Raw genomic sequence first — 144179 nt, 5'->3', positions numbered from 1 at the left:
GGAAGAAACCTCCCCTGCCACCTGTTGGACGACTCCATCCAATGGAAGTTCCATCTTAACCTTTCTTTAGCGTAGACTGCTTGGCCCTTTTCTGACGACTAGAGGGAATAAGTGGATGGCCGTCACTACTGATTACGCGACATGCTACACGATAACAAAGGCGTTGCCGACTAGTTGCGCAACAGACGCCGCCGATTTTCTCCTCCACGACGTCATTCTCCACCACGGTGCAGCTCGACAGTTACAGACCGTGGCCGCTCATTCTTGCCTCAAGTTGTGGACGATCTCCTCCGCTCTTGTGCCACTGAGCACAAACTGTCCACCACCTACCACACAAAAACGAACGATCTTATGGAACGTCTCAACCGAACACTCAGAGATATGCTGTCGGTGCACGTCTCCAACGATCCCCGCGACTGGGATGCCACGCTGGCCTACGTGACATTCGTGTATAACTCATCCCGACATGACACCGCAAGATATTCACCCTTTTATCTTTTGTATGGTCGGCACCCCACATTGCCGTTTGACGCTATCCTCCCTTATGTGCCACGTGTTGCAACTGAGTACGCTCGTGAAGTCATCAATCGCGCTCATATAGCGCGTCAAGTCGCCCGATCTCGTTTATTAGCCTCACAGCATATACAAAAAGAGCGTTACGACCACTGCCATCGCGATGTTAAGTTCACACCAGGTGCTTGGGTGCTCCTTTTGTCACCATGTCATTGAGTCGGCCTCTCCCAGGAGCTTCTTTCTTGCTACACAGGGCCTTATGAAGTCCTACGTCATGTTAACGATGTCAATTACGTGATTTGGCCGTAAGTTTGATCCATTCTCAAGTCTGACGCCTGTTGACATTGTGCACGTTTCGCGGCTGAAGCCATACTTCGCTCGCAATTCTTCGCCTACCATGCTCCGAGACGTCGCTTCAGAGCCCGGAGGTCGTCTTACGGAAGGATAAAAGACGAGGAAGGAAGAAGATCGCGAGACGCTGGCTGCTGTGTGTTGTTGCTGGTCAGCCATCTTTACCTACACTTACTCTTGTTGTGCATATATTGTAAATGCCGTCTTTCTATACTACCAACATCCCTGTAACATATATAAGTCATATACTGCAAACCGCAATCGTATATAATGTGCACTCCTTATTCCTGGTTTTTCATGTCTCTATATATCTATGTGCTATGTTATACCTTTTATCACGTGTGCCAGTACCAACGCCCCTCCCGTTGTTCCTGGTCACGTTAATAAAGTTTATTGATTGACTGATTGATTGATTCTAAGTATTAAAATTTAGCAGCATCGTTTTTGACGCGGTTCTCACTTTGTGCATACATTATGCTTCCATTCACTTTGTCATATTTTATCTATGGGCAAATAGGATGAACTCCGTGATAAAACTTACTTGGAAGTTAATGCTTGTGTTTTCGTCCCGTCTTCAGCATGCGTGATTTCTTGCGCACTAGGACAAAATAATGGAATGCGTACTAGCTCAGGCTTACACATTGTTGTTGTTTTTTTTAATTGCACTTTGTCTTTTTCCAGAACCCCGACCCAAAGGCGAGCGGGGTCAGCGCAGTTCCGCAATATATCCACGTCAAATAGGCTAGGCCACCTCGAGTTCCCGCCAGAGCTGAAGTGTGATGAATCGAGCGACTTCGATGTGCTCGGAAGGCCATTTTCCTACAAGCAGCTCGCTGTGTGGCCGTCGAGTCACACATAGCTACCAAACATTACCACGAATATAAATACGTAGACTTGACATACACCATATATATGTGCCTGCCGGCTATCTTCAACGAGGCGAGAGCTGCCTTTGTTTGTAAGCAGGCGGGCGGTCCATGTGCAGGTTTTCCTGCCTGAAAGTGGAGAAACTTGAAGCGTTCGGCTGTCGTGTGAACGTGGCGTTAGGGTGGCGAAATGGCGTTGTGTTTTCTCCTCAGCGGGATTGACTTTCACGACAGGAAAGTGAGTGAGCGCAAGGAAAGGCAAAAAAAGATTTACAGGAGGTGAAATGAAAGAAAGGGCATGCCGACTGAGGTCAGTGGCCGGCTGATCCTTTTTCTTTCTTTTTTTTTACTTAGCAACTAACCCTTCGTTGCCTGCACGAAGCCATGTTGCTGGTACAGCGAGTGCTGCAAGGTATATATATATACATAATTATCAGCATGGTTACGCCCATTGCAGGGAAAGCCCTCTCCCATACTTCCCCAACAACCCCGGTCATGTACTAATTGTGGCCATGTCGTCCCTGCAAACTTCTTAATCTCATCCGCCCACCCAACTTTCTGCCGCCCCCTGCTACGCTTCCCTTCCCTTGGAATCCAGTCCGTAACCCTTAATGACCATCGGTTATCTTCCCTCCTCACTACCTGTCCTGCCCATGCCCATTGCTTTTTCTTGATTTCAACTAAGATGTCATTACCTCGCGTTTGTTCCCTCGCCCGATCGGCTCTTTTCTTATCCCTTAACGTTGCACCTATCATTCTTCTTTCCATAGCTCGTTGCGTCGTCCTCAATTTTAATAGAACCCTTTTCGTAAGCCTCCAGGTTTCTGCCCCGTAGGTGAGTACTGGTAAGACACAGGCATTATACACTTTTCTCTTGAGGGATAATGGCAACCTGCTGTTCATGACCTGAGAATGCCTGCCAAACGCACCCCAGCCCATTGTTATCCTTCTGATTATTTCCGTCTCATGATCCGGATCCGCCGTCACTACCTGCCCTAAGTAGACCTATTCCCTTACCATTTACAGTGCCTCGCTACCTATTGTAAATTGCTGTTCTCTTCCGAGACTGTTATACATTACTTTAGTTTTCTGCAGATTAATTTTTAGACCAACTCTTCTGCTTTGCCTCTCCAGGTCAGTGAGCATGCATTGCAATTGGTCCCCTGAGTTACTAAGCAAGGCAATATCATCAGCGAATCGCGAGTTACTAAGGTATTCTCCATTAACTTTTATCCCCATTTCTTCCCAATCCAGGTCTCTGAATACCTCCTGTAAACGCGCTTTGAATAGCATTGGAGAGATCGTATTTCCCTGCCTGACGCCCTTCCTTATTGGGATTTTGTTGCTTTCTTTATGGAGGACTAAATGGCTGCGGAGCCGCTATAGATATCTTTCAGTATTTTTATATACGGCTCGTCTACACCCTGATTCCGCAATGCCTCCATGACTGCTGAGGTTTCGACAGAATCAAATGCTTTCTCGTAATCAATGAAAGCTATATATAAGGGTTGGTTATATTCCTCACATTTCTCTATCACCTGATTGGTAGTGTGAATATGGTCTATGGTTGAGTAGCCTTTACGGAATCCTGCCTGGTCCTTTGCTTGACAGAAGTCTTAGGTGTTCTTGATTCTATTTGCGATTACCTTAGTAAATAGTTTGTAGGCAACGGACAGTAAGCTGATTGGTCTATAATGTTTCAAGTCTTTGGCGTCCCCTTTAAATATATATATATATATATATATACATACACGCTGCCTGTGTTGTGTTCTTTTAGTAACCAGAGTAGGCACGATTTAATAAACCACATTTGCTAATTTGCATACTCACATGCTACAGCTAGCCCTAATCTTGCATCACCGCATCTAAGTGCAAATAATTTTAAAATTTGCTATGTATCTTAGAACACTGTCCACCTTCTACGCTCAGCGAAATCTTTTAATCAACGGTGGTTTGTTTTTATCAGGCCTCCTACTGCACTTTGCACCGAAACAGTAGTAACAGTGAAATATTCATTATTTTATATATATATATATATATATATATATATATATATATATATATATATATATATATATATATATATATATATATATATATATATATATATATATATAGCCTCGCAGATTCCTTGTAGTTTTTGGCACGCTGTAATGCGTAAGTTCAAGCTTTGTTTTTGTTTGCCCTCTACATAAGCAACCGTGATTCAATGTAGCAGCTACGAGCTGGACGAGTTCAAACGTATTTATGAGCCACGTTTTATGTTAAGGCACCTTGGATGGAATACTACGGTTGCGGTTGGCAGGTTTATTAGTGGACGCAGAAGCCATGTTCGCATGAAACTGCAAGTGGGCGGCACTGGCACGTGGACGGAGTTATAAAAGAACGCAGCGATAAACTTTATCCACTTGCCTCTTTCTTAAGCATGTTTTCGCGAAGATGTCGTGAACATGTTTCGCGAATGTATGTCGAATCACTGCATAAAAAGTGTGGAAAGGTACCACCGCTGTAAGCCGGAAGTCGTTTGCTGCAAGGCCAAGTTGTTGCACAGTTTCCAGAAGGAAAAGAATTCTCACGTACTCTAAACTCATGTGGTCTATTTAGCAGGGTACCGCACTGTACCACCTTTTTCATAATGTGAACATATTGCGCCACAATACTTTTGACATGCATTCGTTATCGCATTCTGTTTTTCTTTTCCACCCTGTTTACCGTTTCTGAACTTTTCCAACATTACGCATCTTTTTTTTTCTTTGCTGTCGTTTCGCTTACTTTTCAGTATCACCAACGCTACGAATCAAGCGCTGCGAAATGCAGTGCAAAGATTTAATGTCATCTACTGTCGCCTTTCAGATACGAACACTCCCCCACTGCCACGAAAACCAGTTCACGGTTGTTAGCTGGTATGAACGGCGCCTTAAACTGCGTCGCACATTGGAGACGGATGATTCTTAATTCACACTTGTCGGTCGTCTTGTCTGTGGTCTGCACAAAATTGTAGAATTAAGAATTCGGTGGTGAATTTCCCACAGTTTTCTGGCATTGGAAATAATGTAAAGTTATTACTTGCGGCAAATAAAATGCTGTGTTTATCAATGGTGAAGGAACGTTATTATTGGAGATGAATATTTTATTGCTAGTAATACGAAAGTACTTCTGCAAAATAATACATATATATATATATATATATAGGAACGTGGCCACTCTGGTTTTCAAACAATATAGCTGCTAGAAGACGTGGTATTGGATAAAATATATCATCAGCCCATTATCTTTTACACCGACTTGAATGACGTCGACGCCATAGTGCAAAGGCACGAAGGCACGAAAATAAGCACCGAAAAATCTGGAGTAAACAATTACAGCTGTGTCATCAGAGCTGCGTCATTGAATATGTGAGTTCACTAAAGACAATACTTTCTCCATCTGGCCGCAGCTTCGTCGTTAAGGAAGCATCTTCAAGATTAGCTAAATGATGGAGAAAAAATCGATATGACAACACCTATTTCGTCCCATAACGCTGCACGCTCAGGCGTACCCTCCAACGCCGCTCCCGCGCTACAAACCTAGACTTTCAGCAGTGCAGTCACATCGCCATCTAGCCCCAGCTGCGACTCTTGCATGTATCCTTGTATTAGATGTATCAGTGCTGCCGAAACAAGCCGGTAAAGTTACGAAGTAAATAAAACGACAGCACAAACACCGAGGCGCCCGCACCAATATTTCATCGCATGCCCGAGTGCGTCGAGCCGAGCTCTCCCCAAACATGAAAGTTTCCCGCGAAAATTACTAGAGGGGACTGTGGTGCTACAATCGCTCAGCTACCGTAAAAATTATGGTTCCTGCATGAATTTGTCTTATCTTCGTGCGATAGCCTCAAATTATCTTGCGGCGTGATTTCCTGCGCTTTATCTCTCCAAATTCTCAAGAAATCATTGTTTTTCTAAACGCAATAACGTGCTAACTTTCTACGCATTTGCGTGTACATTTCAAATTTTTTCGCACATATTGTGCGTTATTGTATTCAATATACTCAATTTTTGAAGTCTGCAATGCCGGTTGAAGCGCGAAGGACGAAGTTTAGCCAAATTCATGCCCAGCTCATCATTCGCGTGTGGGCTGAATTGCCAAATTCGCAGATACCGGACGCACTAATGTATAGCGCCAGAGCTTTCTGTACTAATTTTTCTATGAAACTTTATCGCCTAGACCAAATCCCAAGCATGGAAAGGTTTGTTCTGCCGAGCTCGGGCCTGACAATGGCAATTCATCGCATCCTGAAAAAGAGTTTTACATTGACATTTGCCGGTTTTGGGCACTCTTGCTTCATTATCAGGGACTAGATGCGTTATCGAGAGTGCGCATCGTGTCATTTTCATTCTGCCTTCTTTTTGAAAGCATATTTAGCGCCAGCAAACAAGGACGTAAGGGAGACGACAACACAAACGTCCTGTTACGTTCTTGTTTGCTGGCGCTAAATATGCTTTCAATTTACCAACACGCCCAACAAATGGCAATGCCTTCTTTTTTCCTATTGCGATAGCAATTATATTGACACTCCAGGCGCGTGTCTGCCGTCGCCGTCGCCGTGAGGTTCAGCATAAAGTTCAAGAGCATTGAAATTGTCGCCGCACCGTATGCTGTGCGTGCGAGTGAAAGCTTGCGAAGGTAAACCGGCGATCGCGGCTCAATATCATGCACGCAAGTTAGGAAAAGCGGAAGGAAGCGCGCCGTCTTGCCGGCTAGATTGTACGCTTTGACGTTGCTCTAAACTGTGCATGAAAATGTACAGCGCACAGCGCCTATACAGTGTGGCCCAGCTAACGTTAGCGACGTTGTTTAACAACAGAAGAAAAAAAAATCACCGCACAAGCACTCCGTACGGATGGTTAACGAGTGAACCTGAAACGTGCGGCTGCGGTGTTTTTCACTGGGTTAATTCCAACAGTTCATTGCTTGGTAGGCTGCCGGATCCTCGGTACGCAGTTGCTGCTTGCGATCGGCTCCACGAGCCTGTTTTCGTGCCCGGGTTGCAGCAGGGACACGGCGTAGACGAGCTCGTTCCCGATTCTGCTCGTGGCGTTGCTGATCGAAAGCCGCCTGCTCCAAAGGAGTAAGTGTGACGCGTGGCCTACCCATTTCGGAGCCGGAGAGAAACTGCTGCGCGCGCGCTTGGCTGCGACGGACAGCAACGACGTCACTACTGGCGCAGCTAATTCAACACCACCTAGATAGCACAAGGCCCTTTCACTCCGATCCGTGACGTCATGTTACCTGGCCCGAGTGCCATAGAATCTAATGGGGATGCTCCCGAGTAGGCAACAGTGACTTTGACGTCACCGCTCTTATCACGCCAGCCTTGTCAATGGAAATTTCTGGGATCTATCTAGGGGATGGTGGATGTTCGCGCGCATCTCTTTCTCTCTCTCTCTCTCTCTCGCTCTCTTTTAACGCATGCGCATGGGGTTGCTCCGAAGGAGTTTTCGGCGTACAGGCGACAGCAAGACGGTCGGACGGATGGATGCATCGGCTATCTATATACACCTCCGCTGTAAGAATAAGAAACATGCCGCAAGATACAACTACATGAGGAGCGTTGTTCGGTCATAAGACTTTTGGCGACCCAACAACGTAGGTCATAAAATCGCATCTTGCACAGTATTTCTTAAATGTTTGTTTTTTTCGTTGAGCAGCTTGGCTAACGTTGACTGGGACACCCTATACTATAGTCCGGCTACAGTATCGTTGTCACATTCAGCTGCACCTGAAACTACCACGTGGAAATCATTGATAATATGTCTCTCATGATCACCTTTGTGATATTCGTGTTATCACGCGCTTTGACTCATGTGTGTCGGTGCAGGTATTATGCAGTCTGTGTATTTTCTTAATCTGTATGAGAGTTCATCTTGGACCTCATGGCGGCCTTCCATATGTGTTCGGAACTCACTGTAAGCATGTGTGTCGGAACTCCGTATGGTGTATCACGCAACCTGTCCTCACCTCTTCTCTCAAAGTTCCATTGTGTCTATAGAATTATATGTGGGCTTCATTTACTCTCTCATTTAACTCCGTTCTTGATTTTCTCGATCCATGATGATGCTCTTTATTTGACGATATTTTTCTTGTTATTATTACTTTTGCGCGAGAAGGAGCTCACATCACCATTGAAGGTGACTAAACCTCTATCTTTTATTCTCATTTCAATAAAAGAGAAAAACGAAATCTTGTTTGTTCGCTGTTCTTTTTATTTATCTACGCTTTCGAAACTTCGTGCACTTTTTATCCTGTCGTCCGCGGTGTACAGTGTATAAAACGAATGGACAGAGGATGCGTAAACGACGCATGGCGGTCTGCATAAAACGCACAAGGAAAAGGGGGCCACGACGGTATAGAATCATAGGAGGAACAAGAAGAAAGATGGTTCATGTGAATATATAGGGGATAGTAAAGCACAGGGCACGAAAGACAAATGGGAGCCGTGTGGAGGAAGTAATGCATTATTTTAAGCCTCCAGGTCAATGCTTTAAACAGATATCTTTTCCCCTGCCCTACGCTTTGCTTTCAAATAGTGCATGTCATCAGTATTCGGGAGAACGAATACTGATGAACGCCTCCGGGATGAACGATTTATCTCCGGCCATCCCTCAGGTTAAAAGCCAGTTTTAATCAGGAACTTGTCACGAGTGCTGACAAACGATGTAATTATAAGGTCTAGATGGCGGTGACATTTTTTGTTGTTGTTGTCGATAGGGACGTCTCTATATACCGCGAAAGTAGACAACGTGAAATAAGACACTACTCCCACAAGGAATACGTCTAACACAATAGTGACAGTCAGTTCCTGTGGACCTCCGTGATGTCTTTCGCGCTCAATAATACACCAGAGACCGAACCTAGGATGTAATTTATTGCGCTAAGCAGTTATAAGCTCGGCATCGGGGTATCACTGTAACATAACGCTTCCTTGTAAGATCTCAGCCTTTTGTGACATCCCGCTGGAAGCATCGGAAACTAGGATAAACGAAGAAAGAAGTTCACGAACATACGGTGGTTCGAACCAAGAGCTGCACGATTCTGAAGCGGGTGTTCTGCCACTACTGCACAACCGCACTTCACTCCATGTGAAGAAAAGATGCGTTAAATGCTCCCTCTCGGAGTTTTCATTAATGATGGCACCTGAAAATATGACATCTGTTTTGGTGTGGTTGAACTTGTGCTTTAAATGTACCCAAAGGGTCATAAAACATGCAACACTTCTACGCGTCATCTTCTCCCACCTCACAAATAAAAAAAAAACAATTGCTGTATAATTCTACCGCGCTCTGCAAAGGGTCTTTAACAAGACACGTGAAAGTATCAGGAAGTACGAAAACCATCCTTCTTTATTTATCTGTATTATACTTTAAAGTACACAAAAGCACATTAAATGATGAACCGCGCTCCTCGTCGTATTCTTTCATTCAGCCATCGCTGGCTCAAAATCATGTAGCTGCCAGGTAGGTCACTAAGACAGAATACGAAAGGCATTCCCGATGGCGCCCAATTAATTCCTGAGGCGCCCAACCTCCCAATTAATTAATTATATCAATAAGAAAGGCGTACCACATGTGAAAGTGGATCCCACATGTGAAAGTGGAACCATTATAAACCGTGTTGAGACCTACGTAACCCCTCATCACTCCTTATCATTCTTATCAACTCATTGACTGCTTGTCTGCCAATGTTCCGTGACGCGAAGCTATTGAGGGCTTACAGATCTGTGACCAAAAGGAACGCGCCAAAGGAAGGTGCATGCTGCATCGGGGATGTGGCGTGTCTTTCAATAAATTTTCACTAAGTCGGAATTTTTCTGATATCCACATGCTCCAAATCGACTTTACATGTGGTTCTAGAGATGAATTTTATTCCACCATCACCAAATCTTTCGACAATGTCTTCATAGAAACTGTACTATTTTGTCATTTGTTTTGTACCATTTGTTTTGTAACGCTACCCGTGTGCTGCTGCGCAAAGGCTCAGGATTGGCTCTAGCTATGCTTTCAGTCTTTCTCTAAAATGAGGCTGAAAAATCAGCCCCACTTTGCAGCACAACCAGCCTTAACAATACATGTCGCTCACTGCGTGCGGCTCCTTAGTCAAATTGCATTATCGAAACAAAAGAAGAACTGTGCAAACAAATTTTATCTTTGAACTTGTCTCCGTGTGCTGTTGTGAGGGCGATACATGAAAGTTTTGAGAACCACCCGTGAGCGATGACGGGATAGTTAATATTGGCAGTTTCGCCAAGTTTTCACCCGAATGGCAGAACCATTGACAGCCATAGGAAGGTAGAGTGTTGCACTGAAACTCCTCGGAGGGTGTTCTAAGTACACGCGGCTGCCTCATGCATTGCGCGACGCATCACACAAGGCAACTCTTGTGCTGAGCAGTCAGGAACAGCACCCTGGCAGCTACTATACTCCGTTTCATACATCAAGTTCAACGCTGTGGAAGCTACGCAAGAAGTCCGGTCACCAAAATTTATTACTGCGCGCGTTTCCGTCTATGCTTCGCAGCGTGCCAGCGGCGTTTGCTCGCGCGAGCATGCACGTGAAGCTGCCGCGATGGGCTGCAATTAAAAAATAATGAAAACCAAATTGATTTAAAACACCGTGTTAACAGCCGTATAAGTACATGGATTGTTTCTATGGGTAAATTCTTTTTTTTTTCATTCAGAACTGAGCTTATATAAAGAAAATTTTCACAAAAGTCGGGTCAAGAAACATCGAACTATTTCTAAATGCGAACGCAGCCACTGCAAAAGCTACCTCTAGCCTCCACAGCGTTGTACCTGATGTATGAAATGGAGTGTAGGCCTCAGACGATGCTGGCGTGACGGGAACGTCACCAGAGGCGTTTCCATGTCATCTCATATAATTTAATCTCATCTTGTGCACCTAGATAGCGCACAAGATATGGAAAGAAGAAAAAATTATGTACAAAAACTGCGCATTGGATTATGAAATATGCCGTATATAGCGCCGACTACGGGGAATCTAGAGGGCTCGCCCCCCCCCCCCCCACCTCCTCCCAAACACACATACACACAGATTAGCGATAAGGTATGGGGACATCGAGTCTTCTTTTGTACAGTTTTGGACAAATCGACGGAGGTACTACAGTTGTCTAAAAGTGAAAGAACAGCACAGCCTTACCCGCGGCGTTACCCGCCAAGCCTCTGTGCGTAATCAAAGAAACGGCAACTTGATAAGTGCGGGTGTTTCTTTCGTGCACATTCTCTTCTAAGATTTCGAACCCTTCCGGATGGGGCAGTGGACATATCTGCCAAGGAGCAAGTATCGATCTGCTTTCGTATTGTCCAAAAAAACTTCGAAACACATGAGCTGTTCTGCGGACTTTGTAACACTGCGGACACCCGAGTGGCCTGTCTTGTTGTCCTTCTAAAGGACATCATCTGCCGTTTTAATCTTAACATTGACAATTGTCATGGGAAATGCTGTGATGGCGCTGCAAATATGAGAGGACAGCATGGTGGTCTGCAAACCCTGATACACGAGGAGAAGTCGTGAGCACTGTACTTACACTATCTTGTGCACATACTTAACCTGGTGCTGCAGAGCATGAGTCGGAAAGTGGAAATGTGTCACGATTTCTTGGGCATGATATCACAAATGATAAAATTTGTTACGTGCTCCCCAAAGCGCTTAGATATGTTCCAGACATTTCAGAAAGAAGATGAGAGAGTAAACTTGCGAAAGTTTTGTCCCACAAGGTGGACGTCAAGGGCCACTTCTTTGAAGTCGATTGTTCAGAACTATACTCACCTGATTTTGTTTCTTCACGGCCTAGCATTAGAAGGACGAGACGACGCTGGAACCAAAGCCAGTGGAGTTTTGAAAGCGCTGTCAAAATTCGACATATATGCTTCATCCTCAAGCTACTGACACTCGTGTTTTACCGATTAGAAGCAGAAGGTACTGCGCTGCAGAAAGCAGCACTGAGATTTTATCAAGCAAAAAAAAGGGGGGGGAGGGGGGAGACAAAGGGGAGGAAAGACAGGGAGGTTAGCCAGTGTAAGTACCAGCTGGCTACCCTGAGCTGGGAAAAGGGGTAAAGGGAATAAAAGGAGAAAGAAGAAGAAGAGGAAAAAAAATGGAAACCAGAAAATTCACACAGTAACGCGATACTACGCACTACAACATTCGAAGGCGGTCGCACAATTCGCATGTCCTCAAAAACTTCAGCAAAGCCCTCAAGGCTTTGAGGGCCGAAGCCCGTCTGGACCAGTGTTCTAGAGCTTTTTCCTCTGTAAAGCGGCGATTGTCCAGTTTTTCGAGCGCGGTCATGAGCACTTTTCTTGGCACTTTGTAATTGGGACAGTCACAAAGGAGGTGCTCAATCGTCTCCTCGCTGCCGCAGGTAGCGCAAGTAGGGCTGTCGGCCATTCCAATGCGGAATGAATAGGAGTTCGTGAATGCACAGGCGGCACAGAAGTGTTGCTTCCGTTCGTGGTAATCCTGGTGGTAGACGGAGTTGCAGACGTGGATCTAATCTGTGGAGACGTGCGTTCGTGAATTCAGTGGTGTTCCACAGATTCTGCGTAAGCACGTGGTCGAGGGAGCGAAGACTTGTGGCTGCACCTGTTCGTTACAATGGTATTGGTATAACATGGGCACCATCGTGGGCCGATCGGGCAGCGTCATCCGCACTGTGATTTCCCGAAATTCCGCAGTGACCCGGTATCCATTGGTAGATGATCTTGTGCCCCTTGTTGATTGCGTGATGGTGGAGTAGTCGGATGTCTGCGACTAGTCTGCATTTGGTCCGTGGTTGAAAGAGGACATCAGACACTGGAGAGCTGCCTTCGAGTCACATAAGATGAACCATGAATGTGATGATTTGTGAACAAATAACTCCAGAGCGGCACGGATAGCTGCAAGTTCTGCAGCCGTGGATGATGTAATGTGAGATGTCTTGAACTTGAGGGTGACAGACTTTGCGGTAAATACCACTGCTCCAGCTGAACTTTTAGAGGAGACAACCGTCTGTGTAATCGTGGATGCATTCTTTGTGCTTGTCATGTAGGACTGAAAGCACGGTTTTTTTTTAGGGCGAAAGATGACATCACCGTTTTCTTTTTGATAACGGGAATAACAAGAAGAGCCTGGAGTGGATGCAGGCACCACAGCACAGCGATAGAGATGGTCGTGCTGCAGGCGTGAAGTTTGACGGTAAAGTTCCATGGTTGGCGGCAATAATCCTGCTAAACGCTGAACGAGGTCGAGTGGCAGGAAGGGAGGCGAGATGATGCGATGGAAGTCTGGCGAAGTGCCTGATATGCATCCTTAAAGCCTGAAGATACGTATTGATGGGGTAGTCATGCCAAGCAAAGAAAAATGTTCAAAGCCGTCAGGAAGGATTTTGCCAATCTTGGAACGAGACACACGCAAAGGCGCTTGAATAGGACCTGAGTGTAAAAGAGAAAGAAGCTCCTGCGCCTAGGCAAAGGAAGACTTCTAGACAATGTGACGACATATTTATACCTCACGTATTTCCTTCGGCCAACTACCAGCGATGATACGAGATATTGGACAGAGTAGATTCCTCTCTGGAAAATATCTATCCACCATGAATGTGGCAGCAAATGACCCAGATTGATCAGTTTTTGACTGAGAATCACCACTATACGTACCTGTTAAAGTTCTACGGCCAAGATCTTGAGCCTGAACAGCTCAACGTTCACCGTAGTATGCCCATAGATCTAACAAGGAAGCGCAATACACTCTTGGAATCGTTTCCAAATGTTGTAGAGATACTTTTGGGCTATAAACTGCGAGCAGCTGCGTGTCTCTTGCCCGAGGTGGCTAAGCTTGTCAAAATTGCTTTGACTATCCCGATCACGTCATACACATCTGAGATATCGTTTTCATACGTCCGTCAAAACGTACCTGAAGTCAACAATGGGACAAGCGTGGTTACCTCACATAGCAGATCTCCATGGGCACAAAAAGCTCGCCGACAAAATAAATCTCAGTGATATCGCGGACGAATTTATTCAGAAATCAATTGTGCGTAGAAACGTATTCTAGGTTGTGTGGTAACATTTGTACATATGGACGCTGAACTTCATCACAGTATAATGCGCCAGCTTTAGTCAAGCTAAAGAAATTAAATTATGGGGTTTTACGTGCCAAAACCATTTTCTGATTATGAGGCACGCCGTAGTGGAGGACTCCGGAAATTTGGACCACCGGGGGTTCTTTAACGTGCGCCTAAATCGAAGTACACGGGTGTTTTCGCATTTCGCCCCCATCGAAGTGCGGCCGTCGTGGCCAGGATTCGATTCCGTGACCTAGTGCTCAGCAGCCTAACACCATAGCCACTGAGCAACCACGGAGGGTCTTTAGTCAAGCTGTCACAGCCCCTGGACTTAATTTATCCCCTCCCATAAAAGTTGCATTCTAACACTTCGTTATCACAACATCTGCCCTCTGAGTACTGTTCTTGTCTTTTTGTTTTGTATCGAGTTTGGTAGTTCGTTTACATTTTTGAAAGGCGAAGAGTTTATGATCCGTTCAGATCTGTTTAAATTTCATATTGTTAGCTTATTGCGGAAATGTTTATACTGCGCAATGTTTCATAGACACGAACAGTATAATATCTTCTTAATTTTTGAATCGTTAGCTCTCATGGAAACATTTGTATTGTTTAGTGGTTCTTACAAACGAAGGCTTTCAAATGAGTTTGTAATATCTAAATTGTTAGCTTGTTGAAGAAACGTTCGTGTTGTCCAGTGTTTTCTCTCAACTTGACTAAGGGCGTTATGAATATCTACCAAGAGGTTACGTGTTTTTCAGTTTCCTTTTTCATTTATGTATTTAGTATCTTAAGAACCACGCGGTCATCCTTTTTAGCATATTCGCTCGACTTTAGAAACAAATACAACTGCTGTTTACGTATATTGACTCTCCGCCTGTGTATATCTCTTGCCTAGGAACATACAGGGGGGCGGGGGGGGGGGGGGGGGAGAATGAAAAAGAAAGGTTGCGACGGGAGTATGTGCCCTGAGGGTGAAGACGTGCCGACGTCATATTGTCATGGCCGCCGAAGTCTACCCGCAAAAAACTTGAACTTTACCCTTTCTACAGCATTTATTTCAGAAGCTCGCCACACTACTGTTTGCTTAATGTGAATATAAGGGATTTTCATATCAGGACAAATTTTATCATTGATCGCGAAACCCACCTGCAAACGAAAGGACCGTTGCAACTGCTAAAATTAATATTTTAATCTAAGACAGGAGTGACTGACACATATTGAGATACTTTACGAGAAAAGGGACGCTCAGGCTGAGCACTTGCCGGCTAAGCCTGCCAGACTAAATCCGCCTCTAGCATCATCATCATCATCATCATCATCATCATCATCATCAACAACAACAACAACAACAACAACAACAACACAACCACCTCATTGTTAGTCGATAAACAAGTATTAGACTGAACACTAAAGAAAACAAAAGATTCAAACTAACGAATTTTGATAGCAATGCCTGCACAGAAATATCCCAAACATCTAAAAAAATTCGAAATCCATGAGCTTGGTTCTGGTTACGCACCACCACTGCTGTTTGATCGCGAAGGTCAAGAAGGAAAACTGCGGCTGCCATCTTGTCCTATGGAGCCCACCTTTTTCCTTCGAAAGAAAGCAAAATGCGGGCTTATGTCTCTGGGTAATACAAGGACCCTGGTAATACTTTGCCCACGAATTATACAGAGTGCACGTATTGAACCCCTTTAGGCATTGTGCACAAAATTGTGCACGCCGCGCATCTAAAGCAATATCACTTGTGAAAATAATGATGTTTAAAAAATGTCCAATCAGAAGTGTTTTAGACATATGCAACATTTATTTGATGCAAATTTAATTAATGCAAAATGTTTCAATAAAACAAGATGCGTGCTTGCTCTCGGTCCCTTGTAGCAGGTTCATTTATTTGTTTCCGACCAGCTTTGATTGAATGGCTGAATGGGTGATTACCAAGAGAGGGATAGAGATAGGAAAGGCAATGAGGTTAACCAGATCCGAGCTGGTGACTACCAGGTATGTTGAACATGTAATAGTTAATGTAGTCCGCATTTTGTAAGCAGGTCAAAACTGATTGAAGGATTGAAAATTATGAGATTTTCACGCTGCATTACGCTTTCAAATATTATGAAGATACGAGAAGTGTGACAACGCTAAAAATTTCGATTAAGATAATTCACACTCGTAGGGGACAACCTCCCTTTATTCAAACAACAGAAAGCATCAGAGTGCGAAAAGTCACTGTGAAGACGAGTGCATACGAAAGTGCCCTCCTAGGTGAAATCAGGAAGATGGGGCTTCGAGAAAAGTGGTTCTCATACCATTCTGGGTAACTCGAAAGACCGTGCGAAAAAGAATGGAAAACTATCCCAACTCACTAAAAGACAAAGAATGCAATCATCAACGCAGGCGCCGGGCTTATAGCTGACAAGTTCATTGTCCGTGCCATAGAGAAGGAAGGTCGACGTCCGGAACAATAGAGCTCGCCCGAAGTTTCCGGCAAATAAACGTCACCAACTCCGTGGCTGCGTCGGCCGGGTACGCCTGTCTTTTTTATCATTATTATTATTCCTGTGCTTGCGAAGTGCTCAAGTCCAAGTTCAATTAGGCACTACCAACGCGTGGTTGAGGCATCTGGAAAATTCAATAATAGGGGAGACAGCGCCAACACTGCGCAAGGCTTGCTTCTAATGAAGAAACAAAGGAGGAAGCTGGTGGCATACGCCTCTCTATATTTGCTCGCCGGCCACGTGTTGACATTCATTCAGAAACTTGCCACACACTTCTTTTTTTCTTTTTCAATTTAATGCCTGTCAAGCTTTGCCGCATAGCTTTGATGTCAAGAACAGGACCAACTTTACAAAACGTCACTCTCTCTGTCATTTCATGCTTTCTTCTTTTTTCGTCCAATTTCATTTTCACCATCTGCGAGCCAGAGAACTGCAACGAAGAGATAGCGCATACAAAATGATATCTTAATATTACATCAATGCAATGAGGTACTTTGGACGGCGGCACCGTGGTGCTTTTTTACGCGTAAACCATATCTATCGCAAAAATAAGACAGCACAGCCCCACATCGCTACCTACGCGCTTGGTTCCATTATTAACAATATTGTTGTTTAAAGTACCCCTGTAAAAAATGTACTTTTGATGGCTTCGATTCTGGGGCGCATTTTACTTTTTTCTTCACGTAAATGATTTCAATAACCTTCCTCTAACGCAGCAAGGAATTCAATATACGTATGATACAAAGACGTTTCTCGCAGGAGGAAACAGTCATAGCTTGGAAATTGAATGCAACGCCTGGCTCGCGCCAACAGGCTGCACGAATAAACGCAAACAAACTGCAGTCCAAGGTTCGTAGAAAAAGATGTCTCATTTTTTCTAGCAAAGAAAAATAAAGACATTCGTACCTCCTTCAGCCAGCAATATGACGGTGCGCGCGTTTCATCGCAGATGTTTCTTGGAATTATTTTTGATGAGAACCTTAGCTGGAATGCAAACGTGGCGGATCTACGTACATTCATCTCAAAACCGACCGGTCTCTTGTCTAAATGTAAAAAATTACCTGCCCCTCCGGCTTCAAATTGAGCCATACTATTCTCTTATACAGTCTCATTTGCATTACTGCCTCATTGTATGGTGTTCGACGTCACAGCGTAAGCTTTATATATATTACACAAACTGAAGAATCGTGGTATGCAAAGTATTTATGGCCTACACCCTGCTGATCGCACTTTGTCTTATTTTTATCAGAGGCCCCTGATCAATCATGTACTACTTAAACTTGCATTCATTGTTCGTTACAAGTTTGTTCTAAGCCATCAGCTTTTCGCCATGGCTCCCGGTGACGACACCTCGTCTCCTTCTACTCCTGCGACCCCGACAACAACATACGTTACCGTTGACAATCCCCGCGATCCTGGCATATTCTCCGGCCAAGATAATGTCGACGTTGAGGACTGGCTCAGCCTATATGAGCCTGTTAGCCGCCACAACCACTGGGACATTACCATTATGCTAGCGAATGTCCTATTCTACTTGGGCGGAACTCCTCGTGTCTGGTTCCGGACACATGAGGACGAGATCTCTTGCTGGGATGCTTTCAAGGGGAGGCTCAGCGACCTCTTTGGAAATCCCAGTGATCGGCAGCTGGCTGCTCAAAAAGAGCTTGCTACCCGAGTTCAGTCTTCTACGGAATCGTATGTCTCGTACATACAAGACGTGCTCGCTCTACGCCGAAGGTCGACAAGAAAATGGCCGAGGTTTACAAAGTCGGCCACGTACTCAAAGAGATCGCGGACGAAGCCTTCAACTTGTTCGTTTTCAACACTGTGTCCACCATCAACGTCACTGTCAAGGAATGCCGCCGCTTTGAGTTCGCCAAAAGCCGCCGCATTATTCCACAGTTCTCCCGGCACCCTAACACGGCTGCGACGTCGTCTTGCGTCGACCTTACCGCTTCACTACCCTTAAATTAGCACGTCACACGTATTGTTTGCCGCGAGCTCAAGGTCACAAGTCCTGCGCCGTTCCATCAACGCTCACTTGACCCCACCATTGACCAACCAGCCACAGCGATCTCTCTCATCCAGGTAGTTGCGCGGCAAGAATTTGCAAACCTAGGTTTTCCTGCTGCCTGCTCCGTCTCCTGACCTGACTCCCGACCGCTGACAACTGCTACGCCTCACGGCAATCTGTATTCCCTTCTCAGATACCGTAAACCTACCGAGTGGAGAACTCCGGACGACAAGCCCATTTGCTTCCGTTGCCTCCGCATTGGCCACGTTGCTCGCCACTGCCGCACCTCCTGGACGTCGACGTATTCAAGCTCCCTTTCCCCGTCTCCTCGCCCATACGCCGATCCGCGCCGTTACTCGCCTCGCCGTATGCCTCCTACCGCTGACGTATCCGTCGATGTCAGTCGTCCTGCTCGCTCGCCGTCACGTCAGCGCCATTGGTCCCCATCGCCCCAGCCACGCCGCTATTCGTCGCCGCCCAATTATGGACCCTTCCGGAGGGAAAACTAGACCATGCAGCTCCTGGAGGTAGTGCTGCAGTATCTTCGTAGTGTCGAAATACTCCATTGACCCATTCAATGAACCAGAACTTACTTGACGTTCACGTCGATGGTGTACCTTTGACGGCGTTAATATATATTGGAGTCCAGGCGACCATAATGAGTTGTAACCTCAGTCGTTGACTGAGGAAGGTTCTCACTCCTCCTACTACTCGAGCCGTACGCGTGGCCGATGGCAGCAATGTTGACTTCACCGTAGTGTGTACTTCCCGTATAAGTACCGTCGACCGCCACGTTCCTGTTCTTTTTACAGAGCTGACCAATTGTCCCCATGATCTAATCCTCGGATTCGATTTTCTTACGGCGCATTCAGCTTTGATCGACTGTTCTGCCGATATCCTTTGCCTCGAACTTCCTCTACACGCGCATATTCGTGCCAAACTGCCGAACAACTTTAGTACGACCGCCTTCGTCCGCCTGCCGCCTAAAGCCTTGACTTTTGTCCATTTGGTATCTTTTCCTGTGCCCGATGGTGATTACGTCGCCGCACCTGTTCCTGATGTCTTTTTGGTGCGCAATATCACTGTGCCCCACTCCGTCGTCCCCATCCCCGTCACCGATAACCGGACATGCCTTCCCGTCGTCAATTTCGACCTGACAAAGGAAGTTCTACCCAAAAGCATATCGGTTGCAACGCTCCGTGCTATCGGAGATGACCACGTCACGACGTTTTCCGTAGACGTCTGCTCCGATTCTTCACCATGTCCACAGGATGCTATTTGCCCTGACGCAACATTTAGGCCCATGAGTGCTACGGACCTATTGCTTGAACAAGGAGCAGCTCTGTGTCGCCTTTTGCTTTCCTACCACGACATCTTCGACCTCATAAATCGCCAATTATGCCAGACTTCAGTTGTTAAGCATCACATAAATACTGGTGTGCCAGTCCTATTCATCGCCGGCCATATAGAGTTTCTGCTTCAGAGCGTAAGGTTATTCAAGATGAAGTGAACAAGATGCGTGCCAAAGGCATTGTTCAACCTTCGTCGAGCCCTTGAGCGTCACCCGTGGTGCTTGTTAAAAATAAATATGGCACATGGCGTTTCTGCGTACGTTATCGTCATCTAAACCGCATTACCAAGAAAGACGTCTACCCTTTGCCTCGCATTGACGACGCCCTCGATTGTCTCCACGGTGCTAATTACTTCTCATCAATAGACCTGTGGTCTGGTTGTTCGCAGATTTCTGTGGATGAAAAAGACCGAGAGAATTAAGACCGCGTTCGTCACTCCTGTTGGTCTATATCAATTCACAGTAATGCCATTCGGTCTATGTAACGCCCCAGCAACATTCGAACGTATGATGGACTCTTCGATTCAAGGGTTGAAATGGTCAACATGCCTCTGCTACCTAGATGACGTTCTCGTATTTTCGCTTCATTTGAGACACACCTTGAGCTCTTATCAGCTGTTCTTCAAGTCTTCCACGAGGCCGGGCTCCAACTAAATTCTTCGAAGTGTCACTTCGGTCGTCGGCTGATTACAGTGCTGGGCCACCTCGTCGACACTTCCGGTATTCAACCAGACCCGGAGAAAATTCGTGCTGTCACGTCTTTTCCTGTACCTGAGTCTGTCAAAGACGTCCGAAATTTCGTTGGACTCTGCCCCTACTTCCGACGCTTCGTTAAAGACTTGGCAGCGATTGTCCGACCTCTCACTGATCTTCTGAAGAAGGACGTGCCGTTTATGTGGGGCCCTGCTCAAACTGCCGCGTTTGCCCACCTCACCAACATTCTCACCTATACTAGCCCACTTTGACCCGTCCTCTCCTACAGAGATGCGTACCAATTCCAGTGGTCACGGTACCGGAGCCGTCTCAGCCCAGCACCAACAGGGTCAAGATCGCGTTATCGCGTACGCTAGCCACCTCCTCACAGCAGCGGAGCGCAACTATTACATTACAGGTTGTGAATGCCTGGCTCTCGTCTGGGCGGTTTCCAAATTCCACTCGTACTTGTATGGGACGCACTTCTCTGTAATCACGGACCACCACGCGCTCTGCTGGCTTTCTTCACTCAAGGATCCTACCGGCCGGCTTGGTCGCTGGGCTCTGCGGCTGCATGAATATTCCTATGCAGTAGCGTATAAGTCGGGCCAATTACATCAAGACGCAGATTCTTTATCATGCTATCCAGTGGACGAACCACCCGCCGACCCTGACCCCGATACCGACGTTTGCGCTTTCTCCGTTTCTCAGCTGCTACACGTTGCCGACGAGCAACGCCGTGATACCACTTTGCGCGCCATCATTGATGGCTTGGAATCTTCGCCTTCTGATTCGTCCCATCACCTGTTTGTTCTCCGCGATGGTGTATTATACCGCCACAATGTATGCCCCGGCAGTCCTGCCCTACTCCTCGCATTCTTAAGCGCCTCCGGTCAGCTGTTCTCCAAGAACATGATTTACCAATAGCAGGTCGCCTTGGCGTCTCGCGCACCTACGACCGGATTCGCCGACGCTTCTTTTGGCCAGGCCTTGTCCGCTCCTTCTGCGAATACGTTGCGGCGTGTGAAAAATTCCAGCGCCGAAAAACACAATCGACGCTCTCTGCCGATTGCCTTCAACCGCTCGACATTCCTCCGGAGCCGTTCTTTCGCGTTGGCTTCGACTTACTTGGCCCTTTCCCTCTATCCACGTCTGGCAACAAGTGGGTCCCTGTGGCGACAGATTACGCCACGCGCTACGTCATCACCAGAGCGCTTCCAACAAGCTACGCCACAGATTTCGCCGATTTTATTTTACGCGATGTGATTCTGCAGCACGGTGCTCCACGTCAACTGCTCACAGACCGTGGTCGGACATTTCTTTCTCAAGACATCGCCGACATCCTGCAGTCCTGCTCCACCAAGCGCAAGCTGACTACGTCTTACCATCGCCAGACCAATAGTCTCAATGAGCGTCTGACTCGTACCCTAACAGACATGCTTGCAAAGTACGTCTCGTCCAACCAAACTGATTGGGACCTTGCACTACCCTTTCTCACTTTTGCAGCTGGCATCCAGGTCGTAAGTGCCTGAAGGCCAGGCACTTAGGACTTTGCATCCCAGTGTCGTAAGTGCCGCTGTGTACCAGAATTAAATCACGCGCGCACAATCGCGCTAGATAGAAGAGCAGGTAATAATAATAAAACGCGCTTCACATACGGAAACTAGAAAACCCTTAAATTATTAGCAAGTATGCACTGACGGGCAAGTTACTTGATGATTACAGGAACAAACAGTGCTACCACACGAGACGAAATGAGAAGGAGCACGCAAATACGGAGCATACGTTAGTCATGCTTTGTTAACGCTCACAGATAAAAAGTTTGCTTGCTTGTGTAGCGCTTGTCGCTAACTTGAGTGATGTGTTTAAACGCAGTTCTGTTTACTATGATATTATTCGTGCTGAAGACAGAGGAGGCGTTTGTTTTGTGCAACAGTTGCTTGCTTGTGTTTGTTTCTTGTTTCGCTTCTTTTTCTGAATAAATGTTACATTGATTTTGAGTCTTTTAACGTCTGTTTCTTCTTCCCTTTCGTTTTTTGTCTTCGTGGGCTGAATTTGCGAAATATGGGCCAATATTCAGAGGTATTCCAAAGCCCGCATAACACCATGCCTTCCCATTCAATATACTTATCGGGCAAGGGGGGAAATGTGGCAACCAGCGCGCACGTCTCGCACGGGGTGCTTTGTCCGCCTCGCAGCAGCGGAAATTGCAGCCATGTGGAGTTAAATACTGTCGTTACTTATCAGAACCTTCTCCTAAATAATGAATCAAGCGTAATTCCTTTTTCACCTGTATTCACATGTGTGTCTTGTTAATGTTTGTAATGACATAATTTTTGCTCGTCCTTTTCTTTCACTTAATTATTGCAATAATAATCGACCATCGAATCTTTTCACCTTTAATTATGCATCGTCAAGTGTACGCGATTTTCACTTTTGTTTGTGTATTGCCAAGTGTATGTAATGTGGTGGTGCCTACTATCTGCATTGCTTTTATTTGTCCTTATCCCATTTCTTTGTTCCTTGTTTGTTTGTTCCGCCATAGAAAATTCTCTTGATCGATGATTGTAAGTATTATTTATATGTAATGTTCTTTGCGTACGGTTGATTGCGCTACTCACTGCCACCATGTAACACGGGGGCTAAGGGCACCTCAAGCTGCCTCATTGCAGCTTTTATCTTAGCCCCCGTCATTGTATTTTAGCAATGGAAACAAATAAATAAAGAAAGAAAGAAAGTACCTCTCACAAAATATTTTTCAACGTATACAACATCACGTCATACTACGTAGACTATGTCAGCCATAGAGTGTCGTACATAATAGTTCGTAAAGGGAACCCTGGCGCTGCCATCGTTCAGCCAACATGGGAATGACGGATAGTACATGGATTTGTCTTGTCTTCGTGCTTGTGGCTTCAAACGCTCTTATCGTTGGCTTTATTACGCTTTATCTCCTTCAGTGACCTATATTTCGAAGTAATGTGTACGTTTCTTAAAAGATAGAAGGCGATAAGGCTCTGCCAACTCGCACAACCACTGTCAATTGCAACGGTCACGCTTGTCTGTGCATACGTGACCTAATAGTTTCAATATCGCCCTTAGGTGCTGGAGGTCTCGTGTTCGAATCCTGCCGTCGGACAATTTTAATTTGGTTTATTTAATAATCTATAACGCAGTATCTTGTTGAAAATGATGTCTTCGCAAAGTCACGAAGCCATTTAAACCAGAAGGACGAAGTTTTAGTAAATTCATGTACTACGTATTATTCCCATAGTGGCTGAACCAGACTGCACCGCCCTGTTTGCAGCTCCCATAGAAACTAGCACCACAGTTCCCTGTAGAAATTATATGAAACTCTATGATGCAGCATGGAAGCAACAACAAGCAACTGCCCCCGAGCTTATACTATAGACCTGCTCTATATAGGCCATGACGTCGTACAGACAGCTTCCTACCGTTGCCTGCCGCGAACCTGACCCTATTGGTCCTGAGTCCATTATTTTCGTACGGGAAGCCACAGACTAGTGCGGCCACGAAATGAAGTAGCTCGACGATAAATGGCAAAACGTTTCTTTTTTATTCTGCATATGCGCCTGCGCGCTAGCGACGTCATATGTTTCTTGTTCATAAACATGAAGCTCGTCTATAGCCTATATACAACACGAAGCTTTCACCAAAGGCAGCACGACGCCAAATCGAACAGCTCCTATAGAAGGTGCCAGTGCGCACGCAATATGGTGGCCCGCTAGATAAAATGGTCTATGAACCAATTTAAAAGCGCACAGAGCGTTTAGTGTGATGCCGCAGCCCACATAACACAGACGGTTCAAGCTGCAATAGCGAGGGGCGTAGCTTAAATATTGGCTGCTAGAGTTGATCACTCGACCGTACGTCCGCGCAGGACGACCGGGTCACGGGCGTACGCGATGTGGGGAAGCAGCAGACACGTCTATAAGGCACCCGGGGCCATTCGGGGGTCTCTCTCGGGCGCGTAAAATAAGTGCCTGCAATAACTCTCACCGCCCCGCCGTTACACGACGCTCAGCCTCCTCGAGAAACTCGCTCGCTAGGGCAACGCCAGCGGGAGAAGAATTTATGAATTCGCGTCTCCGGGTCGTTTCTTCGCGGCACGGCTCTCGGCCACTACACACAGGGCCGTATACGTCCGGCTCCTCGCGCACTCAACTTTCGTGTTTTTGTTTTATCTTTACTTTTTTTTCCCTTTGGCTCTTTCGCGAAGAGTGAATTTATAATCGCCGGGACGGCGTCCCTCATACGCCGTCGTTGTCGCCGTCCGGCCGGGAAAAGAAGTGGTAGATCTCCCCGGTCCGCATAAAGCCGTTTGTTTACTTGCACGCCACGAGTGTCATACAGCGAAGCGCATCGGTCCGTGCGTTTGCTTTGTGGATTCGAAAAAAGGGGGACGTTGTTTCGACGGCATTTCATTTCGATAAGTGACTCGACGCAGCGGAGAAACAACATTACGGGCCCACATGAAACTTGAGTTGCCCGTTGCGGCTGCTCTCTCTAGTCGTGTAGCGCGGAAGGCAGGCGCTCCGGCTTTTAGAGATACAATCGAGCCGAAGCGATCGACTTTGCCAGCTGTAACCTTTTTTTTTTTGATTAAGTTGAAGCAACAACAGGAACTGAAAGGCCTTCTATACAGCTTTTTAGCTGGGGCAGCTGAGTTTCGTAAAATTCAGAGAAGCGAGAGAAGCATTCCCACCAAGTAAACAGGGCAACTCCTTGTACCTTCTTCGATCATACTGGTGCTCGTGCCGATTCTGGTACGCGTATTTCCCGCTCATTCGCTCGACTGCTAACGGGAACGGACGGCCCTAAGGCATCAACGATGGCTCCGTGCTTCGTTGATAAGGCCGAGTCCGTGGGGGTTAAAAGGTCATAAGGGAAAAAAAGGTCATAATCGGAAACAGAACATTTTATTCTTTCCTATACTGCCCCTTTCGTCCTTCTTGGGTCAGTTCATCGGCCGTCGAGCTGTATCGTGTTTCACGCGAATGGTATGTACAAGAGCATATTATGGCACTCCAGAAAATACTAGAAATGGGTCAGCTGGCGCTTACGCCATGAGTTTGAAAGTCTTTTATCTGCCATGTCAGAGAGTCGTCTGAAGTGCATTATATTTTGCAGTTACTCGCCTCCAATGCAGGTCGTGTCTTCTCACGCATGTAAAATATATAAGCGCACTTTACAAACTCCCGCGCGTCTTCTTCAAAAAGCAGCTACGTGTGGACTCTGTTTATTGAAAGGTTGTGTTCCTACTACAACAAAGAGTGTGGGCAAACAGAACTTCCTTATCTCGACAATACACAAAAGTTTATATTACTGACTACCCCCATCCTTAATTTCCAAAGAATTATTTTCCAGTGAGAGTGAGAGCCTAGCCAAGCGGAGACGATTCCACTAACAGCATGACCTGGGAAAGCGTGGGTCTTCTGTCGGTGAATATAAGAGTTTCAGTACTTGTCACACAATTTGCTCTGCGCGAATCGCACCAAACAAGAAAGGAGAAAACTGTGAGTAGAGCTTTAGGCACTGGGACTCGGTCACCTTATAGACTATTCATAGGTTGCGGCCTTCTCTATGCATTCCAGGAGGGCAAAATGCGCTGCATTTTCTTTTTCTTTCTTTCTCTCTCTATCTCTCTCTCTCTCTCTCTGTTTATTTTTTTGTGTGTGGCTTTGCCACAAAGGGCCGGCGGCGTCCGTGTGTTTGAACTTCGCTAACTCTTTTTTCCCTTTTCTAACTTTGCTTTAAGTAAAGTGCCACATTTCGTCGTCCACTAGGTCTCTCTCTCTCTTTCTCTTCTTCTTTCTTGTTGTTCTTCCGTAACTGAATCATCTCGTTTTGTTTTTCTTTCTCTCTCTCTCTTAGTGTTTTAATAACTTCAACCACATCATAACGCCTTACTCAGTTTATTATTGAAATGGAGCGGCACAACGCAATTGTTCCTAACCTAACCACCATAACATGGGGTGGCTTGCGCGAACACTTAATCACGAAAATAATAAACAATTTAGGAACGCGTTCTTGTGCGGACTGGGAGTTGTCTAGGAAACATTTAGGAACGCGTTCTTATATTATTAAAAACTACTAATGGAAAGTAGCCCATGAAGAGATCGAATTTATGAGCCGAATAGTATTTCCGTAGTCTGCAAACATGCACAATGTCAGTCTGTCGGAGGAGGTGTGACATGGTGCGGTTGATCTCGCAATCGGCAGCAGAAACTTTCTGAAGAGTACGATATAGGTCCTCAATAATGCGCTTAGCGTTCCTCCGTTAATGTGCCTCGGTGTCTCGTACAGGACTCAGTCGCCAACTTGTAGCTCTGCTTGCAGAAATTTCTTGTTGTAGATTACTTTTTTTTTTCATGGTAAGCAATTAAATTGCGAAAAGCATTTTCTCTGGCTTGTTAAAGCCTTGCTGATGAGTTGGTAATGATGTGGGGGTAAGGCGGGATGCAGTACATTGAAAACACCAACGAGTACACAGTTATATCATATGTGGTGTTCTGTTTTACTCAGTCACCACATCAGACAGAACTTCCCGTTCATGGTCTTCGAGATTCCTCGTTCATTTTGCAGCGGAGGTGGGTCACAATTGTTTGCTTCATGCGCTTGGTGATGCCATTAAATTGAGGGTATGGGGATTATCTAAAAAGTTGCAGTTTCGCCCGAAAGGCAAAGCATCGGTTGCGATAGCAAATTAGTAGGCAGCTACACGAAGTAACGATAGTAGTTTAATTCGCCGCATAAACTTGCAAACATTCGCTTACAAACTAAATTAACAAGCACGGCGTCACGCGCGCATGAACAGATGAACACGTCTCCATCGATGACCCCGGAAACCCGCTGGCAAAACGTTGCCGAAAAGAAGGGCGGCAGCAGCAGCGAGCGAATTGACGTTCGTGTCTCGTCGTCGTACGCAGCAGCCGCCGGAATAGAACGCCCCCCCCCCCCCGTCCCCCGGTACTCCACGCGCGACGGAAGATGGCGCGCTTCCTCCCCGCTTTCCTCCCTTGTGCGCTTGCGCGCGCGAAATTAAGGCGCTATTTTCACGTGACCTTCGAAAGTTTCACTCGCACATGCAGCGTACAGCTCGCGGCGACGATGTTATTGGGCTTTGACTTTATAGGGAAAACCACGGCGGCGACGACGACGACAGCGGCAGAAATGCGCCTGAAGCGACCATATAATTGCTTTCGCAGTAAAAAGTTGGCGAACATTATTGCGCTTTATACATTATTTGAATTTTCCGATGATGAATCCAGTGCCACGATCGAAAAGAAAAACTTTTTAGGTTTCCCAGTGGTAAAAACACTTTTCAGACAAGATACGTGAGACTCGCGGGTTTCGTTCTTATGAGCCAAAGCCCAAGTGAATCAGATGGAGTTGTCTATGACCAAATGAATAAGTCGCTTTAATGAGTCATATACCGCAACACCTCCAATGGTGTCCGTAGCAAGAAAGTCAAAATGCTGTTCTGCTGGCGGTTTTTGCTCGTCTTTTTGTAGCGTTGGCAAACGTTACAATGGCAAACGTATTACGACACGTCGGTTATAATATTAGGCCAGTAATACTGTTGTGAGAGCAGCCTCCAAGTTTTATTCGCGTCCACATGTCCAAATGATTATGTGCTTTCTGAAAAAGGTTAGGTCGCAACACGCAAGGCACATGCCACGTAGACTTTTCGGATTCCTTTGCGTCTTAAGATCGACAAACGATTCTCAGTTGTATGTTTGCAAGGTGTGTGGCGCTATGTTTGTGCCCTGGGATTTGCCTGACGGGAGGTCAGTGCTATGGTGTGTCAACCGTGGAAGTAGCATTCATCCCCGCATGGTGCCCGCTTCGGGCACACGACGACTACGTGCACGGCTCGGGTTTCCTCGCTGCTGCACGGCGTCTACGACGGAAGCGGCCACCGACTCACGGACTGCTATTCGGCCCCTCCCAGTGCCAGCAGCAATGCAGCCCCCCCCCCCCTCCTTTGTCCGGCGGCACCCACACCACGGACGACTCCCGCTGTGTTTGAGACGACCGCCAAAGGAGAGCTATGTTTCGACCCTGTGCCTTGCAGTTGGTTCCCTTTGTCCTATGCCGGGCCATAAAACTTGCCCGGGGCACCACTTTGACCGACCGGCAGATCGGCCTGACGACGCAGCGCGGTTCCCGGAGGCGCCGGCCACTAAAAGCGGCGTTAGGACCACAGAGGCGACCCGAGCCCTCTCTCTTTCGACCTTGTTTCATCCTTAGGGACTGTCTGGGGAATCTGGGGACTGAGGGGTGTTATTTGGGCAGCTTGCAACTGCTCTGTTGCTTTCTCCTGATAAGCACGCCAACTTGTAAACACTGTATAAAGAATTCTTCGCAGAGAAAGCTCTCCTCGTCTCTGACTCTACGTCAAGTGGGGTTCAGACCTCCTGCCGGCCACGCATACCTCGGCACACGTAACAGACTAACAGTGGTCATGATGGTGCTGTGGACTTCTTGAAGAGGTAGAAGCTGAACAATGAGCCTCTAGAAAAGTGTGCCTGCTTCAATGATAATGGTGCTTTTTTGATGCTTGATATTAACAACGTACAAGGAAAGTTTTAAAGACCGCCGATCTAAACGTCCTTGAAGATTCTTGTTGCTTTTGAGCCATTTCAATGGAGCATGGTCAGTTATAACTGTGAATGGTGCTCTGTGCAATTAACAGTGCCACTTGTCTGCGGCATCCACGATGGCGAGGCACTCTAACTCGGCAATGTCGTAGTTGATTTCATCTTTTAGAAGCTTTAGAGAACGATGAGGCAATCAGACGTTCATTACTATAACCGTCTACTTGCTTCAGTACTTCCCCAATACCTTTGCGAGAAGCGTCACAGTATGATATGCATGACCTAGAGCTGTGAAATATGGACAAAACTGGTTTCTGCTTTATTCTTTTCTTCGCCTGCAAAAACGATAGTTCGCAATCAGCAGTCAACATGCATAGTTCGTCCTTCTTTAATAGTTTGGTCAGTGGGAAAGCAATGTAACTGGAATTTTCAACGTGACGGTGATTAACGTTAAATGCTGAAGCCCTTTCGGACATGCCGGTCTTCTAAATTCAAGAGTTGCTTCCATGTTGTTTTGTTTGGCTCTTAAAATGCCGTCAGAAACCTCGGGTCCCAAGTAATCGATAGAGGTTTGTGCGAACTGGCACTTCTTGATTTTTAGCCTCATTCCTACTGTTGAAAAGCGTAGACAGCAACATATAGGTGTGCCCTAAGGTCTAAGAAGGTGTTAGAATAGACAACGATGTCGTCTATGTAGTTCGTGACAGTGCGTAGGCGCTTTATCTTTATAACGGACTGAACTGCACCCTCACATGTGGCGGAAGCAATTCTTAAACCGATAGGCCTAACAAACCATCCGTGATGACCACTGAACGTTGCGAAAGCCGTTTTTTCCATGTCATCTGGATGGATCGGTGTAAGGTCTAGCATGGAAAGAGAAATATAGCAAGGAGATGAAAGGCAGTGGAGGTCCAAAGGCCAGTGGTTGTTGTGCGAATAGGAGGCTGCGGGTGAGCCATATGGGGCTTACTCGAGACTTGCAAGCATGTGATTAAGAGCATCCAGCACTTCAACTGCACTTCGCGCTGGCGGAGTACGCAACTGCTTAAGAGTATACGAAGAGTATTTATGAGGGATCGAAGCATCACAACCACTTGTCGGATGAGTACTTGAATTCTCCAAGGTGGTCCAGTGCATCGTCAGTGCGAGGTAGAGGCTGGTGGTCTGGCCCTGTCACTGCATTTAGCTTGCGATAAATGTATGCACAAGTGCTTTTCTTCTACTATTCTTGCTTTTCTGCAAGAATAACGGGTGTTGTATATAGTGACAAAGACCGTCTGATCGTACCTTGCGCTAAAAGAGCATCAACTTGCTCGTTGAGTTCAATGTTGTCGGATTGCGATCATCGAAAAGGTGCCGATATATGGAGACGTTGTTAGTCACTATGATTCGATGCTCTCCACACGATTTGCACCCGATGACGGTTTGATTTTTTAGAAAATATGTCGTAATACTTTCAAAAAAGGCATTGTAGTGTTCGCTGAGACTCGTGTAGGTGCTTCATATCGGGAGTCAGAGCCCGCTGCATGTATTCACCTTTCAGAGGTGCATTGTGTTCTTGTGAAGCTTAATGGAGGCCCTGGTGGCCTAGGCTTGCCGAAAGGTGAGAGTGTTAAGGCCGAGGAAGAGGTTGAAAAACAAAACGATGTCTAAACCAAGTAGCAGTTCAGTTCACATGTCTGGGCACACATGCGCTTCAGCGGTCTCTGTCAAATTTCCAATGTCTAAATTCATGAATACGCAAGCCAGCGTTTTGCGAAATGGTTTTTTTTTTTTTGCGCCAGATAGAATACGCGGACAAAGAAAGGGGGTATAGGACACACAAAGCACGGCTTACAACTAATTTATTTCGAAATAAAACATGCGCTAATATACGAGACATAATATAGTACACTCAATGCGCCTTATTTCTCAGGGAAGAAATTCCTTAAGCCACCACCTTAGACCAATGTAACTTATCCCACAGGAAATTGAGATCTGATAGATAACAGCCGGTTTGCATTGGAAGTATTTATAATTATGTGTTGTAGTGCATCTTGATAGCTTCTCAGTGCAGGGATCTGTCATCTTGCACAGCCGTGAAAGTTTTAGGGGCGCCGAAAACAGCACTTTTACTCCGGCTCGTTGCCCGAGCTTTTCCAGATTGTGCGACAGCCGATGAATAGGGGCAAAACAACCACTTTCCTTGATAGACAACCTTAAATAGTTGTCTGTCATTGGGAATATTAGCGCGGCTGTCCCTGATTCGTTTCAGCCTCGCTTCGGCTATGGAAACGAAACACATGTTCTGCAATACCTGCTTTCTCGAGGCACTCTATCTACTTTCAAAAGAAAACATCAAGCATATGGCGACATGACTTATTCAGAGCGCTTGTGTAGCACAGATTTTCAATGATGCGCCTGACCAATGCTGAATTAAATCAATATTAATGGAGCAAGATTACTAGCTGAGCTTATTTCTTTTTCGGTGCGTATGGTGCTGATAATGGAGACGAAGATGATCACGATCCATTGTAATGACAACCCCTTTAAGTCTGAGTGGCGACACATAGCTAGCCTCCAAGAAAGGCCATCCAGCGCCATCTTAAGGAGGCCAATGTCAGGCTACTGTCGTATTAGCTGACAGAAAAAAATACAGCCCCTTTGGCCCCTTCTAACCAGCTAATAACAAATCAGGAAAATGACGCAAAGCGACTTCATGGCAAAAGGCATCCGTCGCTGAAGCGGCGCTTGTTGTGGAGGATTGCAACATGGGCGCCTACTGCTCAACCCGAACAATATATAAATGCTCGCAGACCAGACAACGACGCGATCGTTAAACCCACTAACAGAGACGCAACATGACGTTGCTTGAGCACGCAGAGTCAAACCACAAGCCATGGTCTTGGGTCTAAGACGGACAGAAAAGATAGTGAAAGGCATTGAATGCCCGCCAGGCGGGTTATCTCAGTCTCACCAGTGTAGCTATAAACCGACTGAAAGTTATGCCTAGTTGCGTTACGCTTGACAGCGGCCCAACAGCCGCAGGCGTAAACAAAAGGCTACCGAGCCACCCTCGAGCACGTCAATAGGAAGTGCGGGTACTAAGGGGAAGAGGGTGAGCAAAAACCAAGAAAACGGCGCAGTTGTTCACCCCCTTGTGTAATCTCCAGTTGTTCGCTACGCTGCCCCCAAAAAGTTATAGAGGTAGCAAAACTGGAGTATACACTAAAGGTATATAAAATTGCGATCAGATGAAATGCAGCACAACCACATGACCGCCGAGCAAAGAGATGATGGAATAAATTCACGCATAAGGAAATGTGAACGAAACAAAGTGAAGGCAAAAGAAACAAAAAAGCGATTACTTGTAGAACCTAACACGACCATGTCAGGTTTACTGTTGACGGTCCTGTACGATACAAAATAAATGGGGGGGAGGGGGGAGGATGTGCAACCAAATCCGTGCAGTGTTTTCCCGAAATGTCACCGTGGGGCGATCTGCCGATTGCGGGGCGAGGGGAGGACACAATTCAGGAACCCTTGCTTGCTATACATACACTTTCCCGGTTCTTGTCGATTATTTTGTGTTTCTATCCCACTAGCCGTCGCGGAAGTGCTCGTATAATGATCGTGCTCTCCGTGCTGTGGCAACAGAGGAAGCGAAACGACGATCACACACACGCGCCATTGTTGCGCATTGTTCTTCTTCCCCCGCTCATACTTTCGCGGTACATCATTTTAGAGCAAGCGCGAAGTGCTGCCCCACCAAACGCTGTTCAATAGTGCAGTCGGAAGTCTCAGATTGCCTCAAGAAGCGCAACAAAACTTGACAGCTCAGTGCGAGAAGTTTCAGCGTGTGGTGTAATTGCGATGGGAAATTTTTCTACGACAGTAGGAGAACAAGGAGAACCGAGGTGACTCAACTTTTGGCAGTAACAGGCATACGAATCCAACAATCAATGAACCCAGAAAGGCAAGGAAGGCAAAGAACAATGACGAGAAAAAGGGAAATGAAAGTGGCAGAAAAGAAAGTTTTCCATCGGTGGTATCCGAACTCACAGCCTCCACACGATCCATGCGATTCCTAGCAATTCGGCTAATTGAGCTACGGTGGCGGCCATCCCGCGTCCACTTCTTCGGAGTATTTCCATCATAATTATCACCATTAACATCATCCGTTTACGTCCACTGCCCCAGGACGAAGGGCTTCAAAAGTAAACGGTTTTCGCGTACTTTTACGAAACCCTTGTGGGCGTTAGCCAGTGCACCTCACGGGCATGGTGGCGTATGTGGAACGTCTCTTTGAACCGCTGGCGTCACATAGCAGGCGAGTTTAGGGATCTGCAATAATTCTTGACTTCATTATCTGTTGGCATATCGTATGGCTATTCCGACAGCAGTAAGTAGCTCAATCACTGCTTTTCCATGAGCTATTTCCTGCTCAGCTTTTCAGTTTCAACGTGAGCGAAATGTGCTTTCGGATGTGTTAATCATAATAGTCCTCGTCGTTCTCAACACCACACTATTGTGTGTCCACTACATGAGGGAAGCATCTCGCAGCACTCTCCAGTTACACCTGTATTGCGTTAAGTGTACTCCAGCCTATTCATGTAAATTTCCCAGCCTCTTCACACCCTCTGATCCTCTGTCGTCATTGACTGCGCTTCCCTAGCATTGGTACCCACTATGTTACTGTAACAGACCACCGGTTATTTTATCCAAGCACTACACGACCTTCCCAAGTCCATTTCTGCCACTTAACCTCGACTAATATTCAAGCTTCACCTCTTTGCTCTGTAATCCATACCGTCGGCTTTGTGTCTCATAGAGTTACGTCTGTCCTTTTTCGTTCTTTCACTCGTTCCGCAGTCCGTAAAGTTAAAAAAATTCTGGGTATATGCGCGGCAAAACCACTATCTGATTATAAAGCACGCCGTGGTGAAGGACTCCGGATTGATTTTAACCATGTCCTTTTTCGCTATTTTCTTTTTCTTTTACTTTTGTGCGCCCACTGCATGGTACGCGACTGTTTCCGAATTCCGCTCCCATTGGATTGCTGCTGCCGCGGCAGGGATTGAACGCACGACCTCGAGCTCAGCGTCGCAACTCCAGAGCTGCTAAGCCCATAAGCCACATTGGGTCCTGTGCAGTTCTTAGCTTGTTAGACTTTCTTTTGTTGTACTTATCGCTTCAGCCATATAGGCTTATACCAATGGTACATACGTTCGACTGGATTCTGCCATGCTGCAACTCGGTTTGCAGCAATGCGGAGCCCTCTCGAGATTGAAGCCAGAGAAAGCCTGCCCCAGCCGAACGTGCTAGCTGCTCTCAGAGCAATCGAATTTGACACGTGATCGAGTTTCTGTCGGATCACGGTCGCGCTCCCAGCTTGAAGGTGGGAGCGCCTTCGAGGCTCTCTGAGCTGGAGCACGGCGCTCCGAATGAACCAGGCGAATGTGTTCGAGTGCTTGATTTAGACCTGCCGAAGGTAAGCTGCCCGAAATCGCGCGAAACGCTCGAATACACTGTACGCACTAAATACTTTTCGAGGATGCCGGTCAAATGCCAGCATTCCTGGCACTGTGCAAGCTCGCTATCCATGTACATGTGCTATTCATAATGCGCTATATACGCGCTATCTACGCGCTGTCTGTGTGTGTGTGCGCGTGCGTGTGTGTGTGCGCGTGCGTGTGCGTGTGCGTGTGCGTGTGCGTGTGCGTGTGCGTGTGCGTGTGCGTGTGTGTGTGTGTGTGTGTGTGTGTGTGTGTGTGTGTGTGCGCGTGTGCGTGCGCGCCTTACCCAGAAAACATTTAGCTATACATAGCTGCAACTGCCATGCTGTTCGACATATTCCCACAGGAAGGCAACACACTTGGGAAATCTGTCTCGCAGCTTCTTAAGTCCCTGAAAATAAGATTCTTACGTTTACTGGTGCAACCACTTATTTGGATCAGTATTTGCTTCCAGAACACCCTAAATCGGCGCGCCTTTAGGTGTCTTTTTTCTTTAATCGGGAAAAAGAGGATAGTCAGAACCAGCCAGGTCGGGCAGTCGGAGTGGCTGGGACATCCCTTGAAAGCCTATAGGGAAGCCAGTTTTGCCATTGTTTCATCTTCAGTGTGTGACGAAGGATTGTCCCGCAAGAGGATGACACCTTTGGCACGAACGTTTTTCCTCAATGTCTTGCCTAAACAGTGTCAAGAAAGCACAGTAACATTCTGTATTAATCGTCATCATAATCAGCCTATTTTCATGTTCCTTGCAGGACAGAGGCCTCCCCCTGCGACCTTCAATTATTCCTGTTTTTACCTCAAAATGTTTGTATTTCTCCAATGGCCAAAATGAACGCATAGCATCCTGCATGGCCTTGGGGATCTGAATTTCCTGTGTGGACGAAAAACCTTCGTGGCCTGCGTCTTCCATAAGTGATTTAAACACGGGCAAATATATTGTTTGTTTAAAATTGGATGAAACCAATTTGGTTAGGCCTTTCATGTTCAGGTATGTAGGTAGGATTTTTGAGGCGGACATACAGGGCCTCCGTGCAATCCGCCAGCGAGCGGATCTCAAAAGCTTGCATAATATAGTTTATTTAGATAAGTTAATTGGTGGTGAGATTACTCATTAGCTGTTTTAGTTAGTTCAGTCAGATACTGGTTACGGAATTAGCTTGTTTATTAGTAAGTTCAGTTAATAGTGTAGTTGTAGATTAATTAGTAAAGTAGGTTAGTTGGTTGAAATGGCATCATTAATGACGTATTTGCTTGGTTAGCTAGTTAGTGATCGTTATATTCTGCTAGTTAACAAATTAGTTCAGTTATTAAGTTAGTTACACTATAGTCATATTTCTTTATGTAGGTTAGTTTGGTTAATGATTAGTTGATTATTTTCGTTTAATTAGGGAATCAGCTAACCTACTTATTACTTGGTTTTTTTAGTTCAGCTATCTCAGCTAGTAAGTTTAGCTATTTATTTAGTAAAGTTAACTAAATTAGGTATTTTGTTAAGTTAGAAATGTTAGGTATTAGTGAGTTTAGTTCGGTAATAGTCATGAAATTAGTTGTTATTTACTAGCTCTAGCCCTTTAATTAGTATGGTTAGTTAGGTGGTTCTTAATTTCGTTAGTAGGGTAGGTTAGTTAAGCACCTATGGGGGGAGGGGACCGACACGCAGGCACACACCTAATGTTACGCATTTTTGCTATTGTGAATCAGGCTGTAACTACACACCGTGCGAAAACTGAAACATGAGCAGCTAAGACCGGCAATGCAGGATTTTTTACGCTTAGTCACATAAAAGTGCCACATTAGTGCAGCCAGCATACGCAGAGTGTTCGAAGAAGCGCAGAAAGCTTCGCTTTGATAAAAAAGAAACTTTCCACTTTCACTTTTTTATCTTTAATTATTGTCTTGTAGTACGCTCACCGCTGACAATGGAGAAAGTATAATTGATGTGTGTGCGTGAATTGTTACATGCGCGCTTTTTATTTTCTGCTCTTCTTTGAAAAAAGAAAGAGAAAAGAAATAACACCCGGCAGGTGTGCAAATTGTGAGTGTGCATAGCACAAAGCCTTTATGAATAAAATAGGGTCAACTAAAAGTTAATTTTCCTTGAGCTTTGGTCAAAATTCTTGTCAGTATAGTTTGTACTGCTATTTACTCGAAGCGCCGCAGCCACTGAAGCCACCATCTTGGCATTGGCATGCATAAACTGTCAAGTATGCAAATGGGTAAAAAAAAAAGGGTTCTCTAAAAAATTATCATCAGCAGACGTATGGCGAGCCCCGCGAATTCTATTTACATATAAAAAAGCTTGACGTATTAAGACAGACGCTCACGCATGATAAGTCGACCAATATATGTTTCAAGTGTGTGCCACGGATATGTCAGCTGGTATACTCACCAGGCAAACGGGAATTGCGTCATGAGCGCCAATTTCTCCCCTGGTGCTTGGTAGGCCTAACTCCGAGATAAAAATAACAAAGAAAAAAAAAATCAAACATGCCGCCATGGCAGCGGTTTTGTTGATGGGGGAAATGCCATTCTACTTGCCGTCTGCTAAGCACTCGATGAGCACATGACTTTCTCTTCGGGCGCCAACAGAAACCAACAGCGCTTACATTTATTTTCTTTTCAGATTGTTTTACTCTTTCGTATCTTTTTTTCAACACCCTGTGCCTACAAGTTTTCTTTTCGCACTCGCAACATATGTGCAACGCATCCGTGCGAAGTTATCTTTTTCTGTTCAAGATGCGCGAGCGAGCCAGCATAAGTAGGCAGAAAAATGTGGTTTATTCACAGCCTTTATTAGCAACCTATCGCATAGCAAGGCATTCAATACACAACTCAATAATGTAGAGCTGATTATCTCATTATTCAGTATACAAATGGGCGCATTCCTTACTACGATCATACATACATAAGACAGCTTCCTACAATTTCTCATAGACAGAAAATTGGCACAGATACCATGTTTCTTTGCTGTACGCAACACAACTCTACCAGAGCAATTTTTGTCGCAACGGTTATTTGTTAATAACAAAAAAGATTATCAAGAGTATCAGATCCACCTTTTTCGCATAACAGTAAAAGCAACTTCCCTTTTTATTTCATACAACGGGTATTCCTTCTAGTGCAAACTACATGCCATACCTAGTCAATGTCCTGCGTACCTCTGCTTGTCCTAATGTGCCAATAAATTTTCCGTATATTATATTGAAAATGTCTATAATATTATTTCATATGTGGCTTTGTTTCGCGATTCAACATTTAAAACCGCTAAAGCTTTATTCAGATCTGTAAGATTGTGAAGAAGGTATCATTACGAAATTCCTTACGAGCATATTACGGATGTTTCTTAAAATGTGTATTACACTTCGTTTGATCTATCGTCATCTAGGCATAAATGACCCATTTCCAAGACAATAACGATGAATGGCGCCAAGTTTTTTTTGTCGAGAAATATTAAATGCAGGAGAAGCATGTGTCAATCGGCGGTTGATCGATGGTAGGACAAGGACAGAGTGATGCACAAAGGTATTATTGAACCATAACTTCGGGACACAGAGACGTATTTTTAAAAACAACGCAAGCCGGCTGCATTCAATTCATCAGGGCAATCTGCTAAGAACAATTCTCTTTTGAATGGCGTTCAAGACGTTCCTGTTATACGATGAACGTACATTATGCACTTCCTTTAACAGAGTCCATGAGCTCACACCACACAACTGCGCGACCACACCGACGTGCTCCAAATACATTGGATTGGATTGGATTCGATTCGATTTCATTCTTCGATGGCGCGTACCCACTGCAGGGGATTGGCCAAGATTTGGACGGCATTAGGAAGATGTTGGTAGCACAAAAACCGATAAAAGCATTTCTCTATGTCCTTTTTCTTCCTCTTGCGATAATGGAGTGCCACCTGGCTCCCCAAGAGTTGGTAGATCTCTAGGCTCACATGATACATAAACTTCTCTCTTCCCCCGTGGTAATCTTTCGGCAGCGTTTTGACTTCGCTGACTTGCGATACTTTTGTGTATCGCTACTCAGTCGGTTGATGACGCCTACGGTATCTGGTGTGTATATTTTCCGCTTCTGGCCTCGCTCCGGCGGTGTAAAACCTGTGAAGACAGATACATCATCGGAACATCTTGCTGGGCTAGCTGGCAATTTTTGGCCAGGTCGCACGCTGTGTAAAGGAACCCTGCACACAGCACAACGCAGTGTCCTGTCTATACTGGAGTGTCATGTTCCACTGTAAAGTGAATTACATTGGCAACAAATCCGTGCCATATATGACATCTCTTCACATTTAAGGCAACGCGATGTTTCACATCATTATCAAATTTCTAGTGCATGTGAAAAAAAACTGAACTGAAAATAGTACTTTAAATCGATGCAGGTCAGTTCTGATTATATTTGGTTGAAGAATTTCAAGTACAAATATGCCTCCAATATTTAGTAATCAATGTTCCAAGTTTTAGTGCTGCTATATATTCATGGAACATGTCACGCATTGCTGGTTTATCAATAGCTGGCTGAGAATACTAGGCATCAGATTTTGAGAGCTAGATTTCTTGATCGATTAAAGTTTTTGATTCATCTTGTTAAGGATTAGGTAATTGAGCACTTTATTTACTTTGGCTTCATTTTTCTCCATAATACCCATAATAATTCCGATATTTTAATACTGCTGGGCAACTGAGCACTTGAATTTTTGCTCCAGAAGAATTTCTGCTATAAAGCGGCAAACAAAGCTTAAGGAGAACACTGCAGCGCGCGGCAAGAACTGTCTTTGCCGTATTGTATACTGTGTCGCCAAGCGCGGCGCGACTTTTCACGAACGCGAATTCGCTCATTGTCAGCGGAAACTGTTCGGCCTTTTAGTTTAGCCTATAATCGAGAACATCGCGCACCGCAGACGAGCAAGCTATTAGAGATACGGACAAGCGCGTGGTTTCTTGGCGCAGGCGGAGAAAATGTCCCTGCGTGACGTCACATGGCACCCGACGCCCGTAGCAAACGACCTGGAAAAGACAGCGCTCGCCGTGCTCATGGCACTTGCGCTGTGGCCTGTCAAGTGTTTTCCGTACGAAAATGATGATCTACAGAAGGACAGATTCGCAACCACTAATATCTTGTTTTCCTTACCTTCATCGATCAGGGACCGCTCTTCCAGTGTAACAGCCGGCACAGCCGACCACAACAGACTTGTTTTGGACGGGTCGGCGAGGACCCTTTCTGTGAAGTGGTCCGAGCAGATGCGGTAGCCGTTGTACACCCTTGCAATTTTTTAACAACAGAACGCGAGCGTCGACGGTAAGGCGTGTCCGCGGCCTTGTAGTGGCCAAGGGCGGCGGGATTGGCAACTTTACGTGGCGGTCGTGCAAGGCGAACTCTAGTTCAAATGTGCACTGCTGCACTGTTCGCTTCGGGAGTGCCCCTCACCGCTGCAAGGCCACTGACACGTCGTGTGGTCGGCGCTCGCGCGTTAGTGTTAAAAAATTGCAAGGGTGCACATCTGATGCCATGTCAGTCCGGTCAGGACTTCCCATTTTGCGTAATTTCGCGATATATCACTTCAGAAAAGTGGGCAAAGTACCGCGCGTTCATGATTAGAGAACACCTGAAAGCGAGACAAAAGTTGAGAGTACGAAGCAGAGATGAAAAAATTCTGTCCTTCTAGACGCAGGTTGAAAAGTGAAGAGAGCCTAATTGCTTCCTAACGAATGCAGAAAAAGTGTGCTTACCTCTCGTGCGCTGGGAAACAAAAATTTCGCCCTTGTGAAGTGAAGAGAACCTAGGTCGTCACACAGGTAACTCGAACTTCTTGTAATTCAAAACGCAAACAGTGACTGCTGCGTAATTTATTTTTTTCCGGCTACTGCCGTGTTCATTAACATTCAAAGGTGGTAATGACACAGCGAAAAACTGGTCACTGGTATACTTTCCTGCGTAACCAGTTTGTGCAGCAAGCGTTCAAATACCTTCGGCAAATATACATTGCAAGTTTCCTACTCGTGATGAAAATGAAGAGCAACCGGTAACATATACCGAAGCGAAATTTGCCTCTGCACGTCAGCTAGCATCAATCGACTTTATTTTCAATCGGCATCAGTAGCTTCAGTTTCTTACGACACCGCAGAAAAAATGCGCCGCGCCAAATCAAAAAAGATATTCACTTGAAAGAACCGCGGTAGATCTTTCGTTTCGTCCTATAGCTGTTTTGATAAGTATTGCGGCTTGTTGCTTCATAACGAATGCAGAAAAAGTGTGCTTACCTCTCGTTCGCTGGGAAACAAAAATTTCGCCCTTGTGTTGCACCCCGAATCGCCACATCACACAGCCGCGCAGCACGCCTTGTGTCCTTTCCCCAGTTTTTCCGACATTAACGGAAGGTTCGCCGGCACAGAAAGAAACATTTTAACGACACAGCATACGAAGAAAAACATGCACGTGCATAGAAAGCGGCAGGAGTAGACGAACAGAGTGGCATCCGAAGCGATAAGAGTGAAAACGCCACCCGTTGGTGCAACGAATGAAGCGACTAATAAAGATATAAGACCCCGAAAAAGAAAATAGCCAATAGCACATTTTATTTCTAGACATAATTGCATCACTTTATTGCTATGTAGGTTGAAAAGATAGAGCCACATATGCATCAGGTATTGAATTTTCCTTTGGCTACCAGTGTCATGGTGACGCTTTATTGCCAATACCGAAACTAGCCCCCGGTGTCCACCCACTGTGTGGGCCACGATGTCACGGTGTGCAACGCATGTATATACTCTTAAAAGAGTTTGCACCCTTTCGGGCTTATGTGTTTCCGCAACGATAATCGTCATCTGCCTTGCTTGCGTTTGCTTTCCTGAGAACCCTCCGCTCGCTGGTTTCCTGTCGGGAATGCTATGTCACCCTAAAGACGCGCATGCCGTTCGTAACATGGAAGTCCCAGGCGCGCAGCGTAATACCGGTGTCACACGTACACTTCTGATCGCGATCGGCACCGATCCGGATCGAAATTCTCGACTGCGATTGGCTCTCTCGCGCATTTTATGCAAAGGAGCCAATCCCGGCCGAGAAATTCGATCCTGATCGGGCTTGATCGCGATCAAATGTGCGCCCTGTGACACCCCTATTAAACAAAGGAAAGTCACGCCAGACATAGTAATAACTTTTCTTAGAGTGTAGCACTGTGCCCGTATATTCGCTAAACTTCCCTAACGTAAAACTGTTTTCTTACTGGCCAACGTTCGACCATGAGCCGCTCTTGGTATGGATCGACGCGATAACAAGCGGGCAGGCGCGGCGATGGCCGCTCGCGGACGACACTTACGTAAGAAGGCCCGTAGTCATTGAAAGAAATCAGTGGTGATTTAGCGCTAACAAAAAAAAATGTTACAGAGCAAACACATGCAACCACAAAGTACGAAGGACGGGACACAAACGCTGTGTCAACTAAATTTTATTGACGGAAGACGGATACCTTATATAAGGGGAAAGGCAGAAGTGAAGGGGGAAGGGAGTGATACAATCGGGGAAAATGACAATGCGCATCGATGAACGAACGTGCCAGCACTCAACGGAATCAGGCGCAGAAAAAACAAGAAAACGAAAAAAAACTAGAAGAACACTAGCAAAAGGCGAGGGATACTAAGGGATGTGTTTGCGCTGTAACAATTTTTTTGTCAAGTATGCACCAACTCGCCCAGAAAGAAGTTTTAATAATTTAGCGCTAAATGCGAGAAAAACGTGGTAGCATTAAGTTGCACTTCTTTAGTTTCGCACAACATTTTAGCTGACTCGACACAAGCCGCGCCTCTTCGAGGAGCTTCGAGTGCAACTGACGTTGGTCCGGAGCAAAGTGAGGCGACGGCGCTTCAGCACCACCACCATTTTCCCTCTGTCAAGCGCCCACACTCTAAAAATTAAAGTTTACACCCTTTGGATTGTATTTTGTCCCCAAACGATCATCGTCATCTGTCTTGCCCACATTTCCTTTCTTTAACGCTGCGAGCCCGGTACTTCGTAGTCACGAACGGCTTGCGCATTATCAACTTGACACAGCATCCTCGACAGGAAAGACTTGGATGCAAAATTTATGTTGCGTGAAAGAATTCGCTTGCAAGCGACTGAACTAGATGGCGCCGCTGCATTGAGGGAGGCTCGGGATCACGCGCCTCATCGCCTGCACAGAGTAGCAACATGGCGGCGTCCCTGCGATTCCATATTCCAATGCAAGGGCGCTATGGGGAGCTTTTCCTCTTGAATTCCTTATAATAACTCATGGCTTCCGGTACTGCGATAAGTCTACAGACAGGCTAAAGCCGTCTCCTGGTTCCCAGCTCTATAAAACGTCCAACGAAACTCTGCCATAAAAAATTATTCAGCATTATGACACATTTCTTCAGCGGTTACATTAAACGGCACGGCGGGATATTACAGCGAAGCTGTTTATGGCTAGGGTTCCATGAAATTTGCATGTGTGCGCGCAAAACCTATCACCGTCAGCAATGGCTCGTGGCCCTGCTCGCGCGTTCGTCGTCTTCTTCAGCTGGCTCGCTTGCGTCCCTTGGCGTAATCGCGCGAATGCGCTCGTGCCACTGCTCGCGCCTTCTTCTTCCACAGCTGGCTCCGATGGCGCTCATCATGCCAGCGTTCCCATACTGCCCCTCCCTCTGCGAAGGCGGTGACGGAACTGGCCCACTGCCAGTAGGTGAGGTGGCTTCGGTCTCAAATTCTTTGCCTCAATATATTGCGAGATGAAAACACGAATGAACGTGAATGTGTAAAAATAAATGTGTGCACCTACCTTTCGTCACAATAACCACCGATCAAGACAATAAATGTGTTCGTATTTTGGTTCGAAATTCTGCGTCAGCTCTTTGTCGTTTGCTACACAGCTTAGCTGGTCATCCGCCATCAGTGTGGAATGGTTCATGACTTTTTTTTTTATTTAGTCCTCATGGAAAGACTGGAAAGCATTGTTTTTGGCCGCAAAAGGATGTACACAGAAATGACAGAGAGAGAGAGCCCGCCTTCCTTTCTGTCTCCTTCTGGGCCCAAAAAGAATGTTTAGCAGATCCCACAAACTTGCCCGAGCAGTTTTATTCAGCTGTACTTACAGGGACTGATAACCAATTTTTAAGGGCCTAGTTTTTTATGGCGCGACGCAAAGCTCGCCCTCAGTAGCGTTTACATCTGCAGCGGTTACTTCCAAAAGCGTGTGGACATTTAGTAATCGGAACTTTCCGATTTCAGCAGCCTATAAAAAAGTAAGAGTCCCTCCTCTAGCAACGCTGAGAAGTGAGAGCGTGTCGATAGTCCGCCTCGCAAATTGTGAAAGCCATCCAATCCATCGTTCTGCTTTCACAGGAATGAAACTGTGGTTAACCACCTACCTTACATTTTGAACTTTACAACCACTTTTGAAAACAAAAAGCTAATGCAATAAGTTCACGTTCTTGTACAGACATTTCTTATATTTGTACAGCATTTTCCCCCAAATACACGCCTACGTCATGGCTGGCTGGCACCCGTCGTCGTTGTCCTGTCGATAGACGAGCCAAGTCAACTCATCAAAAACGAAGGCGAAGGCATCGTCACTTTTCTGCTCACTACAAACGATTATCTGCAAATCGTAAGTCAGGAAAAACTTACAATGAAAAGTATACTGCATTTCAATACTAATAGAAGTACCAGTAACCGCATACACTAGTAGAAGGCCACGTGGTGGGCCTCTTATGCAGCTTCATGTGTTTGCCGCGTGGGTCGCCAAAGGTCATTTTCCGCTAGTGTTCCTGCATTTTCCGCGACGCGACTTCTGCTGATGAAATAAAATATAAATCCACGTTTAATGGGAAAAACGTGGCTCGTTTTAGCCTCTTCTATATGGAATCATTCCATAAGCGGGGCTATCTTGATTCAGGTTCTGAGCGGCTGCATGTCCCTATGAGGCTTACTTCTCCACAGCAAGATTCATCGCGCGGAGAAGCCCGCTTCTCGGTCTCCCTTCGTTTTTAGCAAATTCTTTTACAAGTATGCACTGCAGTCGTGTCGGCTCACGATAGATAAATTTGAACCGGAACAAACGTTTAATGCAAAAAACAATTGATCCTGACCTTGAAACAACTTTAAAGACAGCGGCTAGGTGCAGTGCTTGATTCCCCAACACAACGCGTGCAAGGCGTTTATTTGCAGAAATTAGTAATTATGATAGTCATGAGTAAGCCTACTCCAGGCTACCCAATTGTTCACTGTCGTTAGTCTAGCGCAGCGCAAATGCGGCGGCATGGCTTCGTAATGCTACAGCTCGATCGTCACCGTAAAACCTAACTCCATTAAGTGCACATTTAGATGTCTTAATTCAAGTCGAGGCTGCTTATATCGTCACAGTGAAACCACTCCACTTCGTCCGTAAGACATCCAAATCATGTCACATGTCCATGCGCCATTTCGGTTACAAATAGGACATCCATCCACTGGACGTGCAGACCCGGATATCCTATTGCGGATGTTCCAAAGATGTAGCACATGGACCTGCCTCAGATATCCTGCCATGGATGTCCCAAGGTTTTCCCACATGAACCTTTTTTACATACCTGTACACATGAATATCTGTCTTCAAATTGAGGCTTTTGAGTTTCTTGGCAACCGAATTATGTTTTCCCACATGTTCGAATTACAATCCGAAGCTATCACCACTGCAGCTTGTTCGCACTTTAAATTGTACCTTACAAATTTTCTGATGCAATTTGAAAACTTCAATTTGTTCAACAAAGCACTTGCGCTTCTCGGAATGTCTAGAAGAATGAGGAATATACTGCACTTCCGCACACGTGCGTGCGAGCGAGCGAAACCTGTGCACACAATGTACGGGTTCTTGATTCATGGTCTCTGCCCATTGCATCTGTCACACACCGTGTGTTGCGACCATAATCGATATTATGGCAAACACTGTGCAAAAGGCCCTGGCATACATGTGCCCGTAAAATCTACGCATGTCTCCATAATGTCAATTGTGGCTACGCAATGAATGTCGGCAGGACACGATAAGTGCGGCGAAACTGTGATGCGAGGGACGTCCGCAAGACGTGTTCGACACATCTCTCGGATATACATGTCCTGACAGTGGATGCTCATAGAATAACTTAAGACGACATTGCTATCACTGGGAAGTCAATGCTACCGTTTTTTTCGTGCGATTTACGGACCGAACTAAGCAACAACTCATCGGCATGACGAATCGAGGAGACGGACGCCCACAAAACGAAAACACACACAAACAGTACTGCAGAAACTGCAGTATCCACGTAGTGGACATGTCCATTTCATCTGCTGCTAAAGTTCTCATTGGCTGGGCTGTGGTACACATCAGGAGACAGGCGCTACCTGCCAATTAGCACTTTAGCAGCAGACGAAATGGACACGTCCACTAGGTGGACATGTCATTGTTGGATGTGCTCGTTGAAATTCTCAAACCCAAGTAAAACGCGAGAAGTGAATAACAACCAATCGGACCAAGTTGAGTTTCTTCCCAACAGGTTTCCAAAATTTAGCGAAGGTTCTCTTTTGGGCAGTCTTTTGTATAAGTGTAAATGCAAGACTTGGAAACAAATTGAACCAGTTGTAATGGAATTAGGTGTGCACAGCGTCGGAAAGCAAACTAGCGGCGCAGTGTGCAGGTAGAATGCTCCAAAGCTGGAAAGAGTGCTGCTTGCTGTTGCTTCTTTCTTGTGAGCAAATAAACTGCCAACTCAATGTGTTGAATAAGAAAACTATCTTCTGCATGTACTGCTAAAATTATGCATGCACGCTATGAAAACGATATGCCGCCTCACGGCCTAACGTGATGACCAACTTCAGACTTACCGAGGCAGTTATCAATCCTCCTACCGTGCCCATAGGCTAAAGATATTATCGAGAATATTCCTGCTGCTTAAAGCATTACTAACATTAATGCTGGGGCAGAAATCTATAAACGAACAATGCTAAATGAAACTTAAACTTGCATCACTCTAATTTATTAATGCTCCTGCCTAAACAAAGCACACTCCGCGATTTGAAATGCGAGACAGATGTTAAAAGCAATGTTCTGCTCACCAGGAAGAAAGAAGCCCCAAGTGTTTCGAACAAACCGGTATAGTAACAGTCGTCACCATTTCCCAATGCAAAATTTATGATCCAAGTTGCTCTCTGATGCACGTCGTCTGCTTCTTATGTGAAAATATGAAATCATATTTTGCTGTCTTTCCACAGCAATGACAGGCATAATGGTTGGTACACAACAAATCTTTTGACATCCGCATTTTTTTTTTCCTTTTCGGGCTTGTGCGCAGTGGCCAGTGGCGTAGCCAGAAATTTTGTTCGGGGGGGGGCTACGCCACTGGCCCAATATATATATATATATATATATATATATATATATATATATATATATATATATATATATATATATATATATATATATATATATATATATATGTGCTTCTATTTAAGTACATGTAGAAGGGGAATTTGTTTTTCCCTCCAACCACTTCACCAAATTTAAGGAGGCTTGTTGCATTTAAACGAAAAAGTTTAATTCTAGTGACTACTGGCTTCGAATTTTTCATTTAGGTGGTCAATTATTTATTAAAAATTGGCCAAAATTGAATATTTTCAGAAAACGAAACTATCAAGTTCAAACTCCGTGACTCAACAATGAAAGCGGACAAAATAGATATGTTACACATGAATCTCAAAAAAATTTAGTATTGTGGAAATACGGCTTTTGCAGAACCCTTGTACACAACGTAACCAATTCATACCCGCCGTGGTTGCTCAGTGGCTATGGTGTTGGGCTGCTGAGCACGAGGTCGCGGGATCGAATCCCGGCCACGGCGGCCGCATTTCGATGGAGGCGAAATGCGAAAACACCCGTGTGCTTAGATTTAGGTGCACGTTAAAGAACCCCAGGTGGTCAAAATTTCCGGAGTCCTCCACTACGGCGTGCCTCATAATCAGAAGTGGTTTTGGCACGTAAAACCCCAAATATTATTATTAACGTAACCAATTCACGTAAGATACAAATTGACACAGCAAACTAGTCCGCTTTGACTGTTATAATAAATGCCGTTTACAGAACCACAATATCTGTTCTTCATGCATAGCTCTTAGTTTGTAAACGTCCTGCTTCTATTTTTTCAAACGTTAGAATTTTCCAAAATATTTTAAACAAAATTCAGGCCCTAAATCAAAGTTCTGTTTCCAACAGACACTAGGATTTAACTTTCTCTCTCAAATGCAACCAATTTCAATAAAAGCGATTAGCAGGATTATCTCAGAAAACCGTTTCTGCGTTTTACAAGTATTTGAATAGGCCGCGTCGGATTGGGCCCGAGCTAAAGCTTCCTCTGAAACAATTTATCGAGGGATCAAATAATGAATAATAACTGCATTGTCATTGCCAAAGATGCTGCAGACAAATTCTTGAAAGCTACGCACTGTAAATACAAGTAAAATATGTATTTTTTCATAAAATATTATACTCGTATGTGTCAAAAATTGTGCCCAACATAACTGACGTCAATGCTTCCATGTTTTTTGTCTATTTATTAAGTAAAGAAAATATCACACGAACTTTAGAACAATATCAGTTCGAAACCAGGAAAGCAGTGCATGCCGCTGATATGAAAAATTAAAAGGCAATGAACTGAACAAGTTGAGGACAAATATGTTAATGAAACTTTGTCATTCAAGAATCGTGCTTACATTCTTGTATATATGCAATGGCCAGTGAAAAATCTCAATGACGCTGTCGTTTGTTCCAATGTATAACGCAGGAGTAGCTGTCCCTTGTCGTGTATCGTAATTGCACCGAAGTTATAGTCGCGACAGAGAGCACGTATAAAAAGCAGGAGTTCTTCAAGATATATGAGAGCAAGTCAAATGAATGAGCCAACAACGGGGTACTTTATTTAAAAGCAGTCTTCATGAGAATTTAGACATTTGTCGTATTGACTAACGAGTTGCGCGATTCCCGTCTTATAAAACTCCTTGGGTTGCTGCTTCAAAAAGTCTGTATCTGGTTCCCTTGAGGTGTTTTTTCGGTTGCCCCAAAATGTAGAAGTCGCAAGGTGACAGGTCTGAGCTGTATGGCGGATGTTGCAGCGTTTCCCACTTGAACTTTGCCAGTTTTGTATTAACCACATAAGCGACGTGGGGGCAGGCATTGTCGTGGAACAAGATGACCCCATTCGTCAATTTTCCATGTTGTTCGTTCTTGATTGCGACACGCTGCCGTTCTGGTGTTTCACAATATCGGAAACAATTGATAGCCTCTCAAGATTTAGCAAATTCTATCAGTAATGGACCTTGTCGATCGAAAAAAAAGTCAACAACACCTTTCCAGCGGAAATGATGGCCTTTACGTTCTTTGGGCGTGGTAAATTCGAATGTTTCCACTGTAAGCTTTGCCGTCGTGTTTCAGGCTCGTAGTAGTGGCACCAAGGTTCGTCCCCAATCACAAATGCAAACAAGAAGTCGTCATCGTCATTGTGATACCCGATCAGATGAGTCAAGGCAGCGCGAAACTTCTCCGTCTTCTCGCGATGGATAACAATCTTGGGGATCCATTGCGCACCAAAGAGCCGATAACCGAGAAGCTCATGAATTATGGCTTGAACCGAACCGTGACTGATGTTCAGACGGTCTGCCAGTTCATCGATGCTTATCCTCCGTTCTTGTTTCAGCAGCTCATGAACCTTTGAAATTGTGTGGGGGGTGATTGCACGATGGTTTTCGCCCGGTCTTGCAATGTCTTTGCAACGTCCTTTGAACCGTTTGCTCCAACGCTTCACAGTAGTCAATGAAATGCAGTGTTCAACGTAATCGGCAGTCATATGGTGATTAATTTCTGTTTTGGAAACACCTTCAGCTGTCAAAAAATTCGCGACACCGAGCTGTTAAACTTTTGAAGTGTCCATTATGTGACGCCACCATATTCAACCCAGTGTGTGAGAACATCAAAGAACATTTATCTTCACACCTGCGTGTCACTTTTGTAAATGAGACATGCCGTTCTCCTGCGCGCATGCCTCGCAGATAATGAACCGAACCATTATTGCGCGGTTAGGGTAGGTTCACTTTCATTTGACTCGCCCTCGTACATTAGAAATGCAAAGATACAATGGGATATGCAAATGCGAAAATACGGCTTGATAAAGGACAAAAAAGTGTCACTGGAAACAAAGTTCACTGCATGTATACACAAAACCTCGCAACAAGATATTTAAGTATACGTATAAGTCTCCAATGAGTCTATGTATGTAAGAAGTAACTGTATATAATGCGTCAAACAAGGCAAATAAGGATGTTGCACAATCATAGATTCACAGAATCCTAGATTCCGCCCCCATTCCATCCACTCCCCCCGATGCATTGCGCCCGACGGAAGGCGGCGCGCTTGCTCCCCGCTTTCCTCCTTTGCGCACACAAGACTGAGCCACCATCGTCGGCTCACCCATTCCACCTCCCCTCCTACGCTTTCACTCGCACATACAGCATGCAGCGCGTGGTCACGATGTTATCACCCTTGGACTTTATACGAAACATGAGGGCGATGGCAGGAATGCGCCTGAAGTGTCCATATAATTGCTTTCGCAATAATATAATAAACGCATCCGGCAACTGAAGCGTCCCGTCGCCCATTACTTTCCGCAAAAGAAGTATCAAAATCGAACTTTCACCATGCGACAATTCGCTGCGCCGCAACAATGTATTTTTTTTCTGTGAGGCGGAGGCACCAAAATGAATAAAAAAAACGTATAGGAAAGTATGTTGGCCAGAATCAAATGCCTACTTCGGGCACCTAATGGGGCTACGGAAGGAATACCGAAGAAAACATGAGACGCTTGGTCCACTGAGAACCATACGCATACTGCTCGATCAGTATCCTACAGCGGCGAAACAAGACTTTCCGGAAAGGTTCCGCTCAAGGAATGCGGTACAATCCTTCGAGTCCCCACAGTGATGGCGGCGAGCGACCATTTTTTTTTCTCGTCTGCTAGCCAGAAAACGTCCAAAACCCTGTCGGGTGAAAATCCACTCGGCCAGAGCAAACCGAACGCGCACCGAAGTGCACCGCACGGGGGTCGGGGCCATACGAGAAAAACTTTGCGATCTGGCTGGCTCTGGCAGCCCTCGGGTAGGGTAGCGAGAACAAAAAAAAAATTGAAGAGGCTCAATGTGTTCTCGCGAATAAAAGTCAAAGTAGAAAAAATAAATAAGAACGTAGTTACTTTGGCTGGCTTTAGTGTCTTGACATGGATGTTCTGGCGTAGGTTAAAAAAAATGTTGATATTTTTTTATGTGACATGACGGCACAAATGAACCACCCCAACGCTTCGTCTCATTGGACCTCGCTGCCTGCTTTGTCAACTCGTCTGCTAGTGTGTTGATTTGGCTTGTCTTGTTGTATGTTCCGATGTAAGACTTTAGAAAAGTCAATAGACCTTTGGCGTCAAATGTTTATAACAACATTAAACCCACAAAGCTCCGCAATTGAAAATCTAAAGCACAACTTTGGAAATGTCAATGCACCTTTCACATCAAGAGCTTATGAGATTTATACCCATAAAATTTCGCAATTGATATCCATGCGCTCTATAGATTCCGTGGCCTCAGTGAGATGCCGCGGCGAGCCCGCTCACCATCAAAGCGCCCTTGAAACTTTGTGCTCGGATGGGACTGCTTGGCGTTATGTGACTCCCGGTGTATGGGCGTTGCCATGAAATCCAGCCCGAGTTTGCAATCTTCGCGGTTAAATGTCTTTTCGAGCGTCAAAAAGACATTCTAGACAAAATCCAGAGTGATTTCCGGCGCCGGGGGTCGCTTTGGTCGGCGGTGCATGGACAGCACGAAAAAATTTCGGGGGGGGCTGAAGCCCCATAAGCCCCCCCCCTGGCTACGCCCCTGGCAGTGGCATAACAATAATTTGAGAACTACGAGGCATTCAGTGCGTGCCACAATAGGAGGCCCTCTTTCGCTTCAAGCTTGTACCTAGATGAGCTAGCTGTTCCTCAACATGGCTGCTAGGGGAGGCGAGTATTTAGTTGGAGTCGCAAATAGGTGCCCACTTTATCAGAGAAACCTACCTGTATTTTCTTGCTCAATGTCACAGCCAGTGTGATCTACAAATACTAGTGGACACAGCCCACTCCATTATACATGCTTGTTCAGCTGACACAGCACTTTTCACTTTTGAAGGTGAAGCAGATATATCGAAACCAGGTCCAAGGACATGCCAAGCCACTTGTACAGCACAAACCCAAGACGTTCGGCAAGATCCACAAGTAACAAGCATGCTTTACTTGGAAGCTAATATTCTCAAGACACTGCCAACTCAACAGACTAGCACATTCTAATAGTAAAAAATAGTGGAAAAATATATTCAACATATCGTGGACTAAATATATGAATGGGTGTGTTGGTATGGGTGCTGAACAGAACAGTGCAGATAGACAAAAAGAACAAGTCAGTGCTGCTTCTTGTCTCTCATTCTTCTGTTTTCTCTGTCCCATTCAACATTACTGCCACATTAAGCAAGAGAAGACTTGCAACGAGAGCATATGAAAAGTTCTCAAATCAGCTTTCACACAGACACTAGTGACAAAGTACATGTAAATAAACTTTATTTGTCGCAAAATACCTCTAGTACTTTTTTTTTAATTTTCCAGTGCAGACCTCACATCCATAAGGTAAGCCAACACAAGCAGTATACCTCAAAACCCTTTGTCACACTACGACATATGCACATAGCTCCTCAATAAAGGCTTCATATGCTTATAACTCGGTCAGCAGACATCTACTTATCCCACTGCAAATGTACAAATCCATTGAGCCTCTCTGAGCCGTGAATGCCTTGCTGAAATATCTGAAGACACACCAACTCCAAGCAGGAACTAGCTTCATTTCAATAACACATTTAGACAACGAGCATCACAGGGATGCAGATATTTCAAAGCTAGAACTGTAGAAGACAAGCAAGAATACACCATGTTCACTGAACTTCTTGTACACAACTACAGCTTGCAATTAGTCAGCGCAGATGACATATGATTATTGTTAGTTTTTTTATCGACACTGGCTTTGATGCCAAGAATTGTAACAGTAAAACAATGTGAACTTATGTGAGAAAAAGCAAGACCTGGTTTTTTTTGAACAACAGAAATAGCACTCAATAAGCAACGGCCATTTAACATAGAAGAAAAAACAATTTACACCACTTGATATTTAAGTTCAGTGTTATGCTTTCAAGCTGCACTAAGAACTAATTACATACTCTGCAGCGTCCAAAGAGTGATGTACTGCAAGGACCAGTAGCCATCGGGTGAGAAACTAGGCACATGCCCACCCCGAAATTTCTGCGTTGGTATGCAGGCCCTGCCCAGCGTTCCCCCCCCCACCCCCCCTTAAAAAAAGGTTTCTTATGCCCCTGACCAGGACTAACTTTTCGCTCACACACATTTCGCTTCCAACAAATCAGCCAGCCAGAGCAGCTTTCAACGGCTGTGGTTTCACGAGTAACATGCCCTTTCTGAATCTGAACATAACATTACACTGGTGTCTTCACATATTTCAGCGAAACTGGCTCAAAGCAGCTGGACAAAGCAACCAGGATGCAAGGAACAAAATACACACTCGAAGAGACACTGAACGGTGTGCCTCGGAAAAGGACTTCACCGTGGTGGCTGTATGTTACAGCAGTTATGCCATACCAAAGGATGCTTGTTAGTGGGGGAGCTCCTTGCCATCATTAATGTGTTACGAGATTAAATTTATAGCCCACTAAATCGACAAAAAGTCAGAATATTCCTACGATCTTGGCATGTTGACCTAGTAGTAGTAGTAGTACACAACTTTATTGGGGTCCTGAGGAGCTAGGCGGGGACCTGCTAAGTAGGTCCCTACCCAGCCATTGGCTAGTCCCATGTCGGAACAGAGGCGCCATGCCTCTTTGCTCGTTCACGGGCCCTATGGACAGCATGTTTGACCTAGAAATCAGATTTGCGGCCACCATGAGCTTACGTGGCCAACAAAGTTCTGTACTGTTTCACTAGCTGCAGCCACCAAATGTCAAGGATTTTCAGCTTTTCTTGCGGAACATGCAGCTCAATCTTTTGAGAGCGATAAAAGAAAATACTGAAATCTTGACAAATGCAAGTGTGAAGGACACAGTGCAATAACAGGCAATCAAGTGACATTCAATCTTACTTTCTCCTGCCATAGGCATCTAACACCATGCAAATTAAGCATACAAGAACCACCACGACTCAGTGGCAAAGAAAACAAGCCAATACAAACATAAAGTAAATTATGTACTCGAATTGAGAAAGAAAATCACACTTGCTTATTTGTTTTACAGCTAATGATGGTTATTAGAACTTTGTAAATTGCACAGCTTGTCTGATTCATGGTGCTAAAAAAAACACTTCGAGAAATTTTTTATAATACACGTGCTGCATCAAGCTGTCTCGGCATCTACTAGCTTACATTCAATACTGCAAAACAAGAAGCACGAGCAAATAACAATGACTTTGCTCTATGGAAGAAATAACTCGCAACTTAGGCAAATAAGACATGTCTGCGAGAACACAATTTTTCTCAATGTATGCTCACAATCAATGCGGTGAAGCTGCAGCAAGCAAAATTGCACTGCTAAAATTTTGGCAAAAGGATCATAGGAAAATAAAGCAGCAACTTTCGGACTTGCAAAAGGTAACAAGGTCAAACTCTCGTCTCCTCCGATGTTAAAATTCATGCGCAAGTCTCACGGAACAAGTGGACAAGTTGAAGTGTTGATGACAAAGCAAGAGGGCTACGTTCAAACCACAGGCTCATTTGTGTTCAAATTTTGCACGGCTGTCAATCCAAAATGCATTACAATTATTACTACGTCAAAAGGCAGTACTTCCCCATTTCATCCAGTATAAAAATGAGCTGCGTGCTACTTGCAGTGATATGGTACCACAAGAAGAAAGTTATTGTCAAAGCGAAATCAGTGAAAGAGACAGTGGCGCAACCGGTCACTACCGTGGTGAAACATGGCGCATACCATGTTTTGCTGTAATGATATGAACGACTCTAAAGTTCCTCTTGGAAAAACCTGCACTTCCTGCTAGGCATCCTTGCAGATGACAGATTTATTCTGGATGATGCAGTCAAGTACTGCATTCAAACATAAAAGTGGACTGCAAAATGTTCTTTTCTGTGAGAAATCTGCGCATGAATGGGCAAGCTACTTAGCAAGAATATCTTTTTATACCTGGCTTCTTTATTTACACTATGCTCCATACTCCTGCTTAAACGTTCAAGGTATTGCTCAGCTCTCTTTTGGTGCCAGCGACCTGTGCAAAGTAGGGAAATACTCTCTCGATATTACTCCACACATGTATTTTACCTTGAAGCGCTGTGATAGAGGGCAACCACTTACCTAGAGCAAAGTGTGTGAAGCGATTTCTATAAAAGGGTTCACCTAGCCGTTTGAAAATGACCCAACTTCTAACGAACGGCACTGTCTTGCTGTGACACTGTATTGGCCTGCCCAACGGGGGCATAAGTTCCCCCACTACATTCTCTAATGTTTATCACCTCTCCTTGAATTGAAAAAAAAAAAAAAAAAACCTCAGGCAGCAGTACTTACGCGTACAGTGCATTCCACTTATAACGATATACAGTTGCAGCAACAAGGTTCGAGTGCTACATCGTGTGCTCGTGTGTATGCATTCGCATGCAGTGTACAGTTCTGTGATACAACTACAGTTAAAGTGATTTCATTCCCCAGTTTCTTACTATCACAACACTGTACTTTCAGCAGTATTTGACAAGCAGGTGACAAGTTCACTGCACAGTTTACGATTAGCACATACTGCAATCAATGTTATGAATCTTCACAAGCTATTGCAGCTAAGTGCACTGATGACTATTGCCACTCACACCGTACAAAACTCATGGAGTACTTTGCAATACCTCAACAAGAGCTGAACATTTTGCAAAGTGAATCATTTCAATGCTAGTTTATGCTCTGGAAGTTTAATGGTCACAGTTCAAACTGATTCCATAGAGTGAGATGTTCAATGCTGTGATAAAGTGACAAGTAGGGCCAATCAGTAACCCACAAATAACAGCCGCACTCGCAGACACCCAAGATGTAGGTTGACATTAAAATTATGCACAGTGCCAAAGTAACGATGTTATCCTACAAATATTATTAGACTTCTTAAATGGCTAAAAGAAGTTCCACCACCTGCTAGGCCTACATAAGAACCAGATGCCCAAATTTTCAATAGTTGCATTGCATTTCTTTGAAATCTGATCAGCACAAATGATAACACACCGTATCTGCAGCAAAGCTTTCAGTATTAAGCACTTCAACGTAACCATCCGTAATGCCATTTGCCATCAAAGCAGTAATAGTTGAGTGCTCAATCGCTTTATTTTTAATTCTCACCCGCAATATGTGAGAGAGGAAAAGAAATGACAAGAAAAATGTCCACCACACTTTGTCCCCTCTTACAAGCATCCATTAGTATGCCACACCAAGCCACGCCGCCAAATCTACAAACTCAAGAAAAGACAAACCAAACACACACACACAAACACTAAAAAAATGGAGGATGAAGCATTCACTGCTGACTCGCATGATTGCGGCAGTTGGTTTTACTAAAGGCTTTTCCACAAAATAAATAGACTTATTGCAACAAACAATAAATTTGCACATAAAAACATGCAATTCCAAAAGGCCTCCTACAGAGAGGACTGGTCAAAAGCTCTTTGAAAAGCTCCCTTCAGCATCCGTTCTCTCTTCAAGGCTAGGGAGCCCCAGTCAAAACTGACTCTATTACAATAAAAACCATACAATAATTAGTGTTGCTTTAAAAGCGAAGCTTTTCTTTGTGAACTGCGCTGGGTTCGCATGACCGTCGGCGCTGCGTGGCTGCTCTGTCACCGAATGGACCAACCCATCAAAGCTAAGGGTACGCGTGCCATCACCGCCTCTGGCCGCCGAGTTCCTTACGCCACAACCAAGTGGCACTCACCTCCGCAGCAGCAGTCGTGCAGGGGGGGGGGGAGGGGGGGAGAAAAAAAAAGAAAAACGCCCAGGACGCCTCGTGATCTTTATCGTCAACCATTGCATCACCACCACAAGGCGCTCACCTTTACGCTTCTGCAGCAGCATTAGCCCTCCACAATGCCCGAGTGAATAAAGCCTTCCGTGACACTTTGTGCGGACATTCAATACACACAAACTTGCATTTCGACTCTATACACCTGCACAAAGCTTCTCTGCATATAGATTCCAACTCGTTGGATCTGCTGCACTTTTTTCTATCCCTTTCTAAAAACCAAGGCCTGTTCGCACAATGTTTGAAATTGTCTACCTTTTCTCTTCAGAATGATTAGGACAGTTTTGAAACAAAAATGGAAAGTTCATTTTTTTCAATACATCCTTATCGCCAAATGAAGACAATAGTGCTGCAGCAGGTTTATGAGATCGAGAAATTCAGTCTGCAGAGGCCCAAGCCCGCAAAGTGCACAATTACACACAAATGAAAGGACACGATAGGAAAAAATTTTTTTTTAGCTTGATGGTTTTATTTTGAAGGGCACCGTTTAATAAAACAAGCCTTTCTGTGTACTAAACAAGAGTAAATTTTGGCAACCTATGTTGCAGTGGCCTCAAACAATCTAAGTGGAACTCTGAACGACTTCTCAGTTCCCAAAAAGCAACACAGACCTGATGATGTTCCCAATCACATGCTTGCCGACACAAGCGCAACATCCACATCCTAACCACGTAGTACCAAGTGGTGGCTACATGCTAACTTACATTTCTACTAGCTGCTCTTTCATGATTAATGCTTATAAAATGTACGCTGCTTTGCAGGTGAAATAGTGGGTCATCATGACATGATTTAGATAAACTGTAGTAAGCAGAATTTTTTTCTACATAAAAAGGAGAGAAACAAATTTCAAGAACTCGCCTGCCTCCGCACCAGCCTTAAGATGAATCATTTCCCAATTTTTTTTATGCTTTCACAACAAAAACCCTCATACACAGCTTGTGGAGTCTCCCCATACTGGGGCTTCGAGGGGACATGGCATGCCCAAACAAATCTGCATTATTTACATGCCTCCCCCCCGCCGCCCCCCTAGCCAAAACCCTAGGAAGCATATATGCATGGACGCCAAAAAGCCGTCGCTACCTCCCCAGCGAAGTGACAGGCAGACCAAAGTGTAATGCAAACTCCTTGGCAGCCCTGAGCATGGATTTTACAATCTTCACCATCTGACATGCACAGCACACCGCTTTCCATGGCTCTATAACGAACAGCAAAATCGCATGCACTGAAGTTGCAACAAGTGTGCTGCAGCCGATAGCGGCTGCGGCCGTACTGAGATGACAAAAGCTTGCACGCAGGTTATTGACAATGACTTTGTAGTTGCCCTAGGAGTGCTGTTAGGCAAGGCTCTCTGTATAGTATATAATATATATACACGGTGAAGCCAGTTGAAAGGAAGCACCAACTTGGCATGAATTATGTTACAGCATAATCACAAGTTAACTTAGGGCATTTTATTTCCACAAAAAGTGCGAGCACAGCAGTTGTGACCACTGAGCTGATGCCTGTACAACCTAAGAAAGAAAGAGGAAAAAAAATAAGGCAGCACAAACCACAAGAACGATTCATATGTCCGTGCCATCACTTGTCAAATCTCGTGTCGTTCTATATGCCGTTTGTGAACAGCACCACGATAACTACAAGGCTTCAAAAGTACATCTGCATTAAAGTGATAAACAAAATCAATGCACTGGGGCTGAAAGAGACACACATCAAATAACATTGCCATCTAATTACAACGAACACGCATTCAATAAACCCCTCAATTACAAGTGATCCAGCGCTGGTGACAACGTTGTGGACCATGCAGCGTCTTCAGGGTTTCCTTGTAACACACAATTCTCAAAGCGTCAGCAACCCGAAGAGGGCTTTCGCCAGAAGTCAAACAATAAAAACAAAACCTAATGGCTGTGAGCACGTAAAGGTGACGAATCCATACTGAGTGCAACCGTTGAAGCAGAAGCTGGTTAGGCAAAAAGTACAGCTGGGATGGAGGATGGGATTAGACGGAGATGTTGTGGGATGATGATGTAAACGCGTGCAGGTTTCCCAGCTGGCTCAGACCGTTCTGGATGTGGTTGATGTGTATTTGAACTTTGTTCTGAAAAAGTCTGCAAGGAGGTGGGGAGAAAGAACGTAAGGACATGTCGATCCAAATAAAATATTAAAGACGCTTATGAAGCAGGTCAGTGCATCGACATGAAAGGGCCATCCTGAAGTGACAACATTTTTTTCAGAACAAGCAGGCATTTGGAGGGATACAGCCACGTTTCGTGCTCGCATCCTATAGCATCAAACCCAGTGCCTTCAACTCCAGCACGCCATCACCCCATGCCACAATGACCAGTATTACTTCTGACAGCCGCGTGGCGATGAGCTGCCACATTTATTGCAAGTGCCGTCTACGAACATGGGCTTAATGGTCAACAGCTGGAGAGTCGGCTTAAGATGGCGATCATCTACGTGGGTGCCATGCATGTTCTCTTCCCCACATGCAAGGCATACTTCATCATTGCCGTCACTGCTGGAGTGATGGTGCTAAAAGCTCACGTGTGTTAAGTAGCTGAGTCACTAGCAAAGTTCACCACTTGCTCACTGCAGTTGTTAGTACTCACAATTGTTGTTATTGTGAGGTGCTGAGTAAAACTAACACCTACAAAGGACACACCCGACACACCAATAGAGTGCTCCACTGTCCTTGTCTCGCATGTCCTTTTGCAGTTGTTAGTTGCACTCAGTGCATTACAAGATGAACTAACGCCAACTAGCCAAATGTTTTGCTATACAGTAGAACCCTGCTGATACATTCCTCATGTATACGTTTTCCAAGGTATAATTTCACTAAAGTCTCAGCAAAGGGCTCATAGACAGTGATGTACTAGAATCCCCTTTCATACATTGTTGTTCTCACAATGTTCCCACAAGATAAGTTTCAACTTTGGCAATGAATTACAAGAAAATATAAGGTTTACTGTCTACAACTTAAAAACTATAAAAGAAAAACATCTATCACACTAGGCACCCTGGCTGTGCACTTCCGACCACCACCAACTTGCACTTTTCACGCTCCACAGCGTTGGCGGTGTGGTCATGGCAGAAATTACAGACACCTTACAGTACACAGTTCGATAATCAGAATCCCCCTGCACGACGGTATGCCAATCAGGTCAGAGAATCGAGTAAAAAAGGCAATATTCTGTCTTTAATATGTCGCCAGTGCATCCTAGCATGGCACCAACTGTCGATCTAGTAGTTGCAGATTGCGTCAAAATCTCAGGGCAAGCCAAGTCAAGCCTTTTTGTTTTGAAAGGTTGCATCGGCTGCATTTACTATTTGTCATGCGAGTTCTATGCATCCAGCCTTTTTTCACTGATGTGTTCAATAGCGACAAGCTTTTCAAGAAGTTCTAAGTGGCACCAAATCCGCCCATGATGTATGCACTGCACTGATGAGGATGATGATTAAGTGGGGGAGGCACCAGACAATGATGGTTGCAAAAAAATTCGTGAGCATTCGGCTATCGCAGCTCAACTGACTTCTTTGACTGACTATACTCCTGTCTATCTGTAGCAACAGCACGACAACGATAACATGATCAATGATCATATGTGCAAGCAGCAATGCGATGACAGACTTGGGCCATATTTTTGGACAATCAGTTTTGAAGATACTACTTTCAGTTTCGTACCACTGGGCGCATAAATGGGTGAAAGCGATGCTGTCAGTGTCCAGAATGCCGTCACTCGTAGACACTGACGTGTCTGGTGCTAGTCACAAAAAATTTTATGACAGTGAAAGTACCCCCAAAGGCGATCTGAAAATATGTCACATTTTAGGCTACTTGTGGAATAAGTTACACATTGTCTGCAGAATCTGATAGTTGGGGCTCTCAATTATTTCAACTTCTAGACGGCCCTGCCAAGTCCTTATTAACCGTCAGCGACTGTAAATCTTTTAGAGGCTGAGCCGTGCAGAGTGTCTCATGTTTGCGTGATATAGAGAGCATGTTCACATGCATCAATATGCTAGAATTTGTCCAAAACCATACTGCACGATTTATCTTCTCCAACTATTTGCTTAGCTCCTTTAAAACAGCATTTAAGTCATCAGCTAACCTTCCTAGCCTTGCTCTTTGCCGTAAAGCAGCCCGTCTTTCCATATAGCAGAAATATTTCCCATGTCTTTGCGGACTCCTTACATTATAATACCAGCCTTCCACTGCTCTAACCACACCAACCACTTCATCCAGCTTGTACTGTTGCCTACCCCCCCCCCCTTTTTTTTCTGGCTGTGGACATATTGGGGTAGGCTTAGAATTGGGGCTGGCCTGAATTCGAGTAAATACGGTAGATGAAAAAGAGATTTATCAAAACTCACCCGACGTTACTTTGGCTCACGCTGTTCTGAACGTCCACCATGGCTTCACTGAGTGACTTCAACTCAAACGAGTTCAGGTCCCCTTGGGAAAGGTTCTGCAAGCAGAAGAGCCAGAACTGCCTTCAAGTTTGCAAGGGTCACACAACTGTCTCCTGTGCATAATACATAAAAAATGTTCCACATTCCATTATATATTTTCTCCATGCACAGCATGGACACCAAACCTTAGGAATGTGGTTGTGTTTAAAATTTCAGATGAGATTTAAGAAGCACACTTCTATTACCAGTAGGTATTCAATTAGCAAACTTGCATTCAGTATTTTTTTTTGAAATTTCAACGCATATCAAACACCTGAGAATGCATTCGAAAGCCTTTTTTTTGTCAGCATGGTTCATCTACATTGGCATAGCTGCATGGCATCACTCTGCACATGAAGGAAGGAAAAGGACTAGGAGGGGGTATCATGTAACAATTATGAATCCCATCATAAAACATGTAAAGGAACGGCTCATGAAAAGTAGGCCCTCGCCATATGATAAGCAAGTGGTAACTTTTAGCCGAGGGTGTGGAAGGTATAAGCAGAGAGTGGGCAGCACCATCAATCATGACGCACGTGTAACGAAAAGGTGCCATGAACCAAACAATTCCTTGTAATGTCTGGCAACCTAGTGTGCTGTCCAGGACACTGTCAGATTCTGCCACATTGTCAAATTCTGTAATGGTGGTATTTTGAGCCAATCAGAGAGGCCGCAGCAGCCCTCTGGGCCAACCAGAGCTGACAAGTCCACTTCGCTGGGTGTTCATGTATGTGTAAATGATAGCCCTGAAAGTGTCAGCCAATGTTTTAAAGGGTTTATATGAGTGCGAAGTTCAGAGCCTCTTTCTCCTTAGAAGAGTGATGGTTTGGGCTAGTTGGTTTTCCATTTTAGGTTGTGTGGTACAGCATGAGGCAGGGACAAGGGACGCAAGAAAAACGACAAGTGCTTTAAACTTACTTGTCCTCGTTTTTCTTGCGTCCCTTGTCCCTGCCTCACGGTGTACCACACAACCTAAAATGGAAAACCAACTAGCCCAAACCGTCACCCAAATATGGACAATATGGCGGAAAAGCATCCCTAGAGGGCCTATTTCCCAAGACTCTAAGTGCACCTCTTGACATGTGCCGCCACTACTCCCAAAGAAATAAACCCAGTGCCACTGTAAATGTTGCCTAAAATATACACTACAGAATAACCCACTTATACAAATATCCAACTGCCAAGAAAATTCCATTATTATAACCGATAATTTTTATAACTGGGTTGCATAAAGCAAGAAGACGAGACAAACATTAAAACATTTTACTTAGAAAGAAGCACAGTTGAACCCACTTATAGCATTACCGGTTTTACAGTCGCCGACCGTTTATTCGGACCTCACGGGGACTGCGAAAATGTCCGAATAAACAGGTGTCCGAAAAAGCAGATTAAGACAAAAAAAAAAGAAATCCTTTATTTCCACGCACTTATTCGAGCTCGGCAGTTGGCTTGGAAGAAATCGTGAATGCGCCGTTGCACGCTGTTCCGTTTACGCGCAATCAGATAAGCCTGAATCTCGGAGAGGGTCGTACGGTCACTATTAGCGGCTGAAAGCACAGTCACTGCTTGTACACGCTCCGCATGCGACGGCAGCGTAGCACATGGTGCGTCATCTCCGGCGGTGCAGCAGAAACCTGACGAATGGTCTTGCCGTCATCGAGTTCTGCGTATGTCAATACAGCAGTGTCAGCACCTATGAAACTGTCAAATGAGACGGTGTCCGGAATCGCAATGCAACCATTGCGCAGGTCTCGGCAGAACATTTTCCGCGTCAATAGGGAGCACATCGGAAGGCGACAAGTAGGCCTCCCGGCACCCGCTTGCCGGCATTCCCCAGCGCAGTCTGCGCGGGCACTGTCGGCGCCATTAGACCTTTGACGCGATGTTTACGTATGCCGCGTTGGCTCACCGAAACCTCGACACAGCACACAAAGCAAACACCACCGTGCCGACACCAGTCGCACAAACGAAAAACGCGGCCTGCTCGCAGCGTCGTGCGCGAACAAATCAGCTGCTGGATTGTCTTGACGTGGCTTACTAAGCTGAAACCGGAACTGCTGCAGAGCCACTCTATGTAACCAGGCAGAAACGATGATGATGAGCGGGGATTTCCAGTAGCGCCACTTCGTGGGGCAGCAAGGAAGTTCCGTTCTAAACAAAAATGGCGTTCAGCAAGTCGAACCATGCACCGGTCAGAGTCTGTGCATGGTGCTCTCGACCGAGTTGGCTCAAGGAGTGTCCGAAAAATCAGACGAGAGGTTGCAAGGTGTCCGAACTTTCGGCAGTTGTTATACATTATGGTCTATGGGGAGAACGGCGGTGCCGCGAGGCTGACCGAATAATCGGGCATGTCCGAATTTTCGGAGTCCGGAAAATCGGTCGGCGACTGTAGTTGGATGCAACATGAGCAGCTGCCCTGCCCTTAACTCCTGCGTGTGTTCTATGGTAAGACAAATGACTTACTGCAATGTTCCCACGGTGAATTATTATTGGTTATAGCAATTAAATCTGGCTACTGGGTGTCGTGCCAAGAAAAAGAAGAAACACGAAATCCAGGAAAAAAAAAAATTTGGATGACACTTAAACTTTGCCTTTAAGAGTGGAACAGGACAGGATTCAAAGATCCCCGAGTACTCTTCATATTTCCTGGCAACTGCAGCTTTAACTAACGGGAAATGCTGGTGGCGAACGCTATGCATGAAGGCGACGTTTATGGTTCATCTTTTGATGGTGTGCAAGGAAACGAGGGGGCTGCAGCGCTCCTACTAAGACATACCTCAAACGGCAGCTGGAAAACACTATCACGTTAAAAGGGGTCTGTGCTTGAGTTTCTGCACAACAGAATTATGTTTTCTCATATATTAAGATTACAATCTGACGCTATCATGTCCATAGGTTGTGTGTAAGTCGTACTTCAAAATTTTTCTGAAGCACTTTACTTTGAGAAATTCAATTATTTCAGTAACTTCTTTGCGCTACCCGTAGGGCCTGCATAGTTGGGTATTCGTCGCTTGGAATGATTATTCCCGAAACGACGGTCAATGCTGGATGCGAGGGGACAACGCTGGATTTTCTGTGACACGGCGCCCTTAACGCAATCCCTTTGTAAAGCATGAGCTGCTTCGCCACAGACACCTTTGTGCCGTGCACTCCCACCTTTTTGCTGCTGTCTGGTCTACCTTCCACCCCTCAAAAGTCAGCGAGAGGGTGGAAGGGAGATGGAAAGGGAGACTGGAGAGAGAAGGGGTGCGCGAGGCCAGGGAAGAAATTCGGTAAATGCGTGCTATGCAGGGTGCACGGCCCAAACGAGAGAGTGATGAAGCAGCCAGTGCTTCTTTTTTTTTTTTTCGAAGCAATGCGACAAAGGCATGCCATGTGTGCAGCACAAGTGGTTAGCATTTTTTAAGGATTATGCATTCTTTTTCTTTCCGCCCTATTGTGGAAAGGCGCCACTTGTGGAATAGAGTCACTTGTTTTTTGGCAAATCACATATTCCAGACTCCCAATTAGACTTTTAGGCAGTCCCCGTTGAGTCTGAATTATCAGTCGGCAACTTAATGAGGTTGGACAGTACCATCAGCATAAATTAAAATGCCAGCATGAACAGACGCCTATTATGCTTAATTACATGGAAGTATAACGTGTAATTACTTTGTAGCCAGTTTTTAAGCATGCAGTAGTCCCGAACGTGTTTTGGCACCTGAATTAAGCCACTGTCACAAATGCAGGTGACCCTAAAACAAAATAACATGTTGGAGTAATTTTGCAGTTCACGTTTTAATCCATCATGATATGTATTACATTCGAGATATTGATGCCTATTGGAAGAAATTGGAAGCTTGTCCACACAGCTTCGCAGGAGACTGCAGCAACATACCTTGACCTGCAGCATGAGGGAGGTGAGCTTGGCTACCAGGTCTAGTGCTTGCTGTGCCACGCTCCCCTCTGATTGTGATGAAGGGGAAGCGTTAGAGGAGGAGGAGGAGGCAGACAGGGTGGCCGCCATGCTGCCTCCTGGGGCAGCACATTGCTGCATCAGTTCACGGGCCTCATTAAGGCACTTGCTGCGGATCGCCTGCGGCTGCATGTCGAACTGCAGGCCCTGCTCGGGGGCCAGCTGGAAGAGAGAGGGAGAGGCGTCAGGAGACACAATGTGGTGGAAGGTCGGTGCCGTGTTGTTAACGTAATGAGAAATTCACTCAATTAAGGGAGCTTCTAGTCGCCTAAACAAGACCGCTGCCTTCTTGGAGTATTCACCCATCAATCAAGCTTATTATTATACATAAATCTGTTCACAATCCAGCAGAAGACAGCTGATACGTTTCTCAAGAGACTGAAAAAAAAAAAAAGAATAAAACGGCCGGCAAAGCATAGCAGTAAGGAAGACCAGAAATCCCCACAGCAACATCATAAACAGCTTCGAATTCCTGCCAGTGAACTTATTACACATCTCAGTGCTCGAACTGTGACCAGAGATGGCGCATGCACGTGCGTATAATTAAGGGACAAATACTACATTTCACAATAGTGGTCCCTCTCCTCCTTTAAAATGCTTCACCGCATAACATGGCTGTATTGCAGCAAAGCTAAATTTATTGAAGCAACAAAACGTGCAGTCGAATACATTTGAATTATTGAGCGTTTGATAACATTAAGTAATGTATACACCTGCTGGAATGCCAGAGGAGAAGTCCAAATTATTTTATTTTATGAATTAACAAGGTTTTACTGTTTAGGTGGATGAAGCTTACTTTTTCGCCCTTTTCGCCATCTACAAATCTTGCTTCGTGTTATGTATATGCAGGTCTGTATAATACAATCGCCGACCAACAACTCGGACACCGATAATCCGGACATGCTTAGTAATTCGGACAGCTTCGCAGCACCACTAATGGCCCTATAGACTTAATGAGTAAAGACGATCAACATTTCGGATAGCCGCCAGCTCTACATTAGATTATACGGACTCCATCAGGGGGTGTTGCATACGCTAATGCTGCTGCCATTACTTCCGCTGGCAACCTCGATGAGACATCAAGTATAGCCTCAAAGATTACCAGCTAGACATTTACGTAGAAAGCTACGTTGATCTCTGAGACCTTGCCTTGATCACCGCTCTACGCCTCTCGACCTTTAACTGCAACTGCCCATCTTGGAGGCATTGCCTGAATTGTGAGGTTGCATCAACATCGCGATCATCGCATCCTTTTCCAGCACCGCCGCGCATGACTCGCTATTGCCATCTTGTTTGTCGAGTTTACCTTGCACACCAGACAGCGCTCTGCTGGCTCCAGCAAGTCTTTCTCGTGAAGTTCTAGATAGGCCACGTCAAATGGCACCAATGGTGCCCTCACAGTCCGACTCCAATGAATCTAGAGTCCCAATCTGAATGAGCCCGACTCCACAACTGAAGAAGGCTGAACTGCCACCTACCATAACAAACTCAAATGTGTACGTCAATGGTGACCTGCTTGGCTGCAGTGTGCTGACTCCTGCCGCCATTAGATTTGAACACTGCAGAAGTCGACAGCATGTTTTCGTCATGTGCCGAATTGAATGATGACGAAATGATTGAGCAAGTTCTCCCACCGTCAAACAGCTACTCTGACTCAGATGATGATGTGCCATGTGCTCCGGAGCTTTCCACATGCGGATCTGACTCATGCCTTCGCAGTCCTAGCATCGGCGTACAGCAGAACTCAAAACTGGCAGAAATACAGGCAGACTGGGTTGCACATACGTGGAAGTGCATGCAGCAACGCATCGACCGCTTGTTCCGTGCACAGGGGCCTTAAAACGTAAAGTGACATCTTTTGGATACATTATTTTTCTGACATTCGATAGTTCAGACTTATTTACAATCACCATGGAGTCCGAATTATCGGTCGTCAACTGTATGCAGGTTTTCATGGCATGTCCTATTGTGGCAAAAGCACACATAGAACACAAGTTACACAGTGGCACATGCTACGTTGCTCAGGGAGCCAGAATAAACGACGATCATTTATTGCTACTATTGGTTGCTTAACTGCCGATAGCGGAAGCCTTCACAGCGAAAACAATGCAGAACATGATGGCCTTAGACCTAGGCCGGACAACTAACTTGAGCAACCATGGCAACGCTGCCACTTTGTTTTCTACCAATGCCATGGCAAATTGGCTCATTCAACCAACAGTGTCTGCAGTTACCGTTCCATTGTCCTGGTCAATCTCCGCACATGCCGTACCTTATGAATAATATCTTTCAGAACATTGTACGGCACTAGGTGCTATCAGATGACCACAGCCTTTCTTCTTTCAGTCAGAACATTCATTTATTAGAATTTGGTGGGTAAGCGATCTTTTCATAAAGGTTCATCCATAAACATTTATCCTTTATGCTAATGACTGCCTCGGGCACTATTTTCAAAAATATCCAGAGATGAGACATTACTGGCTGTATATACTAAGACAACCACCTCTCGTACATTAACAGCCTTCTTTCCATTGCATATCCTTGCATGCATTTTTCATACCATATTTGCATGACATAAGTCACTCCTTCTTGCAACCCACACATCTTTGCAAAACTCTTAGGGTAAGAAAAACTGTTATGTGTGTAAATAGCATAAATAACTCAATTAAAAAAGAAGGGTAGTCTTTTATGATGATGAATATAGTGTTTTGTGGAGCAAGGGCATTTTGCAGTTAATTCAATTACGACCTAAAGTACCGGCTGGCGCCCATGCATTTCTATGAGAAGAAACTTTCGATACTTCAATCCTAAAATTGGCCTCTGCTGGGTAATTCGAACTTGACCAGTCACACACATGTGCCTGACCCCTACGGTGACCCTAATAGAAACCCCTTTAATGGAAGCGTCTGTCTCGATGGAGCTTAGGGGGCAGTGATTACATTAAGTACACATTATCTCCCATTTTTATTTTTGGCCTGACCCCCAAGGAAGATTGTCAAGTAATAACCATAGCTTAGAATGCCCGACTACGGTAGTATTTACCTGATTCCATTGTGCACCATTTTTTTTAAAGAAGATTGGGCTGAGGATAGCCTGTGTAGTGCGATCGGATAAAAGCCCAAGCTGCCTTCGTGACGCTCGTATCTTTTACTGCTTAACACGGATGCAGTGCGGCAAAACTAACGTTAAAAAAAAAACACCATGTGGTGAAGGTGACTCTAGGAAACAGGTCACCCATTGTGCAAGACATGTTAGACCCTTGCCCACATTTCTTGCTAAAGATCCTTTAGGAGCTTCAATGCCATTTCCCCGTTAGTTTCTTACTACGGATACACAAAAAGTGCGAATGCTTTTGTTTCGGGAGCATGTTAGAACTGGGCAGATATTGCTAAATGAATCAACCGTGTGTTTTGCTGTTCTTTTCCACATCTTGTTTAAATTGATGGATAATTTGATCAATTTTGCTGGTCCCGTCAGGGTCAAACTTACGGAAGTCAAGCATACATAATTTTATTGAATTTATGGTGCGCAGGTTATGCACATGAGAATAAAGTAAATTCAATGCATCTGAGGCTAAATTTTCAACAGAATGCATTATTCCCTCATCCTCTTCCCAAGTGCTAACCACAAACAGTTCCAAGCTGTCAATACTTGGCTCATTAAGCGAACACCTTACTCACCAGAAGCACAACCGCATATTTACCTAATTCTAGACACAGTTGCGGGACAGTAAAGTTGTTGGCAAGTACAGAACACAATGTGGTAGGAATGGTTTGTAGTGGACAGAAACACAGGAAGGTAGCACAGTAATATAAATACCCTTTCACAGTAGGTCATGATGCCTTCCAGAGATTCCTCCAGATCTTTGTTGAGTGCCTCAAACTCCATGATGAGGGCTGCATACCGCTTCTTAAACTCAGGCTCGATCACCTGTCCATACGACGTCTGCAAACAAGGCCACAATAACTTATTAGAAATCAGTTCTGCTTCCACTCAGTTAAGACAAACACAATAACCATCCCCTTACTGCCCACTGCACTGACTGTGCAACATTTCAAAAGTGGGTGGACTAACTGGTGTGCCCACAGCTGTGATACAAACTATGGCCAATTTTTGTGGTCTGTTTAAATGTCTTATTATTACATGGCCACATAGTGACACAGTGAAAACTCATTGTAACAAAGTTGCATCTGATGCAAAAATACCTTTGTTATATCCAATATTCTTTATAAGTGAACATTTGTTACATGCTAATATGGGCGATAAACATCTTAAAACCTGTTATACTGCATCAAGGTCGAACTTTGCAGTGGACTCCTGCTAAAGTATATTTGTAGGGACCGTGAAAATCTGTTCATAAGAAGTATGGCTTGACAGATGAGATACCCAGAACTCAATATCTGCTGTTTGTGGTGCACCTAAATATCCACTACAGTAAAACCTCGTTAATTTGGATTTTCCGGGACTGAAAAAAAAAAAATGTCCCAATTAACCGACTGTTAAATTATCAAGCGCATCAAGAAACCAGTAAACAAACACTTACTACATTAACATGCTTTTGTTTACTGAATGACTCTATAGCAGCACAAATGAGACAACACAGTGAAAAATGAGACAGAGCTACTGCCGACGCCATCCACATTTTCCCGCATTACAAGCCAGCGTCAACTACAGCCAGTGCATATGATGGTGGCTTGGCAAGTTTCGATCTTGGAAGAACAATTTGGTTCACCTGTTGAGGAGCGTTGGTAGTCACTGCCTATTTTGCCTCGCAACGTTTCCGATACAATATGGGTTCCTGTTGTAGATCTGTTAACTCGTGTTTAGTGTTAACTCGTGTTAGTGTGCATGTGTCGCAAACACATGCACACTACACCTACAGCAAAACAAATCCTATTTATATTTCGCACAAAAGTAGTGCTGAAGCTGCAATTATAGGCATCGCGTGACTGATTAGCACTCAAAGCAGCGACGGCGTCATGACTTCCTTTGCAGCATAGCCGTGGTGCCTGTCTTCGTCTGAGACATCACGTCTTGATTATTTTTTTGCCAGTGAGCTGGGCACCAAGGTCATCTGTCTATCAAAATGTAGCCAACACTGCTAATTCTCGAGTCAAAATGAAACTACAGTGGAATCTCAATAAACGGGAGTCACTTAAACGGAACTGCCACTTAAATGAAACACCATCCTCATGGTTGGTTGGTTTTGTCTTCATGCAATGCTCTCTGCAATGTCTCTCAGTAAATGGAACTTCTGATAAATGGAACAAATTTTCCTGGTCCCTTGAGGTTGCGCTTAGAGTTCACTGGGTACTGTGTTGTAGACGAAACCACTGTTGCTATCGACACAATCACGGGTGGCGACCATGCCGTTCTGAAGGCACATGGCTTATGTACGCACCTAGTCAGAACGAAACTACTGTTTAACGCAACCGCTGGGACAATACCGTGGCTGTTATCAGGCAAGTATGTCCAAATTAACGAGTTTTATTCCGTTAAATAATCCATGTGCCTGCTGGGACCTCAGGATGAGTGACAATCTATCTAAAAAACAATGCGCGAACATTCCTTCACAAAAACATGGATGCCACTTGATCTTTACACTGAGCGGCTCCAGCCATGGAACACCAAACTAGACATTTGCGCTGCCAGGTTTTTCTTGTTACAAAGGAGGAGTTTGTGCGAGTGGCCAAGACAAATCTGGCTCCAATGACCACTTGAAAAAATTTTTGCATCACAGTTTGGCTTTAACAAAGCCACCGCACGCCATATCCGCACTTCTTGAAAAAGCAGTTCTTGGCAGTGCCACTCAAGTCATCTCGCTGTGCAATTCGCAGGCCCAAAGTCTGCAGTGAATATGTTGCATTCGTGCTCGGAGTGGGAATGGACTCTGATGTTATGCAAACTGAAACCCGAGGGCTTCGACATCTAACAGAGTTTGTAAGGTGTCGTCAGTCACTGACACAGCGTTGGCCGGCTAATCAACGCTCATGTGGTACTGATAAAGAATCGGGTGACTGTACATTGATGACCTCCTCAATTACTGTTTCTGTGGCATCAGTTCTTCAGGCTTCTATGTGGTCGATGCTTGAGTAGCTGCCTATGCCCACAGATACACCATTTGCTTCTTGTGTAGCTATCAGTGTCACTTCCTCCAAGTCTGCAAATTCGCTGAGCTGAGTAGCAGAGAGAAGTAGCCGCTGCAGATGTTCGGCTTAGCTGAATTAGCAGTGCGTATTAAGTGGATTTTTTTTACGTTGGGTTTATGGGGAACCAACTAAATGTTCATGCACTGTTCCTCATTGACTTCATCTATACAAAAGTCTACTATATTTGGAATGTCCACACACTGTTCTAATTTTGTGACCAGCAGCAATTCTCAAAGGAAGACAACATGTTGTGCAGTGACATCACACTGTTTTCTGGGAGTTGCCATTAACCCTCCTAGGACAGTAAAATGTGCTGAAACTTGCCTTTTTCTGTGCAAACGATTTTTATGATCATATAAAGCAAGACCATGGAAAAAAATTTGTCCGAAGGATGAATTTTACTGGGGCAATAATTTTTTTTACACTGTAAAGAAGGTGGGCTTCACTCCACACAAGAGAGTTCATGTTCCCATATTCACATGCGAAGAATTTCATGATCACGTAAAGCAAGACCACGTGAAAAATTTCTGTGAGAAAGATGAAATTTACTAGGAATAATTTTTTTGCTCTAGTGAAGCTAGGATTTCCCTGCACAAAAGCGAGATTATGCATCCAAACTCGCTCTTGAAAAGCCCTCTGTGTCATCTGATGTTATTTACAGGCACAAAATACATGCATGCCATCTGGCAGAAGCACAGAGCGCCACCCCCCCCCCCCCCCCAACACAGGAGCTCAAATCATCTTCAGGCATGCATTAAGCACAAAAAAAGCGCTGGACGAGCCGGTCTCGTCGTTCCAGCTTTTTTGCAAGCACACACTTGATGAGCTCACCTGTCTTCGGCCCTTAAAGGGTTAAGGTGGGGTGCTCAGCAGAAAGGTCGACCTTTGAACAGGCATGCCGATTTTAACAAAATTTGGTGGGATGCTTTGTTTTCTTGTCATTAAAACATGTAATTAGTAAATTTCATTGCCCTAGTGCAAATGGAAAAAAGTTGTGTATGTCCCATTGATCAAATGAGTGCACCACTTTAGGGAAACTATAACTTAGAAAACTATAAAGATACATAAAATTTTTTTGAATAGAAATCTTCTGGACGTTTTATACTTACAAAGAAAACGCCAGCTGCTTGCAATTTTATGCCCTTTGGTGTGGAAACCGCATTTTTTTTTTTTGCTAATGTCATCCAGAAATAGATAATTTTTTTTCTTGATAGAAGCAATTTACGAATTCAATAGGTTCATATTGTTGTTCCTCGTAAACTTTCAGTATACAAATGATCTTGCAAAAAGTTTTTGTCTTTCCTAAACATGCAAACTGGCCAAAAAGTGCCAACCAAGAAACATTGATTCAAAGATTTCAAAACATGCCATTTTATTCTCTGGGCGGCAATGCTCAATCGAATGCCGCTCCTTTTGCATAGGTTAGGACTTTTCCTTCAAGTCTACGCTTCTCAGCATTAAATGCTTCTGTTTTGTGGGGCTTATTCACATCCCAAAGCTTCTCCACATAGAAGACATTGTGCATAGTCCCCCACAGCACTTAACAGCAGCTGATAACAATGAACTAGCGGAAAAATACAGAGTAACACGAAGATGACCAGTCCCTACTACGATAACAAAAATATGGCTGGGCACAATAACTTACACAAAATATGGGATGGCACGAGTTCAGTTTTGGTGTTGCAGGCAATCCGGACTCACTGTGGCCAAAAATGTGCCTTTCTTTCAATTTTTTTTTTGTTGAGGGGGTGGGGGAGGGGCGTTTTTTAATACTTTTCATAGGTCTCTCATCACTTGAAAGAGTGAAAAAACAAGCTTTCTAATAAGTGAATTGTGGGCTCCTCTCCTGTGCTCTACGGCCACATGTTGAAAATGGCGTTTAGCAGGTGCTTTCGATGGCAAATACGTACCACTCATGAGTAAAAAAGCTCCCTTTCTTCTTTTTCTATTGTGCGCATAATAACCAAATATTGGTGAGGAACTTATTTAAATATTTAGGAATCCAAAACAAACCAAATTAAAAGTGCACTTTTCGGGCAAGAACCACGATTGTACCCTCGACTTGATTAATTGATTCATGGAGTCGGAGCATCCCAAAGCAACAATGACGTTATAAGAGACACCACAGCGAATAGCTTGAAATTTATGGCGACTATCTTGGGCTCTTTATGATGCAAAAAGACCTAGAAACACAGCAAATTAGTATTTCAGCCCCACCAAAATGTAGCTGCCGGATTGAGAAGAAGTAGAGGCAACTACCGGGGCTCCAAGATGTCCAAATCCCATTTTCAATCAGACAAGAGCTTTTGTACATCTGAAAACTGGCATAAATGCAGGACACGATCATTGTTGCAACTGTGAAAATATGGTGCCAGCTTGCATCACATAAAATGTCCCATTTACATGACTGGCAAATTATAGTTACCCCTGGCCATAACTACAAGTGGTTTCTCAATCCAACGTGGCACTGTAAAACACACAGAAGATCAACCAACATATGATCAGAAAAAAGTTTACCATCTTCTCTGCTTGTGTGTTCATGTCTCTTAACTTCTCAATTTTCTGCTTCTTTACAGTAAGGATCTTGGACAGCTGGACCTGGAAAGAAAGAACTACGCATGAGCACATACATTAAACAACACTCACACAAGAACAAAAACAATATACACATTCCAGAAATGTAGATAATTCACACTCCTGAGAAAAATTACATCATGGCAGTGTTAGTGAAAGCGAAATACAGCCAAACCTTGTTATAATTACCTATTGAAAATAATGAAGAAATCATAATTCCTTCTTGCAATTCTCATAGAAAAATAAAATCATGCATTAAAAACTGACTTTAATGATGCAAACATGTTCCATAAATGAATACAAGTTCATAATGAACATTTACAGATCAATTCCTGCCAATTTGCCCTGAGACTAGCAGCTCCTGACGCTGCTAGTAACTTATTTTGTGCATCATTTAAAAACTTCAGCATACTGCTGGCTACCTGGTAACGTGCCAAACCAGCTGCCCTGCCAAATCAATTGCCACATCAGAACTCTATCAACACTACCAATTCCCACTCTTTCCTGCACTCCATGCATGTCATGCGGAGCAAACGTAAAACGCAAACAACGGAGTGCGTAGCTTGCGATACAGGGAGAAAAAATGCTTCAGTGCATGCTGTGCCGTCTACCTGTATGTAGTGTTGTTCTGTGGTCTTGTTGCATTTGCAAAGTTAAAATGATCAGCTTCATTTTCAATTTTTTGTGCCCTTTGTCATAGGCTCAGAGGAATCAACAACGCCACTATCACCATAATCAGCCACTTGAACGGCAAATTGCAGACACTCCCTTTATTGTCTGAAAAAGCTTACAATGTAGTTTTAAAGACTTCGGGATTTCCGCAATTTTTCTGCTCCAAAATCCTGTCTGCACGTACTCCTGGACTTTTTTTAACGCCTAAGGAGTACTTCTGAACTTAAATTCAACGAAACATAAACAATGACAATAAACAACTGTCACAGAGCAGTCACTCTATTATAAGTTCCAGACCAATTTTTCTGTGCACCAAATGCCCTGGTGCTCTCGATTATTAAACACTGTAGCACTTTAATAATAAGCTCTACACAGAAAAGCTTCAACCTTACGGGATGCTGTTAAACTTTTTGGGACTTCACATGCACAAGTCCTACTGATGCTCCAGCTCTGTCACGTCAAATAGTGTATCTGCTGGTTTACTTGAATTTTTCAGTAAGACATCCGCTGTACTTAAGTTAAATTCAGTTTCCCTAGCACATACTTTTTGTGATGTTGCAATACTTTCTTACGTGCCAGCAGCTTTTTTATAAATGGACTCAACTGAATCCCAACAGAATTTTATTAAATTTGATTAACTCCCACAATCTTGTTGTTCAAGACTGCAGATATGCTCCCTTACCATAAGTGTTAGAAACTCGACAGGGAACCCGCCAACAGTGGATGTTTCGTCGACGGACTGGAGCCCAGAACGTAGTGGAGAGGCACCTAGGAGTGGATCATTATCCTGGGTGAAAGGGTAGGGCACACAAAAAATTATAAAATGTGCTTTGGCTTTCTTTGTTCAGAAAGGCAGCGTTTACAACTCTAGTTAATGGTACCAGCTCCATTAATTGACACTGGTTGATATTGGCTGGGCAAAGTTGTTCCATATGGACCAATACACATGACATCACAGCTTTGTGTCAAAAATTGCTTCCAGCAGAGTCAAAGAAAAAAACAAGAAAGGGGGAAAGGGGTCTGTGAAGTGTAAGCACCAGAACTTGCCTGCTAATCAGCTTCCAAGTCATGCACAGGTCACTTAAATTTAGGCTCGTGAAAATTTAAACATTCAATATTCTCATATAATTTGATCAAATACTTGCTATTCAGTAATGGCTTCAGTCTGCATTAGTGTTAAAAGATTTTAAAGTATTTGGAACAAATGAATATAAATTTGAAAACATGTACAATCGACAATTTCAGTGCGCAAATTGCATTGCCATTGACACAGCTCATAGGCAAGACAAGCCAAAAACAAAGAATTCATTTAGAGCATGGAAAAAATATTAAGAAATAGGAGGAACGAACACACGACATTCTTGAAACCTGTCTAGTGTACCCCTTATTTTCTCACTTTCTGGTATTGATAATGTTAAATGGACACTAAAGTGAAACAATAAATCAGTTTAGACTAATAAAGCATTATCTGCGAACCCCGCAGGCAGTCATTTCAAAATAATAGTTTGATTATTAGATGAGAAAATGAAGGTCGAAGTATCAGTATTTGAATTTCATGCCGAAACCACAACGCCGGTATGTCAGTGTGACGTCAGGGATTCCAAAGTATGTTTTCGCATTTGGGCCGCGTTGGCTGAGTAAAGGTTCCCAAAACTTGCCATGCTGAATATTTGGCTCCTTTAGAACACAATGTAGTCAATCTGTACCGCTACATACAATTGGTGGGCCCTAGAAGATGCCATCAAAATCCATGACGTCACAGCGACCGGGTGTGGCAACTTGAAGGAAGCGTCGCCACCCTTCTTTTGTTTGTGCACTTTTTCTGGCCTACCAAGCGTCTTAGCGTGGTAAGAGTGGTGTTTTTGCTGTCGTAGAAAGGTAATTTACTGATGCAAAAGAACTCATTTTTTCTCTTTAGTGTCCCTTTAATGTGCATGTGTGGAAAAAGAGTGGAAGGAGCAGACTGAAGAAATGTTTGCATAACACGTGTAGCTTGAGCATGTGTATTATTTTTGCCTATTGTTTGTTTCATCAAATAAATGAAGTTGAGAGTCAGCACTCCATGTGTTCACTTTGTTCTCGTCCTTTGTCTCTCTGTCGTGCTGTAGTTAATAATGAATCCATGCCAACTCGCCCGGCTTTCAGTTATTATGTCATGTAAGGTGTGCTGTTCACAGGATTCAACATGTGAAGTGTGCATTTGCAAACTAAACAAGGAAGAAAATGGTGTTGGAAGATGCTGCACTGTGAAAGGCTGAATGTCACATGTTATGTTCTCCCATAAGTGTTCTTTTTTTTATGTCTTTCCTCCAATGTTTACAGTTGCTGGCCAATCTGTCAGACCTGATTGATTATTCCAACATCCCTATGGCCTTGGCCACATTCTTTCATTGAACCAATGTATAACACTGACAAAAGTTTTAGAAACAGTGGTGTCTAGACCAATTTTTCAGGCATAATCCCAACACACGATGTCAGAGACATTCCAGCCGTGAAGATAGTTGGCCCCATTCAGGTTGTCCGTTATACTCTCACTTTCGTTGATGAGATGGTTTCTTCGCTTTTCAAAAGCTGTACAGATGCTGAGAAGAAAACTTAAAACCAAGAGTAGATGTGCGTCAATTCAGCACCAAACTGTAACTTTGGTCAGCAACACCCGACGAAGCAGCTCTGGCTAGGCTAAGGCAGTATGGCTGTAGCGAAAATTCACTGCTGGCCAAGGTGGTGGCAGGTGGCAAACCATCACAAGAAGATTGCCACTATGCTGGCATGTTTGTACAAGTGGCCCATCAGTTACAGTATCCAAGATCATGAGAATGGTTTCCTCAAATGCGAAACTGGTCTTCTAGATGTTTCTGTGCATCGCTGCATCGGCATCCTCTGTTTGCTTCACAAGTTTTTTGACAGCTTCCTCACTCAAGCACCGTACATAATCCCACTGACGTGCATAGCCCACTATACTACCAATCCGTATCAAAATGAATGCTCAATGCTCGCGCTACCACTTTTGCTCCCTCATTTTCTTTTCTTTTTTTCTTTCGTACAGCAGTGGACTGGAATGGTCTTCCCTGTGACATTGCAGCCATCACGTGTCCATCAACTTATGCCGGAAACGTCACAGCATACTGTCCTACTTGAAGACCGTTTTTTTGTAACTTTCATTTGTTAGCCCACCCCTTATGTATTACCCCTTAAGGGGGGACACGGCTCTCTGCGGCGAAAAAAATCGCGAAATAGATTTTTTGAAAATCAAATTTTCAATATCTACAGCTAATGTTCCTTTAATTCGCCAAGTTTCGAATATCAGGGAACATTATTTCGTCTGAAATATCAATTCATAAAATCACTGTGAGCTGAATTCCGCACAAAAACAGCCTTAGAAACAAGCCAGTTCATACAAGATGATTCTGAACAGACCCCATACTAAAAGGTCATTTAAATCTTAACTGCACATGAGATCCCTCGCGCTGCCTGTCAGAGTGGCATCATGCCACTGAGTTGCCTTGATTGAATTGGCCACATTTTAAAATTGATGTTAAGATTCAAAATGTACATGCTTTAAAATGTCAGCAGTGAAATCAAGGTGACCAGTGACATTATTTACATCCTTTAATTTCTCGTGTCCTCCTTTTTATTGCTGAGGCCTTCCTCCAACTTCTCTAGTCTAGGTATTTGCCTACAGGCAAATACCACGACAGAAAATCTCTGCGCATTTAAATAAAGAGCTTTCTCTGTTTAGTCATGCCCCATTTTCGTGCTTGTTTGTAATGCACTGCTAATTAGCCTTTTATGGGGGGTGGGAGCAAAAGTGTACATCTGAGAAGACTAATTACCGTAGACTTCCATTAACTCAATTTTTCAGCTAATTCGATTTCTGGCTGAAAGTGCTGGCTGGCGCCCATGCATTTCTATGGACCCAAACCTTTGCTATTTAAATTCTAGAATTAAATTTCACTGTGTAATTTGAACTTCACGAGTCGCAATGCACACACCTGACACCTATGGTGACTCCAATACCACCCTTTTAGTGGCAGCATGTCTCAACAGAGCTTAGGGGACAATGAACACATGTAATCTCTCGTTGAAAATGCCTATTCTCGGCCTACCTTAGGCAGATTTTTCGAGCAATAATAATAGCCCACAATGTCCGATAACAATATTTACTAGATTCTAATGAATGCCTTTTCTTTCCCAAGAAAATTGAGCCAAAAATGTGCAGCGTGATTAAATATACAGTCACCAAAAATTCTGACATGCTCGATTATTCGGTCTGCTTCGCGGCACCGCCATTCTCCCCACAGACCATAGTGTATAACAAGTGCAGAAACCTCAGACACCTTGCAACCTCTCGTCTCATTTTTCGGACACTTCTTGAGCCAACTCAATCGAGAGCACCATGCACCTACTCTGACCAGTGCATGGTTCGAAACATGTGCATGACCGAAACTCAGTGCATGACCGAAACTTTACCTCTTCCGTTTGTGGTTGCACAAGTCCGATTTTATATGGTGTGGTTATTTTATTGGCGCATGTGCAAAATATATTTTAACACTACACACATTGTCTTCACCACTAATCGACGCAGATTTACCAATAGGGTATACAAGTGAGCTTTAAAATTTATAACGATAGACTGAATGACTTATTTATTCAGCTGAGAGTGCAGCTTTCTTTCCCAACTTCCCCATAAAAAGAGCACCAGTTCAAATCATCTTTAGTTAGTCTGCATATTACGCAAACGCGTAAGACGTATGTAAAACATTCATAAGGTAGTTCAGAACATGCCACTCAATGACACGACATGACGTGCCAACTGGCCCAACAGACAACGTTTGAGCATCTGTCCTGTGAACATCATTTCTTCCCACCCTTATTTTTGATCAACGACACTACATTCGCAATGCACTGTGTAGCACGAAGGATTTTTGTTTTACTGAGGCAAAGTTACAATGTGCCACCAAACACGCCCTCACTCCAAGGACACTGATGCTGAAACGAATTGCTTTAGCTTGGCTTCAAGGGCTAAATGTTAGCTAACAAATGGCACTTTAGCGACTTCATTCAAAGTTAGTGTTTTGGTGCAAGATGGCGCAACTGTGGAGCACTTCCATCATTGAGGGGTACAACAGCTGAAACAGGATCTGAAGCAATTTTTGTAGCAGGAAAATCTTAGTTTTGGAGCACCAAATATCATATGTGGAGCAGTTTAGCAGAGGAGAAAGCGTAATTTTGGAACAGAAAACAAAAAGATCTGAACTCTTGCAGCAATTATTGAGAATTCACCTAAGCAACATCTGGCACATGAATTATGATGATGGCAAAACTGCAGGTTGCCAGTGCATTTTCTATTTCCAGCTAACACTAGCATGATAGAGCTTTTGTGGCTAGTCGAGGCATTTGGGCGCAGTGTTGCTCAACGAATTTCGTGCTTTCGGTGCAGCTTGGCACAGAAATACACAATTGTATCAAAATGGTGCAACTGGCACAGCTGTTGCATCCCTGCATCTGTTATATTTTCAACACCTTTCCGATGCAACACCTTAATTGCATCTGTTTCGGCGGCAGCGGCGGCGGCGGAGGTGGCAGCAGCAGCAGCAGCCTATTTTAAGTCCACTGGAGGACAAAGGCCTCTCCCTGCAATCTCCGATTACCCCTGTCCTGTACCAACCGATTCCAACTAGCACATGCGAGTTTCTTAATTTCGTCACCCCACCTAGTCTTCTGCCAACCTCGACTGCACTTCCCTTCTCTTGGAACCCATTCTGTAACCTCAATGGTCCACCAGTTATCTAACCTATGCATTACATGACCTGCCCAACTCCATTTCTATCTCCTAATGTCAATTAGAATATTTGCTATCCCCGTTCGCTCTCTTCCTCTCTCTTAACATTACACCTAACATTCTTCATTCCATTGCTCTTAGCGCAGTCCTTAACTAGTTCTCAAGTTTCGTTGTCAGTCTCCAAATTTCTGCCCCAAATATGTATAGCGACAAAGTCTGGAAATTAAGCAAATGCTAACATAGCATTTGTTTCATTTCCAGACTTCTGTTGCTACACTTGTTTCTTCATTGCATATCGTAGGCCCCATCTAACGCTCTCCCCTACTTCACAATGTCCCCATACTTTGAAGATTTTTTAACAAGCATTCAATAAAGTTTCAACACTTATTGAGACTTTTGCACTTACGAGCTGGGGTCCATGGCCATACAACGTCCTTGGAGGGCTCAGGTAGAACACTTGCCTAGGCCGTTGCCTTTGTAGAAAGGATGACTTGGGCATCGTTTCAGGTGGGTCTAGGCTCTAGGGAGGGAAAGAAACATTGCACACGTGGTGTTGACAAGATGAATTGTCCTTTAAATATCCTATTACAAACACAAGATGCACGAGTGTGTACGCACACTATACAGACTTCTTTTTTCTAGTCCAACTTAAATGGTTTTAACGTGATGCAAAAGCCTGCTGTATATCTTGTTTTGCTGCAGATAAAATAGCCACTAGCCAGTCAGAGCAATGCTTATTTGCCTTTGGAATAGCAAAAGGCCGCAGTACACAGCACACAATCATGATACAATTTATTATTTGCATGTATAACTGGTCCCTGCAATTAACCCTGCCACCCTACACAACCAGAGAGAAAGAAAATAAAACCTGCATGCACAATTACTTGCGTAGATAGCCTTGCTTTTTGTACATTCTGTCACCTCTGCTCTTACCAGTGCTATTTCTCGAGCACTAGGAAACTTCACGACAATGGATCCCGTCATGTCATGAAATCCCCATTGATTTGCACAAGCCAACATTTAGATTCCAGTTTTAAATCTATAGTCTTCTTTGACTCTTGTACCCACTTCGTGGTTTGTACATTTCTGGCCAACTTGGGACACTACAGGTTTTCCCGCTCAGTTTAATCCAAACGCCATTGAATATAATCCAGGTGCCAGCCAATTTAATCTGAGCGCCAGCATTTTTAATCCCAGTGCCAATAATTTAATCCAGGCGCCACCACATTTAATCCCAGCGCCATCCGAATTAATCTGCGTGCCAACTCATTCAATCCTTGCGCCAGCCATTTTAATCCAAGTGCCACAGATTTTAATCCCAATGCCAGTCAATTTAATCGTGTTGGAAATTGATTGAGAAATGAATAATTCTTGCAGAAGAGCTCGTAACAGGCGTCATGAATGCCCTATATTCATTGTTGTGATCACTATATTGGCGTCAGCACTATAGGAGCACAGTTTCCACGCTACCGGTGTTATCATGGTTTGTTCAGAAACACTTCCGTGTGTTATACCGCTCGCTCATTTCCTCCTTTTCAAGTCGCATTTCCGAGTGACAAGAGACTCACATAAGTGAGGCAGAATCGTGACGGATATTACGCGACTTGGGTTGCGATAATGATGCAATTTCCTTCACTATCGTCTTGCATATCGATCCACATTGTTCACAAGGGTAAAAACTTGCTCACCATTACTCAGGCACTTGGCATATTCACTAAGTGATTCAATATAGCTCACTAATCTTGTATTTTGCATGCACTCTTATGCTTCCGTCATGCATACCAAATGAAATGAAAACGCCGTCTGCTGAGTCTTCTGTTTTTGTTTCACCACCATCGCAGGAGAACGGCGTGTGCAATTTCGCCTGTGGTGACGCAGACGATAACTTGTCTGCTTTAGCTTTTCTTGTTCTACTGCTCTATGTCATTCAGAAATACTTCCAGTAATGTAATTCTAAAGAGCACAAACTCTTCTTAGTACTTCCACGGTTTCCCTGTAGTCTGCGGGCGCGTTCGACTTTTCGCTTGAAAAGCAGACGATATCGTGTCGTAACCTAGCGGACTCAGCAGACGGCGTTCACGGCGCTTCTGTAATAGTGGCGGTCTGACCTTTTGTTATGTGCTCCCAGTGCTACAGCTGTGCTTGATCTCTACCTGAGCTGACCGCCATGGAAGGCGGGACTCCTGAAGACGAACAGGCGAGCGTCGTGCGAAAGCGGGGTCCTCTGTTCAAGGATCAAAATAAGCCACGAAGGAAAAACAACAAGGTGTCTGACGTCGACCGATCAAGAATCGTCGATGCCTCAAGGCGCGGCGGAGATTTGAGACAACTCGCCGAGACACTGGGCATAAATCTAAAAACTGTAAGGTCGATTGCAGCGACAGACCGTGAAGTGTCTCTGAAAATGGGGGGCTCCATCAGAAAGTTTGGTGCCGTCGTTGTTGCCGTCGTAACAAGAGCTGTCGATGAGAACTCAGCGTTGACGCTGAAACAGATAAAGCGAACCGCTGAACAAGAAATACCTGGCCTCACAATCAGCACCAGTTCTGTTGACCGCCTCCTCGACGCACACACTTACTCCATCAAATTAGCAACTCAAAGGCCGGCGGACCGCAACCGCTGCGACGTGAAGAAAAAGCGAAAAGAGTATGCGCAATGGTTACAAACCAATGGACCCCGGGTTTGCCGATTTTACGTCGACGAAACGAATTACAATATATGGTGCTCAAGAAAATTCGGCCGCGCAAAAAAGGGCACGACAGCGCTCCAGACGACGACTTCGAAGAAAGGCGCGAACATCAACATCATCGCCTGCATGTCGGCAAACGGTGTGCTGCACTGGCGAATTGTCGAAAGAGTCCATTGGATCGTATTCAATGACTTTCTCGCCGACGTTTCTGCCCAGGTTGACTCCGAGGAGCCAGATACAGAGGCCGTCTTCATTTTTGACAACGCTCCCGCTCACAATCGCGCAGAACAGGCAAATCTGGACAGCTCGAACCATTCCATCAAGCGCCTGCCACCATACAGCAATTTTTTAAATCCCGTTGAGGAAGTTTTCTCCAAGTTTAAATGTCAAGTTAAACAGTACCTCAGTGAGCGGCGCGACGCAGTGCTGGTGACTCCACAAGGAGTCACACAAAAGGAGCACAGGCGCTCGTTCCTTGTAAATGCTGCACAACACGCTATGGCACTTGTTCAACGTGTGGATTGCGCTGCATTTGATAGGCACAGCTTTTCTTTTGTTCAGGCTGCGCTTAGAGAGGAGGACATGTAGTTGTTCTCGGTTTGTTTTTATAATCCCATTCAGGAAGTGCCCTGGTATCTTGTGGAATTAAATACCGCATCGAATAAATTACATATTTTCGTTCAAAAGATCTCACAGTTCTTTGTACATATCGTGTCGAGTGAGATGTCTCATAAAATACATCACGACGCTGTTTTTTCGGTTGTACTTCTTGCAGTCGATCCTCGAGCTTTAGGAGAAAAGAATGCGCACTCAATCCCACGCATCCGAGATTCAGCTATTCGTGAATTTTCCACTTATATTTCATTAACGCGAGGCAACCATCAAAGTGTAAGCCTATACAAGGATATTTTCTTTCGAGGTCTATAGCATGACAAGGTTGCTGGCAATATAAGAACCACCGTTCCACAATGACCAATTCATTTGTAAGTAAAAGGTGTGACTCAATTCGCATATTTCGCCTTTTAAAAATATTTTTATATTATTGCAGTACTTAATGAAGTGCAGTACTTAAGGAAGTGTCTTCATGGCGACATCATGTGAGTCACCATCATAACACGGTTTGCGCGTGTCAATGCGTCTCTTCTCTAACACGATATCTTGAGAGTTCCTCGGAACAGCGAATTGTAAGTCACTAGTGATCACGCCATGTTAATGAGCGATGGTAAGCAGTTATCTGCCCTTTGAAAACCATTTCTTTTGATATACCTGCCGGCAGGTAAGGGGAGTTGACGCTCACGTGCGAATGTAGTGACGTCACGTGAGTCACTAGTGATCCCCTCATTCTATTTTGTGATAATGAGCAGGTTGTTTCTCTCTAAAAGCCATTTCGTTTGATATGCATGTCGGCAGGTTAGGAGAATGCATGGTTGGGTGAGAGCCATGGTGACGTCACGTCACTTGACTCATTGATAGGGAGCATGTTTTTGAGCTTTGAAAGCGATTTCCTTTGATATGTTAGTAGGCAGGTTAGGAGAGGTGCGACAGCGGTGGTGTCGAGCGAATCACAAGTGAGCTAATCATGTCACTCAAGGATAAGCTGTTACATTCTCGGAACCATTTCATTTGGTATGCATGATGGAAGCATAAGAGTGCATGCAAAATACAAGATTAGCGAGCTATATTGAATCACTTACTGATTATGCCAAGTGCATGAGTAATGGTGAGCAAGTTTTTACCCTTGCGAACAATGTCGATCGATATGCAAGACGATAGTGAAGGAAATTGCATCATTATCGCAACCCAAGACGCGTAATATCCGTCACGATTCTGCCTCACTTATGTGAGTCTCTTGTCACTCGGAAATGCGACTTGAAAAGGAGGAAATGAGCGAGCGGTATAACACACGGAAGTGTTTCTGAACAAACCATGATAACACCGGTAGCGTGGAAACTGTGCTCCTATAGTGCTGACGCCAATATAGTGATCACAACAATGAATATAGGGCATTCATGACGCCTGTTACGAGCTCTTCTGCAAGAATTATTCATTTCTCAATCAATTTCCAACACGATTAAATTGACTGGCATTGGGATTAAAATCTGTGGCACTTGGATTAAAATGGCTGGCGCAAGGATTAAATGAGTTGGCACGCAGATTAATTCGGATGGCGCTGGGATTAAATGTGGTGGCGCCTGGATTAAATTATTGGCATGGGGATTAAAAATGCTGGCGCTCAGATTAAATTGGCTGGCACCTGGATTATTTTCAATGGCGTTTGGATTAAACTGAGCGGGAAAACCTGTAGATGTCACTAGTTGTCACCCGAAATAAATTGAATAAATAAATATGCCCAATGTTTGCTTTCAATACATGTCACCAATTGAAATAACAGTTGAAGGTGTCGCATGCCTGATAAGTACCGGTAACCTCAAGCTAACTATATCCTGTGGCATTGATAACATTAATTCTAAAATTCTGAATAACACATCATAGCATCTAGTAAAATTCTGTCACATCTACAGGCAATCTTTAGAGACTGGACTGCTGCCTTCAGATTGAAAGATAGCAAAGGTCATACCCATATTTAAGTCTGGTAATAAATGCACACCGGAAAAATACTGCCAATATCATTAACATCTATATGCTGCAAAATGCTCGAACATGTAATTGCATCACATGTCTACAGTCACTTGGAAGCCAACAAATTTTTTTTATCGAACCAACACGGATTTCGGAGGAACATCTTTGGTGAAACCCAATTACTAGAATTAACAACTGATTTGCATGTTAACATGGAAGAGGATCTCCAAACATTAAGCTTTTCTAGACTACTCAAAAGTGTTTGACCTCATAGCACATTGCTGTTTTATTTTGAAATTACCTACTCTTAAATTAGATTCTCTTACATTAACATGGATTCGCAATTTCCTTTCTAATCGTCGGCAATTCACAGCAGTTAATTTTTCCTCTCCTCTTTCACACGTTACTTCAGGTGTACCCCAAGGCAGCGTTCTTGGGCCGTTACTGTTTCTAATGTACATTAATGACTTACCCAATAACACTTCCCCACACATGCGCATTTTTGCAGATGACTGCATTCTTTATCGTTCCATCAAATGTGCCGATGATCATGCATTCCTCCAAAAAGATCTTGAACTTATTTCTCTTTGGTGTAAGACTTGGCTAATGAAGCTTAACGTTTATAAATCTTGGCGTTAACCTAACTTCGACTTTTTTGCGGTCAACGCACATTGCATGCATATGCACCAATGCTTCACAATCATTAGCGTACATAAGACGCAAGTTGCATAATTCTACTAGACATTCATAAACTAGATTATCTAGCATTTGTTAGACCTCAGCTTGAAATGCTGCATCTGTCTGGTCTCCCCATCAGAAATACTTGATCGAACAACCCGATTCTATCCAGAATAGGGCTGCGCGTTTTATTTCACGTTATGACTGTAACAAAAGCATAACACAAATTAAACTCGACCTCTCACTACAGCCCTTGCATGATCGTCGTGATATAGCCCTGCTATCATTATTTCATAAATATGTCCATAATACAGCACCATCAGTCCTGCCTCTTGAAACTCCACCTTACAAGTCACACCGGCTGCAAAATCAGTTCAATTTCATGCGCATCTACGGAAAGACTAATTCATTTAACTACTCCGCTCTTCCAAGAGCCATTCGCCTTTGGAACAATCTTCCTAACGCCATCGCTTATGAGAGTGACCAAAAAAAGTTCTGGCATCTTCTAGCAACGCATTTTTCAAACTCTACATAGCCTAACGTGTTATCTTTTTCTAGAGTTTCCCGTTATTATTGTGCAACTACACCTTAAATACTATTTTATTATAGCCAAATATTGTCCGCTTGCTCTGTAATTGTATTGGTTATATTTGACTTTGTGAAAATTTCTTGTTCACTGACCTCTCACATTCAAAAGCATTCAGTTTGTCTTTTGTACAATTTTTAACACCACATTACTGCATGTTAGCGCATTTCTTACACTGCATTTTTTTGTATATGTGTTCACATACGTATTCTAATTATTGTATAATCTTTGAGTGTACTCTCCCCCTTACACAATGCCTCTAGGGGCCTGTGAGGTATCTTTAAATAAATAAATAAATAAACCCTGGTTCCCCAGAATAGACGCCCGATGGTCTAACCCTTAAACCATAGACACATGCCTAAAAAGGTGAAATAATTTTGAGCAAACCAGCACTGTAGATGCTTGGGGCATCAGGCAAATTCCATAGCAACAATCTGCCACATTTCCTCGTATCTAATGCGCACCTTTTTTTTTTTTTCAGAGAAAATTGGTCTGAAAATTGCCTGCGTGTTGCAATCAGATATGAAACCAAACCCTTGTTTACTGAATTAGCAACAGTCTATTGTCAGACGCAGCATTACTGCCGTCACAAGGTGGTGACGGAGCACATTTTTGTGAAGGTTTCTGTGGGTTCCTTTTCTGCGCAAATATGATCTGATGCAGCATTCTCGGTCAACCACTTCCAGAGATACTATCACTTTCCTCAGATATCACGCAACTCTGTAGTGAACTCCGTACAACTCAGTCGATGCATAGTAAAACCTTGCTCATTACGCTTTGGCAGAAAGCAAGAGAAACAAGCTTACTAACCAGAAAAACACTCAAGCCCCATAAGCCTCTCCCCCACAAAATATGCCTCTGGTTGACATCTACTTATTGCAAAGCGTTGCCCAAGTCGTTGCAGCACGAGACGCCAACAAGCGCTGACCTGGTGGGGCCGAAGCTGCCCGAGATGCGCATTGTAGTTTTATGGCTTCGGCGAGCTTACATTCGCAATCGTCGAATTTGGCCTCAGTCAGCAAGTTTTTTTTGAGTCGGACATTTTGCTGGAATGTTATGACATACAGTGGAATCTCGATGATACGATCATGGCTAATACGAATTTCTGGATGATACGAATTTTTCTGTGGTCCCGGCCGAGCCCCATTACTTTTCAATGTGCTAGAGAACAGTTGTTACGAATCAATTTTCAACCCGCATTGGTTGATACGAAAATTGCCGAAGACACTTTGGAAATTCTAAAGTGTGCTTGGCGAAAGCCAGACGCTGCTGCCGTCTGCAATCCGCTTCCCTGGCTTTACTGTTCGGCGATATCGCGTGTCACTGCTGCCGCTTTTGCTTTGCTTCCCTGCCTTTGGTACCTGGCGATCAAATCAGTCGTTGTTGGCGTTTCCGTTCTGCCTCTCTTGTTTTCGCATCTGGTGACATGTTCAGTCGTTGCATGCGCATTCGCTCCTTGTTCTTCTGGCGTTTGGTGTTGGGGGAATCCGGCATCCGCTGCCGCTTCCTCGAACCGCTTGGCGTGGAATCGCTGGGCCGCTTCAGAGTCATGCGTCACATCCACTCGACTGCAACGAGACGTGTGGCGAAGGAGCGGCGGTGCAGCTGCCACCGCCGACGCGCGCTCGTTCTACCGTTACTGTGCGACGTCACAGTTGCTATGCGCAGCTACGCCCCCCACTAGCGCGCCGGTTGCTAAGGGGGGAAGGAGGTTGCGCCGCTGCACGGAGGAGAGGCTACAGTTGGCACGATTCCAGCGCACGGACGGACGCTACCGCGAGCATGAGCCATTAAAGGCGTTTGCCTTAATAAACGCCACCCCACCAACGGCATCGAAAGAGAACAGTGCGCAGTCACGTGATTTCTCCCTTTCTCTTTTGGTGTGGAGGCGCAGACGCGGTGCCGGACAGCGCAGAGGCTGCGACTGGGCGCGAAAAGTTTGAAGCGGTGGCACTTTTGTTGCTTTTGTGCTTTTCCGCGTGCCATCGGACGGAGTAGCTGCTGTGCTTCGGGCCACGTTCCTAGACGTGGGCAACGGCGAAGGACCACCACCGGCGGCTAAAACGCTGCATGCGCTCGAAGTTTTGAGGCGTGCTATGGCCGCGGATGAAATCAGCGACGACAAATGCACGCGTTTCTATGGATTTGAAGAAAGTCTGCTAATTGACCTGACAAAGAAAAAGATGCAGAAGGACATTAGAGACTTTTTCTTCAAGAAATAAATGCTTTTTACGTACATGTGCCTAAGTGAGTTCACCTCTGACTCTTTAATTTAGCTAGTTTTAATTGTTTCAATGATACGAATTTCGGCTAATACGAATATTTTTCGTGAACCCATGAGATTCGTATCATCGAGATTCCACTGTACTCCCTAGGCGCGAATTGTTGCAGCACAAGACACCAATGCGCTCTGAACTGGTAGGGCCCGAGACACACGAGATGCACACTGCCATTCTCCTATTGCTTAGTGTTTTAAGACAGCGACAGGAAACAAACAAAATCGAGCTGGTAGGTAACACCGGAGTACAATGACTACAGTGCCACCAGAGCAAAACATGACGATCACTTCACGCCGCCTGCAGCAGGGAATGGCAGCACATTTGCGTTGTCTCTTATTAAATGCATGCAGTATGCTTCCAAAGGCACTAGTACGTCCCATGTGGTGTGAAATAGATAAGTGAAGGTACTTATCACAATAGCGTTTGTGACGATAGCTGTGAATGCGGCAAGCAAAGATGTGGGAGATTTGCTGGTACCAGAATAGAAAACTGAGTGGATGCTGACATTTTCATGTGAGATGGGCGGGCAGGCACTGTTCTCGACTGCAAGCACCTCGCTCATTTTCTTGTTTGCGTGGAATCTAGTGGCTGATAAACGTATCATATGATCACAGTTCGCTGATGTAATGAACGTTGGTCCTGAAAGATTCGTGTTTTCCAGGAACGTATGAAGTGGTAAAAAAGAAGCGCAACTGTATTGGGCCATTTTTGTGTTCTCAATCGCGAACAATGGTGCCGAGAAATTGTACGTAACGGGATCCTATCAATGAGGTTCTAATGTATAGGTCGGCCAGCCCTTCTGGCCCTCACTATCTGCACACGGTGATCACTTGAGAATACCACCCGTGTGCTTGGTATCTGTGGCCAATGAAGCGCAAATGCGACAACACGCCACTTTAATTAAAGGGGCCCTAAAACACTTTTATAACTAATCATAGCAGGATGTCTACCAAGATGACATTTTCAAAGTCCCTGAGTTTTCCCAGTTTTCCCCGAGTGCCTTTGCAATATTCCCTGAGTGACACAGAACCTTGTTTTATGTTAAGACAGGCTGACACCATGTCGCCCGATGCTGTCACTCTCTAGTGAGCATGTTAAAAAATTAAAAAACGACTTAATCCAACAAGCAATTGCATTCGTGAGGCTGACGTAACGCACAGCTTCCGCCACTGTCGGGCCTGAACCTCTTGTGCTGTCACTTTCCGTGTCATGCTTATCACTGTCACTAGGCGACACTTCGACAAAACAGAGGCAATGATGGCAAAAAGTCGAACCTCACAGCCGACATCTCTTTGCGATCGCAGCAGCGCTGCCAAGCAATTTCTTCACATTCCAAATGCCACACACCGTAGTCAACAGTAAACCCATGTCGCGTGCCAGTGCCGACTTCTTCATGTCATGTTGGACAGGACGAACATTGTCGAATTTTTTTTCTATGCTGAGCACCCGGCGTCCTTTTTCTTCGAGCTTCAGCATGATGCAAGTCCTCGCTTACACGACGCCACAACGCTCTCTGGGACGGCGCCGATATGATATTGATGTTGATGTGGCTTCACGCACAAATGCACAGGGCACTTGGAGGCCGTAGTTCAGATCTCCGAGGCTTGTTGTTCTGCTGGGTTGCCCGATGGAGATGAAACGGCGCCGTGCTTGTGCGACGAAAAGTGGAAACACTATGTGTTAAGATACGTAAGCAATAAGCTGGTAAATTTTATGTGGATACAAAACACCTTATGTTCAATGGCCGCTGAGTCAGGGATTTGACTTTACTACTTTTAAAACGAAACTACTGTTTAAGTGGGTACGGTTTGACAAGGTTTTACTGTACAGTTATTTTTTACTGGTTAATACATTCTCAGAAAACGCAATCTTTTAGCACTAACGTTCAATATGTCCACAAATTGTGATCGTATGAGATGTTTTCAGGCCATCAGATCCCATGCAAATAAGAAATGGTGCGAGGCATGCACAATCGAGCGCAGTAGACGACTGTAGTGGTAGCTTCCCTGTAGTACTTGCCCGTGTCACGCGAAAATGGCCCCATGCACCCGGTTTCCTATTCCAGCACCAGCAAACCTCTTTGCATGTTGTCGCCCATGTCCATTTCAAGCTATCACCGTCAATCCCCCCCCCTCCTCGTTGCAGTAAGCATTTTCACCTATCTCTTTCACTGCACATATGGCCTAAGAAGTGTACTGCACGCTTTCCAGGCAGTAACCTAAATGCACCGCCATTTCCCCAGAGTGAACGTCATGTTTTGCGCCAGCAGCATCGTATTCCGGTGTTGTCCACCAGCTTGATTTCGTTTCAGTTTTGCATCGTCGTCTCAAAGCACATCTCAGGCCATTCGAGTCCAACCAGATGGGCACGTGGTGCCGTTTTGTCTCATGCTGCAATGATTCATGGAACACTTCACATTACCGAATTTACTTACATTACGATCGCACTTTTCTGTCAAAAAAATTTACACAAATTCAGGAGTGCGATCATTGCACGAGTTAAATTTCCTGCAAAAATAAAACTTCTTTTCATTTCATGTTTGCTGCTGGATGACAACAGGTCAACAAATAGGCGGCTGTCACTGTAACAGTGCGGGACACCAAAACAAACATGTCGGCTGGCGGAGCAAACGGAATGTGCCGAACACGATTTTTTTTCTTCTCGCGAGTACGTTATGCACATTGAAACAGTTTCTTCCATATCAGTAATGAATATTGTTACTATCGGCAAGTTTGCGGCAATAACGTAGCCATGACTACTTTGAGGGGACAGAAACAGAGATGGCTGCGCTTAGCTGCCAGTGACAGAAACCCATGGCAGGCACGCTGCGGAAACTGCGACATTTGTCTTCAGTACTATCTTAATACGGCACACTTCCGCTATGGATGGGTGAATATCTCAGCTGTGTTACAAGTGTTGGCGTATGAATAGGGTACACTTCTAATGTATCAGTGTAAATGTGGCCACTATCGTTGCCGCCCGCAATTTGTTGCATGCCCACGAGTGCAGACGAGAAGAATCGAAAGGTGCCTTTTTTGTTATTGTTGACCACAACCATTATAAAGCCTACAAATAATAAAGCGAAGGCACGTCTGGTTGTAGATTTTTTTCATGGAAGTGCGGAAAGTGGTGAAAGGGATGAAATGGGGCATCTGCTTAAGAATGTCTGGTGCGTGCGGACTGCTTGGTATGTCTTGAAGAGTCGTTCGCGTAGCATTCGACAGCATTCGACAGATGGTAAGCGCGACCATCATACACCCCACCATCATCATCAACTTGCACACAACATATTGCTGTGGCAAGTTCGGGGTGCGATCATTACACGGGAAAAAAAAAAAAAATCGAATTCTGACGACAAAATTCAGGGTTGTGATCATTATGCAAGTAAATACGGTACATAGATGTCAACTCCAACTTAGTCGGCCAAATTTTTATTCCGACTTTGGATCGTATGTTTTGCCAGTTAGAATGTTCTTTGTCACGTTCTTTTCCTTATATACATATAAATGAAATTCTATTGTACATGGTTTTGCAGGAAAGAGTTGCGAGGAGCTTCAACTTGAGAATACTATGCAGGACTATGAAACCAAGACTACCCAAAAAGTACCATAAAAATATGCATGTAATACGAGGTTTTTTTCCTATTTTTAGCGTCCCAAATTTCGGCCTCGTACTATATGCAGATCCGAACAAAAACTTCAGTCAGAAAGTTGGGCTAGAAGTTTTGGTTTTGTCATTGCTGCGTGGCTATGGCTTGACTGCATTATTGCTGCATGGCTATGGCTCAGCTTCCTTATTGCTTCATGGCTACAGCTTGGCTTCGTTATTGCTGCGTGACTACAGCATCGTTTCTTTATTGTTGAGTGTGCACCTTGGCAGCACACGTGCAAACCCCGCTTCGCGAAGTGCATCTTTCTTATTCCACACTGAAGGGCCAAGATGTCCGGACCACGAAAACAGTACTCGGCTGCTTTCAATAGAAAGGTTATTTTAGCCGCACAGGACATGGGCAACAGTGCAGCGGGGAGGCAGTTTGGCGTCAACGAGGGAAGCATACGCAGATTGGATGCGCTCAGGTGAGCCTGCAGTGACACCGACTGGGCAGCTGAAGCGGGCTTCGCCAGCCACGCTATGCAAGCGAATTGTGGACGCTTGGGCCAACATACCAGAGGACCTTGTGCATCGCGCATTCAAAAAGTGCGGCACTTCGAACGCGCTCGATGGCACAGAGGATGAGTACTTCTGGGAAGATATGACCGACAAGGAACTATCCGAAGAAAGCGCAGCAGACGAAGACAGCGATTGAAGTGCGGAGTGCATTTTAAATGAAAAATTTTCTTCGAGTTTTCCTAACTCATATTATACATGGATAAACTTTTTTTTTTCCATTTCGCATCCCAAAACTTTCACCTCGTGCTACATGCGGGTTCGTATTATATGCAGGTTTTTACGACAAATGCATTAAGAATGCTGCATCTGAATCCCAATCACGGTTTATTGCAGAGATTTGTCATACCGTCTACCACAATACAAGCCTGCTAGCGTGCTAAAACACTGTTTTCTCATTTACAGAGTTTATAAAAAAAGTGGGTCAATTTCACTGATTTTCTTTGAGCCACATAGCAAGCGCTCTCGCTGAAGTGCAGCAATGTCCACAAGAAGGTCACCTGCGGTGTCACTCATAGTTTCATGCTTGTCGTCATATGAAACGGGACATTCGTAATCTTGGGTTGTATGATCACGGTTTTTAATGTACTATCTCTATGGGAAATTTGCTGGGACCACATTAACCCATCATGAAACTTGGGACTCTACGAATACAGGGGTTGTATACCGATGGCTCCAGTGTAGCTGTTTTAAATGAAAGGCCTTCACTCACCAGGACTTCATAGTCAGGGACTGAATGCGTGCCAAGGCCTGACCGGTCGAACTTGGTGCGGTACGTTGCTGTCTGTGTGTCAACGGCATCGATAGAGCCTTCAAAAAGCCCATCTTGTGGTTTTCTTAAGCGAGCTGAAGGAAAGAAAATATGAACAGCATTGAGATTTTACGGGTCTAGCGAGAGAAAACAGGCCAACAACAGCAGCACAGATCAATTCAACAATTTAATTTGAGGGCAATCAGTGGAATTAATGCGACAGTAATGCATTAGCATTAGTTCTCCCCCTGTTTGGCTCCTGTTGCGCAATCCCGTTCTGCGCACGCCATGAGATGTGCCACACTCTTCGTCGCATAGTCTTGGGCAATCTTCCGTCGACATTCTTGTACAGGAATCACTTGTACCATCATTACCTTTGACTACGCAGCACAAATAACACAAATGCATCCACTAATGTGGCTATTTGAACTCATGACACGTGTCTGGACTTGCCCTGGAGTGAAGCGCATCTACTGTAGTGCATCTATCTGTGCACTTGTCCCTTCAGCATGCTTCCTCTCTCATGACGTCGGGTGTCTCCACCATCTCCACTCCCCTCTTATGCCATACACAAGCCAACAGACAAATCTTTGTTTGCATGAGTGTTCTAATGCTAGTGCCTTCCAGCTCAGACCACTTCTAACTTAAACGCTTATGGTGCACAACCGGTCATGATGCAGTTGCTGGAAAATGTTACAGACAAGCACTGCAGCAAGTTCCCTTCCCAACAAGGTGCATCGGCAGAGGGAAGAGCAATGAGGATGATGCAGAAGAGGAGGAGATGCAGAGCAAGTGAACGCGCAAGGAATAGAGGAAAAAAAAGAAGTGGCAGCAACATGCTGGCTCAGCAAGGGTTGCCTAGGTAACGAAGGCCTGTTGCTCCAGCCGCACCCAACAGCATGCAGTCCACACCAAACATGTGAGCGTTGTCATTCTTTGGCTTTTTATTGTTTGACTGCAGAAATTACCTACAGCTGCCGACCGATTTTTGTGGACCAGAATGGGGCCGCAAGAATGTTTGAATTATCGGGCAAGCCGGAAAAACTAATCTCTATGGCACTAATATCAATTTGTTCCGTTGTACAACTCCAGCAGCCTGGAAAAGTCAGTCAAGGCCGTGAGTACATATTAAACTCACCCGCCAAAATGCACATTGTCAGGAAGTGCATATATCATGGGACAACCTTCATGCTACTGCCAGTTTAAACACAGTGTTCTGCAAATTCATCAGTCCTCAACATTGTCCACATGTGAGCTTTGGCCATTCTTACCAGTACGCGCACTCACAAACTTTTGCTATACTTGTTTGTCGTAGTCGCTGGCTTTGATAGGCGAACCTCGATATAACAAAGTTGTACTTACAGCGAAAAGCTTCCTAAAATTGTGAATTCTTTAATTCGATGTTTTATTGTTTCATTATTAAAATTGAGTTTACTAATTCCTAGAGCATTCCAAGTGGACAGTATCTTGTTAGTAAGCACTTTTAAACAAACTGCAAGAAGGTCGAGCCATAATAGCATGGTTATGAATGCCAGCATGTGCAATGCGGATTCCACCGAAAGCAATGCATCGGCGTGGCTCATGATGAAGACCATGACCATGACTCATGGTTTGAAAGTGGACATGCCTGAACTTTTCATGCAGAATTCAACTTCTGCCTCGACCGACATTTTCATGGTCTCTTGCTAGATTTACTAGCCATACAGGCTCAAGTACATGCTTGAAATGGCCAAAACTTTGTTAAGTCATAAACCGTGTCACAAAATTACTTAATTAAATTGCAAAAGAGTAAAGAACACAGAATACAATTGCAACTAAGATCAGGAAATGAAAATAGTATGTCACATGGCAAATTTTGTTAAATCGAGGTTCATTATGGTATCAAGGTTTGACTGTACCTGCAAGCCCTGCTTCACGTGTGCTGCCGTGACGCGCACGCAGAGCATACTCGTCTACGGCACAAAGGCAAGTGTGACAAACGGCCCACATCTTTTTTTTTAGAGGATTGTGCATTCTTATTTTTTTCTAGGCACACACCCAGTAACCAGTTTTAACTGTTATAACTGACAACGCAGTAAGCGGTTCATTTTACCATAAAATACATTCAAAAGTTTATGATACAATGGCTGCTCATTATATATGTTATATTGTCAAAACCGGTATCATTATAAGTGGGTTCAATTGTAGACCTATTTGATTTGGTCTCTGAATCAAATAGTTAATATTAAAAAATCCACATATTTTTCTAATAGGTTTTGGATATTTACGTTGTTTACTGCACACAGTCAAACATGAAATTGAAGAAGAAATGTAATAACTTTCATTTCATACACAGCGGACATAACAGTGAAGAGCAGGTTGCATCGCTAAGACAGTAAGATTTTTCTGGCTAAACAAAACCACTCTCAATAAAATGTTGTACGGACATGCTATTCAGCAATGGGTACTCTTAGGCACTATTTATAGATGCAGTACCTGTGTTGTTTTAATGAATTCTATATTAATATGTCTCAGTGCAACATACTCTTTACAATAGTGGCACCATCTGCCACAACCATTCAAACTAGAGAAAAAAACACTTTTTCCACTCTGCCATCGCAGCAGATACACAAATTACCAATTTGGTCACGAAGGTACACACAGATATTAACTGGCCAACAAAGCAGCACTTCTAACCTTTACATGATAATGCCCGAATATGTATACTCCGAACAGCCCAAAGTTTGAGAACTGCTTTGGGAAATTGTCTCTAATGCCCCCTTTGTGCGTTTAATAAAGCATGCTTCATAATATGCAGTGTAATGACAAACTTTCCGATATTATGACTACCAGGTTGTCAAAATTTTATGTTAATGATGAGCAGGCAGCCCTATTTTTCACAACACAAGAGGGGGGGGGGGGGATAGCATGAAATTAATTAAAGTTCGCCCCGAGCACGTCCTGCTTGTGGGATACATACGCACTTTATTAGTGATTACTTGCCTTTAGAGGCAGCACAAAAGCAGCAGCAGCAAACTTGGAACAGTACAGGCAGAGAACTGCTACACTGCATTTAGATCACAATGACATTTTTAGCGACTTTGCTGCCGCCAATGTTGCCTGCTTTAGGAACTTGGCTGATTAAACTGGTTCAGAGCAAGTACTTCTCTGGCATATGGCATCCTGCGCTGAAAGAAAAAGGGCAGCACGGAAATCATCACATTTCTCTTCTGTATAGATCTACTTTTTTTTTTCAATATTGCGCTGCTCCACCTTTCTAACACCTCATTTTTCATGAAACTCGATGCAGCATTTGTGTATTGTAAATTCACAAACTTTTTAAAATATCCTGGAAGGCTGGCTGGTATACATACCAGTCACTTTGGTCCCAATCACCAGTGGCAGCGGAATGTCATCGGGAAGGCTGGTGTAGTTCTCCATGGACACTGTTCTCCGCTGCTGCACCTGACGAATGTTGTTTCTCCGCTCGTGAAGTGCTCGGATTTCTTCGTCGAAAAAGGCTGGCGAGCACCTCAAAATAGAAAAGCCACGGCTATCTTTGAAAAAAGGCTGCACCTTGGATACTACCTTGGTTCTAGTTTATCTGTCATCCAAGATTGCTCAGAACTGCCTGAGAATGTGAGGAAAGCTGCCACAGGGCAGGAGCTTTGGGTTGCGGTATAGGCTCTTGCAATCGCCGCTTTAACCAACTATGACCTTTGAATAGCCACTCTGACCAACTTCAAGCAAACAATTTTCGCACAAGTACAGTACCATATATTCGGGTAAGGGAAGCACTTCTTGAAATTGAATTTGGGCCAGAATTTCTCAGGTACAGCTCACACGTTAGTAAACAGTAAAAAAAAAATATGCTGTCTGCAACTAAAAACAGATGCATTTGCCACAATGTGCAACTACCTTAAGATGCCATTATTTTAGCTTTGTTTGCTATTTCACTGTCTTCACCACTGGCACACATCGTATTTTTGTATGAATAACACAAAAAAGAAGTTTAACATTTACAGCAAAGTCTGGGTGAGAGCTTTATACGAATATTGCCTTGAAATGTGGCTTTGTGGCAGTGCGTGTGTTGCTGCTGTGAAGCAACACCTCAAGGCAAAAGTTTTCCACTATACAAAGTTTTGTTTTCTCATAAGAATACCCAACCTCCTCCCCACCCCTGCATGTTGGGGCTCCCTTCCTTCCTCCCTCACTCATTTATTTATTGAATATGTGACCACAAACAGTTTGGTGCCTTTAGTGTGGTGCACAATACCGTACAAATTGAATGGTGTATGTAGCAGCAAAGAAGCCTAATAAACACATAAAGGCACACAAGAACCGTAACAAACACAATGCGTGGAGCAAAACTAAGAGAAAAACAATGACAGCATTTAAATTGGACAGGGCCAATACCCAAACTATACATATACACCTGCACATAATGGGAAGACAATGATATGATCGACTTGTGCAATGAAGGTGAAGTGACGTAGACCATCCAGGCAAAAGGAATGCAATCAGCACATCAACGCAACCGCTCTGCTGGCCCGAGAAAAGACACTATCTGGTGCTATACCGGCGCCTCCTCACCGGCTCTGCTGAGGAATGCGCAGAGGCTCAATTGTTCATATCAATCGCTGTGGCGTGAAAAGCAGTTAGCAAATTTCAAAATTTACCAGAATGTAAGCTAATGGACTTGTGCCAGGACCTTTGAAAAATTCGTATCAGCCCAAAATTCTTATCAGGCATGATCGTATCAGCAAGATTCTCGAGTATATCCTGATGAACTCTCTTTGAATGCATTCTATCAAGGCAGAGAGCTACTGATGCAGAGAGTTGCAGACAACAGAGCAGTACTCCAGCTTAGAGTACACTACAGCATGGCATAGCGCAATACAGTCAAACCTCGATATATCGAACAAGGATATATCAAATTATTGCGTATGTCGAATGCTTTCTATATCATTTGGAAAATTGGAAGCATTTTTTATTTAGAACGAGGTCGGACGTCAAATGGAGATGTCGAACTCTGCCATCGCGCACCACATACACTCAGTGCACAGGCTTTCCTACAACACCTTCGAAATAAGCAGTGGCCTGACGGGCATTCCCGACTGCTGCACACTATAGCTGCACACATCGATCGCGAATAGTGCCGAGGGCACTATTCGAACATAGCGGCGTACACACGCAGCGGCTTGGCTAGTTCAACAACATCAACGACGCATTGCATTTGCCACACCGACTCCTCCTCGGTGCTGTGCTCTGCACCTGCCGTGCCTCGCGAGAACTGGCGGTTTGCATCCGCAAAGACATGCTACAGTGAGTACTCACTGGGCTCAGTCATAGACGCCTTGGCAGACGTCTCACTTAATTCCTTTGTTACTGACAGTGTTTCAAAATGCTTCGATTGACGGACGTGGAGATCGCAGCAGAAGTCTTGTCTTGTACCCTCAACAGCGGCGCGTACCCACTATGGGGGATTGGCCAAGAAGCAGGCGGTTTTCCATATGCTTAGAAGTAAAGCGAAACTAGATTTGAATAGTGGAGCACGGAACGATAGAACTGTAATTTAGAAGTGTAATGAAAATATTGTTAAAAATTTTGATATAATAAGTTAATGTAAAGAAAGGAAATAACAGAAATTATTGACAATTTTAGAAATTCAGCAAGGTACTCTTTTTGTCTCTCTACTAAAATTGTAATCTGCAATAAAAGCATCCCTGTGGCTGGATCCCAGTGAGGTCGCCCCAAAAGAAAGAATGGTTGGTGAGGTTAGTGATAGCCCAAGTTTGGTAAAAGAGTATTTTAATAGTTTCCTTTGTATTAGAAAGCAGCGGCATGAGAGAAAATAATGTTCAATAGTTTCAGGTACACTGCAAAAAAGAACATAGGGGGGACATAGCGAGACCAGACCTGTGTAAGTGAAAATTTAGAGGAGGTATACAACATCTCAATTTTGTAAAAGCAAACTTCCAATTGCCTTGAAGGGCACCGATTATTATTCCATGGGAAGCCAAGATGGTGGAATTCAGAAGACGGTGTTAGCATGGATATTGCAGGGTTTTGAGATATATCGAAATTTCTGTACCTAGCCGCAGTGACACAAGCTGATGTCGGCAAAACAGATATGATAGGGCTGTTGAGGGATGTTCGTGCAAGTGAGTCAGCCATTTTATTAAAGTGCAACCCATAATGTCCTGGTACCCAAAGCAAACATACCTTGAGTAAGTACGGAGGTACCAATGAATGAAAGGCTCTTTAAATTCTTGAATTTAAAGATGCAGTTAGTGCTGTACATACAGATAGCGAGTTGGTCACAATAACAGCTAATGGGTCATTTTGGGGGAGTTGATCCCGCAAGCGCTGATGTTGCCTCGCTCCCGACTTCAAATGAGGCTTTAGTTGCTTTGACCCTTCTATGCCACCACTGCAGCGCAATAGAGGGCACCGGCCTATCGCTTGTGGATCGTTTAGACTATGTTGACGACACTGTGTTTAAGCTCGCAGCTGCCAATAAAAAGCAGGCTATACTACTACAGCACTTTCAGCCAAATAAATAAATACTTTTTGTGAAGCTTCAATTATTTACTGTGCCACGATTGGGGCGCGATTGGGGATCGTTGTTTGGTGCGCACGAATGGCCTAGACTGCGCAGACTTCGTGCAGCGGACGAAGTCGGTGCGGCCTATGCTAATTATGAAATAAAATTATGGGGTTGTACGTGACAAAACCACTTTCTGATTATGAGGCACGCCGTAATGGAGGACTCCGGAAATTTTGACCACCTGGGGTTTTTTAACGTGCACCCAAATCTAAGCACACGGGTGTTTTCGCATTGCAGCCCCATCGAAACGCGGCCGCCGTGGCTGGGAGTCAATCCCGTGACCACCTGCTCAGCAGCCCAACACCATAGCCACTGAGCAACCATGGCAGGTTTATGCTAATTATATATGCAGCGCAATCGACCACGCGTTCCCGGCGGACAAAGTCGGCGCAGCCTAGGCCAAATGCATACGGCACAGCCAAATGCGCGGAACCCCGATAGCGCCCTTGGTTCATTGATTGATTTGCAGAAGTTTTTGACACATTTTTTGTGATTTTATACATCGAATTCTGGCTATATCAAAATATTTCGCGATCACTGCATGATTCGATATATCGAGGTTCAATTATAAGAAGCTGGTTTGGCGAATTCTTTGGTGATGCTTCAGGTCTTCAGAGTGCTGTTGGTTATTACTTCAATGTCCCACTTAGAGCTTAGTGAGTCATTTGTATATATACCCCCAGGTCACAGATTACTGAAGCTTTTGCAATACCTAGGCCACTTACTGTACAGTCGCCGACCGTTTATTTGGACCTCGCAAGGAGGCGGAAATGTCCGAATAAACGGGTGTTCGAAAAAGCAGATTAAGAAAAAAAATTACTTTATTTCCATGTACTTATTCGGGCTCAGCAGTAGGCGTGAAGAAATTGTGAATGCACCGTTGCACGCTGTTCCGTTTAGGCACAATCAGATAAGCCTGAACCTCGGAGAGGGTCGTACGGTCACTATAGGCGGCTAAAAGCACAGTCACTGCTTGTACACGCTTCACGTGCAACGGTAGCGTAGCACATGGTGCGTCATCTTCCGACTCGGAGTCATAGTCCGGCGGTGCAGCAGACACCTGACGAATGATCTCGCCGTCGTCGAGTTCTGCGCATGTCAGTACAGCAGTATCAGCACCTGTGAAACTGTCAAATGAGACGGTGTCCGGAATCGCAATGCAACCACTGTGCAGGTCTCGGCAGAACATTTTCAGCGTCAGTAGGGAGCACATCGGAAGGCGACAAATCCTAGGCCTCCCGGCACCCGCTTGCCGGCATTCCCCAGCGCAGTATGCACGGGCACTGTCGGCGCCATTAGACACTTGACGCAATGTTTCCGTATGCCGTGTTGCATCACCGCAACTTCAACACAGCACACACAGCAAACATCACCATGCTGTCACGCAGACATCAGTCACACAAATGAAAAACCTGGCCTACTCGTAGCATCGTGCACGAAGAAACAAACAAATCAGCTGCTGGATTGTCTTGACATGGCATACTAAGCTGAGACCGGAAATGCTGTAGCTACAAACCAGGCAGAAACGATGATGATGAGCAGAGATTTGCAGTAGCGCCACTTCTTGGGGCAGCAAGGAGGCTCCGTTCAAAAAAATATGGCGTTCAGCAAGTCGAACCATGCAACGGTCAGAATCGGTGCATGCTACTCTCGATCGAGTTGGCTCAAGGAGTGTCCGAAAAATCAGACGAGAGGTTGCAAGGCGTCCGAACTTTCAGAAGTTGTTATACATTGTGGTCAATGGGGAGAATGGCGGTGCCGCGAAGCAGACTGAAGAATCGAGCATGTCCGAATTTCCGGAGTCCGGTAAATCAGTCGGTGACTGTATACAAACGATAAATTGGGCAGTGACAGCAACAATGATATCACACGGGGCTTGGACGGGTTGATTAGCAGCTTCATGTTGGAGCACCATCATGAGACAAAGTCAATACAATGTCGCATAAGACAGCAATTGTCAGTGGAGCCAGTGCTATGAAACAATTGAATGTCATCAGCAAAGAGTAACACATCATAGCATTTGACATGCAAGACCAAATTGCTGCCCTGAGGGACACTCGAGGAAGAGCGAAATACCTTGGAGAGGCAACCCGACATGAGTACAGCATTTGTGCGATGAGACAGGCAACTAGAAAACATGTTGGCTATTTCCTGCATGCGCCACACAAAGTCATCTTGCACAGGAACAGAGAGTGGGAAACCAAACTGAAAGCTTTGGACGGGTCAAAATATATGTTGTCCATGTGGCCTCTGGTATGGAAATCAGGGTACAAGTCTATGAAGGAATGTACGCAGGTTTGTGGCAGCAGAGTGGGAATGATGAAAACTGTGTTGCTGCTCCCACAGCTTGTGGTGAAAATAAGATATATTCGCGCATATCACCCACACCCAAAATTCAAAATACTTAACAGTAAAATCGGATGTGTGAGTTATAGGCGAATATCGCCCCGAGGTGTGGCTTCACGGCAGTGTGCACTGCGCTGCCGTGAAGCTACATTTGAAAGCATGGTTCTCTGCCATACAAAGTTTCGGTATCTCCTTGGGAACCCCACTCTCTCCCCAGCGCCATGCTGCCTGAAGGCTCATTTCAAGGCAAAGTTCTTTGCTATTCAAGGTTTCCTTATCTCCTACAGATCCCCACCTATGCATGTTGAAGTTCCTTCCTCTGCTTCTTTATGGTGGCCCATTCTCCTCCTCTTTACAGGTTGCAATATTATTTAGTTTAGTAATTGGCAAAAAGTGCCCACAGTGCTGGCAAACTCGGTTCCAGTGGTGCTCCCTTGGTCTGAGTGAAGTGCTTCATATTACAGGGAGAGGCAAATCACCGTTAGGATTTTCATCTCGATCGCTTTGCTCCGTTGCAGTTGCCCATACAAGGGTAGCTCCGTCCATGCTGTCATCCTCTGCATGTGAATTCTAGCCGCAAAGTTACTGGGTTTACCGTATTTACTCGCGTAATGAACCCACCTTTTTTCCACATAAGTTGACATAAATTTGGGGGGAGGGTTCATTACGCGGGGAAAAAAAATTTAGATATTTTTTAGGTCGAAATTTCATGTCACAATGAAGATAGGAAAATCGCAATCCCAACCTTACCTTTATAGTAAAAACACGTACGCGATGAATGTGAATTAAAAATTCATTTTTATTTTCATGCTGCTGGCTGCTTATGGTCTGTCTCACTCGGGCTCGCTATCTGAATCCACGCTTCCACTCATATCGCTTGCGACTTCGTCGGCGTCGTCGTCTTCCCACAGCGCGTTGTCTTCACTGCCGTCGAGGCTGTTGGAGATGCCAGTCTTTTTGAAGCTGCGGACGACCATCTCGCTGGGAATCACACTCCATGCTTCTAGAATCCATAGACAGAGCATGTCGACGGTGGGCCTTCTAATCTTACCTGCGGGAGTCAGGTCGTGGTTTCCCGCGGCCATCCACTCTGTATAGAGCCGGCGCACGTTGTCCTTAAAGGGCTTATTAATGGAAACATCAAGGGGCTGCAGCACTGATGTCAAGCCACCTGGGATGATAGCGAGGTCCGTGCGTAACTCGCTCATTCGGCAGCGGACATTTTTTTCCAGATGGCCGCGGAAGCTGTCCATAACAAGCAGCGATGGCAGGAGAAGAGCCCCGGGCCGCCGTCCCCAGACTGTTTTCAGCCAGTCGGACACCAGCTCGGCCGACATCCACCCTTTCTCCTGGGCGCGAATGTGGATACCGGCAGGAAGAGTTCCCTTTGGCAGAGTCTTTCTTTTGAAGACGACGAACGGCGGCAGCTTCCTGCCGTCCGCTGTTACAGCTAACATCACGGTGCACCGCTGCTTCTCGGCGCCCGTCGTCTTAACCTGCACACTTTTCGCACCTTTCATATCGACAGTGCTGTTTCTTGGCATGTCAAAGTTTATAGGCGTCTGGTCCGCGTTCCCGATTTGCGACAGCAGGAACTTTTTGTCCTCACGGATCCGAATGACAAAGCGGTGGAAATCACGCACTTTGTCCCCACAGTCTGCCGGCAGCCGCTGGCATAACGTAGTACGCCTTCTGAGGCACAACACGTTCCGGCGCATGAAACGAGTCGTCCAACCACTGCTCGCCTTAAATTCACTCGCGGCAATGCCGTGACTTCTTGCAGTGGCCCGCGCGTGATTCTGTATCAGCTCGTGGGATACGGCACATCCTTCGTTGCGGAGCCTCTTCACATAGCTCAGAACTTCTTCCTCGACGCGAGGAAACTTGCCCTGCTTCGGCCCGCGAAAGGCCCGGCGATCTTTCTTCGTCACTCTGAGTTCCTCTTGTTGATTCCTCCAGTAGCGCACACGCACGGGGTCTACACTAAAATGCCGTCCAGCCGTGCGATTGCCATGCTCCAAAGCATGCTCCACGACTTTGAGCTTAAAACTGGCCGTGTAGCTAGCGTTACGCCCCATCGCACAATGCGCAGAAAATGCACAGCACGCACGAAATAATGCAAAGGTCGTAGCGAAGCACTTAAACAGCAACAAAATAGGACTGGCGAAATGGCGACCGACGCTGTCCAAGTGTGTTGTCTTTACTTCGTTCTGCCGCCGCCGCGCATGCATGGCGCTATAAGCAGAGGTTTGCTTTGCATTTAATAGATGGCACTCGGCAACCTGCATCATCATCATCATCATTGTAAAAAAAAAGAATCTAGAGAAGTTTGACAAATTGGTTCGAGAAATACAAAGAAAATAGCCGAGCGTGGTGGAAACTGCCGTCACCCCATTTCAAAGAGGACGCCCCAGTAAAGCCCTTTGCGCATCCACCAACGAATCATGCAAGGTCAATGAACGATCAACGAAAGCGTGCAGTCGACGCCCGCGTCACCCGCGTTCGCGTCGCCGGTGTTCAGCATCGTTGGCTTCAAATGATGTTTATTTTATCACTGCGCGATCAGACAATTTTATGATCGTCGACAGTCGACAGCGCCGGCCAATTGAGCCGAGATAACGCGAACATGCTGAACACCGACCCTGCGGGCGGGTGCGCGTTATTTACGCGACGTAAAAAAAAAAAATCAATTTTCGACGACAAAAGTGGGGGGTGGGTTCATTACGCGAGTGGGTTCATTACGCGAGTAAATACGGTATGTCATATGACTGATTTGTCCACAATCACGTCCATCGTGTGAATCCAGCTTTATCAGCGTCACCTAAGAGGGGGGGATGAAAAAGGTCCCGTATAATACGGAATATAAGTCGACTCCCTTACGTTGAAGCAAAGAAGTCAACATAAAAATTCTAAGGCACAAAACTTCATTTCATGTACTGGTGCCATCAGACTCAGCGCCTGCTCACTCGTTCGAGCTGTCTGAACTCTCGTCCAAAGACGACTGCTTCTCACTGGCTGCGTCCCACAACATGCCGTCCAAGGAGTTGCTAATTCAACATTTCTTGAATGCCTGCACCACCATATGATCGGGCAGCGAGTGCCAAGCCTGCTACACTGACGTGGCCACAGTGGTGAGAGGTGACCTGCGCAGCCGGCTGGTTAGGGTCTTCGGGTTTTCGCCGGCCATCCACTGATTATAGAGTTCACACACACGGTCTTTAACTACAGTGGAACCCTGCTTATACGATTTTCTCTGGACCGTGAAAAAGCATTGTAAAATCTGAACATAAATTATGCCTATAAAAATAGCACTTATTTCGCGCGACGGATTTACGAGAAACTTCAATGTAAACTACTACCATACTCTGCAGGCTTGGAAACCCAAATTACCAAAAAAGTAAATCCAATAAGAATTAATGCTGCAGTATAAGTACCAACCATGCTTTATTCAAACGAACCTTTACGGCACTCCACTGCCTACGGCCGTGATTCCCGCCAGCCGGCGCAAACTTTCAAAAAAGTCGTTAAGTTTCTTTTGGACTTTGTTTGATCCATCAAGCAAGAGTTTTCGCTCGAGTTGGGCAACGTTCAAAAGGAGGTCCTCTGCAGTGTTGCGTGAACAGATGAAGTTCCGGATGTCGTCTATGTGCCATAGCACCTCGGCAAACGTGGTAGGCACAGGCACGACATTTGTGGCATTGTCGTTGTCCTCGTGTGATGTCACAGTGGTGTCGGCATTAGGCAAAGCCTCCTCGATGGCGTCATCCAGCGACATCTCGCCACAGTTCGCAATGTTGTCGTCGGCCTCCATGTACTTGGCGAAGGTCGTGGCGACGTTTAAACACTCGAAATCGGCGGCGGCAAAGTCTGCATCGGCCTCAAGCGGCATCGAGGTTGTTGCATCTCCAGCAGAGGAGGCAGTCTCTCGCTTAAAGCCACAGTGCTTGAACGACTTAGCGATTGTGCTTCGCGACACTGCGTTCCACGAACTGGCAATAAAATGTATGGTGTCGAGCACAATCTTTTTATTTGACTCGCTGCCCTCCATAGCCGCCAGCCGACGCAGCACTAATTGCGTCCGGTACCCTTGCTTGACGCACTTAATGATGTTGGAGATTCGGGTATATTAAGGTTCCAGGCAATGCTGGCTTTCGTGGCTCCATGCCGCTTTCAGTTCCTCGATAATATTCAGCTTATCGCCGAGCGATAGAACTGGCCGCTTTTGGGACATCGTGCGTCGCGTTGCTGCACACAACTCAAAACCTCCGCTGAATGCTGGTCGCTAGGATTACGACAAAGAACACATGCGATAAACCTAGGCCTCTCCGTGCTACCTTGTCAGCGATCTGCTGCTGGGAAACTGGAAGGAGAGAAACCCTTCCCCAGCGCGACGAGAGGCGACGCCACCGAGAAGAGAGGGAGAAAGTGATTGTGGAGAAGAAAAGGCGGTATTCCAGCACAGCGAGCATCGAGGGCGGCTGCTGGTGGGGGAGAGAGAAACGAACGCGCTTCGCACGGGTCGTCACGGGGGTCCCGGGCTTCGCAAGGGATGTCGTATAAGTCGGGTCAGGCATAAAATTGTGTAGGATAACTGGGGTTTTTAATGCACTGCTTCTATGGGGACTTCGCTAATCCGTCATAAAACCCGGATCGTCGTAAAACAGGGGGACGTATAACCGGGGTTCCACTGTATTTCGTTACCATGCTTATTCAAATCTATCACTGGTGAACGATGCGTTACATTGCCTATTTTGACGCAACGGAACCATTTCCTATCCATATAAAGCCATCCAGCAGTTAGTACAGGCACTGCACTTTCAGAATCGGGATGTCGTGACTTTTAACAGACCTTCTTGCGAACTAATGCGTGCGTATGTTCTAGCAAAAACAGGCGTGGCTGTCACCTTCTGCCAAGCTCGAGAAAAAAGCATGCCGCTCACGATTACACTGCACTAGCATCAAAATCTTGTAATCAAATGACTTCCAGCACGTCACGAATTAAATTATATCACCAGCTTTCCCATCCAACAGTGCTGAGTGGTGATAATCCACCGAAAATGACACCACCTGTTCACTGAGTGAGCTTTGGTTTGGAGTATGAGTTGCTTTCTTCCACTTAAGTGTACTTCTGAAGATCCACTGCATGTCCAACATGAGGACCTGATTTTTCCAACTAGTTTCGAAGAGTTATGGTAACGCTGCTCCCATAAAATCCGGGCAAGGGGCACTGCCAGTGACACTGCACAGTTATCGAAAGCCGCTCCCATGGCGTCGTCCCGCGTGGCTGCATCGCGAGAAAAGCGTCATGCTCGAAACTATGCTGCATCTGCACATGAATTTAGTGATGAGAACTAGAGTTGTGATTCCAACGATGACAGTAAAGTAGATTCAAGTGCTGACTGCGACAATGTTTTGAGTCAGCATGGGACATCCGCAGCTCTTCATCGGCGGGTTTTCTTTATGGCCTTGAGTGGTCTCCTTTCTTGTGCACATCTATCTGCCGATCTTTTTTCGTATCTTGAGAGCTCTACTGATGATCTTCAGCGTGCATACTTCGCTTGGTTAGGACGTGCTGCCATCGGCAGCAAAGAAACTTCCATTCACGCCAAGAAGGCCCCCCATAGCACATCTCGGCCCAGCATTACGGATCAACGCAAGGACAGTTTACAACAGCATGGGATTTCTTTCTACTGTTCTTCTCGGCAGAGGTGATAAAGACAATGTGCAAAAATATAAACAGATATGCTCGGATGCATAATCTTGTAGTTGCCCAGCTACGCTGAAAGTGATCGGTCCTGGAAGATGTGCATGACTCGAGATGAACTGGTGAAGTGCGTTCCTTGGACTTTTCATCACACCGTCCTCCAAAAATGCCGAAAAGGCGGAACTGCAGAATGTGTTACGAGGATCCCAAAGTTAAACAAAAGCTATACGTTTTGTGGGAAAATTGTGGAGTGCACCTATGCTTTACAGAATCCAGGAACTGCTTCACTGCATTGCATGAACGATGAGCTAGTCTTAGTTTTTTTTTTTTCGTATCCGAAGACCGGCGGTGTACTGAGCATTTACTTCTTCAGACACAATTCCTGGGTAACTTATTTTTGAAATGTATATTCTGAATTTTCTATGATAATCATATTTTTGTATATTTTTTATTGATGTTTTTATCAACTGGCAGCAAAAATGGCGCTTGCTAGAATTTTATGTTTTACCTAATAAGATTTTTTATTTGGCAGCGTATGTGTTTGAAAAGAGCATTTCCTTATGCACAATATGCTATGCTGCAATGTGTGCTGGAATATTATTTGCAGTGGTGAATAATTTTTTCCAACACCTATAAAAATAGATAATTTTCTCGTGGTAACAAAAGAGTTAAAGGGCTTGTTGAGCCCGACATCCAGCGGCTGAAGTGTTGACGTCATGCCTCCCAGAATGACGGCAAGCTCTGTCCTCCCGTTACGGAGCACCTGCTTTCCACCTGCGGTCAAGTGCCCACGAAAGGCATCAAAGACGAGCATGCTTGGACACCACAGAAGCGCGTCGGGTCTCCGATTCCAGACGATACGGATCCAACTGACCATAAGGGCCTCGTCCATGTAGCCCTTTTTGTTCAGGCCAACGACGACGTCCCACGGGAAAACCTCTTTCGGCAGCGTCTTCCTCTTCAGGATTATATATGGGGGCAGCTTCTTGCCGTCTGCTGTGCACGCGAGCATCACCGTGAAGCGTAAATGCTCGTTCCCCATCGAAAAACACGACTTTCTTCGCGCGACTTCCGAATTGGGCGCGTTCGCACGCTTTCGCGGACGACGGCATACTGAACCACACCGGCATTTCATCAGTGTTGCCCATCTGTCCCAGCATGTAGCCATGCTGCTGCCGGAAACAGATAAAATAGTGCTAAAACTCGACCAGTTTGTCTTCGTACACTTCTGGCAGATTGATGCGCACCGACGAAGTGCGAATCCTTTACGTTGCATGAAGCGGCGAACCCAGTAAATGGAGCGCCAGAATTGCTCCTTGGACAGTCCGGATTCACAGGCGAACTCGATAGCTTTGATACAGATGAGTACCGCTGTCACTGCCAAGGATCTGGCACGATGCTCGGGGACAAAATTTGCCACATTGCCTTCGAGCTCAGGGTACACAGTGTGGCGCCTGCGAAAGGACGTCTTCTGCGCATTGCAGGCAGACAGCTTGGCTTTCTGCGTTCGCCAGTATCGGACACTGTTTTTCAAAACAGCAAAGTGCTGCTAAGCAGACATGTTCTCATTCACTTCAGTGTATTCGATCACTTTCTTTTTAAATGCCACGGTGAACTGACGTCGAGTACCAGTGCTCATTTTGAGGGAATTAACAACACCAGGAACGATCGCTGCACAAAAAGGGAAGATCACATTGGGCCAATTGCACAGGCCGCGTCAACGTTGGGACGTGTCGGCCAACATGGAGGAGATAACGATGCAGATGCCGAAAGGTCTGCAGCTCCCACGTGTTGCCAGACGACTAGTATTCTGGTTGTGCCAAGGACCAGTATATAAGTCGAGGGGTGAACTTTCAGTGATATCTATGGAAAGAACCTTGACCTATATTCCGCATTATACGATAGCATGTCAAAGATATGACGTGGGCGATTCATGCAGCTACGAATGGAAACTGTTTTTGCAAAGATTTGAGTGCTGTATGCAGTTATTTCCAAGGGTTATACGCGTGGATTTTATTTTTCTTCCCGGGCTGTTGTAACTGCAGGCACAGGTTATCCACTGCGGCAGGTGACACAGGGAGAAATATGGCAGGTATAAAGTCCAGCGTGCAGTATGGTCTCCCCAACTTTCGAAAACGAGCCAAGTAGCAAGACTGGTTGATAACTGTTTACACTGAAAGGGTCACCAGACTTTAGGATTGGAATGATGATTGAGCGTTCCATGTAGTGGGAAAAATACCAGCCTCCAGGAAACAATTTAATGTGTGTGTCAAAATAGGTTGTGCGCCTTCACAACCGCAATGTTGTTGTCCTTGAATGCATCGATAGTGGCCGCGATTTCACATACGGCGTTTTCGGTGAATAGTACAGTGAAATCTCTATAAACGGAAATCACTTAAATAAAACTGCCTCTTAAAAACGGAACGCCATCCTAATGGTTGGTTGGTTTTGTATTCGTGCAATTGTATTCAGCTTTGTCTCTCAGTAAATGGTACTCCTGATAAACAAAACCAATTCCCCTGGTCCCTTGTGGTTCCATTTAAAGAGGCTCCACTGTAGTTTCATTTTGACTCTATGAAAACCTTTCGAGGATGAAAAGCAATGGCTACATCATGATGGACGGATGATATGTTGGCGACCAGCTCACTCGCGACGAAATGATCATGATGTGCGCGGTAGTAAAAAAAATGTGTCTCAAAATGCATGCACTACAGTCGCGCTGTAAAGGAACTCACGAGGCCTACGTCGTTGCGAGTGCTGATTAGTGAAAAGAAGATGGGAATTTTCAGCTTCAGCATGGATCTTGTGTAAAGTAGAAACAGGATTTGCTGGCTCATTCAGTAAATAAAAGCATGTTGACGTAGTACGCATTCGTTTACTGTTTTCATGATACACTCGATAATTTCACATTCGGTTAATTAGAACATTCTTTTCACCCCCATGAAGAATTAACGAGGTTTTACTGCACTACAATGGAAGCAAACAGAACGCTGTCCCCAGACATGAATAAAGTACAGTCAAAATGCTTACCTCCGAGGCTTGCCCATGATTCGACGGATCTTGCACCACTGGACCCTCGTCAACTTTCTCGTCTTGAGCAAAGGAAATGACTGCTTCAGGTAACCACAAAACTCGTTGTCTCCCATGAAGAGTGGCCTTTCAAGAAAAATAAGGGCGTTGTTAGTTGCAGACATGGTATGACAGCCTAAGTGAGCCTTCAGACAGTCTTCTTCATTTGCATAAATTCCATGCAAATACATTTCGAGACAAGTGGTAGCCTAGTTACAAGGAAGCCCGATAGAAAAGCCGCTTAAGCTGCTTCTTCCTTTCAACAACAAGCAACACATATTTTACGAAGTTGCACAAACGCTACTACGTGCTTCTTGTATGTAAAAAGAATGGCACTTTTAGCAAGTACAGTTGATACCGGATATGCCGAACTCGTAGAGAATTGCGAAAATGTTCAAGATAATGATCATTTGAAATACAATCGAACCTGACTATATTGAACCTGTTTACATCGAATTATTCTATATATCGAACAATTTCTGGTCACGGTATAGTTACAATGAGTATACATAGCAAAAATTACGTTTACATCGAACAAAAATAGCAGTGACTCTTAATATATAGAACGTCAAGTGGCGGAGAAGTACTCCCAGAAGTTGGCTTTCCCTCGCGGTGGAGGGGAAACGGCGGCGTGGCTGCATCTAACTGCTCTCCCTACCGTGAATGCGCCGCCTCGGGCTGCTTGGGCGAGCTGTCGACAATATCCTGCAAAAAATGATACTGGCCCGCCCGCAGCGCTTGCTCAGACAGCCAATCCGAGGCTCTTGCGTCTCGTCATGCAAGATAGCGAAAGTGCGAGTTGTGTCGCTGCTTTTCTGGTTCATTGTGCTTGCGCTTTGTGGGCCTTCTCCAGATGTGTTGCCGTGATGAAGCGGCAGAATTCACCTTTCATCGTGGAGCTCGAAATCATAAATCAGGTTGAACACAATGAGAAGTCAGATGTCCCCGCAGCGTGCAAGATTCCGAGGAGCACTCTCAGCACGATTAGGGCTAAAGCGGCCAAACTCGCGATCCGATGGCCGTGGCGCCTGACGCGTACGCACGGCTGTGTACAAGTGTTTCTTTATACGTGCCGGTTTACGCGTGCTCGGTGACGACCGTAAATTCTGATGAATGCGACGAAGCCGTTGCCGGTGTTGCCAAAGTTTGGAGCGAGCTGTCAGAATTTCCAGGAGCTCTTGACGAATCAACGGTGGATGAGTTCGTGAGTGCAGATGATGGTGTCGCGACCACGGGAGAGCCCGAAAACGAAGACTACATCGCCGACATTGTACCGAACACAATTGAAAGTGGGCACAATGAGGAAAGCAACGAGGGTCCTTTGCCCACATCCTCCGAAGTGATTGGTGCACTCGCACTAGTCCGGTGCTTCTGCGCAAATGTGGAAGGTTGCGGCCTCAGCTGCTCAGACTCCTTTTGATAATGTGGGCAAGTGCTTGCGTCGCAGGCAGCGAAATTGCAAAAGCAGAAAAAAATGCAGGACTAATTTATGTGAAGCTAGGCTAGTTTCATCAAAAAAGTGATTTTATAAAGGTATGTGCTTTTATGACATCCAATTATTTAGCAGGCTTATATCGAATTATGCTCTATATCGAACTGACAGGCTTTATTGTGAGTTTGATATAACCGGGTTCGACTGTATAAAATATGCCTATCTGAAAGTTATAGGGAATCTCTGCACATCTCAGCCACTTCTCCCGTGATAGCGAAAATTGTGAACCTGCCAATTTGTTTCTCCAAGACCGTGTCGAATGCTCAAAATATAACTTTTTTGCTCATGAACGTTGCAAGTCACCCACACTACGGAATGGTCTTTGATATACCATACTGATCACAACGCTGACTCTAAAAGGCCGCATCTTCCGGACACGAGACCACGGTGTGGCTTGTGCACATCGAAGTGCTTGTTGCGAATATTTAATTTTTTTTCAAGATGAGGTAGAAATGGATGCACTGCAGTAGCAAACTAGCCTGTATGATACGTGCCGTGCTGCCACGAGCACATTTGTACTGTGAATTGCGCATGAATGTGCCGGGCCGCATGACCGTTATAATACCAACAATATGCCATTTAAATGCATCCGATCTATGTCACACATGGGCAACGAGCCAGGCAGAGTGTTGTGTCAGGTTTCGGAACCAACTTCCTGTTAGAAGCCGTCGTCCTTGGCTCTCGACCGCCCTAAAAAGTCCGCGAATCTCTTCTTGCATGCCACTCAGCTCTCCGCTGACAGCTAGCGATGGGTGCACCCCGAGCGACCGGTACATTCCTTTATCCTCAGCCCTTCTCCTCCGGTCCCTGTGTCAGCGATTGCCAACATTAGTTTTGAAAGTGGATTTCAGCTTGCAAAACATCAGAGTTCATTACCACTCATGGGTAATCGTATGGGCACGAATAAAACCTTTTCAGCACAAAGCTGTGAACTGCACAGCAGCAAGTCTTACGCGCGGTTGCCGCAATGGTCTTTCCGCGAAGTACATATGCAGTGTGCAGTGGCTTTGTTAAATTCAAACCGTAATGTAAAGGTCCGTACATATAGAGGTTGGGGTCAGATTCATTTTGGCCACTCGTGGCATCTTAAGATTCCGTTTTCAGAAAGCCCTCGTCTACAAGACACACCCGGTGGCGCAGCACTTCTAGTTGGGTATCCCACGCCAAGCACCACTCAGTAGTGAAAAGATCCAAGATTGAGAATGCATTCAAGGAGCTTTACAACTGTTCGATATAGACAACAACTCCATATATCCAAGTTTGACACATCCAGGATCGACTGTATAAAGGTTCTGCAACTCTTGCAAAATATTTCAATTTGAGCATACTACAAACCTGGAATCATACGTCGTCGTGACACAAAGCAAGGTTTGCCGGTGCAGTGTAACAATAAGGCTAACTATGATGACACTGCTCATAAAAACGAGTAAACGAGAGTGTTGCAAGCTTCTTTCGTCTGTGCCTGCAAGTGGCAGATGCAGTTATCCCAGGAATGGAGCAAACCAGCATGCTGTGACCCCCTCCTGGGTGCCAAAATCAAAACTGGTTCATAGAAACAGTTATCATGATAAGTTGTTTATGCCACTCTGACAAGTCGAAAATGTCATGTCAGTATAGTCCTTTCAGACAAAATCCTGGAAACCATTAAACTCTACACTCAAAGAAAAGAATAAGGCAAGAAAACCTTCCTTAAAAGAAATTGCAAACATAATGCAGTAGCAGTGTAAAATATGCACTTTCTCAAAACAATGTTTTTATTTAGAGTACGGCATGAGAACAGATAAGAGCAGCCACTCACTGATCAATGTTTGAGTAGAACCATTCGTAGCAGACCCATCTGTGGGCCTTTGGAAGTTTCAGGAGGTTCCGCAGGCGTATGCCCACTTTCTGGATTACTCGCTTGTCTGGCATCGAAACAGGAGGTGGCTTCAGAAATAAAAAAGAATAAGGGTGTAAATTTACAAAGTGCCCTAACAATTTGGTGAGCAACACAGATAATTTGCAACACAGAAAGAACTAGCTATTATAGCAGGACAGGCTGTGCTTTGTTAAATGCAGAGCCCTGCTCCACACAGGTCTGCTGATCCTCATGGTTTGGTTCACGGGTGCGTCATGAAGTTATGTAACCATGCAATAACTTTGTATACAAATATGTGATTGTACCTTTTTGTTCCTTCTAAAATAAAAGGTACATTAAAATGCATGAGGTGAAAAGGAAATGCATTTGCATTTCTACAGAAATTCCACACTTGCTAATAGATCTGAAGAAATATTTGGACAAAAGCTGCACTGAAAACTTGAGCAGCCTAGGTTATTTGAGATAGCCTTGTCAACATTCTAGGGCTTGAGGCAAAATTTTGGCAGGTGCTCAGTTCAACAAGGTGGGTTTGAGAGAAGGCTAATGGAGCCGAGAAATTCGTGTACAAGCAAGGCATCTGATCAGTGCTTAAACATCTGGTGAGTTTCCAACTTTCCATTTCAGATACTTTAGTGAAATGACTACAAGCTTTGTTTTCTGTCAGAAATGCAGTTTTTTTTATGCTCATCTGGAAAGGCGAAGTCTCGCTCTCAAGCATGGATGTCTGCTCCATGAGAAACATATTTATCCAGCACAAGCGTCAATGTGCCTACTCATGGTGCGATTCGTTCGCCGGGTTTTGCGCTAACATTAGTGATCAACTGTTAGTGTTCGGCCGGCTGAACAGTGATCATATGGGACTTTCACTAAATCCTATATTGCTGCTTTGGATTAAACTGACAAGTGATCAAGTCAACACGTCACCAATAAGCTTTTTGACCACTGCCGTTGTTTGTGCCTCCCATTCCATTATGTATACGCAACTCGTCGCCACATTTTTGCTTTTTTTTAACATATGGCTGTTGCTTTCTTTACGACTGAGAACACACAGTGTTTTCAGCTTCACTTTTATACAAGTTATTTGTGGGACATTACAAGAATGACAAAGCACGATTCCGTTTATCTTGGTACTGTAGGTGATGGATGACTCATCTCTGATGATGCAACTGACTACCACAACCATTACACACACAGATAGCAGTCATCTCAAATAAGTTTTATCATACCGTTGCTCCAAAGCCACATCTGACTGAGTCCTTCGTACATGAAGTGCTCAATACGTAACTTCTTTGTCAATAGTGTTTGGCATCTTTGTGTTTTCACATAACAAAGCTAGAATGCACTTTCCCAATGCTTTTAATGTTCTGCATGCCCCTTGAAAATTGAAACTGGTATGCTGTATTTTATTAGCATGCTTCCCATGTTAGTAACATCAAGTACCCATGCGCTCAGTGGCGTAGCAACAGGGAAGGCCGGGGGGCCGGGGGTCCCGGGTGCAAGGGGCCAGTGGGGGGGGTGTCATATACGCCTGAAGACACCCCTCTTTCCGCCGGCTTGAGTGGGCACAAATTGCAAAGAATGCTCCGGTATCCAGTAGCCCAAGCTCATGCACGCGATGCGTTGTGCCACAGAATTGTCGGCTGCAGCTCTGTCAACACCCCACGAAATAATTGCACGAATGTGCGGGCTAAAAAAATTTAATTTGCGAAATGGTCACTAAACTACTCGCCTTAACGGAACGTTTCATGTGGGGTGCGCTCGTGCTGTGCGTTCATGCTGGGAGCAGGAGTCGCTAAACATACAGTGAGGCGTTATAAGGCGTTGGGGCTCTTCGGTCCCTCTTCCATTCAGAATGCGCAGCGAAGACGAACAAAGACAGCAGCAAGAGGGCGTTCAACCAACGTGCCCGGCGCTGGCGTTTACGGCAAAGCGTTCGTTAAGAGCGACGTTGCATAAGTGCGGCCGTCAGAAGTTGTGAATGGGATTCTTTGGATCGTCTTCAGACTCGGTTCGGCCGAAGAGTTTGGCGGCGTATGACTCGACAGGCTGTAGTCGCGGGCACACCGCGATGTTCGGCTCGCTTTTACTTCCCCTCGCCCGCTCGCTCCGAGAAGCTGCGGCGAAACCTGTCGTTATATTTCACGCTTTCCTTCTTACCCACGAAAGCTTCAGAAAACTGTTGTTGTTGCGTGACTTCATGTCACAAGTACAGTGTCTGTCACAGCTGCACAGAATTTTATAAAAAAAAGTGAATTTTGTAAGGATATTTCCCGATTGAGATTCTATGAAGTTATGTGTTTTTGTGATTACTAGGAACTCGATTGCGGGAAAAATATGGCAGATAAGTAAGAACTGCCCATCTCCTTAATAATCCCTTAATTAGTACTTATAGAGGAAGCACTTCAATTCGAGAACTGAGGACTCAAAGTCATATTATTAACTCAACAAAAACTTGTTAAACAAAATCGTTTTGGGTGCTACAACCTACTGTACTTTGGCACTGCGGGCGGCGCCCAGTATATGGCAACAGCGAAAGAAATATGAAGCAGTGGACCAGTGACGTTGATTCCTCAATCCTCTCCATTGCGAGTGCAGACCAGCAGTAGTGCAAGCTTTCGTTGGCATGGGCTTCATCGCGGCCTTTTCTTTCTTTTTTTATGGTGACGCCAAGAATCGACGCGAAGCGTGCTCTATTCTGTTCTCAATCTTTTGGTAGTACCGCAGCTCGGATAATCACATTTGTCCGTATAGCAACAAATAAAAACAAGGCTTTATTGATCCCAATGAAGAGAACTCTTAATTGTCATAGCATTGGCGCCCGCGCAGTAGGGAGGCAGGTGGCGTTTTGGTGGGGATGGTGGTGGCGTTTTGGTGGAGATGGGATGGTGGGGAGATCAGCGTCTCTGACACACAATTTTATTTTCGTTTTCGTTCAGGGCTGCCCACAGCCAAAATACTGCATGCCATATAGTGCCTACGAGGATTTTTGTGAAGTTGCTGTTGGGCAAGATATGAAGGTCGGCCTTCAGTTTTGCAAATGCAATGCTGTTGCTAAAATTGGTAATTAAAACGTTATAAAGACATTTTTTGTTACTTGTGACATGAGCCTTATTTGCCACGATGCCGCATTTGTATTGTCTGCCAAGCCTTACAGTCTGACAGAAGATGCACACATGCGCTTATCACAAGTTATCAGTGCAGCACCCTGTGTTATTTGTTGCAGAAAAAAACAGCGTGTATACCTGCTGCATTTGCCATCTCTGGGAAAGAAACCGAAGGAGAGGGGGACCCGGGGGACGTGCGCGGTTTCTAACGCGGCTGTATTGGTGCTGAAACCCGGAAATTGCCGATATCCTCGCCTTCCTCGACTACACCCGGCGAGGGGGGGGTGACAGAAGACAGAAGACGCCACTGCATGCACTGCTTCCTAAACTACCAAACAGCGACCACAACATTAAAATAATTTCTGTGCAGAACAAAGAAGAAAAATCCAATAAATTTGCACCACTGTAAAGAGAAATGTTGCAGTCTAAAATTCCAACTTGTGTGAAGGAGCAGACAGCAACTATTAAGCGCTCGATAAACATTGAGCCATAGTGAAAAAAACCTTAGAATGGCACACAAACTTAGCACACTTTCTGCCTCTCATCCACATTTTGCTGATTCCTCAAATCAGATTAAAGCAAGGGCAAGCAGCTGGGAAAACAGTTACAATACTTGTACATAAGAAATTACTATTCGAAGTATGAAGTAGAATGCATAAAAGATAACCAGGGCAGAATACCAGTGCCATCATTGACACACAGCTTTTCCCTGTTTGGCTTTTGTAAAAATTTGGTTTTATAGCTCGTTACTTTAACTAGCCATTAAGATTACCTGGTTACTATGGCAATTTTATGTGTAGCTCAACAGCAGGTGGGTAAGCAGCTTCAGCAGTTAACAGTGGCACCAAGGACCTGCTTCTGTCCCCTTATACTTTTTTTTCCCTAGTTGGCATTAAACAATATGTGTATGTGGTGAAAACTGACAAAGCACACAAAAAGAAGCGTGCAGTGTACCAAAATATACTTCAGAAGGACGACCTGCATGTGGCATAGCTAGTGTTTTGTTCCAGTTCACTCTATTATTTGTTGCCAAATCGAGCTAAGGTGGTCGCACTGCAGCTGTGCTAGTGTGGATAGGTGGTCGGCGGCTCGCATTGAAATGTGCACGGCAGCACTCTGCTACGAGTGATTCAGGCCTATTGTTCGCCAATCAAACGAACTGAATGCAGTAAAGCGGTAATAAACTGCCCGCCAATGCAACATTTTTGCACGAATGACACAGAATGCTTTTTTCATGCAAGCCTAGTTTTTCGTTTTTGTGATCGGGCCCACGACGGCCACATCAAGCGGTCAAAGACAACCGCTAACGGTGTTCGAATTCGTACAATAATTTAAAAAATGAAAGCAGATTCATGTCGATGAAGAAGGCACAAGGCGGGAAAAGCACCCATCGTGGAATTTTTCGACAACGTATTTGCTTCCATTTTCTCAATCAGCTTTAAAAAAAAGATAAGGCTGAGGGTCAATATTGTATTTCACTCTAGCATTTTTGTCCTCCCAGCCACTGCCGTGCGCTGACGCCATCTTTCTGTTTTTTAGAACTCAAAGAAGCTGCTTTTGTTCGTTCCACTTTCCTATCCTCCCTTTGGCTCTGTTTTTGGCTTCGTAAGCCTGGCTTCTCTTGGCTTGCTTGCTTTTATTTTTTTTTAGGTTTGGGCACTGTGATGACTGCATCAAGCCACACTGCTTATCTTATGTGCATGCACTTTGCTGGTGCACAGTAACATACAGTCAAGAGTTCTCTGCTAATGTTAACAGAGAAAAATAGGTGCTGCAATCATGGGTAGTCTGTGGATTTTACTACAATTGGCATGGATTTATTAGGAAAGCAAATTACAGATCCTTTTTTCATCCTTCTTTACGGTGCAGTTGTGTTCAGTGCTGCCCTCATAGGATTCCTTTAAACAGCATAGTGACTTGCGCCAATTGCTTTTTTTGGGACACAAAAGCAACTCCAAAATGTTCGCCTGACTGGAAAGTCCACGATAGCAGATTTCAAGAAAGAAAGGTTTCTTTAGTTGTGTTTTGAGTCATAACTTGGCATGGGAATCTCATCATTACCCTAGTGATTGGTCTTGTGCTTTAATGCAATAACATTTGCTTTAAATTTTGCAATCAAAGACCATTGTGCACATAACTCCAACAAAGCTTGCTCGCTGCCATTATGCTGCGAAGTGCAAAGTTGCGTGTGAAGCTCACTGTGTGCTGTTGGTTGTGATGCATGAATTCAGTTTCTAATGCCTGCTGGACATACCTACGCAAACTTCAACTGTTCAGTCAGACAAATGCACTGGCAAGCATAGTAAAGGGTCCCAACTTGTAGGCACCACAACTATGAGCTTGTCACCAATGGAACATCATGATGGCCGCCACTGGTCGCAATAATGTGTCACCAATCGTTTGGTGGTAAATACGTTCAGATTAACAACACCTGTATGCATGCCTACACTTTTCTTATGCGACACACTACTATTGCATCACGAATGCGGTTAGTGAGAGGAATGTCCCCGGCCATCCAAGTGTCACCTGCTATGTACGAAACAAAGTACAGACTTATCCAAGGACCACAGGTTGCCAACAATGATAGCTGCAAAAGTGTGGAACGGTAACAATTATCAGGCTTGCCGAGCTTGCCCCTCCCGGACCACACAGTGAAATTCTGCTGATATCATCTGTCAAGCTCGAGTTCTGAAATGTGTCTTCACTATAATATAGATCAGCATGAACTTTCACACTGGCTGCGCTAATCGACTCTCTTTTGCTTTGGAGACTCCACAGTTCTAAATGGTGTGTCAGTGATCAAAATTGCACATTACCAAAAGAAGCTATGAAATAAAGATGGCGATTTGAATGGCAAAAAAATAATAATAATAAAGCAAAATATTATAACAATGTCTGAAACTTGAGTAGCTGCTACACTACCTCGGCAAAATATTCAAATTCAAGAAATACCAAAAGACAGAATGGCAAGTACTAACAAGGACGTGCATGGCAATGGTTCTGCGACTGTTGTTTTCATTCTATTTGGTCACACTGACTTCGTTCCTATTAACAGAACTTGCCAAGATCCTCAATGCAGGAAACCACAGTAGGACTGTCATGTTTAACCCCATAAAGACTGTATGCCATTTTGCGTCAAAGATAATAAAACTTGTTCACAACTTTTTTTCTGGCCATGGAGAGGATATAGGTATGAAAAAAATTGTGAAATGAGAATTGAGTAATAATTACTTTCTACAGCAATTAAATGCTTTTGCAATTGATTTGCTGAACTTCCACTACTAAAAACTCCCCCCAGCATATCAAAAACGCTAGTATTGGTTCTAAACTAGGTTTCCAGAGCTCAAAATAGAGTATTTAGGCATCAAATTCAGCATATCATGAATGATATGTTATGCTTTACAGGGTCACACACATCAATGCTGCTCAACAGAAAAGAAACAGAGGCACTTAACCAAGTATGTTTGACTAACAGTGTGTCAGAAAGGTCACACTGTTCCCATTGGTAAAGGCCAAGTTCCAACAAGTTTGTAATATATAAAATATTTGCATAAGAACTGAATTGGTCTTCAGTTCTTCTTAATTGAGAGTGAAATTTTACTGTATACTCAAGTTTTTAGAAGAGTGGCATTTTACAACAATTCTGATTATTATTTTCACACCATCTTTTTTATAGTGTACTTTTATTTTAACACTGTATATCGATGCATCATACCATCAGTTGCGTTTGTGCCATAAAATCCGAATCCGGCACCTACATAAGCCGCTGTACCACTGGAGTCATTTGGGGCACGCCACCGCATCGCAACTCGTCATGCAGACGCCCTTTTTTCATCTGCTGCAGGCAATCTGGATATGGGGCCCCGCCACTTCATGCTCCAACACCGAAAGCTCAGGCTTTTTTGGGCCACTCGACGTCAACGAAATTACTTGGCTGCCAGCTGGCGACGACTACATCGACAACGACCACATCGACCTGCATCCGCTGCTTCCAGCGGTGGACCAGTCTGCCATCTGGCAACCCGGCACAAGCGCGGGAATCCGGCACCTACATAAGCCGCTGTACCACTGGAGTCATTTGGGGCACGCCACCGCATCGCAACTCGTCATGCAGACGCCCTTTTTTCATCTGCTGCAGGTTAGTTATCTTCCCTGTGCCACGTACTGTCGCTCTAGCAACCCATTTCTGCTAGCGGTGTCGTGCCCCAAAGACGCCATCGAGTGTTGTCAAAGGATGCTGTGTATCGCTTGCTTCCACTTGCTCAACGCCCACCTTATTTCTCTTCTCCTTGTTTTATCTGGTGATGTCGAACTAAACCCCGGCCCTAACGGAAACGATGCTCCGCCGTCTTTGGAAACAATTTACCAAGCCATATCTCGTATTGAATCCGCTCAGAGCACCGTACTTGCCGAGCTTGCCTTGATCCGGTCCGCACAAATGAACATTGAAGACTCGGTGCATCGTCTTTCAGCGCGCGTCGAAATACTCGAAAAAACTATCGAAACACATCCAGAAAAAGCAGCTGCGTCCGTAACAAACACCGACTTGGCCCAGCTTGCTTCAGACGTTAAAGCACTGACAAACAAGTGCGACGAAGCTGAAAACCGCTTGCGACGCACAAACATATTGTTCCTAGGACTTCAGGACGAACTCGGCGAAAGCTGGGACCAGTCTGAGGCCCACATTACTTCCTTCTGTTCCGAACACCTGGGTATTTCAATTGGTAGCCAAGATATTGAACGTGCACACCGCCTAGGTCGTTTCCAGTTAGGTAAAAACCGCCAAATAATAGTTAAGCTTGCACACTTCAAAGATAAATCAAGAATTCTAATTGCAGGACAGAAACTTAAAGAAACCCCATTTTCAGTTCGTGAGGATTACTCGGCTAAAGTTCGGCTAGCCCGGAAAAAGCTTTTTTCTTATGCCCAACAAACTAACGCTTCATTTAAGATCCGCTTTGATAAGTTGGTTATCGGCAGAAAACTTTTCACTTACAACGCCGAAACAGATGCCGTTGTAGAACTTCATTCATAGCGGTTAACGCGGGTGCCGTGCGACACTTCCCTGCCACAGGTCCAGCTGTCTGAATGCCTGCGCACAGCTAAAACTAACAAAATTTCTGTCCTACTGACAAATATAAGAAGCTACCTGCCAAAAAAAGAAACAGTTGAGGCCGTCCTCGAAGACCATAGAACTGACATCGCTTTATTTACTGAATCTTGGCTAACACCTGATATTAACGATTCAGAATTGCTCCACAGCAAACAGTCCTTTCATATCTACAGGCGAGATCGAGTAGATCGCCGGGGAGGCGGCATTCTTGCTCTCGTGAATTCAACTTATTCATCCACTTTACTCGAGATAAGCAGCCATAGCGAAATAATGTGTCTGAAAATTTGCCTTCCCTCTTGTACCAATATACTAATTGTACGTTATCAAGCACCTGACACGGATCATTCCTTTATTACGGACCTTCACTCTGTAGTTCAAGACTTGCAATCCCGTTTTCCTCATGCCAATCTGATACTTTGCGGTGATTTTAACTACCCGGACATCGACTGGGAGGCTCTTACTGCATCATCTCGCCAATCTAAAGATTTCCTTGAAATGGTCCTGACTTCAAACCTTTCCCAAGCAGTAAACAAGCCAACACGAGGCTCAAATATTCTTGACCTCATTCTTGTATCCAGTCCTGAGCTAATCCAATCCTTTTCATGTTGCAGTGGGCTGAGTGACCACAATCTCTTGTTCTTTAACCTGACGATTTAAGTCTCCCCCCGTCAACCGTCCATCAAATACATCCGTGATTACAGTAAGGCTGACTTCGCGAGCATAAACTCCGACCTGGAACACTTTTTCACCACCTTTCAAGCGTCCATGGCTACCAGATCCGTGAACGAAAATTGGTGTCTTTTTAAGCACAAAATCTTATCGCTCATAGACGCCTACGTCCCACTCATCTGCATTCGCGGGGATTCCACAAAGCCATGGTATTCTAACTCGCTGCGTAAGCTATCACGAAAAAAGAAGCGCCTCTTCCGTAATGCCAATAACTCCGGATCCCCTGCAACATGGGAAAAATACTTCAGCATCCTTCGCGAATACACTAGATTATTGCGGTCATCCAAAAGAAAATTCTACAGTCACGATCTTCTAGAAATATTGCGTGTTAACCCCAAGAAATTTTGGAATTTGCTACAGCCCAACAAAAACAGCTCCTATAACATATCTTTAAAAAGACTAGACGGCACAGACGTTCCGCTTTGCGAGCGATCAGACGCGATGAATTCCTACTTCACCTCAGTTTTCACCCACGAGCCAGCGGATAAGAGCATTATTTTACCGAGCCTAAATTTTATTCCAATGCCACCCGTAACCATCACATCTGAGGGAATTTCAAAGCTCATTGATAACCTCAAGCCGTCCACTTCACCCGGACCTGATAACATTCCTGCTAAAATACTTAGAGGCACGAAACATTTCACAAGCCAAATCCTGCAGCTCATCTTCACGCAGTCCCTCAATACCAGTCAAATTCCGGATGACTGGAAATCAAGCAAGGTTGTGCCAATTTTTAAGAGCGGCGACCGCGCTGACCCTTCTAATTATCGCCCCATTTCCCTAACATGCATCTCATGTAAGCTCTTCGAACATATACTCTACTCCCATATTGCTAATCACCTCGATCACAATTCTTTCTTCTTCCCCAAGCAGCATGGTTTCAGAGCAGGCTTCTCGTGCGAAACCCAACTTTTCGAATTTACAACTGATCTTCACCTTAATTTAGATTCTTCATTCCAAACAGACGTCATCTACTTAGATTTTTCAAAAGCATTTGACCGCGTTCCTCACCAACGTCTATTGTGTAAACTTGCATGCTTATCACTCGACCCTCTTATCTTATCCTGGATTCGCTGCTTTTTAACTAACCGCTCACAGTTCACAGTCATCGCCAGCCATGCGTCTAAAACTACTGACGTTATCTCTGGAGTTCCCCAGGGTTCCGTCCTTGCTCCGCTTCTCTTCCTAATTTTCATCAACGACCTGCCATCTGGGATTTCGTCATCCGTCCGTCTTTTTGCGGACGATTGCGTCATTTATCGCCGCATCTCCGATAATACCGACCAGGAATCATTACAAGACGACCTAAACAAAATCCAGAAATGGTGTTCTGATTGGCTTATGCAGCTTAATATTTCAAAATGTAAATGCATGCACATTTCTCGTAAACTTTCCACTACCCTTTTCCCGTACTCGCTGAACTCCACGGCGCTATCAGTAACAAACTCATACAGGTACCTAGGAGTCGAAATAACTAACAAGCTAACTTGGGTGGACCATATCACGAAACTCTGCGCAAACACTTCCAGAACACTTGGTTTCATCCGAAGATCTCTGGCTATGTCCCCTCCATCCATCAGGCAATTAGCATACGAAACATACGTCCGCTCTAAAATGGAGTATGCCTCAGCCATATGGAACCCTCACCAGGTTTACTTGAGTCAGTCGCTCGAAGCCATTCAGAACCGGGCAGCCCGCTTCATAACTTCGCAGTACGCACCCTGGCACAGCGTTACCGACATTAAATTGACTCTCGGACTCGAACCTCTAGCACTCCGCCGAAAACTGGCAATGCTCTGTCTCTTTCATAAACTATACTTTAACTTTCCTGCACTGCGCGAGAACTTATTACATGCTCCGATACGCTCATCTCGCCGTTTGTTTAACTCCCTTAGTATACAGCGTTTGCATGGTTCTTCCAACGCCTTCAATAAATCCTTCCTCCCCATCGCCATAAAAGAATGGAACAATCTTCCCGAAACCGTGGTTTTAGAGTCAAATCCCTCCAAATTTAAACAGTTACTATCAGACCATTTCAACCCAAAATAGCCACTTTTCCTCGCGTTTCCTCTCCCAGCAATCCGTCTTGCTTGTCATCGCCTATTTTTCCTTTTCTTATTTCTTGCCACTTATGTTTAGCATGTTCCACATTTACGTGTACTTTTTTTATTTATCTATTGCTACTCAGTTTTGAGATATTTTCATTGTTCAGTTTATACCTGATGTATTCTACAGTACTTTTTTTATTTATCTATTGCTACTCAGTTTTGAGATATTTTCATTGTTCAGTTTATACCTGATGTATTCTACAGTTTATTATTTACTTTTCTATTGCCTTTGTTTGCTTTTTTTTTTCTTTTGAGCTGATGTATGGCACTTTCACATCGATGTTTCCCCCCCCCTTATGTAATGTCCCCGAAGGGACCCTTAAGGGAATAATAAATGATGATGATGAATCGCATGAGCAAATGTAATTTGCATTTGCACAGTGCACTTACTGACACCATACCTTTCTTGCAGTTCTATATACTCTAGTCAGCTGTTTCAGAAACAGGATATGGTAATTTTATCAACTCCTAACATTACAGTTTCAAGTCACCGGAGGCTGCTTACATGTATGCCCACAGTACACATTTGGCCAGTGTACGACTTGGAACAAGGTACTTACGGAAAAGCAGAAGAGAAGCTATTGAAATGCCAAAATAACAAGGCACCAATGAATTTCATTGCAATGCAGTAAAAACAATTGAAGATCTGCTTCCAAACTCCCCGACTTCACATCTGCATTGCAGATTACAGAGTACAAAACTGGTTTTGGGTCACAACTTTCCCAGAATTAATGATAGCAGAGGCTACTAGACCTCACAATTTTCAATCCTGCAATGCTGCAAGGTCAATAAATTGCACCTTTGAAATTAAGATAACAAACCCTATCTTACATATACCTCATTTTCAAAAATGATGCTGGCTGACTTACACAGACACTTCTTAGCAAGCATATGCAACAAAGCCTAGTTCGGTGACAGGATTTTACACAAGATCTTGTTTTATCCACTATAGCACTGGTATCCAATTAATTCCAACTGCCTAATAGCATTGTTTCTGCTTTATGTTTAACAAAACTCAGAAAAAATTTCAAATTTGGCTTCTGAATTTCATTCATACAGCCTCAATTCACTCAATGATTCATGTCGCATATGCAATGCAGCGCATTACACAAACTGCGACCTATGTTACAATGTCCCTTCTCTTCTTTTAGCTATGTTAGCCAATTAAACTTATAAAATTTATACACGCATATAATTTTTTTTACTGAACACAGAGGTGAAGACGTGCTAGATGGGAACATACCGGCTCTTTTTTAATGCTGCGGTTACCCGTCCGCTTGTCCGGTGTCCATTCCGGATCGTCTGTCTTCTGCGAAATCTTGAGAAAAACGCAGGCAAACGCACAACAGCTTTCAAGGGATGCCAAATTTCTAATTAAACGCCGAAATGAAATCGCATACTCACCGGCGACGCGATGCGTGCCGATTTCCGCGCTGAAGATCTCGATAGCGTGTACGATGTGTCCTCGAAGTCATTGAATATCCTCCTATTTCTCTTCCTTATACGAGGTGGCTGCAAGATACGGCACGGCATAACTAGGTAAGCTCGACACCACGCGCACCTTGCTCACACCAGACACGAGCATACTGCAATCAACAGTGGGACGGCTGAATAAGGTCACACCTGAAAGCGACTCACCCTAGACATCACTGCCAGTTGCTTTTGCGTGTTGTTATTCAGAGCGCCTGAGAAGAGAAGATGATTAGTTGTCAGCAAATACTCACAAGCGGCCACAGTGCACGGTATGCTCCCTTGCATATTCACATTTTTTTTCCAAATGTCGCGCGCTTACGGGGCGGGCTACACAGCTACGCTGCTGTTTGGCGTCGTATACAAAACATTTCAGGCTACGTACCATCCTTCATGCTAAGAAGCGCTGCCGCCGATTCACCTGAAATGAAAAGAAGGAAAGTGGATACAAACGCATCGCGGCGCACTACAGACCAGCATTAGTGCTCAAACACCGCTAGCACTTTTTTCCGCCAAATTTTCAAAATGCTTCAGAGGCGAATTCAAAATGCCTGCAGCGGGACTGCGATTAGGCTTACACAATCAGTATTTATTTTTTGCTACAGGAATAGCGCGCAAAATTCAACGAAAGAACGACGGCTACAATCAACAAAGGTTGCTTCGTTTATCCTGCTTAAAATCAGCGGGCTACAGCTGGGCGGCAAGCTTACGATCACGCCTATAAACACTACGGAGGAAATTTCCTACTTTCAAGCGAGTCCGCCATGTCGACGCATTTAAAAACCGCTACCTCAGCGCCACAAGCCACGTCACATGAGTAAAAAAGGCCAGTCTGGCAACACCGCACACAAACGAAACTGAAACCAAAAGGGTGCGTTGTTTGGAGCGTACGTTAGGGTTGCAGACAGGAAATAAATCGTGTTTGTGTCTACGATGCCAAATAATCAATGTTTCCAGAAAATAACAATGTGTGACATGTGCAGTATCCGATTCAATGTGACTAAGCTACCTGAAGAAAAAGGCCTACCTCAGAAGCTCCTGTCTAAATACATCGTTTTGATCGGCATCCAGTGAACAGATGTCGTTAGATTTGTTGCTGTCAAAAGCAAAAAATTAAATCTGCTACTCATCATTACTTTTTTGTAAAAGTTATTAACAATAACAAGACTAAAAAAATTGAAGCATCAAATGCACAACTCTGTCTTTCCTCGATAAAAAATAAAAATAATAAGCAGGACATTTGTAAAACCCTCGTTATTTAACACTGAAACAATTTCAGCTGCAGAATCATGTATCGAATTCATCTGCTTCAGATACTCTAACATATGCAGTTTGCAGAACTTCGACACTCCCTTTTGTTGCGTATATTTGCAGATTTGTAAACATGGTCACACTTTTTTTCTAACTATATATGAGCTCCTAAATAAAAATTTTGCTTCCCGCAGATAGAATTCGGAATTCTTTCATACATGCAACCTATTTCATTCAAATTGGTTCATCGGTTGTGTAACGATAGCAAATTTCTGCTCTTCGCATGTAATTGAATAAGAAAATCGGCGCTAACTTGCATGGGAAGGGGTCGCGTTGCTCAGCTTTGTTAATTGGCGTTGGCAGGTTACTTGGATAGCAATCATGATATCAAGTGCAGCGACAGAGAAGGGAATGACACACATACACAATACTACTTTTAACTATAGACTTAATTTTCATACGTAGACGATATATATAGGATATACTTATCGGACGAACTTAAACAAAAACGATAATATCAATATACAGAGGTACGCATCAAAGAACTATACACGTGCCCACAGCGTAATCAAAACAAACAATGCAAAGGCCTATACTGATCATTCAAGACGCGCGCAGCTTTTTCAGATAGCGACACCGAATGAAGGCATGCTCACGCACCTTCCTCTGACTTTTGCGATTTCATACGCCTCAACCATTTCTCTTGCTATTTGTTACTCTGTACGTAATGTCACACAAACTTGTGAAGCCATCTTTCGTTTTTTGCACTTTAACGACAACATTAATTTGAAGACACGGCGCGTGTACAAATTTGCGCGTCCCTGTGATTTCTTCGAACTAAATTAATTGAGTAGTGTTCATGGGGCATTCAAATTGCATTACCAGTTTCCTTTAATAGTTTTAAAAAGTATTAATAGGACTCTGGCATTACTTTTACCGAGAACAATGGTTCGTGATAGTACCATTTCGCTACCGCTCGTCTGCAGTGCAACTTCAGTGCAATCCTTCGCACAACTGTCGACACATTTCCTTTTTTTATCTTTACATATAACGCTATCTGTGTGAATGGCTCTGACGCAAAGCAGGCAATAGCATCCTTTTGAGATAATCTGCGCACTTATGTAATAGCGCCCGTTTGCGGCGTGCGATTTGAATTTCGAAAGAATTTTCGACCCCGTCTGCCGTGATTTTTTCTGCAGCCAAGTTTTATGTAGTGAAATACCGTAAACACCATAATATAGGTCGGGCCGGAATATAGGTCGACCCCCCCAAACTCTAATTCTAAAAAAAGGGGGACGTATAAACCGGTAATAAATGATCGGTATACAAGACGGCGGTCGATTTTTGCAACTCCTATTTGAAAAGAAGTTCGAGCTATATTTCGATTTTTTACGGTAAGATTAGCCAAAGTTTCGACTTCTATAGAAGGGTGTGATCTAATAGTCGCGCATTGCTGCAGTGTTTGCATTTATATAGTAGCGCGGTAGCGTTAGCGAAATTATAGTTAACGTCGAATACCAATGACTGCCGTAAAGTGAGAAAGCCTTATGAGAAATACTGATGTCACATGCGGATGCCTGGGACAAGGCAGGCGACGAAGATGTGCAACCGCTTCCCGACTTATAACTGACTGTTTCTAAAACATACCGCATATCCGAGTACAAAGATGCGCAGAGGTTGAACCCCGCACGCATTTGCGTTGCCGAGAACATTAGGGGGTAGGGCAAGTAGTACCCGGTGTGCCCTCCTGGCTACGCCCCTCCCAGTGCGAACTGGCCGGCGTAGAACAAGCAAGGAGGACAGCTGCGAAGCTCTAAGCGGGTTGTCGAGCCGAACCGGAACTGAACCTCATTACTCTTCCGCCATCCTGGAACCCAATCCTAAGCGGTACTTATTGAAGGAACCGTTCCGTACCTCTTTAACAAATTGTTCAGAGACTTTGAGGACGTGCTGCTAGGGTACGTCAGAGGGGAAACGTTGGACAAACGTTCTCAAAGCCCTCGGTAGCATGCAAACGATTCCCACGTTATAGACAAGACTCAAACGACTTCGAATAACCTCAACTCAGTTGTGACACTCGGTATGTTGTTATTTTCTTGTGAAGTCAAAGCTGGCCTTTATGCGATGAAAATTAAGTGCGGGCGCTTTAAAATGCATGCTCGTGCATCTCGCTCCAACAAAGGGACCGTACAATTCTGCTGAACTTTCTCTTCGGTTTTGGTGCTATTGGGAACGACATAGAGTATATTAACTCTATGGGGTGCGAGGACTTACGAAGTCGTCGTCTGTCGGAAACGCCTCGCTTGCGTAGTATGAGGCCTGGCCTCCAAGACTTGCGTGCAACGCCGCGCGCAAATCTCGGAGGTCATATATGAGAGATAACGCGGCGCGCTTCTCATAGGTTTGGCTGTCGACGCTCAACAAAAACACCATACGGGAGCCCTCCTTTACATTTCTGTAAGTACTGTTGAAACGAGGGAAGTTTTTACTGTCAAAATAATATAGTAACAGAAAGTCGCTGAGAGCAAACTATATAAAATATGTTCTTATAGTGGGTTGTCGTCATAACCAAATGGAGCATAAAGAATGAAGACCCAATGCAGCGATCGCACGGGTTCGCAGTGACCGAGTGAGCGTTTGCATCCATTTCGGCGCGCAACGTTTCGCTTCGTGCCGTGAGCATATGAGCATGCAACCATTGTTGCGTGTACTATCAAAGCTGTTCAAAAATAATTTCATGATAGCTAGGGACTTCGACGCATACGGCGACTTGTGGTCCGCCGTCGCGACGATTTAATCTGTTTTTTTTTCTTCTAAACTCTTGGACGTATCCATATCATTATTTCTCAAGTTGCGTCACACTGCATGTTTATTGGTCTTCTCAGCGAGCAATTTCCCGCTGCTTCTTTCCCGCTGCTTTGGTGCTAACACAAACATCAACATATGTCATGCCTTTTTTTAATGTGCTCCTTACCGTTCCCTTTCCATTCCAATGAACTTGCCAGTATATATCATCAACAAGTTCATAGACTACTACTCATCACGAACATCGCAGCTTAAACGCCGTAGCAGAAATCTTGCTCGCGGAAGTGCTTGCTGCACACTCGAGTTAATTGTAACTGATGGCTGCTTGCCAGTTCTGAGTTTCGGGACAGTTATACAAAATACATGTGATAAATTTTGAATTTCATCCCTTTGAAATGGTGGAACTTCCATGGGTGCGTCGTTGGAAATCGGTTGCAGGCTGTACAGAACATCCTTTGTAAGGGTAACTCCTGTCACACTCGTCTGTATCCTTGCCAAACCCTAAATTATTACTCGATCGCTGGTATCTTAACCCCAATGGGTGATGCGCACGCAGATGTAAGTCAACTTAGAGGTGAAACTAAATGGAAAGAAATGTGCTTGAAATGCACAGAGCACTATGTGCCGTCGCGAACAAACCACAGTATGCCCCCGCGCCTTGGTTCGCAGTGTATTCAATGTCTCGCGTAATGCAGGGTGTTCTTTTTAACTGCACTCAATTAAAAAAAAGAAGTTCCTGTGGGAGGTAGCACAATCACAGTCCTTGATCTACATTACTCGATGAGGCGGCATTACTTCTACAAGAGATAAAAATGCTTAATTGAACAATTAACATAATTACACAAGCTAACATTTTTTATTATTCACATTATGGAACATATTTCAATTTACGAATTGAATGTAGTGAGTATGCAAGACATATCTACTTGGAAAGAATTCTTATTTCGACGTATTAATTTTCAGTGTCGACGTAATGCATTCGCGTTCCAGTTACTTTTGTGCTTCAATGCAAACAATAGTGTTTCTTTGAAAACTGGAACAGTGCATTTTTACCGCAAGTTTGGCGGCGAATATTTCGAAACCGGCACCATCTTAAGAATTCGTTCCAAGTCCATACGCCTTTCATACTTACTATACTCACACTTCGTAGATGGAAATTTGTCACCTGGCTCCACGCATCATATTCATCAGGGCGTGAGCATAAACAGGGTATACATAGGTGTACATACGTTACTCCTATCCGCCAGTAATTTTACAAGTTATTTCTCTATTTTTAATTTATTTATGGCTCGGGTATCGACACGGTACGCGTACATACCTTAGTCCTATCCCAATAATTTTTTTTCTTCGTCTTCGTCGTCATCTCGCTTACTCTCCTCCCCATTCACCCCTCCCCCTCGCAAGAACGTAAAGGCTGCGAAGTTATAAGCAGCCTGTCTTAACGATATGGACCACTCCTCGATCTACGCGTCCTCCACCGAAGTATATGCTATAAAGTACTTAATTAAATGTTATTTACTATAACTCTGTTAAATATTAAATTAAGCATTGTGATTTTTCGTAGCAGTCGCAGGAGAGGTTAACCGGGTACTTTCGAATGGAGATAGGTGGCGTAGGCGATGCCACTACTCCCTTTCCAGCTTCTTCGCTGACTCACTGCATAAATTTCTGGGACTGCCATTCTTCATGTGATGCAGTACTGCGACGATTAGAAAACGTTACCGTTGAGGCCACAACGCCAAACTTTTTAAATGCTTCCATGCTATCTCAAGTTAACCCTATCCTGGGACAGTTCTTCTCATTGACATATTATTTCTTTTATTTTAACTTTCAGAGTGCGCCGTAGTTTGGCCAATAAGAAAACATGCAGAAGAATTTTATGCAACAAGTTGGTGTTTCATCTGAGTATTCCGAATACTGATCAAGTTTTTTTAAAGCTTTATTTTTTTTAATGAAGATCGCGACCTTTCGCATGTATGACGGGGAGAAACCAAATTGCTTACCCGCTGGCTTGTTGCCTCGTTTCTTCCTTTGGTACCTTGACTTCTTACTTCTACATAGGTGTTCTGTGATTCTGCGCGCAAGTGTACACTATTCTCGTCGTGAAATCGGCGAGATAATGTGTGTCGCCGCGAGGGAAACGAGCGCCGGAGGAGGAAGGCGACTGAAGGGCGGAGAGGAGAAGACTCGCGCGCAGTTTGCTCGTTCGATCCGGGGCGCGCGGCTTCGCCCATGGGTTTACGCGAGGTGACCACACTAAGAATCGTTGTTGAGTGTTTGGGCACGTATCTTTGCCGTATTTTAGGCTTGGCTATTGTGTGCTGTACTAGGAACGATGACGGAACGCTGTGAAACTGGCAGAAGCAGAATATCTTTGGTTTTTTTTTTCGGCAGAGTAACTGAGTGTTTGCCGCTTCGGGTTGGTTGCCTACTTCCAGATAGAAGCCTCTTGTGGCTGTAGTTTCGTGGACTAATTCCTTCTAGCGTACAGTCCAAGCACAAAAATAAGGGCTCTCCGTCTCGCCAATAATGCATACGCAATTTATACGATGGTCTTACACGTGCCAGAGCTTTATTTCAGTGTGATGTCGTCCACGACCAGTGTACCTACAGGCAATAACACTGTCGCGGCTTACACAAACCAAGCCTCTTCGCGCGTTATTTCAAATGCATTGATCAGATTCTTGATTTAGTTATCTAAAGACACTTGCCCGGCATGAAAACGCTGCGATGAAGTCAAGGTTTAGACGGTACACACGAAAGGCGATGCCTTTGCGTGTGTGTAGTACTATGTAGCACTTAGGGAAAACACGGGGAATGCGGGAGATAGAAATTCAAGACGATGAGCAAAATGAGAACATAGTGAAAACAGGAGCCAACGTTTCGACCATGGCACAGTATTATACGTATATACTGTGCCGAGGAAAGCATATATCGCCTTGAAAAAAAAAAACATATAAGCTCGCTTGTCGAAACGTTGGCTCCTGCTTTCACATCGTTCTCGTTTTGCTCATCTACGTATCACCTACTGATTCAACAACTCGATGTGTTTGATCTGCTCGAAAGCGCGAACGCGTGTATAGTTGTGTGTAGCCGATCGGCTGTGGTATGTCGAGCTCGTGCAGCTTCATACTTTAAGCATGTTAGCACCGCGATGACCGAACGTAAGGCGCGTGAAATATTAGCCTGAACAACGCGAGCGCCATGTAGAAATGTGCGCGATAAGCGCGGAGCATCTCAACTATTCTTGTCGTTTCGTCATGACACTGTCATCTCCGCATGCAGTGAAAGCGGTCCTACGTTTTTATGACAAACTGGTTCCTCTGCCTCTCAAGCGCAAACACCACAGTGCAACCTATACTTCATTTGTAAGCAAAGCGTTTGCAAGGACGAAAGATACACATAAAAATGGTTTCCATCAATTATCACCTCACATATGCTGGCCTTTGGCGCTGCAACGCGAGTGTGAAACGCCTTAATTGGTTCTCCCTCTTGCGAAATATATTTGCGGCACTTAACAAAAGCATGGACTGACAAATCTACGCATAGTACAATAATAACGTGTGCTACGTTTTTAACACGACATATGACAGCACGGCCTACGCACTCCATTGGTTCATAAACGTCTTGACGATAGCGCAATCAGGGGAAATAATCTGAGCGAGAGCCGAAAATAACACCCTTGCGTAAGCTTACCCATGCCTGAGCTCTTACATGGATATCAAACGAATGGGAATCGCAAGAGCCAAACGATGGTACCCACATCATCATCATCATCATCATCATCATGGCTACGCCCACTGCAGGGCAAAGGCCTCTCCAATACTTCTCCAACTACCCTGATCATGTGCTAAATGTGACCATGTTGTCCCTGCAAACTTCTTAATCTCATCCACCCACCTAACTTTCTGCGGCCCCTACTACTCTTATCTTCTCTTGGAATCCAGTCCGTAACCCTTAATGACCATCGGTCCCTCTATCTTCCCTCCTCATTACATGTCCTGCCCATGCCCATTTCTTTTTCTTGATTTCAATTAAGATGTCATTAACTGGGATTTGTTCCCTCGCCCCAATCTGCTCTCTTCTTATCCCCCCTTAACATTACACCCATCATTCTTCTTTGCATAGCTCGTTGCGTCGTCCTCAATTTAAGTAGAACCCTTTCCGTAAGCCTCCAGGTTTCTGCGCCGTACGTGAGTACTGGTAAGACACAGCTGTTATACACTTTTCTCTTGAGGGATAATGGCAACCTGCTATTCATGATCTGAGAATGCCTGCCAAACGCACCCCAACTCTTATTCTTCTGATTATTTCAGTCTCATGATCCGGATCCGCGGTCACTACCTGACCTAAGTAGATGTACTCCTTTACCACTTCCAGTGCCTCGCTACCTATCGTAAATTGCTGTTCTCTTCCGAGACGGTTAAACATTACTTTAGTTTTCTGCAGATTAATCTTTAGACTCACCCTTCTGCTTTGCCTGTCCAGGTCAGTGAGCATGCATTGTAATTGGTCCCCTGAGTTACTAAGCAAGGCACTAAGCAAGTTACTAAGCAAGGCAATATCATCAGCGAAGCGCAAGTTACTAAGGTATTCTCCATTAACTTTTATCCCCAATTCTTCGCAATCCAGGTCTCTGAATACATCCTGTAAACACGCTGTGAATAGCAGTGGACAGACCGTATCTCCCTGCCTGACGCCCTTCCTTATTGGGATTTTGTTGCTTTCTTCATGGAGGACTATGGTGGCTGTGGAGCCGCTATAGATATCTTTCAGAATTTTACACATGGCTCGTCTACACCCTGATTCCGTAATGCCTGCATGACTGGTGAGATTTCGACTGAATCAAACGCTTTCTCGTAATCAATGAAACCTATACATAAGGGTTGGATATATACGTGGTTGGTACCCATGCAGCGAACGTCAAATCACCTGGGGAACGGTATCACATGACCTCGCGTATCTTTCACTAGCCCATGCGTGATTCCCAACCATGCTTACATGAATATCAAACCAACTGGCTTCGACGAAGCTCTGTCATGGCACACACGCAAGCCATATCAGACCAGGTGGTAAAGAGCTTCACGTGACATTACGTAACTTTCGCCATGCTCATGGGTCATTGTCAACCATACTGACATAGATATCAAACGCACGGTCTTTGAAGAAGCTCTTCGATGACATTCATGCAAGACGTTTCAGACAAGGTGACAAATGATGCAATGTGAGCTAGCGTAACTTTCGAAAGGCCACACGTGGTTCACAAACACACTGACATATAGGTATCGAATGAGCGAGAATCGCAAAAGCTATGTGACCGTACGTACGTAGCGAACGTCAAACGAGATGGGAAAGGGTGACACGCGTGACCTTACGTAGTCCGGCAGTCCGGCAAAAGGCGCGACCTTCGTGTGTCCAGGAGACTCTGTAAGAGGAAGAAGTCTCAGAAGGGGAAAATTAAGTGTGAAAGTACATTCCCAAATTGCCTGAAACAACAAAGACTGTACATTCCATCACAGTGCCCATACCATCTTTCCTAATGGCACTTTCCACTTTATAAAATTTGGCTATGTTGTCGGGGCACAACGGCGGCTTTGTTATGGTCGTTATGCATAACGACCGTAGCAGCGCACACCACCATGGTGGTGTGCGCGGCAAAAGCGACACGTGTGCGGGATTGCGTTTAGTCTTTCTGTGTTCTTTTACGCTGTGTTATCTAGACTGTGCTCTCCCGGCTGTTGCTGTGGCCATGTGGAACTGGAAGAAGTAAAGCGAGCGAAAGAACGTACGCCTGCGCGCACGCCAAAAGGCTGATTGCCGCACGTATAAAGGCATGGTTAACGCGCTAGCCGCACGCATACGCACGTTCTCTTCTGCAGCGCGCGGAGCACATGACAGAACTTTGTTTTCCTGAAGATTCACTTACCGTGAGAACAATACACCTCAGGCCGCAGTCAACGTATTTGAACGCGTTAACGACGTTCTCCTCTGCTGGCCTCTTCGTCGGCGCGCTGCGGCTCGTCACATCTATGCAGAGCGCGGCCACCCGAAACTTGTTCAGTAAAGCAAAACGATCCCCAAAAAGCCTCGACCGGCATGCGCGTTTGTTCTCGCGGACTGTGGATGGGCTGGCCATGGGCGAATAGCGCCATGATTTGCGTTAAACTGTGCTGCTGGTCATCGCCTCTGTATTCTTGCAGTGCTGTGGGGATGCGCAGCAGAAAAGCAGGTAGAAGTAGGGGGAGACCCGCCTAACAGTCTAACTTCCGAGTTCATTATGAACTCCTTTCAATGGCAGAGCACAATACTCGGAAGAAATCACTTGGGCGACGATATCGCAATTGTATATACCGCGACTGGATCCGTTGGCCGGGTCACTACAGCGTGTGCACGGCCGCACAGCCCGGCGTGAGAGAGAGAGAAAGAGAGAGTCTAGAGAGAGAGAGAGAGAGAGAGAGGAAGAGGCGATATTTTCTGGAACCCTTTAGGGAGCATTGTAGACATGAGGAAAATCTCGATTTTCGAAAAGTTAATGCCAAACACGCCACATTCCCAATAAGTTTCGGTGGTTGCGAGATGCACCTTCCGCTGGGGCGTTCCTTCATCGACCAAAATGCCACCGATTTCTGAGGGTGCATGTGCTTCGTATTGCGCAACACAGACAGATAATCACTCAATGAGTTGATGAGGATAAGAGTGATGATGGGTTATACAGGTCTCATCGCTGTTGATAATGATTCGACGCGGGTGGATAAGGTGCTAAAGAGCGATGGGACTTATGATGGTCAGGGCAAGTCTGATAAAGTTGACAATACCGATAAGGGTTGATAAGGGTTGAATCAAGTCCGACAAGACTGATAAGGAACGATAAGGGTTGATAAGAGTCGGATCATGTCCGATAAGGTTGATAAGGACAAATAAGGGTTGATAAGAATCGGATCGATTGCGATACGGTTGACAACGACCGATAAGGGTTAAGGGTCGGATGAAGTCCGATAACGTTGATAAACATTTATAAGGGTTGGTAAGGGTCAGATCTAGTCCGATAAGGTTGATAACAACTGATAAGGGTTGATACTGATCGGATCAAGTATGATAATATTGATAATGACACCGGGCTGTGCGGAGATAAGCAAGTGGCACAATGATTACGTAGAGCTACAGTTAAGTTTCTGCCATAAGCTTTTAATGCGTAAGCATTCAACGGCTGCTTCCCTCGGAAATCGCCCATCCATCTGTCAATAACACGTGACACAGTGCACTCCACAGGGTATACATGAGGTCATATGGGGGTACATATGACAATGACTTATGTCTATTTATTTATTTATTTATTCAACTGCTTTAAAGCCCAAAGGCACGACAGACTGTACATTCAACCACGTAATATTTGTTGTACCTTTGCCATCATGACTTCTGACTGAAAAAAAAAAAACACTTTTAAAAATCGCAAACGTTTGATATTTGCACATTTGCATCCTAAAATATTAGGCAGTAAAATGCCCCCATATTGGTTTTTCGATTTCATCTGGAAGGGGGCAAGGCCAGGCAAGGCCAGGCATTGCCAGCCTCTCATTGTAGTACTGGCGCGGAGTTCCCTTTGAGCAGGTCACGTCTGACGTATGTATCCGGTTGTCTTGAGTGTATACAACCTCTGAATTAAGGGCGCGCATAATAGTGATCAAAATTTCTATTGCGAATAGAACTGTCTTTGCTACACATTCCGTATTCAATTCGATAATGTATGTTTTTGGATATTTGTTCATGCATGAATATGTCCGTGGCAGAAAAAATAAAAGAAAAAGAAAAACGTATTTGTGCGAGCTTGCAGAGTTACAACCGAATCACCAGCGAAGCTTTTTCTTTCGAGCAGCTGTAATGATAAATTTCTAACGACAGCAAATGAATCAAACCATACACCTCCAAACTTTGTCCACGCATGACCAATAATACGGGGCACCCATTTCCTGCAAAAATAAACTCGGTGACACATTTAGTTCCGCAGGACACCGCAAGAACATGTGCGCCTAAGTGTAGAAGTGCTGGCCAGTTGGTGCAACAATTGTCAGGAATAAACGCAATATACAGGGCAAGACGAGACAACTCGAGTGCTGAGTCTCATCTGAACACGTACTGCCCATGAAACCCTCACTTTGTGAAACCACGATCTGACTGTGAGGCAAGCCGCAGTGGGGGATTCCGGATTATTTTGACTACTCGGGGTTCTTTAACGCGCACCTAAATCCAAGTACACGGGCGTTCTTGCATCTCGCCCCCCATCGAAATGCGGTCGCCATGGCCGGTATTTGGTCCCCCGACCTCGTGCTTAGCAGCGCAACACCAAAGCCACTAAGCAACCACGGCAGGTAATATTGTCGACAGTGCGTGCATAACGCTTGCGTAACGCTTTCGAGCGATGCGAGAATCAATGTAGTGAAAAATCTGTAATTATTCGCGCTGAAGCGAGACGTGCATGAAGGTCAATTCGCTTGCCACTGCCGCGATTCCTTTCTCCAGAATTTTCACCGCGAGTTTCAGCACTCATCGAGAGAGACGTGTTCATGTTTACCTGTGCACGCATGACACCATGCTGGGTAATTTAGTTAAAACATGTTGACGAGCTAGTTGGTTTAAATCCATGATAGAATGTGTAAGCGCGACTGACCAAGGAAGTGGAAAGAAACAGACACACAAAGACTCAGACACACAGTCTGTGTGTCTGTTTCTTTCTACGTCCTCGTTGAATCGCGCTTAAACATTCTATCATTGTTAATTTAGTTAGTAAGCGAATGTTTACAAGCTTATACGGCCGATAAAACTACTATCCTTACTTGATACAGCTACCTACTAATTTGCTATCGCAATCGGGGCTTCGCCTTTCGGCCGGAACAGAGAATTTTTTTATATTACCCTCAGCATGTCCCTCACGTACACCGAATGGAAACATTAGGTGCTTAGGGCTATGTTTAGGCTATGTTTATATATGTGTAGGGATCTTTGTTTTAGGGTAAAACCCAATAATTGCAAATTTTTGCATCTCGAACATAACTGATGAAAATCGGGATTAAACCCGATTTGTCCCCGAAGATTGTCCCTTCATAGAGTGCAATAATAAAAGCAGGTGTTATAAAACTATTGAACGCTGCCCGTCTTTTGTGAGCAAGTGGTCTATATATGTTATCCTATTAAGAATATTATCATTATATGAATATAGTGCACGGAGTGATCATTTTAAGTTTTGCGGAACTTTTACATATTGCCTGTTGCAGATAACATAATCGTTGTTCTTCAGCTAGATTACTGAGAGGCAAACATTACTTGCACGAGAAATCCGACACATATATTCAACTAATTAAAAAATAACTAGACAAATTCTTAATTAATCAATTTACGACCCATATTGCAATTTACGAATTGTAGCCAGTGAGTTGGGAAGACGTCTCCAATTTGAATTAATTTCCAGAATGACACGATTTTGGAGATATGCGCCACCATACTTGCCGTAAAAGTGCACTGTTGTTCCACTTACATATTCAAAAGAACGCTCTTTTATACATTGAAGCGCAAAAGTAACTGGAAGATTCATGTTTTTTGTCCCACACGCGTTGTGAAATAATATGTCAAAACTGGTGTCATCCTCGAAATCCTACGAGGATACGAGCAGAGCGTATCCGTTCCCGAGCACGATTCTCTCCCGGGAGCAGACCACGACTCTACGGCGTCCACAGACTCGACCCCTGCTAATTCCCAAAAGGTTGGCTGCAATTTCCAAGCAAGCAAGTTTCCAAACCTAACTGCACGGCGAAGCACTAACCACAGAGCAAGATCACATTCTTCTTTGGGGGGAGCCCATACAGACCTCCACCAAGGACGATTCTTCGGCAAGCCCCTCCACTTCCCTACTCCTCCGCCCCCCCACGCTCGAGGTTTGGGCTGTGCAGTTAACAAGGATGACACAGAATGCCAAGTCATCGTGGCCATGTGGGCTAACCGCGTCGCGGCCACATGGGCTCCATGCTAGCTCCTCTGCCAGGGTCTGGACTACTCATTTACGCCTCTAGTAAAGTTTACTTCTCCCTCTAATTTCAAGTGGATACGTCTAACAAACTCAACGGCCACAATTCGTAAGTTGCAATATGTGCCGTAAAGTATGAATTAACAAGTTAGCTAGTGTGTTTGCGCTAATTAATTGAATATTTGCTTCGATATCTTGTGCTAGTAATCTCCGCCCCTTCGAATAAAACAGCTTGAAGACAAGAACCATGCAGTCTATTCCGGGCGACTTTTAAAATTTCCGTAAAATGCCTATGTGCCGTATGTGTCTCATTTACCGCTGAACACTAAACAGAAATCCGGCGTATATAAAAATGTAATACAGTTAGCACCTACCGGGGAAGAGTGAACGAAAGAGGGTCGCATTTCCAGTTGCCGCATTTACATGAATACGAAAATGGTACATTATCGCACTTGTTGCACGTCGCATGCATGTAAACGGCGATAATGCACTAGGAAGCTAATCAACGTATCGCTGACGTTACTCGGCACTGCGAATGACAGCTGCGACCTTGAGAGGATGTTTAGCCAGACACGTTACGTTCAAAGAAGTTACCGATCAGTCTATATGGTTATCCATTAATTATGTTGCAAGAGTGTAGGAAATAGTAAAACAGTTAGGAGGACAAAATGAATACGAAAAGCCCGATAGGTTCAGAATGGACACAGAAATGCTCCTAGTGCATGTGATAATATACGTCAAAGACGGCTTGTAAGATAAGGAAAAGCCTCACACCTGCGGCGAAGCATATGCCCGTGTGCTCTACATTTTTTTTTACATTTTTTTTATTTGAGAAAAAGTGCAGAGAACCATGTAAAAAAGGAACTGTCAAACCTGTCTCTATTTATGGTTGTTAATAATAAGGCTTTCTTAGAATGTATAATAATAGTGGCTGACAACGAGGACTTGTAAAGATGAGTAGCTCTCTCTGTGATTAATGTTCCCGTAAGTGGTTTCGCTTGCTTAAATAAAACGGTTGCGTTGATAAGAAGGCCATTGTTGCTCGCTTCTAGAAGTTGCAAGAAAAATCCCGAACTTTGGGCTGGCAGGCGACAAAACCGCCGAGTTCAACCCGATTTTCCTCTTTCCAAGTAACAGCCAATCTTTATCATATATATAGTGCTTTCGCATTCACAACTCGTAAGGAGTGCTTACCTGTGCTCTGTTTTTTATTAATTATGTGCAAAGCCCCTACGTATAGTTTAGACTTTCGGTGCACATGAAATGACAACACGCTCTCTAAATATGCCGTCGCTCTTTGGTTACACAGAGGAACTTTCTACACACTTCATATATGCAGAAAATGAATGTTTAGCAAGTTTCCTTGATACTGTAAACCTAACATTATATATATATATATATATATATATATATATATATATATATATATATATATATATATGTAACAAAACAAGTTTTGCTCTGACTTTCCCTTCATTCCTCGAAAATAAAAATAAGTCTATTTTACTACTCGGTAATTTTCTTTTTGCTTCCGAAACAATTAGGTTACTGTGATTATCGTGAAATAGGAATGCATCCAGCATGTTTTCACGATACTTTGCTCAAGTGAGCATAGTTGGAGTGGATTGCCGAAAACAGTCACAATGGAGAGCACTGAGGCAAGCATTCATATTTCTTCCCCTCCTACTGATTTTGCTTATGGCGCTACGTTACAGCATAGGTACGCCATACAAATTAGCTACGCCTCCGCGTCCTTTCAGTAAAAAAAATAAATACTACATGACTGTTTTAATGCGATTGCATTACGTGTGGCCTGCGCGCACCTTGTATCTTTCTAATAAAAAAAAATGTGGGCCTATCCTGAAGACAGTGCAGTCAAATAGGGTGTCTCAAAGTGCTGTCACGAGCGAAGAACGCGAGCACCAAAAACTCGGGGTGCGTTTAGCGTACGCGAGCGCGTCAGAATGAGCACGAAATCGCAAAGTTTGTGAGAGATAAGAGCCATAGAAACGCCACTTTTATATAAATGATAGTGTGCAAGTTCGAGCATAACGCACGCGCGCGCAGCTGCCTAGACGTCACAATCAACCCATCCTAAGTACGCTTAACAGAGTTGGAGGTGCCAAGTTTAAGAAGGATATGTGGAGCAAGGTGCTAAGTTGCTAAGCGGCCGGGGCTACTTTCTTTTTCCTCCTGCTTTGATGAAGAGTGTTTGCCTGCGCAGGGAGGCTCTAGATCAATGTACTCCTGGTGGACGGTGTACTCTTAATGGAGGAGGGAGGAGGAATAAACTTTTATTGCAGAACCAGCACTTTATGGTGGCCGGGCCTACGCCTCCCACGAAGGGACGTCGAGGGCTTGCCTCGCCGCCGCCTCGCGGGCGTGCTGGGTCGCCCAGGTTTGGTCGTCGAGGGTGGAGCTCCGCAGAGCCTCATGCAACCTCGACGAGAGAGTCGTGGTGTTAGTCTGTGCGTACTGTGCTGGGCACTCCCATAGCATATGCGAAAGCGTAGCCGGGTGAATTCCACAGCACCGGCAGTTGGGGGTAGTGTAG

The 144179-nt window shown here is 44.7% G+C and overlaps 1 protein-coding gene across 4 annotated transcripts; it reads right to left on the bottom strand.

The window, feature by feature from the left end:
- Positions 1-52147: 52147 nt before the first annotated feature.
- On the bottom strand, positions 52148-128353 carry LOC135902934 (protein lin-9 homolog). Of its 4 annotated transcripts, none has more exons than XM_065433257.2 (17): positions 128302-128353; positions 127940-127975; positions 127723-127769; positions 127489-127596; positions 127328-127402; positions 126645-126662; positions 114971-115098; positions 111642-111767; positions 97326-97483; positions 93934-94067; positions 80649-80762; positions 75143-75247; positions 73732-73812; positions 68885-69010; positions 64988-65227; positions 61033-61127; positions 52148-58766 (listed from the first exon to the last, which is right to left on the bottom strand). In XM_065433257.2, exons 1-17 carry the CDS (start codon positions 128318-128320, stop codon positions 58658-58660), a joined length of 1719 nt encoding a protein of 572 aa, XP_065289329.1. In that variant the 5' UTR covers positions 128321-128353; the 3' UTR covers positions 52148-58657. The 4 variants fall into 4 exon arrangements, with proteins under 4 accessions (XP_065289329.1, XP_065289333.1, XP_065289332.1 ...); XM_065433261.2 differs by lacking the exon at positions 128302-128353 and adding an exon at positions 128265-128292; XM_065433260.2 differs by lacking the exon at positions 128302-128353 and adding an exon at positions 128133-128270.
- Between the last annotated feature and the right edge of the window lie 15826 nt (positions 128354-144179).

The sequence above is a fragment of the Dermacentor albipictus genome, chromosome 3 (assembly GCF_038994185.2).
Source record: "Dermacentor albipictus isolate Rhodes 1998 colony chromosome 3, USDA_Dalb.pri_finalv2, whole genome shotgun sequence".
NCBI classification, from domain to species: domain Eukaryota; kingdom Metazoa; phylum Arthropoda; class Arachnida; order Ixodida; family Ixodidae; genus Dermacentor; species Dermacentor albipictus.
This window is presented reverse-complemented; position numbering and strand designations above follow the sequence as displayed.

What these genes read in the sequence shown, in the direction of transcription:
- LOC135902934 (XM_065433257.2), bottom strand. An exon ending in GCTTCTTAGCATGAAGGATG is followed by an intron (nt 127,770 to 127,939) that starts GTACGTAGCCTG and finishes TTCTCTTCTCAG; the next exon opens with GCGCTCTGAATAACAACACG. An exon ending in CGGCACGCATCGCGTCGCCG is followed by an intron (nt 127,403 to 127,488) that starts GTGAGTATGCGA and finishes GTTTTTCTCAAG; the next exon opens with ATTTCGCAGAAGACAGACGA.